At 36.3% G+C, this 144179-nt stretch overlaps 2 protein-coding genes across 2 annotated transcripts; one reads left to right on the top strand and one right to left on the bottom strand.

Moving 5' to 3' along the window:
* Positions 1–578: 578 nt before the first annotated feature.
* SPRED1 (sprouty related EVH1 domain containing 1) lies at positions 579–115882 on the bottom strand. Its single transcript, XM_044231822.1, has 7 exons — positions 114730–115882; positions 53029–53203; positions 38786–38954; positions 35423–35472; positions 19936–20088; positions 7389–7490; positions 579–5662 (listed from the first exon to the last, which is right to left on the bottom strand). The coding sequence occupies exons 1-7, from the start codon at positions 114759–114761 to the stop codon at positions 5012–5014; spliced, it is 1332 nt and encodes a 443-aa protein (XP_044087757.1). The 5' UTR covers positions 114762–115882; the 3' UTR covers positions 579–5011.
* Positions 114890–115645, top strand: LOC122894590 (basic salivary proline-rich protein 4-like). The gene has a single exon (XM_044232372.1). The coding sequence runs from the start codon at positions 114890–114892 to the stop codon at positions 115643–115645; it is 756 nt and encodes a 251-aa protein (XP_044088307.1).
* Positions 115883–144179: the final 28297 nt, after the last annotated feature.

A 144179-nucleotide genomic window follows, 5' to 3' on the forward strand; every position in this document is an offset into this window, starting at 1 on the left:
GTGAAGAATATAAAGCAAATTTCTGAAAACCTGTAAATAAGCACATGAGACTACATTTCATAATTCATGGTAAACAGTTACTTCTTGATTCTTCAAGTAAATGTAACTGTAATACAGTAATCTAAAAGTTACTCTGGTGTTGAAATATGCTATCATTTTTGAGTACTGTCCTATTAATTTTTCACCCAGAATAATTAGTTATTTTTGTTTATATTACAGATGAAACTCTGAAACCAAGTAGGACACACAAAAAATCAGTAGTATTCTTGGGTTAAAAATTTCCCACATATCATTCAAGGATTATCATTTAATCCAGATTTAGTGGTAACATGTTCCCAAACCAATAAATATAACATGTTTATATTTATTGTATTTACCTACTTATAAGTAACAGACCATTAAAAAATCTGGATACAATCAAGGGTGAATAAAATGTCAGTAAGATGAACTATACACATGAACTTTCAGTTTTTACCTTAAAAAATTACCCAAAAAGTCCATTTCTACTGCTTTCTCCTTGAGAAATTACTATCTCTTATGTGATAGTTTGTTATCCTCTAGAAGACTAAGAAAAAGTCCTTTTGTATTTCATGATAGGTTTAATCAGGTAATTAAAACAAATTCTTATATCATCTGATATGTCCAATTACATGGGTATGATGTAACAAAAACAGTTACAAACTTATATATGCATATTTACATTATATATCCAAACTATCAAGCTAATCAACTATATCTAAAGAGATACATTATGACATGAGTTAAACAATTCTTCATTGCTTATTAGGAAGAATGCAGTCAAGCTTTTAATGGAATATACAAGTGAGGCACTTTTGAGGTCAAGAATAGAAAGCAAATGATACTACATACTGGCAATGTTCACAAAAATCTATGTGAATCTTTAATACAAAGGTTTTTCAACTATATTATTCTTGAAAAGTTTCAAAACTAGCAACTTACGCAATTTAAGGAGCTTTCAGGAACAATGGCTAACATCAGTGTATCAAAGCATATGAAAGTTTTGTAACCACCTGGCTGCTAGGCAAACAGTACCTTAATACCTTAAAGCCCTTTTTTTTGTTGTTGTTTTTTGGTTTATATAAATCACCTCAGGTTGTGATTTCTAATGTTTTGACTCGCTGCAAAACACCTTATGGTACTATTATTATCATGGTTTATAGACCAATTTTTTTTTTAAGTGCAACAACAATGCAAGTTTCTGGTGCTTTCCATTCTACTTAGAAATGTGATCCTTGAGGTCAAATTAAGAATGAGAATATTTAGTGAAGAATCTGTTTTCTAGGTAACTGAAGTTTTCAAATTTTTATATAGAAAAATGTTACACTTACTTAATGCATCTTTGGGCTAAAATTAAAAACTCAGTCTTACCCACATATTCCAAAGAGTAATCACAAAGCCTAAAGTAAATTTCAACAAAAGAAACATCCTTTAAATTGCCCATCTGGAGGAAAGGACATGTTTCCTGTACTTTGAAGACATATGGATATTAGAAAACATCTCTGTGGCATTCAGTTAAGGGGGTGTGGTGGGGAGTAAAAGAAAAAATGCAAGACTTACCCAAGATATCAGATGGCACTATACACATGAATTGAAAGTGCATTTGTATTACTTCAAAAGTTCTTTTTAGGCACTGCTGAATAACCAATAAATAGGTAGTTTCAAGTTTTCCCCTTTAAATTTTAACCCCTGTCCCAACATCATCCCAGAGACATACACACAATCTCTGAAGTTGTCATCATCAAATATAGGTGCTATTTATTTATTTAAAAAAACTCCCTGGTTGGTAATGGGAGGAAAATCAGAATACCATTTTGGTAATGGCTTTTGCACGTTAAAAGAATTAGTTTTATAAATGCTTCGGCACATCCATTAAGTTTGATTGCCAGTTCCAAATATCAAGAAATATTTTAAGACAGGATATGTAAGAAAAAAGTGCTTAAAATCTTTCAGTGACCAAAAGACACATTAGAGAAAACGTTCATTTTACAGCTCCTTTAAGATATTTCTTACTCTTGCTTTCTCTGTTTGGAGGTGACCACTACTTAAATAGCCCTTTTTATTGGTAGTAGTGATGAACCCTATTAGATCCTGATTGCCACCTCACGTCTCTGGTCTATAAATCATCCAGTAGGTGGTGCTGAAGTTCCATACCGCCTATTTCTTCAGCCTCAAATGATTCCCCTGTCAAGGCAGGAGAAAAATCATTTAATTAGCAGTTCTGAACACAACAAGCCATCAGACCAAAGTCTTTCTTGTTATGCCATCTAGAGGATTTCATTTTCAATATTTACTATAACTTAAGCTGGTTTAGCCATTTGCTTATACTGCCAGATTAAAAAGCAGAGAAAGGTTTCAGAGGAAAAGCCAGTTGGCAGTGCCAAGTCTATATGCAGAAGAAAATGTTCCTGAACATATCTATACACGTTTTAAAAATGAGAAATTTAAACTATCCTCCCCCCCCCCACATAGTTCAGTTAGAACTCAAAAGAACATTTCCACATAGGGATTCAGATAACATTATATTATCAGTTAGTCTTCTAGACTGGTTTGGAATTTGAGTATGTTATCTATAAAGATCCAAGGTGAAATAAAAACCATTTCATCACCATAGTTTTTAATGAAGAAACTTGTTTAAAATTGTAAAGGAAAAAATGGGAATGGGATGGCAAAATCTTAGCAGCAAAGTGGTTAAACAAATTGAAAATATTAATGCACAAACATTAAAATATTAAAGCATATATGTTGCATATAAAATACAGTACAGAACCAGGAGTTGCACTATACTGATTAGTGCTTAACAGAAGAAATGATTAAATTTGTTCTTCCCAGAAGTATATACACAGTTCATTTCCACAGCATTTTCCTATAGAGCCAGCAAGTTATTTTCTTCAGTTATTCACACCTTGCTCAAACCTGAATTATGAACTCAGCACTTACAAATATGAAAATTCACTCACAAGGAAAACCAATATTTCCATTTTACCAGTAAAAAGTAATTTTTAAAGTTAACAGTCTATTCTAGGAAACCAAGTTTAGCTGAAAACTTCAAGGATGAAGATCATCTGGTGTAGCAGTGTTCAATTATATAAACAGTAAAAATAAGTCTTAAAACTGCTGCTACAGTGTCATATTTTGGATTTAGTTCATCCAATTGATTTTTAGTACAAAACTAGAAATAACCTCTTCTTCATAACATCTATAGTTATCAATATATTTTTCTTCTTTTCAATGTGAAATAATACTTCAAGATGATCTATATACACAATGTTGTCAGTTCAAGCTGTCATATAAATATAAATGCTTTCTTAAAAAAAAGTATTTTACAGACAGATAGTGTTATATACATTGTTCAGTTTGATCTGGGGCAAAAGAAGAAAGCTAACACAAGCTTAAGTGTGATATGTAAAAAGAACGATACATAAATGACATTTTAAAACCTGCATAGAAATGAGCTTCAAATGGTAGTGTGATTTTAATTTTATCACTTCGGAAACTTCAAGCCATTAAAAAAAAGGCACACTTCTCAACTTTATCCCTCTAAGGGAATGTTCTTAAAGAACCCTTTACTTGTTAGAGTTTTAATGTAACACTTAAAAAGACAAAGAAAACAAAAAACAGAGAACAACAATAAAACAAACCAACCAGACAAATTGACCCCAACTACTTTAAACCATTTGTTGGAACATTTATCCAACTACTTAGTAAATAAAACATCCAGTAATACAATGCTCTGCAAAAGAAATAAAATTATATGTACAAGACATTTCATTCACAATGTTGGATTAAATACTTTCCTGGGACAGTTTAGTATATACTTTAACATAAATTTTGCTTTTGGCAAGTTTAAATAAAGTAAAATGCAACTGGGAAAAGTTATTGTTATGTGAATAATAAGCACTGAAAATTAAGCTTAAAAATTATTAATTACAGCTGAACATATTCTAGTTTAGCAGAATGATAAATGGAGATCTCAGGAGGAAACTTTTACATGAACTATCCAGTTACACTTTTTGCCTTGTAAAACATTTGTAAATGCAATATGATTTTTTTGAAGGAGGAAACTCTGAAAGAAAACAACTTGCTGGTTGAATACCACAACAAAACAAAACAACCCAAAACCTCACTTTTTTCTATGTTTACTCAGTCTCTTTTATATAAAAATAAGTGTTACGTTCCCATCAGAACATTAGACAATTACATCTGTGCTTTAAAAAAAAATTGGTCACTCAAGGCTATTAGGATATTTTTAAAGATTTTAGATTACCAGAATGTACAGACAGAACTCAATATAAACTGTAGCCAAAGGGAAATGAGGATGAAAATAGCAAATCATTCACATGGAATAAAAACATTATTAACTAGATGAGTAAAATATTCAAAACATAATGGAATGTGACAGTAGATATATGTACATCTACTTGAGAACTAGGAAGGGGAAGAAAAGTTTAATATGTGATAATTCGTACCTTATATTTAGTTAAATATAAACATTTGTTATTTATACATAAAACCACTTTCAAAAAACAACTAATAAATGATTTAGTTGTACTTGTTTTATTTCTTATAATTCCCAAGTGTTAACTTTCTTAGACTGATATCAACTGTCCCTTAGTGCACTTTTAGTTTATGTCTTAATGAATTCAAAACTCTAAAAGTCCCATCACCTAATGCATAAATATACAAAAAAGCCAAAAATTACTCCCTTTTAGGTTGGATATTTTATGCTCACTTTTTATAGCCAATAACCAGAAATGGTTTCCTTTTGCAAATACTCTTTACAACCTGTAACAAAACATGCCATGCACTGAAGGGAAAAAGTTAGGCATGGCTAGCATTTGTGAAATGCCAAGAACTAACAAGTTCTGCTTCCTCCACGTGTGGCCCCAGACACCAGGCAAGATTTCATATTGCTTGCCAAAAGCTTCCACAAATCCAAGTTAGCTAATTCCTGGAAACAAAGAATTTAAGCTCATTTTGGCACTGGATCCTTTCATCCAGCAGCTTTATGTTTCCCACCACAGCACCCACATGCCTCACCACAACGATGGCACATTCTCAAGGGGACATAGCAGCACATACATGGTACAATGAAAGACAAAGCTACTAGGGCTAACCATCGTAAGCAGAACTTGTCATCACTAGTGTCACATGAACAGGGATCAGAAAAATCTCCCTCTGAGTCTGACATACAATGATATAACATGCTCTCTGCACAGAGCATGCAACTAACTTGATATATGCATCTTTTAATAGGGTCTGGAGCATCCTGACATTTTCCCCTGCCATTTTCTTCATGATTAAACCTTTCTTGGCAGTATACACAGCGGGAACGTTCACCATCTTCTTTTCTTCGTTTTGACTTCTTAAATTTTAATGAGGAAGGCTGTGTCTTAAATACCACAGAGTCTTTGAGTGAACTTAACTTAGTCTCATCTCCACAAGAGTACAGATAGTCTGATTTTTTACTGTCTGGTTTAGAAAACTGAATATTGGAATCAGTATCATCTCTCTCTAAGTCATTTTTCCACATGTCAGGATGTCTGTAGTCTGCATACCGACGTATTAAGATATCTCGAGGGTTTATTCTGACAATCTCATCCTCATCTTGAAAGCTGACGTGACGGATTGATTTCAAAGGGACCTAAAAAGGAAAGAGATGAAGACGGCAATAAGAATGGCGAAGGTTAATTTTATATGTCAATTTGGCTAGGCTGTAGTGCCCAAATATTTGATCAAACATTATTCTGGATGTTTAAGTGAAGATGTTTCTTGGATGAGATTAATCTTTAAGATGGTGGATTATGAATGAAGCACATTATCTTCCACAACACAGACAGATTACATCAATTAGCTGACGGCCTTAACAGTATGAAGACTGAGCACCCCCATGCAAGACAGAATTCTGCCTCTGGATGGATGGGACTGCAACTCTTCCCTCAGTCTCAAGCCTGATAGCCTACTTCATGTTTTGCCTATGTATCTTCATTATTCCATGAACCAATTCCTTAAAATAAATCTGTGTGTGTGTGTGTGTGTGTGTGTGTGTGTGTGTGTGTGTATATATATATATATATATATGCAATTAGTTGGTTCTGTTTCTCAGGAGAACCCTGACTCATACAGATTCTAGTACCAAGAACTGGAGTATTGCTGCTAATAAGTACCTAAAAATGTGGAAATGCATTTAGAAATGGGTAGAGGCTAACAGAGTTTTGAAGTGCATGTTACAAAAAGTCTTGAAGAGATTGTTAGAAATACATTAGGGACGCCTGGGTGGCTCAGTCAGTTAAGCTTCTGACTCTTGATTTCAGCTCAGATTATGATCTTGGGATCGTAGAATCTCCGTGCCCAGCCAAGAGTCTGCTGGAGATTCTCTCCCTCTCCCTTTGCCACTCCCCCTGATTATACACGTTCTCTCTCACTCTCTAAAATATAAATAAATAAAATTTTTTAAAAAGGGGGTGGGGGAGGGAGGGGAGCAGAAGGGAGGGGAAGGGAGGGGAAAAGGAAAAGAAATTTGGACATACAGAGAGGCACCAGGGGTGTGGATGTACAAAAGAAAAGACCATGTAAGGACACGGCCAAGAAGCAGACACTTACAAGCCAGGAAGAGAAGGCTCAGAAGAAACCAAATGTGCCAACATCTTGATTTTGCGACAAAATAATTTTGTTTTATTAAGCCACTTCATCTGATACTTTGCTATGACAGCCCTAGCAAACTAATACACATACACACTAATACACAGACACACATATATATAGCTTGGCTATATGAGTCTCTGAAAATGACTTAAAACACATTACACCCACTTATTCTCATTCCCTCCCCTTCTAATCTTCTCCCACCCCCTTTCTGGGTATATTGTCTTCCTGAGGCCCAGGAACAAATGAAATCTTTCTGGAGATAAACCAAATGGGGTCTAAATCAAAATGACCTTTCCCCTTTTACCTATACAAGTGGGCTTCTTGTAGTCACATTTGGATTTCCTAGTCCTAGCCCTTGGACCCAGTAACCGGTCTGCAGGAAAGCACCTGATCCAGGTTGAGGCAAACTTCCATTCTCAAGATATTATGGAACTGGGGCTAAAAAAACCCCTCCAGATCTGGGCTACAGGAATGGTGGATACAGTCTATTAAATTACCAATATATAATTCCTATCAGCTTTATCCAGTGAAAAACATACAGGGGCAATCCCCAGACTCAAACCAGAAACTTGGATAGAGTTTAATCATAAATGCAGCAAATGTACACATGAAAAAACTTTTCTAGTATAATTCAGCTACATGGAGAATGAGAAGGACTAAAAAATTTCACCTATTTGTTAATTAGTTATATTCTACATCGGAAGATAAAATTAAGAACTTACCCTATTTTGGGACTTCAGACTTCCACATTCCTTGGATATTTGCCGTTGTACATATTCTATACTTCTGCTCTGAAGGTCTAGGCCCGGATGACTGAACGTTATCTAAAAAATAAACAATTTCTACTTAAGTGACAAGAGAATGTATTTATTTTTAATAAAACCATGTGCAGTATGTATTCCAAAACTTCATAGCCTATTAGTAGTGAAGCTTTTCAAAACAGTTTTAAGAAAAAAGAATCACTTGAATTATCCTATTATTTAAACTTAGGTCATTCCTCACACATTTATTTTTAAGATTTTATTTTTTATTTGAAAGAGAGAGCACGAGAAGGGGGAGGGTCAGAGAAGCAGACTCTCTGCTCAGCAGGGAACCCAATGGGGGACTCAATCCTGGGACTCAAGGATCATGACCAGGGCTGAAGGTAGCCACTTAACCAACTGAGCCACCAAGGCACCCTTCCTTACACATTAAAATTTTAATTTCGAAAGTAACACGAACTTCTGGTTTCTGATTCTGCATGTGAGGAACTTAGTAATTGCCATTCTGTCCTAACAAGCAAAAAACCTAAATAGAAAAAAATATCACTAACTCTTCTCAGATCTGTGATAGGATGACACAGTGTAAACCACTGCCTCCAAGATTGGAGACAGACAGGAAAATAAAGGGAGTCACAGCTCACCAGAGCAGATTCATGAGCAGAAATTGCAACAGAAACCAGTGCTGAGGTAGGAAAACCTGAACTATAATTGATGAGGTTCCAGAGCTCAGTATACATACGGAGTTAAAAACTCCAAGTGGAAGCAGTCATAGTGAAGCTCTTGAAGTTTTGTTGGGGATTTACCTCCAAGAGCTCAACCAGGTTCTTGCAGTAAATACCAGAGAAATCCCTGCATGCTTTCAGAAGGAGGAGGGGAAAATGAACCTTTTGTAACTAAGTCATAATACTCCTTTTTTGTTTGTTTATTTAACAAGGTTTGCCCTCAGGAGAAACTAGTTAACCAGAGCCTGACCTAGGATATTATCAGAGCCTACTTGACCTAGGAAAAGAGAAAGAGCCAACTTTAATCAACTCTAACCATGTGACCCAACTAAAAAGTTAGAAAAAAACTGTGAAATACTTGTGGAGTTCACAGTCCAGAAGCATAGGCTCATTCTAAAAGACAGACTTAATCAAAGGACTACGGAATGCTTCCCCTCTCCACCACATGCTAAAGACCTATTTATAGCAGTTCCTTTTACCCAGTACATCATGTCTAGCTTTAAGAAAAAAGAAAAAAATTGTAAAACATACTGAAAGGCAAAAACACAATTTGAAAAGATAGAACAAGCATCAGAACGAGACATAGCAGGGCTGTTGGGATTAGCAGACTAGGAATGGAAAACATCTATGATTAATATGTTAAAAGCTCTGATGGATAGACAGCATGCAAGAATAAATGAGCAATACAAGGAAAGAGACAGAAACTAATAAGGAATCAAAGAAATGCTAGGGGTCACAAACATTAAGAGAAATGGAGAATGCCTTTGCTGAACTTATTAGACTGGACATGACTGAGGGGAAAAAAAATCTCTGAGCTATTTAAAATAGTAACGACTGAGAATTCACAACTAAATTAATGTCGGACATCAAACCACAGACACAGGAAACTCAAAGAACACCAAGCAGAATAAATGCCAAAAAACACACTACACTCAAGAATATCATTTTCAAACTATAAAAACTCAGAGATAAAAAAATCCTGAAAAATGAACAAAAACAAAAGTTCCTCACTTACAGAAGAACAAAGAATTACATCTGACTTATCCTCAGAAACCATGTATGTAAGAAGACAGTGGAGTGAAATACTTAAAGTGGTGAAAGAAAAAAATCTGTCAGCCTAGAATTCTGTACCTTGCCAAAAAGCAAATTTCAAAAAAGATAAAGACTTTCTCAGGCAAATAAAAACTAAAGAAATCTGTTGTCAGTAGACCTGCTTTATAAGAAATGTTATGAAGTTATGAAGAAATGTTATGAAGGAAAATGATATAGATCAGAAACTCAGATCTATGTAAGAGTAAAGGAGCACTGAGGAAAAAAAATAATTTATTTTCAAAATAAAATACAATTTCATTTTCTTAATTCTATTTTTTTTTTTAAAGATTTTATTTATTTATCAGAGAGAGAGAGGGAGAGAGAAAAAGCACAGGCAGGCAGAATGGCAGGCAGAGGCAGAGGGAGAAGCAGGCTCCCTGCTGAGCAAGGAGCCCGATGTGGGACTCGATCCCAGGATGCTGGGATCATGACCTGAGCCGAAGGCACCTGCTTAACCAACTGAGCCACCCAGGCGTCCCTCATTTTCTTATTCTTAACTGAGCTGCAAATAGGAATAATACACTATGCTAACACTAATCAAAAGAAAGCAAATTTAATTCATTTCAGACAAGGCATACTTCAAAGCAAACAAAGTTTACTGGTCATAAAGAGGGGCACTAAGGAGCGCCTGGGTGGCTCGGATGTTAAGCATCTGCCTTTGGCTCAGGTCATGATCCTGGGGGTCCTGGGATCAAAGCCCACATTGAGCAGGGAGCCTGCTTCTTTGTCTCCCTCTGCCTCTCCCCCTGCTTGTGCACCCTCTCTCTCTCTCAAAGGAATACATTAAATCTTAAAAGAAAATAAAGAGGGCATTAGATAATGTTATGACATTTATTTTCTAAGACCTGCAACCCTTAATGTGTACATGCTTAAGAACAGAGCATTAACTTACAGAAGGCAAAACCTGATAGAACCGCAAAGAGAAATATAGGTACCTATTACCACAGCTGGAGACTTCAACACCCTTCTATCATAAAAGGACAGATCCAACAGGCAGAAAATCAGTAAGGACATAGTGGACATAGTAAGGACATAGTGAATTCAACACAATCAATTAAGTGAATATAAATGACATCTACAGACTACTTAATAGCAGAATACATATTTTCTCAAGCTCACATGAACATTAACCAAGACAGACCACATTCTGGGCCATAAAACAGACTTTGCTAAATTTAGAAGAATAGAAATTACACAGTGTCTGCTCTTACACCACAAAGGAATTAAACTAGAACTCAGCAACAGAAGGGTAAGCGAAAAATCCTCCCAAATATAGAGATTAAACAAAACAACACACTTTTAAATAACATATAGATCAAAGAAGAAAGCAACAGAAAATAAGTAGTATTTTGAACATAACAGAAATGAAAATTGTGGGACAGAGTGAAGGAAGTCCAAATCCAAATATATTAGAGAAGAATCAGTAATCTAAGTTTTCACCACTGGAAATTAGAAAAAGAAGATTAAATCCAAAGGTAGAGTTCTAGCTAATGCAGTAAGACAAGAAAAGGAAATAAAAGGCATATAGATTGAGAAGGAAGAAATAAAACTGTCCTTGTTCACAGATGACATTATCATCTATGTAGAAAATCTGAAAGAACTGATTAAGTAACTCCCAGAATAAACAATAAGGCCATAGGATACAAGATTTATATATATAAGACAATCACTTTCCTATATATGAACAATAAACATAGAGAGTTTGGCATTAAAAACACCGTACTATTCACATTAGCACTCCACAAAATGAAATACTTGGGCACACATCTAACAAAATATGTATGTAACATCTGTATGAGGAAAACAATAAAATGCTGATGAACAAAATAAAAGAAAATAAATGCAGAGATATTCCACATTCAAGGACTGGGAGACTCAATACCATCAAGACGTCTGGTCTACAGAGTCAATGCAATCCTAATTAAACCCCAGCATATTCTTTTGTGGATACTGACAAACTGATTCTAAAGTTTACAGAAAGAGGTCAAAGACCCAATATACCCAATACCATACTGAAGGAGAATTAAAGCCAGACGAGTGACATTACCTGACTTCCAGGCTATATTAATCAAGACAGTGTGGTATCAGCAAAAGAACAAATAGATCAATGGAACAGAAGATATGACCCTGGTAATGGTGATAACTTTTTAGATACAACACAACCCATGAAAGAAAGAACTGATAACGTGGACTTCATTAAAAACTAAAAACTTCTGTTCTGCAAAATACAATGTCAAAATAATAATAAGACAAGCCACAGACTGGAGAAAATATTTGTAAAAGATATCTGATAAAGGACTGTTATCAAAAATATACAAAGAAATGTTAAAAACCAACAATAAAACACCAAACAACCCAATTTTTAAAAATGGGCCAAGATCTCCAAAGGTATTTCACCAAGGAAGATACACAAATGGAAAGTAAGCAAATGAGAAGATGCTGCGTACCTTAAGTCATCAAGGAAATGCAAATTAAAATAATGAGATACTGCTACACAACTAGTAGAATGGCCAGTATTCAGAACACTTAGAATGCCAAATGCTAGGGAGGACATGGAGCAAGAAAAGCCCTTACTGACTGTTGGTGGGAATTCAAAATGGTACAGCTACTTTGGAAGACAATTTGCTAATTTCTTACAACACTAAACATACTCTTCCCACATGATCCAGCAATTGTGCTCCTTGATATTTACTCGAAAGATTCAAAATCTTATGTCCAGACAAAAATCTGCACAGCAATATTTATAGCAGCTCTGAAGGGATAAAGGGTGGTATACCCAGACAATAGAGAGTATTATTCAGTATTTAAAAAAAAAAAAAAAGTCATGTTAGAATTTTACATATATATTACTAATTGAAAGAAACCAATCTGAAAAGGCTATACACATTATGATTCCAACTATATGACTTTCTGATCCAGGCAAACTATAAAGATAGTAAAAAGATAAGTGGTTGCCAAGAGTTGTGTTTTGGTGGGGTGGAGTAGAGGTGAATAGAAGGAACACAGAGAATTTTTAGGGCAATAAAAAAACTCCATGATACCATAATAATGGATACACGTCATACATTTGTACTTGTAGTATAGGGAGAAAATCTTTGAGAAAATAATAGGGAGGAATTTGTAGAAACACCATCAGGAAAAGAATGATAAATTTAGTTGCATTAAAATTTAGAGTATCTATTCATTAAAACACCCTTTAAGAGAGTGAAAAACTACCAGAAACTAAGAGATATTGCCCATAAATAAAACTAAAAATGGAGAAATGCTACTGAAAATTTTATTATTCAGATTACTCAGAAACAAGGTCATAGAAGACCACTTAGTTAAAATCATTTTATAAAGGAAAAATCACAGCTATTTCTATAATCTCACAAATGCTCAATATCTCTTATTCCTATAACATGTGAATCCTATAGACTAATTGTCCAATTTGTTCAGAGTCTTCTGTACACATCAATGTCAATGTTTCCTATACATGCTGAAGAAGTCTTACATGTTTGTACTAGCAGTATGCCTAGTAACAACAAAAACATGCAAACAACTGAAATATCCACTGGCTAGAGAAGAAGAAAAAAGTGGTTGAGCTACCAAGAAAAGCACAGGAATGCAAAGCAAATAAAATCCAAGGTAATGGTTACCTCTAGAATGAAAAGCAAGGAGATGGGACTGGGATGCTCTTTAAGTTGTTTGCTGTTTTCTCAGGTGTTCATTATATATATTGTTTTCTATGTATTAAATATGTCATAAATCTTCCATCAGAAGCTCACTGACACATGTGCCTTTATTTGTCCACAATGGAATGACCTTCAGGAACTTGAAAGTAAGCAAAATTGAGTACAAGAGCTATAATGGCTTCTAGGCCTATTAGATCTAACTGACCTAATAATACCTGACTGAGAGCATTAACATTTTGAAAGAATGTACCTATCCATCAAAAGGATTTAAATAGCCTATAAAGGCACAGAAAATGAGTCAAAGACAAATACTTACAATGCCTGTCTATGCATATCTTGAGGAAAAACCTAGTGTTTTTTTCAGCTAGCGTTAAGTAACAATTCTCCAGAGGTCTCATTTCTGCAGATCTGGTGAGGAGAGGCACTGTTTGCCTTTGTTTCAGACTATTTCTATGCCAAGATGTGTATAAAGTGAAACCACTGAAGTATAATGTCTTCCCAGTTTTCAGTAAGGTTTGTTTAGTATCCAGTATGACTACAACACTGTCTCCCTCCCTGGCAAAAGTCAGGCAAAACTTACTGTCCTTTAAAAAAGACTTGGGTTCCCTAAGCCCAGGGTTCCAATGCTGTGATGCAAACTCAATGAGTGTGCAACATCTACTGAGCATCTCAGCACCAACCCCAGGGGGCCTAGAAGGCCAGGGGACCAACGCAATCATGAAGCTCAGGCTACTTTATTGTGCTGTTAGTAATAATGCCCTTTGTCTCTCATCTACCAGTCTTATTTTCTGTCAGCATCCATAGAAATGGCAGGTTAACCTGTTAGCCAGGATGAAAATCTCAGACCTTTTGTACTTCTTGTCTAGTCCTTTTGGCAAGATCGTTCTGTTGCAGGGAAGGATCCATCAAGCTATCCAGTCAAAGGTAATTAAACAGCCAAAGCACGTAAGTACTCTGCTGAGCATGTGTGCATGAAGCTAGATTCTGGCAATCATCTAGTATCTCATGAAGATCTATTTTCTGTAGACAATGTACTAAAACAAGCTACACTAGTACTACAGTCCACGTGATAGCTTAAATTAAATTTACCATTCTAATTTTTATTAAACAGTTTTCTTAAATTTGATTATTTTATGCCATGAAAGATGACGCATGTCTTAACATCCTGACAAAATATGGTTTCTGACCTTCAAGTTTTAAGGCCAGACTCTGTAATACGGGTAATTCATTCTGTGAGGCCTATTAGGGGACATCCAAATGGACAAGTGGTATACCACTATAACAGGACTGTGCCAAATGTAAATGTGCATTATTCCTGTTAAGAAACTCTGTAATTACTTATTAAATGCATAGTTAATATCTACTGTAGCTTTAAGGGAGTATACCTACTCCACTCTAATCCCTAATAAACTGAGCTCACTTATTTTAACATCAGCAAATGTGTAATTAAATGTCTAGTTAAACAAACTCATAAAACATAACCCTTGTTTCTCTATGTCACATCAATCTTAGAGATAAGGAAAGGTTGTAAAGAAGCTGGAATTTAGATCCTAACAGTCTGGCTCCAGAAGCCATGTTCAAAATCCCCATGCTAAGAGCTCCCTGGCAAATGTTGTTTACTTCCCTCTCTGCAGTGACCTAGCATTATTTTGTAGTTTTCTGCAAGGCCAGTATATTCTTCAACACTCCACTACTACCATCATTGCCAAGCTGGGAAAAGGGCTCAGTTCTTCTCTCTCCCATCAGTCAAAAGAGTAGCTTAAAGTTTATAGTTCTCTCAGCCAAGAAAGGTAGGCCACATAAGTTCCGAGGGTCTGGGATGATATTAGTCTATTGTAACTTTGTGTCAGAGCCACCAAGTTTTTTCTCCCACTGCTCAACTATATGAATCACAGGTCCACTTCAGGATGTTTGTATATCCCACTCTCCTCCACTAATAAGTTTTTCTGCCCATCGCTCAAGATATTGGAACATATTTTGTATTTAAAAGTATTAAACTGGATACCCCCAATTTTAACTATCTTATTTCCTAGGATGCCTAGATGCTAATGAGCAAATAATGACTCCAGATGGATTGTTCGGATTCCAAAAATCCCTGGAAAAGGTATGCAAACTATTTTCAGCCTCTATTTTTGCTATTGTTTTTCTCAAAGTGAAACTGGCTTAAAATTACTTTTTCCTTCTTGTACCAATTAATTATTTTTGCATTTCTTATAAAATTTCATAGTAAACTTAGACAAAAACATGCATAAACTATAGATAATTTCTATCTCCCAAATGAAGGTAGTTTGTCATAGAGGTTGCTGTGAAGAGCGATATGAGTTATAGAAGTGCTTTCCATAGTACTCAGCATTCAGTAGAGACCAGCTATGATAAGGTTCAAGGGGTCACACTTATTCAGATTTAATGAAATATAAAGCTGCCTGTTTACCATAAAAGGAAATACTGTAATCTGAGTTAGAATAAAAAGGAAGAGAAGGAGAAGAGGAAGAAGGTAGAAGGAAGAAACATTTAACATTTGTAAATAACCTCAGAATTCTTACAATCAAGTATCAATCTAATGACATTTAGAGGTACTTAATGATTCTATGCATGAATTTCTTCGCTGACAAAAACTAAAGATATTGTTTCTGCTCAAGTGTAATATTAGAATCAAAAGACCTTAGTGAAAGACCAAAAGACTATAAAAATCTCATTTTAAATAGCCTTCTTGATTTCCTAAGACAATTATAGAGGTCAGATAAAACTATTAAACATGAAAACACATATAACACTTCTAACAACTAATCTGAAAATAATTAAATATGAGAATGAAAGTCATCTTCCAAAGTAAAAGCAGAACGATTCTCTGAAATTAATGTGTTGCTTTTAGTAATTTATTTATGATAAACACCAGGAAGAAATACTACCAGGTTTCTTTATGCCACTTCATATACCATGATATTAGAGGGGAAAGTGTGAAGAATATCGATATAAACTGCAGTTCTAGGTACTGGGGGAACACTCATGTGTTTGACAGAACAAATCAAGACAATCAAACACTATCAAAGGAAAAAGAGTCTCATCTTCTTAGGATTAAAAAAAAGACTCGCAATAGATGACAATACCAATGTGTTTGAAAAATGGCCAACGTGAAAATGAAAGGGGCTATAAATTCTGAGGACAGGGGGGAAAGTGGAGCTTCAGTTAAGTAAACAATTAAAAACTATCTGATCACAAGAAAGATTAGAGAGTCATCTTTTTCACCATGAAATAATCATGAGTTTATTTAATGATGATACACATCATTCAGAATAGAAGAGCCCACATGTCCTAATATACAACCTTTGGATATTAGGTCAGTCTTTCACTCTGTGCTAACAGGAGTGGGAAGTGGGAGTGGTCCTATATTGGTGGTGACAGAGGTAACTGTCCTAGTCTTGCCCATCTCAGATAATGGTATCGTTACTCGTTCTCTTGCTAACATCAAACTTAGAAGGCATCCTGGACTCTAATCTATTATCCAGACTCTTTTGGCTCTTCCTTCCAGAATTTACTCCTTATCTAACCATTTCTCATCAGTTCTATCTAGTCCAAATCACCAAAATCTTTCACCTGGATGAAAACAACAGCTTCAAAATTGATCTTAATTCCACTCATGACCACATCCTAACTGTCCATTCTCCACACAGAAGTCGTAATAATGTTTTAAAAATGCAACTGGGACCTTAATTGGAGATTAAAAACCTTCCAATTGCTTCTCATTGAAACTAGAACAAAATTCCTACTCCTCCCAATAGCCTACTCTATCCAAACTCTACTAAATTCTCTAACTATAACTTGCAGTATATTTACCACCTTTACTCACTAAACTGCAGGTCTAGAGGACTTTCCCTATCACCTTATAACTCTATGTAAGTCCCCCTCTATATTCCTACTATTCTATTTCCCATTACTTTGTTTCATAGCACTGTTACTATCTGAAATATTATTGCTTTAACTTATTTATTGTCTATCTCCCTTACTAGCATTTATATCCTTCATGAGGTTAGGGATGTTATTTTTCTTGTTCACAGCTACTGTCAGGGCTTAGAAGAGCGCCTGGCACATAGTAGGTGCTCTAGCATTTATCACATGTATATATTTTAAAAACATATCAATGTCTGCATGAATGAGTGATCTTCCTTAACCCCTAAAATAACACGACAGGAGCAAGTTTTATTATCATTGATATTTACATATGAGGAAACAGTAAGACGGAGAGCATTAGTTTTGTAATCTTAAGTAAATTAAAAGGACAGGATTTAAAACTAGATCTGCCTTTGTCTGAAGCCCAAGATCTTACCCACTGATGGAGAAATTTCTATCCAGGGAACAATTTTTCTCCCGGTGCCTAGCTTGGTTCTATTAAGCAACCAAGACCATATGAAAAACAGCAAAGTAACACGTTTAGGGAGGAAATGTAAAACATACAGATTAAATTTACACAAGGCAAAAAAAGAAACATCTCTTTGCTCAAAGAATGCCATGATTAGCCTTGCCAATCTCTTGCCAATCAGCCATAAGTATGATTAAACTAGGATCTGGCACTTGACACAAAGGCAAGCCATATACTTACAAGATAGCCTAGAACAGGAGCTCTGCCCCAAAGTGGCAAAGTTGGATAGTGTGCAACATTTTATCTCTTCTTTGCCTAACTGGCCCATCCTGTAACCTTGGAATGGAGAGCTATGTAGCATATATAAATAAACCTTCCTTGAGCTGAACCAATCAGCTTCCTTCTTGTAAGAATATGGAATTGGTTTGAGACTATAGGGATCCAGGTTGAAATGTCATGTTGACTGAAGAGCTAAGCCTGACATTCTAATAGTTGTAATACACTACTAATCAATGAGGAAACAAAGAACCTAGACCCCAGGAAAAAAAGAATGAAATGGGTATGTAAAGAGAAACAGAGATAAATGGCCATGCTGAGTTTGTATGAATAAGATAGAGGGAAAGAGTGGGAATGGGGAAAGAGAGAAGTTACTTAATGCCTAGCATCTCAAAAGTCCTAGCTGTATTTATTCTCAAAATGAATCCTGAGGAATGCCACTGAGTCATTAAAATAAAGTCACACACGGCGCTGCCCTCCCAAATAAAGTCACACACGGCGCTGCCCTCCCTCCACCCCCGCTGGGTAAATATATACAATGAAACACTACGCACCCAACAAAAATCTTGCCATTTGAAACGACAAGGATGGAATTAGAGGGTATTATGCCAAGTGAAATAAGTCAGGAGAGAGACAATTATCTTAAAATCTGATATGTGGAATTTAAGAAACAATGCAGAGGATCATAGGGGAAGAGAGGAAAAAACTAAACAAGACAAAGCCAGAGAGGGAGACCAACTGTAGAGACTTATAGCAAACAAAATAAGGGTTGCTGGATGGGGAGAGGGGTGGAGGGATGGGGTAACTGGGTGATGGATACTGGGGAGGGTGTTGTACTGAGCACTGGGTATTATATAAGATGGATGAACCACACACCCTGTACCTCTGAAACAAATACATTGTGTGTAAAATTAAAAAAAATTTAATATAACGAAGTAAAGTCACCAAGTGATCCTAAATTAATCAAGTTCCCAGCACTGAATAAGACCAGGAATAAACCGAATCAAAACATCATTTGCTTCTAAGCTGATGCTGTTAGCATTTATCTATTCTCTCATTCAACAAATGTTAACTAGAGGCTCACTTTATTCAGAAACTTCTAGGTTTCTGAAGATATCAGGGAACAAACTAAAAGTACAAATAGAAAAATTAAATACATTAAAGTTAGGAAGTGATAAATGTTATGAAGAAAAATAAAGCAGAATAAAGACAGAGTAGTGATAGAAAAGTTGTTATTTTATTTAGAGTACCCAGGGAAGGGTTCATAGAAAAAGTGACCTCAAGTGAGGGGTAAACTCCATGAAAATCTAGGAGAAAAATGTTCCAGATAGAAGGAAGAGCAAATGCAAAGCAAATTTCTTCCCTAACAAGCTGCATGTTTGAGATCCTCAGGTTAAAATGAGAATCATGAAATGAGAATCAGGTGGGCTTTAGTCATAGCCACAATCCCAACAGACACTAATACATCTTATAAATAACATATATCAAAAAGAGTATTTTAAAACGTTTTTAATTTTTTTTTTTTTAAGATTTTATTTACTTATTTGACAGACACAGATCACAAACAGGCAGAGAGGCAGGCAGAGAGAGAGGAGGAAGCATGTTCCCCGCTGAGGAAAAAGCCCAACAATGGGCTTGATCGCAGAACCCGGAGATCATGACCTGAGCTGAAGGCAGAGACTTAACCTAAAGGTGCCCCTAAAACATTTTTTAAAAAAGCACTTTGATTGGCTTTGATTTTGTAGACATATACTGGGTATGGTTTAAACCACATGTCTTCATATTGAAACAGTTAAAATGCTTATTTAACAATGAAAGCATTTGTTTCTAACACTAAGAGAAATGGGGTCATGAATGGTCTAACAGATTTGAAAACATTTGTGAGTGACATAAAAATAAGAGTTACAGCCTACTATTAAGGTCTCATTTTTAGATCAACTGGAACAATTAGAAGGTTGTATACTGAGTACCCAAAGGAAACACTTTCACTAAGTTGATTTAGGAGTACATTACTAGTATCTGAGCTAAGCTACAAGAAACAGCTCAATGAAATTTATCAGTCTATATGCCAAAACAGGTATGTTTGCTCAGGATATTTTTCACAATATCTCTAATCTGAGAAGCTTCATGTAAAGTTAGGGATACTTCTGGTTCCTAAGAGTCTAAAATGGCTTTTCCTCCCAGATAATGAAACCATAACATACTTTCCCTTTTCACCTTTGTAATAAAAAAATATAAAGTTAAATTTATGGATAAATTTAATCACATTCTCCTAGATTTCTGTTGTTTATTTTGTCTGACAAAGGCAGATAGTCTTAATGTTCTTCTCAATATATCCAATTTCTACACATATGAATAACACACTGAAAAATATTTAATCTTCTTACCTGATTTGCTTGGCTTTGCAAGTAAACTCTTCTGGCATTCAGATCTTCAAAGGCAGAAGGTCTTGAGCTTCTATAAGGCTCACTGGTAACAACTGTCTCTTGCTGGAAAAGATGATCTTTCACTAGAGAACTGGAAGTGTCCTCTTCAGTTGCCTAATAGAATAATCCCCCAAATTCATTAGTTGCCAGGATATAAACAAAGTAAGATAGTTTCAGGCTAGCAAGTATTTAGCAAATCATTAAGTACCACTACCATCACTATAAATGGCAATTCCCTAAACTCAAATAATTATGATTAGGGAGCCAGGTCAAAATAAAATAACAATAATATTAATAATAAATCAATTTTATGAGCAAAATGGGCTTCCTTCTAGAAACAACTTAGGAAGAATCAAAAGCCTAACCATGCCACGTGAGAGAGATAATCTAATCTAAATGAAACTTTAAATGAGAAGTGACATACATACATAGAAAATGAAGAAATTATTACAGAGAAGAAACAAATCAATTTAAGTGTTGTCTTGTAAGTTAAAAAAGCATGTACCAAGGACTGTGCTGTGCTACATGATACAGGGGATCAAAAGAAAACCACAGTCCATGATCTTACTGAATGAATGAAAGAATTAATTAGCCTGAACATGCTGATTCAACTCAGGCACATGAGACTTAGGTAGGGGATAGGCTCAATGACAGGCCCTAATGACATGTTTTTGAAATTTCATAAATAATTTATTTAAAGATATGCAGTAATTATTTGCCATTACTTTTCCTGTTACTGTGTAATTATCTGAAAAGACTGTGAAAGCCAAATAAAAATGACAAATACTTTCACTGCCTTAACTTAAAATAATACTTTGGAGTAATCACTACAGGGCTAAAAAAATTCTTAAAGGTGCAAACCTTTATGAACTTAAAAAAAAATTTAAAAATCTGGTGCTCTAAGACTAAGTAATAAGATTAATAAAATAGCTAACATATTTTAGTTTATAAATGCAGGTTCTAGTCCTTGCCCTGGAACAAAGTAGTCTTGTGATATTTAATTTCTGTGGAATTGGTTTCTTCAATTATCAAATATTTTTAATACCTATGCTATTTTATCACATGGATTTTCTTAAGGATTTAGTGAGATGATAATATATGTGAAAATGCCCTGAAAACTAAAAGCAATTGAACTTTAAAAAATATATTTGAGGGGTGCCTGAGTGGCTCAGTCGTTAAGTGTCTGTCTTTGGCTCAGTCTGTGATCCCAGGGTTCTGGGATCGAGCCGGGAGTCAGGGTCCCTACTTGGCAGGGAGCCTGCTTCTCCCTCTCCCACTCCGCGCTTGTATTCCCTCTCTTGCTTTCTCTCTATCAAATAAATATATGAAATTGTTAAAAAATAATAAATAAAAATATATTTGAGAATGTAATATCACTTAAAACTAAAATGTCAAACCCAGTTAATTGTTCTTTTTAGCTAATTTCCATTACAATTGTTCCAGTGAGTTATGATAGTTAATGCTAAATTAATTACTAGAAATAAGTCAGTCAAATACTAGTAACCAGCAAACATTCTTTAAAAATGCAAGATGAAATTGGAAAGAGTAAAAAATTTCGAGAGGTATTAAAATGTTCCAAATAGGTTTTATTTTTTTTTAAAGATTTTATTTATTTATTTGACAGAGAGAGATTACAAGTAGGCAGAGAAGCAGGCAGAGAGAGAGAGGAGGAAGCAGGCTCGCTGCTGAAGCAGAGAGCCCGATGCGGGACTCGATCCCAGGACCCTGAGATCATGACCTGAGCCGAAGGCAGCGGCTTAACCCACTGAGCCACCCAGGCGCCCCCTAAATAGTTTTTAAAATAAAATAATTCAAGTAACTATCAAAAATCATAAGCAGACTGAATAGAAGAAAACATGGGGGACTGGGAGGAGGTTTAGAGAAAGGGCCTAAGTTAGAAACTTGTCTCATCCAACTAAGGTATAAAATTTAAGCAATTCACTTCTCTAAATTATGGTTTTATTATAAACTGGATATATTTGCACTAATAACTTTGGGGTTAATTGGAATACTCAAAATATTAAAATTTGTAAACAAGCATGAATTGCTCTAGTAGTAGCAGCAGTAGTGGTGGCAGAAGTAGTACTAATACCAGTAGTAACTACAAAGTAATTATCCTTATAATGCTGACAACTATTTGGACCAGGTTGTTTTACTGAATTCCAATCTAATTGAGAAGTATTTTAAAATTTAAGATAAGCCTACTGAAAAATTTGTATCTGAACATCATAAACTTGTTATATAATACAAGTATTTTACTCTACTGACTTGGGTTTATTCTATTTATATTCTGTACATGAAGCAAAAACACATTTCACTTTGATTAAGAACACATTTATTTTTAAGATTTTATTTATTTTTTTGACAGATCACAAGTAGGCAGAGAGGTAGGCAGAGAGAGAGGAGGAAGCAGGTTCCCTGCTGAGCAGAAAGCCCGATGATGCGGGGCTTAATCCCAGGACTCTGGGATCATGACCTGAGCCAAAGGCAGAGGCTTTAACCCACTGAGCAACCCAGGTGCCCCAAGAACACATTTCTTTCTTTAAAGAGAACGATCAAGAGTGTTGATTATTTCATTATTAAATAAATAAATATGTGTTTATTATTATTTGGGTAACAAATAATTTAGTTCTACTTAAAAATGTTTACCAAAACAGCTAGAATTAACCTAATAACTATAGTTACTATATACTATAATTACTATAGTAAATCACTGAATTTATAACTACACCTAAATGGGTCTCAGCTAGTAAAATAAAGAAAACATTCTTCAGGTGTCTTATATGATAAGAACAAACAACTCCCCTCCCCCATCTATTATAGAGTATACAATCTACAATAAAGCCGATTATCCCTGAACTGTGAGAAACAAACTTAACATTTTTATAGAATCACAAACTAGGAGAGTATTGTCCTACTACTTAATTATATCTCCTTCAGCAAGTTAAAAATTTTGATGTATATTGGAAGAGTTTTAAAAAACGCAGTAATAAGTAAGAATGTCATTCTTATTCACTACTAATTCTATATACATGAGTAAAATCTGGAACAACCATTTGTGAAAAGTAGAATGTATGAAAGTTTTAAAAATATTCAAACATTTTGACAAATTCTCGAATCTTGCTTGCAAAGAAAAAAGGTACTAAATGGACGAAGCTTTAGGCAAAAGTATTTTTTTCAGAATTACTTTTAATAGTAAAATAGTAAAAATGAAGAAATAACCCTAATATCCCAAAATATGGCAATCATTACATAAATTATGGTATCCCCACTTAATGGAATATTGAGCAGTCACTTGAAATTAGGCTTATGACTAATATCCACTATATGGGGAAACACTTAATTTTTAGAAGTCAGTATACAAAATTTTATTTATAGTATTATCATGACCATAAAAAAATAAAAGATTGAAAGGATATAAAAGGAATGTTAACACTTATCCTTGATGGTTTGAGTAATTTTCCAATTTTTCTAGAGCTTTACTTTTAGGCTGGCCACAAACAATATCACAACTGTTTGTTATACAGAATTACAACATGTGTTTGTGTACATATTGTGTACACAATATGTGTGTACGCGTGCGTGCACGCGTGATTAAAACACTCAAGTAATTTAACTAGGGAATTAGTCACATGCTTTTTGTTTTAAATACATTTTCCCCCTACTCTGTATGTGAAATAATGAACTAAGACATTCTTTAACCTTTGCCCCAAACCCATCTGCACTCATTCAACCTGTCAATTAAAAAAAACTATTTTCTAAACAAGTTCACCTTCTGAGTATCTTTCAAATCCACTTTCTCTCATTATCTTTTTTTTTGCCTATGTTCTATGCAGGCCTTTAACTGATCTTGTTTCCAGCCTTGGGGAAGGCTATTCATGCAAATCTATTTGTCTTTCTGCTCAGAGCCCTTCTAAGATTTCCAATTATCAAAGCTTTTTTGGGGAATCCTGAACATACTGGAGAGTGGAAGGGAAGAAAATCAGTATTGCCTGAGGAACACCTTCATAAGAAATATAATTTACACAAACCCACAGAAATGGGCCCTCTTCCCCCCAGTTAATCTTTTTTTGTTTTGTTTTGTTTTTTGTTTTGCTATTTCAGACAATGTCACTAAGAACATTCTTTTACAGACTTTATGGTATTTATGCACATGAGGTTTTTCTAGTAAATATCCAGGAATAAAAATGGTGGATTACAGGATATACCTATGTATGACCCAGTTTACATAATAAAAATTCATTTCAAAGGTGGTTCTAACAATTCACATATCCATATTCTCACCAAGCCCAGGCATTATCATAACTTGCACTTATATGTTCCTATCTGCTATTTAATTTTTACAATAATTAATTTCTTACTAAAAGTTACATAATATTTTCTTTCTGGAAACAAGAAACTCTGAGAATGAACAAAAGAACTAACAAATGAATGGATAGGTTTGTTATTTTACCATGTCTCCTAATACTAATTCATCCTCAAATCTTTTGGTTTCAGAAATATTGATGTGCTTGTTTCTTACCATTCTACATTTGACACTTCTGATTCCTCATACATGTCATTTCCACTACCCACAATGACTATCTTCAATTTTTCCACAAGAAAAACATTGACAATGTCAGCTATAAACTCAAAAAGTCTTTGGTGATCCACTCCCCAATTTCATCATTCCCTCCTCTAAAGCTCCTCAAAAACTCTTTTATCTATCACCCTATATTCTAAGTGTTCTTTTATTTATATTTCTGCCAAGAGCCAGTAATGCGAGACTTTGCCTACATTTTATCCCTAGGGCTTATAATTATGACCGTCATATAGTATCATGTAAATAACCTTTAACATGCAATCATCCACAAATCAGATCACATTATAGTAATATAGACTCAGTAAATCTGGTGTAACAGGAATTAAAATGTAGGAAAAAAGTCTTTAACAAAAAAATCTTCACCCACAAAAGATATCATTCTAATAAATATAAAAGTTCAAATTACACAGAAAAATTCTGCTCATTATCCCGACCCCATGGAATAAAACCTACTATAATTTGATAAAGAGCTTTCCAGACTTCTTAATGCATGTGTATTGGTTCAGATCCTACAAAGAAAATGGTTTCATTTATACTATAGACAGTCTATCCATGTGGTGCTTTTTCTCACTTCAAAATGTATCATGGACCTTTCACCACATCAGTTTATAAAGATGTACCTTGTGCTTTGAAATGGTTGCAAAAAAGTTCCAGTATTTGCTTGTAAGCAATACTCTAATTGTGAACCTTTAGATTCCTTCCAACTTTCTATTATATATGTTGCAATGCACGTCCTTATACACACAACCTGGTGCAGTGCTAATATTATTTCCTTAGGATTCATTTCCATAAATATAATCACTGAATAAAGACTATACATATATCTCCATTCTATTACCAAGCTACCTTCTAGAAAGGTTATGTATCATTCGAAAACCCCTCAACAGTACATATGTCAGAGAGACCATTTCCTCACATCTCTGTTCACACTGGGCTTTACCACTTACTGATCTTTGCCAATCTTATTTGTCAAATAAGAAAAATACTTTGTTATTTTCCAGGAACATATCTGCACTATTTCCATAATTAAAATTAATAAAAACCAAAACTTTAAGTTGGATACAACTGAGTAAAAAAGTATTCAGCTAAGTCAAATTTGAATGTTTTTAACGGAATTACAAACCCTTAAAAGTAACAATTACTATGGGAACATGGACATATTCTAAAGTTAGGTGTTGGGAAAAGCCAAAAATCTTTCACAAGAGCAGAAAATTTAACACAGGATATACATAATGACTGTACATACATTTGCATGCTCTCTGGCTTTAAACAAATTATCTATAGCAGTCCTATACACCCACATTCAATGCTCTTAGGATTGTGCTGGCATAGGCTCATCTGTATTATCTATATAGTAACCGATGCCAATATTTAATGTACAATGGAAATCTGTTTCACTCCCAGAGGCTGGTATAATAATTATTCTCCTATGGTTGCTAAGAGACTGTGTAGCTTTTTCTTTTTCTAAGACTACTATAGCAATTTAATGTGTAGAGGCAAAAGGATGCTGGGTAAAACAATAAAATAATTCCAGCTGTAGCTCTCTATCAGAACATAAGGCTAGATGACAGCTGTGGAGAAAATAGAAACCGACTTTGCTCCTCTCCTCCCTGTATCCCTTCTTACTGTGTAATTCTGAGTACAGACAACTTAGCGTTGTTCTGCAAACCTTTTAAAATACGATTCCCAATGAATAATCACATGTGGAAAAAGTATTATTGGTCTACTTACTGCTCAAGAACTTTACTCTTGTTTTTGTATATCACAAAACACAGGTTTGAAAATGTGTGTCTGGGTTATAACCAACAAGAGAAGATTTTAGTAATTATATTATTAGTTAATTTTAGCATGATGAAAGAATTTTAAAATGTTCTTTGACGAAAAAGTCTTACATTTTAGCATTGCGTATGTTAAAAATGTTACAAAAACTGTTTTTTCTTTGGCATTTAAAATCATATACTCAAATTATGCAAACTTGGGAAGCACAGAAAAAATTACAATTCCACAAGCCCAGCAAAATCATCATTAATATTTTGGTGTAGCACCCAGTAACAATTCATTTTAGATTTGACCACAATTATCTCCTATTCTGCTCATTAGATTTCTTTAGTTCCTTTGATTAGTTTAAGAGTAAGAATACACTAACCTGTGAGTTTTTAATCTTGCATTTGTCTGTGAGCTTTGTCTAAAAACAATTAATAGCACATAAAGAATTTTAAGCAATCTGAACACAGTAATCAGTGATGAAATATGGAAGGAATGAGAAGTGTACCAAGACATAATGTCCCACAAATACAGAAAAAAGAAAGTAAGTCTTCCACCCTAGGTTAATCAACAAACAAACCAAGCTACTTTTCTAATAAAGTCAGTTTGACTTAAATGTGGTGTTAGATTTTCAGGAATTGTTTATTGTCTGTTAGTTTGTTTTTTAGTTATTTTGTTCCTGGTAACAACATAAATTTATACAATCCTGTAACTGGTAAATCTATTTTTAGGATTTTATCCTAAGGTCACACCTGGAAAAATACCAACAAAAATTAATGTAAGAGGCTGTGGAAAATAAAGGTTCAATAAAACATGAATGATTAAATAAACTGTCTGGCACAGTTACGTGATTAGAATGGCTAAATGCATAAACTCAAGTCAGACTTTGGGGGTCCACATTTTAGGATTTATACTACTTAAATTTCAACTACCACCATCACTACCATCACCAATACAAACAAGAGTCCTTCCAAAACACAATCAAGAAGTGGGCCCAGGGCTTGATCTCAGGGCTATAGGTCTGAGCTATAGGTCTGAGCTCCACACTAGGTACAGACATTACTTAAAAATAAAATGTTTAAAACACGCACACAATCCAAATGGAAAAGAGACTGATTCTCATGGTACTTTAAATAAAGAAATATGTATTTGAATACAAGCAAAAGAACAAAGAAAAACCTAGGCAGAGCTACCTAAATTTTTCACAGCAGTTACGTTTGGGTAGGAATAAAATGATTCCTGATTTTTTCTTTATAATTTTCTAACTGCCCTAATATTCTGCTTAAAGATGTATTAGTCTAAGAGTCAAGAACAAAATGTAAATGACAAACCATTATGCAAAAAGGTTATATAGTTCTTCTGCTCCCTTGTTAGATAACAAAAACTCAATGTGAAATATACTACAGTTTTGGGACCTCAACTGTGGAATAGTACTTAATGTAGGATGGTGACGGTCACAGTAACATAGCATCCATTTGCTAGCTAAATAACGCCTTTCCATGGAGGTGCCTTGGTGGCTCTGCTAGTTGGGCATCTGACTCTTGACTCTGGCTTGGGTCATGATCTCTGGGTTGTGAGACTGAGTCCCCCAAGTGTGGCTCTGCACTCAGTGGGTCTGCTGGAGATTCCTTCCCTCTGCCCTGCGCTCTGCTCCCATGCTCACACTGTCCCTCCCTCCAAGCACATAAATCTTTAAAAAAGGATAAAAATGCCTATCCACTTAGTTTTCAGAAACAGAGCCTTATTAAAATGTTACCACCTTTGAAAGTTATTGCATGAACAATTCATATCCCCCTTCCTAAACCAAAGTTACGTTAAACAATCAATAACTAACTATAAGTCATAATCTCTTAAATGATTTTGGCTAAGAAATGACACTATCAAAAGAGTAAGTCAAGTATTTCTCAGTGGCCAAAAGAAAAAATAAGACAACCTTCCCTTTGGATCAACTGAGTGTCAACTTTCTTTCTCCCAAAAGCATGAAATCTGAGATCTTTTCCTCTTAGAACCACAGCCTCTTGTGAGGTGAGTTTTATGGATTTTGTTACCAATCCAGCCTATCTGAACAACAAGAGCTGTTCTCTGGTCGGAGAAACACTGTAAAAATGATCTGATAACAAATACGAGACAGCATTTTGGAAAAAAAAAACAAAAAACAAAACAAAACAAACAAACAAAAAAAACACACCTTAACTGGCTCATTACCCCCACCCTGCAACTGGCTCATTAAAACAGTCAAAGAAAGAAACCAATGAAAAACAACATCCATACTTTTTTACAGCTAGGTTAAAAATCACAAGTGTGAAGGTTTTTCTTTAAAAAGCCCTTCTTGGGTACCACCTAGGTATGTCATCAGCACTGTACTAAAAACATCAGGGATAAAAGATGAGCAAGATGCGATTTTAAATCCAAATGATGATGTATTTTATATAACCCTTCAAAGACAGATAAGAAATAAAAAGGGAGACTTCTTCCTATTGATTTATGATGACTGATAAAGACATCAAAATTACTGAAAGCAGAAAGGGCCCACCAGCAAATAACCAAATGCCTCGTATAACTTTAGAAGAAAAGGTGCTCAAATAATTGTTGAATAAATTGTTGAATAAATAATTAAAATGGAGAGGATTTCCACTCTGATATTTTAATGTCTTCAAGACATTTAATGATCTAAATAAAACACAATCATTACCTCTTCTGGTTTAAAAACAAAAAAAAGATAATGGGTTATTCTTTAAAACCCATTTTCGTTGCCTTCACAAATAACCACCAATGAAGTAAACCTGACATAACTACTACTATGAATCACAACCAAGTTGTATTTGAAATAATTTCAAAATGTTTAGTTACGCCAAGCTCAAAGGTAAATTACAAAACGATGTGGTTTATTTCTGATATAGTGATTAAATTATTTTATAATCTCTAATATATTCTGAAGAATGACAGTAAAAACTTTGGCCTATCATGAAATCAATGGCACTAAGGTATATTTATGAGTTTTCTTCTGCAGTTCTAATTCTGGATATTGATTCTTCAAAAATTTTTCAAACAGGAAGTTCAGAAAAATTTATCTCACATATTTGCTAGCATCTCAGTTTCCCCCACTCCTTTCTTGATATAATTAAGGTTAATGTATATATAATCAGGTTAGACATTTTTAAAAAATAAAGATGATTTTTTTCCTACCTGAACATACTCTGTTACAAAAGAGCTATAAAACCAAGATATAATACACTCTTCCACTGAAAGACAGAATTTACCCTAAGCTAGACATCATCTGAAAAACTGAGAACTGATGAAGATTAGGGATTAAAGGAACATGACTACAGGTGTTAGCTTTCATTTTCATCATATTTCCTCCTGCTTGTGTACTGGTTAGCTATCCCTGCACAATTAATTACCAGAAAATAGCAGCTTCAAAGAACATACATTTATTATCCCACAGTTTCTGTGAGTGAGAAATTTTGAAGCACCTTAGCTGAATGGCTCTGGCTTACAATCCTTTAGGACATCACAGTAAAGGTACTATCCATGGCTGCAGTTATCTGAAGGCTTGTTTGAGGCAGGAAGACTTTCATCTAAGATCAACCCATTTCCTTGCTGGCTGCTGAAAAAAGGTCTTAGTTCTTCACCACATGGATCTCCTCACAGAACCTCTCAAGTATCCCTGCACACAGTAGCAAGCTTCTCCCAAAGTGAGTAATCCAAGAAACAGAGCAAGATGGAAGCCACAAATTTTCTTGGGACCTACTCTCACTTCCTCCACATTCCATTTGTTAGAAGTGAGTCATAAGCACGGTGACACTCCAAGAGAGGGGAATTAGACTAGAATGAAGACAGGAGTATGAAAGAATTTGTGGACATATTTTAAAACCACTACTGTTCACCACTTTTTGGACAAATAATTTACAGTTTTCTCATATACAAAATACACACACTCATCCCTCTCCCAAGGCTCCCCAGAAGTCTCATCTCTTTAGAGCAACAATTTTACTTCCAGGATGATGTGACTGAAATAGATCCATGTACAGATGATACTTCTCAGGTATAGTTCCTTAAGTACAGTCATCTGAGTATAACTTCTCCCAACATGATGACCTGGGAACTAAAGCGACAAATTATCTGCCCTACACATACCCAAAATACAAGGGCAGGATAGGGGGAAAATTGTTTTAACACCACCATGTACAGAAGAAAATAGGGAGGCACAATGGAGTCAGATCCAAAGTAATTCTGAAATCAAGATGGACACATCTTACAAGCTGCATAAAGAGAACTTAAGACCTAGGAAGAATTCTCCATGGCTCTTGGCTCTGGCCTTGGAGATTTGGTCTCTGATTTCTGAGTCATCCTTCCATTTTTTGAAAGGTAGCCCACATTTACATACATGTGTATAGAATGTTTTAACCTGACTCCTACCAGAATTTTGGGAACCTAAATGGCCACTCTTCAGTCCAAGGTGGTGATACTTCTGCCAAAATAACTCTTTTGAAAACACTGTGAGTCTCTTGTGATTCTTATCGGGGTTCACACCATTAGACAAAAAGCACAGTCACAAATCCGAGATAAAACACTTCTCTACTTTAAATTTTTGCTAAGGGACACCCTAATCTGATAATAAGCCCCATCACTTTGATTGAAAGGTTCTTGGAGGTATACCTTAGATCTTTCTGAGGTCTTAAGAATGGATTTTATAAATCACACACTTGGCTTCATCTTTAGACAAAGCTATTCTGAGAGTGCCCTGGATCTGATCTTTGCCTGGAAGCCATTTCCCAATTTTGGCATAGTCTGATATACTAAGAGGATGAGAATTTTCAAACCAGCAGGTCCTGGCTCCATTTTGTTTAGGAGCCCTTCCTTACCCCATTTCCTATAAGCAGAAAGAAGAAACCAAGCAACACCACTTTTTACCTTCTGCTTGAAAAATCTTCTTAGCTAGGTCACCTAGCTCCTTAGATACATTTTCTTTTTCTTTTTTTAAAGATTTTTATTTATTTATTTGACAGACAGAGATCACAAGTAGGCAGAGAAGCAGGCAGAGAGGAGGAAGCAGGCTCTCTGCTGAGCAGAGAGCTCAATGCGGGGCTTGATCCCAGCACCCTGGGATCATGACCTGAGTCAAAGGCAGAGGCTTTAACCCACTGAACCACCCAGGCGTCCCCTTGGATACATTTTCTAAGGCCCATATTATTGCAAGTGACACTGCTGCTAACCCTTCTGTGCTACTATGTAGCAACTCCCTTCCTCCCAGCTTCCTATATGGTTTTCTTCATTTTCAGCCTTTACTGGCTTTTAAAGTATGTGTTACAGTAGCACCCCATTTATAGGTACCTAAATCTGTATTAGTTACAAATTACCCCCAAACTTAACGGCTTCAATTGACACTTAACATAAATCATTTCTATAGGTCAGAAATTAAGAATTTTGACTGTTAACTGTAAGGGTTCTGGCTCACAGTCTCCAGTGAGTTACAATCAGAACACCAACTATGACTACAGTCATCTAAAGGCTTGTTTGGGAGTAAATGACTGTCTTCCCAGATGGCTCATTAACACTGTTATTGTCACAAGACTCCAGTTCCTTACCACATGGACATCTCCACTGGGTTGTTTGAGTATCCTAATCCTGTGAGAGTTGTCATTTTCTAGTACAGGCAATCCAAGAACATCAGAAAGAAGCTGCAATGTCTTTTATGATCAACCCTTGGAATTCACATTTTGTCACTTCTACCATTAAGTCTCTTTGGTAAGAAAGAACTAGGTATAATGTATACTCAGGGAGAGGAGAATTAGGTTCTATCAAAAGGAATATAATTTAATAATCTATTTTAAAAACACCAAAGAATATAAAGCCAAAAGTTAAAACTTGATACGAAAATCGCTTAGTAAAATTGCATTTAAATGGAAGCCTACTATTATAATCTCTAGTGACACTGCATATTTTCTATTTTATTATGAAAATAAAAAAAAAACAAGCAAGTGCTTTAGTGTCTAATGAAGGTAAAATATAAATAACTCTTTAAGGGATTGAGTGTGTGTGTAACATTTTGGACTGAGGGCACTGGAGATACCTTACTATGAAGTAGCCATCCTAAGGAGCTAACAGAATAACTACTCTTGCTGCTCTTTAACTACAGTAATTCTCTTCACTAGCATCCTGCTAATTCTAACTTTTCATTCTTTTGTCTGCTTCTGAAATAAATTTATTATTCTTCGTTAATATCATCCCCATTTTTAACTCTATACCAAAGCCTTGATATATACAGTACTAGTAGCAAATACAATGATGGAAACAACAGGTTTTTTTTACAAAATCCACTGACTTTTATATGCACAGAGTACTGCAAAAATTATGTCCTGTAGCAGTTTTTCCTTTACATAATGGTATATAAAGAAATTCTGTGAAACCAAATCAGAAGAATATCAAAATGACTAATAGCATTATGTAATGGACTGTGTTAGTATGTGAAACTCTACTTTCTGAAACTGAACTTTAACCAAAGTTACTTTCATCACAGGGAGCAGTCCAGAAAATGCCTCCCCATTTCCAGACTAATTTTAACTGATAACAGAACAAAATGGAACTTTGTTAAAGACTTAAGTAAAAATATTATTTTCATTTTATTACTTATTTTTTATATCTAATTAACTGCAACTCACTGTATTTTTAAAATAATAAATAACCAAACATAAAATTAAAAGATTCATATATTTTAACACAACAAAGGATGCTTAAATGTACAACAGGGGGACTGGTAATTAAGATATATCTATTAAAAAACAAATTACATAAAAACTATAAACTTGAAGTACTTAAGGACATAAATATATACTGGAGTGGAAAAAAAGACTACAGCATAACAATATAATAACCCATGTGCATGCCCATTTATGTGTACAGAAAAAAATCCAGCAGGCTTTATTCAAAAATATGTATGGTGGTTATCATGGATAGTAGCATACATGTTTTTTTTCTTTAAACTTAGCTATATTTCTCAAATTTTCCAAATAAAAACATTTTTATTTTCTGATTATAAATGCACATAAAACATTTGCCATGTCTTTAGGTTACAACTATTTTTACAGTAATATAAATAATTAATACTAGGTATACAGGCAAATTTGGGTTCTTTTACTGTTATAATATTGTTGTGAAGTATTAATACTTATTATATCAAAGCTGAAAAAATGTTCTAAAAAGTTCTAAAGTTCTGGAAAAGTTCTAAAAAGAAAGACATATATAGCTCAGAATCCCCCAATCCAAAAGTAATAAAAATATTTAACATTTTAGCGTAGTGGTAACACCATATAATTTTTATGTTTTTATTACTTAGTATATTATAAGCAAATTACTAATAAAATGTTTAATGGTTGCATGATAAAGATATACTTTAATTAATTCAATCATTCAAGTTTTCCCAAATAGCTTACTTTTATTATTAATACTTTATTTTTTAAAAATTATTATTATTATTATTATTATTTTAAGACTTCAATTTATTTGACAGAGGAAGACACAGCAAGAGAGGAACATAAGCATGAGCAGGAGGAGTGAGAGAGGGAGAAATGGGCCCCACATTGAGCAGGAAGCCTAATGCAGGGCTCAATCCCAGGACCCCATGATCATGACCTGAGCAGAAGGGAGATGCTTAACAACTGAGCCACCCAGGTGCCCTTATTATTAATGCTTTAAATACTCATACCTTAAAATCTGTGTATAAAAAAACCTTTGTCCAAGAAAAAACAAAGAAACACTTTCTGCATCTCTATTCCTTAGTATAAAATTACTGGAAATTGGTTCACTAGATCAATAGGCATTCAGGTTTCTGTTTTTAAGGCTTTTTAATATATATTATCAAACTACTTTCTAGAAAGAACCTACCTATCTACATTTTCTCTAGCACAGCATCTGTCAATCTCACAGAGAAACACAGTACGGGGCAGTGTCATTTATTTATTTATTTTTTTATTTTCTGAAGATTTTATTTATTTGAAAGAGAGAAAGAGAACAGGGAGAAGCAGATGATGAATGAGAGGACAAGGAGACTCCATGCTGAACATGAAGCCCAATGCAAGGCATCAAGGATCCCAGGACCCAGAGATCATGACCTGAGCTGAAATCAAGAGTTGGACACTTAACCATCTGAGCCACCCAGGCACCCCGGGGTGGTGGTGGGGGAGGGTTTGCTGTCAATTTTTAAACCTTTCTTCCTTTGATAACTAAAAAATGTTAATTTGCACAACCTGCTGCTTACCACTGCATATATGCTTACTACCAATATGCAATTCCTTTTTTGTGAATTCTTTATACAAGTACTTTGCCTGTATTTGATGGTTATTTTATCTGTCAACTTGGCTAGGCTATAGTGCCAAGCTGTTCAGTCAAACACCAGTCCAAACGTTGTGGAGGCATTTTCAGATGTGACTAACATTTAAATCAGTATATTTTAAGTAAAGGAGATTACCCTCCATAAAGCAGACAGGTCTCATTATGAAAAGACTTTAAAAAAAAAAAAAAAAAAAAGGACTTAGGTCCCCCAAAGAGGAAGTCTGCCATGAGACTGCCTTCCAACTCAAAACTAAGACATCAAAGTATGTCAAAACCACCATACATGCCTGCCTACCTACCCTGTGCATTTCTGACTTGTCAGTCCCCACAATCACTGAGCCCATTCCTTTACAAAAAACAAACCAAAAAAACAAACCACCAACTACAACAAACCAATCCAAGGAAACCAAACAAAAACAAACTCTCTATAACACATGCATACCTATATCATGCCCACACATCCTATTGGTTCTGTTTCTCTGTGTTTCTTAACAAATACAATGTTGAAGGGGCAGGGGTTGGGTAAGTCTGGTGGTGGGTATTAAGGAGGGCACATATTGCATGGAGCACTGGGTGAGGTGCATAAACAATGAATCTTGGAACACACACACACACAAAATTAAATTAAATTAAATTAAAAAAAAAAAAAAACACCCAAATACAGTGTCAAGAAATTTTCTTAGAAATTTATATAAGTTGTTTATTTCTTAAGGTTAGTGATTTCCTCCCTATCCTTACATTCAGAAATTCCTTTCAAGGCAAACTACTTACTTGTAAGTCATCTTCTGTTCCTTCAGCTTCATTTTTAAATGTTGGGCATCCTAAGAAAACAGGTAGATGTTAATTACGCAAAGAATTTTTGTCTTAGGTTTTAATAATTGACTAATTGATTAAATCATTACAATACTATAGAACTGATCAGAGATCATTCTGGGCTGTCTGGCAACAAGTCAGATGTTGGCCACTCATACCTGCCTCTTTGTTAGGAGAATAAAGTGATTGTTTACCTCTTTTATGGGTATATTTCCAGTAATTTTCTAATGAGATGTTCTCTGTGAAGGTGTACTATCTCTAGTAAGCCTGACCCCTGATTTTTCTAAAACGTTCACACTGCTAGGCAGTGTGTTACCCACATGTGATTTATTCAATTTTCTAAATATTCTTACCCAGGAAACAGTACTTAATACCCCAAACAAAGATTTTAGTTGCTTTTGCAAGAAAGAAAACAAATAAGCCTTAAACCACTGTTTACAGCCAATAGCCAGTTGTTGCTATTGATCTTTGTGTATCAATGTCTCTCTGTATATTTTCCTAGTGTTCAAGAGGGTCTTTAGTTTTAATAAATTAATAAGGAAGGATGTCTTAGCAAAGTATTCTTAGTTTATGCTACCCTTGATACAGCTGACATGGAGATGAGCAGAAATTTGTCCTTCCGAAAGGGCTGCATATTTTATTCTTATTGTCATGGAAGACTAAGTAAAAGAAATTTATTGGGACTGGTGGAAGTATATACAGTGGCTGGTAATAACACTAACCAGTATGTTTTTTAAAATGTTCAAAAATAACAAGATAGATTAGTAGTGTAGTCTATTCTACCTGGCAAGGAGTTTGTAGGCTCCTTTACATATATAAACGGTCCTTTAAAACATGAAATTTAATCCTAACCTATTTGATCCTAGTGAAAGAAGTATCCTTTTATGGAGCCATGAGTGTGGCTTCCATGTAATAACACTTTAGGGAATGCAACTGGTGCAGCCACTGTGGAAAACGGTATGGAAGTACCTCAGAAAGTAATCACATTACTATTTACACAAAAAAATACAAGAACACTAATTCAAAGGGATACATACATCTCTATGTTTATCGCAGCATTATTTACAATAGTCAAATATGGAAGCAGCCCAAGTGTCCACTGATAGATGAATGGATAAAGAAGAGGTGGTATATATACATAGTGGAATACTATCCAGCCATAAAGAATGAAACCTTGACATTTGCAACACCATGGACAGAATCAGGGAGTATAATGCTAAGCAAAGTCAGAGAATGACAGATACCATATGATTTCATTCACACATGGAATTTAAGAAACAAAACAAAAGAGCAAAGGAAAAAGAGAGACAGAAATCAAGAATGAGACTCTTAACTCTAAAGAATAAACTGATGGTTATGACAGAGGAGGTGCTTAGGGGTGGTTGAAATATGTGAGGGAGAGTAAGAATACACTTATGATGAACACTGAGTAATATACAATATTGCTGAATCGTCGTATCATACACCTCAAACTAACGTAACACTATATGTGCTATATATACATATACTGGAATGAAGATAAAAAGCTTAATAAAAAAAGGAAAAAGTAAAAATAAATTAAAAATTCTAGCAGCCACAGATAATGATTGTCTTTTTAAAGTAGCAGTACTTGAACAATAGCTAAATATCAGAATCAACTGGAGAAATTTCAGAAAAGATGCTGGTACCACAGTATATTCTCAAATCAGTATTGCCAGAATCTATGGGATGAGGCATAGGGCTTCATGTCTTTTTTATTTCTTGCAGTGGTTTGAGAGCCACAGTCACTACCACAGGACCTGAGGGACTTTTTTCCCCCTCTAAATTCATAATAGAATCATTTAATAGAATCATTTCACAATTCTTCATCACATTTGAAATAGGAGGAACTTCAAAAACAAACAAACAAACAAACAAACAAAAAATGGATGCCTCAGCTCCCGTCCTTTGGCAGACAGATTCAAATAGTCAGAGTAGGGACCAGTTATTCTATTTTGCAAAGTATCCCAGGTGACTAAAATGTGTAGCCAACATTGAAAACAATGATCTAGAAAGAACTTACAGGTTCTTGTAATAAAGATAAAATGAATGTTATCATTCCACAAAAATTTTTCTGAACTGGAAATCAATGTTTATCAATCTCCATCTTTTAAAATAGCTAAATAAATTATTTAAGCACAGTTTCATGGATTATCAGTACAGATCTGTACTAAGCATTTCCAGGTTCTTGCCTATGGTCAGTCTCATTCATTTCTTCTAATTTTCCTAGTAAGATGTTATTTTCAAAATACAACAAATCACAATGCTGCTAATATATTTTGATTCAGTTACTTTATATAGAAGTTGATTTCTATTTATAGAGACAATTTTCCTTCTTTATTAGAAAAACAAATCAAGTCTTAATTATAACTTCATTTTGGGGATTAAATGGGCTTTAAAGTGATTTCTTTTTGCTTAATTAAGCAGAGGCCAGTCTTGCATCTAAATATATTCTTTTTCCCTTTAAAACCTGCAGGCTTTAGAGTTAACAATCTTAAGAGATTGGCAACATATACAAAGAGATGCATGGGGCTCTGGTCTCTACCAACCCTCAATAATGAAATCAGGTGAAGAGTTTCAAGAAAAGGTTTGGCATAGGAAAAATAGAGCCTACCTATGAAATAATAACCAAATATAGTTGAACCTTGAACAATACAGGGGTCAGGGACATCAACCCCTGCCCCACCCCAATGCAGTTAAAAATCCACATACCACTTTTCATTCCCCAAACACTTAACTACTAATAGTCCATTGTTGACTGAAGCATTACCAATAATATAAACAGTTTCAACATATACTTTGTATGTTATATGTACTGTATTCTTAGAATAAAATAGAGAAAAGAAAACATTAACAAGCAAAATATAAGGAAGAGAAAAATAAATTCATGGTACTGTACTGTAAAATAATCCACATCTAGTAGACTGGCACAGTTTAAGCCCATGTTGTTGAAGGGTCAACTATATTTGATTATTAGGAATGTTCTTTTTTTATGACCAAAACAAGGATATGATTGATAATAATAACACACAAGGATTTTGAAAGTTCTGCCTATTCCCTTTTCACACTCCTACTTAAAAACATTTAAATTATCTGATGGCTGCTATTAATGGGTTCAAGAAAACACATATAAGTGGTATATGTGACAAATATAAAACAGATTAAAAAACCCATTATTTTATCTTTGCCTAAAGTGAGCTTTCAAAACTAATCACATATATCACAAAAGATGACCTGCTTAAAATCACTCTACTCTACTACATATATGATAAACAAATTAAGAAAATAGTCAAGAAAACCTACCTTGAGAAATATCTTCTATAGCTCTTCGAATGCCTCTATCAAAAGCCCTAGCATCAGCAGGACTTTGAAAGGTAAGGCCAAATTTCTTGTCATCAATCTTCCAGTGGTGAAATGTTGGAGTGACCTTATTATAAATGAGGTCTTTTTTAAGCATACATTCCAAAACCACCTGCCAAAAGTTAAATGCCAAAGATTACTATACATATATCAAATAATCTAATGTAGCTCTTAAATACAAACTGAGGTGAGAATAAAAGCTATTATATTTCAGTAAATGCATTTCCTCCCCTCTATTACCCCCCTATTAATGTAGAGGTCTTGCTATTTAATCTATTTCATAAAGTCACTCAATACAGAAATTTTTAAATGCAATTAAAGAGGATTCTGGGAAGATGACAAAGTAAGAAGGAAACTTTCTCCCCACCTAAACAACAATTACACTGGCAGAATCTGTCTGACAGAACTATGTTGAAACTCTGAAGTCTGATAGGTTTGCAATTCCCAAGGGAAGACACAGACAGTAAACTGGGGTTAATTGGTCAATTTCAGCATTAGTACAGTAGCAGGTACCCGAACCCCATGTCAGGGAGGTATATACAACATGTTCCTTAGAGCAGCTCACACACAAATCACAGGAGCCAGGGTGGGTAAAAAGGACCGTGTCCTCCAAGTATCAGCAATCCGTGGGCTCTGATCACTGATGGCTAAGAGATGCAGATGAAGGAGAGGACAGCCACAGTTGTTACACCTTCCCTTACTGTTGCCAAGTCCCTCCTTGACAAATGGAAGAGATGCCCAGGTTATTTAAAGGACCAGCATCCCTTTTTAGCTATCTTTTTTTTTTTTTTTTTTAAACTTTTTCCCATTTTGGGTGCCAAACACTAAAGAGGAGGACATTCAAAAACAATTACATTCATTGGAAAAATCAGAAAGTGACTATTCATATCCAAGGAAATACTCAGAAAAGACATGAGAAGACCTAAATTTACACTTCAGGCAGATCCTCAGCAGAGATAACCTACAACAATTTAAAAGGGGGAAAAAAAGCGCAAATCTTATGGAAGGGTGTGGACAATGTGATTTCCAGAGTTAACCACATAATTAGACTCAATGTTCAATGTTCAACAAAAAGCTCAAGGCACACAAATGGTAAATTATTTTTCATTTTCCCACTTTAAGTAAAAAGAAAATCAACAGAAACTGTTGAGCACATCTATTAGACAATGGCTTTAAAAAAACCCCACAAAACTGTTTTAAGGAAAAAGTCAAGAAAATGACCTACAAACAAAATGAAAGTATTAATAAAGAGAAAATCTAAAAAGAAATGAAGAAATTCTGGAGCTGTAAAGTCCAATAAATAAAACAAAAAATTCACTACAGAGATTCAAAAGCAGATTTGAACAGGCAGAAAAAGATCTATGAACTTAAAAATAGACAATGGACATTACTGAGTCTGAAGACTAGGAAAAAAATGATTAAAGAAAAGCAAACAGCTTAAGGGACCCGTGGGACAGCATCAAGAGGACTAACGGGGGGGGGGGTGCCTGGATGTTTTAGTTGGTTAAGCGTTAGAGCCTTGATTTTGCTCTATGATCTTAGGGTCATGAGCTTGAGCTTGCGTAGGGCTCTGCTCTCAGGGTGAAGTCTGCTTGGGATTCTCTCCCCTTCTCCCTTTGCCCCTCCGCATTACTCCACCCCCCCCACCTCACTCTCAAAATAAATAAATCAATCTTTAAAAGAAAAAAAAGAGAGAGAGAGAGAGAGAGAACCAACATACATTGTGGGAGTTGCAGAAAGAGAAAAGGAAAAGGGGCAAAGAGAGTATGTGAAGAAACAATAATTTAAAACTTCATAAATTTGATGAAAGACATCAATATAAACATCAAAGAAGCTCAACAATCTCCAAATAAGATGAATTCAAAAGATAGCCACACATCAGACAGAGAGAGAATCTTGAAAGCAGCAAGATACACCTGAACCACCACATTCAAGGGGTCCTAAAAAAGAGTATTAGCAGATTTATCTTTAGAAACTTTGGGGACCAGAAGACAGTGGGCAGATATATTCAAAGTACTAAAAGGAAAAAAAAAAGTCAATCCTTTATTCTGGGCAAACCTGCCCCTCGAAAGTAGGATAGAAACTAAGACATTCTCAGATAAACAAAAGCTGAGAGAATGTTCCCACTAGATCTATCCTGCAAAAAAAAAAGCTCAAGGAAATCCTACAAAGTGAAATGAAGTAATACTAGACAGTAACTTGAAGCTGTATGGAGAAATAAAGATCTCAATAAAGGTAAGTGCATGAGCATTTTAAGAAGCAGTAGAATTTTAACACTGTTTTGTAACTGACACATAGTAAACCTTCAATAAACAGTAGTAGTAATGGTGATGTTGGTCATGAGGTGACAGCACTAATCCATAATACAATAACTGCTATAAAAAGCTAGATCAGTATTTGTGAGAAGACTTTTTTTAATAAAGAAGGAGGAGAAATTTGAATGATAAATATAAAGCACTCAGGAGCTCAAAGAGCTTATGGACAGATTCTGAGGAGCTAAAGTTAACGGATTCTAAAGGCAGTGAAAAATTTCAATCTCCAATGTTTTTTCTCCTTCTGAAAGAAATTCTAGATTATTTTATAAAAGGGGGAAGAGGAAAATGCCACAGTCACTAAGTAACTAAAACTTCTGAAGATATATTCCAAGTTATTTTGGGAAATATAGAGCAAAACTGTCATCATAAAATTACTGGACTGTTTGCCAAAAGTACTTAAAATAGACCAAGTCAAAAATGGGTACAAGTTCATTTTTGTTTTCATTAATAACAACTAACAATTTGGGAGAGCAGAGTAAAATTAAATATGTACTTTCAAACTACTATGTACTTTATTATAGCTGCTACCTTACAAAGAGCTAATTACAGGTTTACAAATTGTATTATCTAAGAAGCAGTACAGCTGGCAACCAGGCTTAAGTTTTTTCACAAGTAACTTTATGAAGTATCTTTGACTCTGAGGAAAAATCATTTCATTTTTGAAATAAAAATGCCAAATTCAAATTAGATTACTTCTAACCAAAATCAATACTTGTTATCTCAAATAGTTGCTTCATATCTAGTTTTCTGGAGGATATAAAATCCTTTATAAAGACAAGAAATATCAAACAATATTGTATTATCAAATATATAATTTTACTAATTATCTATTAATAAAAATTTGTCTTTCATGGCATGTTCTGAGCTGAGAGAATTTTAGACTTTTTTAAAAAGGAAAAGAAGGAACAATGACAGTGTTTCTCACATAAGAGCAGTTCAGCTACAACAGAAGGGAGGGAGTCAGTATTTAAATATATGTATGTCATAAAGAAAAGACTTAGGATCTGCTCTAGATTAAAGGAGAATAAAGTCGTGACATCTAAGTACTATGTGATCTCATACTGAAGGAACAAAAATGTTCTAAGAACATTTTTAGGACAATTAACAAAACTGGAAAATGGATGGTAGATTCAAGTACCATATTTATGTTAAACTTCCTAAATAGGATAATTAAACTGTGACTAAGAAAATATCCCTGTTCTCAGGAAAAATACACTGAGGCACAAAGAGGTAAAGGGCAGAATATATGCAAGCTACTTCAAATAGTTCAGAAAGTGTGTGTGTGTGTGTGTGTGTGTGTGTGTGTGTCTGTCTTTCTCTCTCTCTCTCTCCTGGAGGAGGGAGAGAGAGTAACAAAACCAATAGGCCAAAATGTTAAAGAATTCATATATGGATGGGGAGGTGGATTTCATGAATTTGGGTAAAAGATGTTCAGGAGATCTTATCCTATTCTTGCTAAAAGTTGACTCTCTGCAAAGAAATGAAATAGACAAACAAAAAACAGCATAAAAGCACAAATAAGTGGGGGCACTTGAGTAGCACAGTCAGTTAAGTGTCAGACTCTTGGTTTCGGCTCAGGTCATGATCTCAGGGTCGTGAGATTGAGCCCCACCTTGGGTCCCCACTCAGTGTGGACTCTGCTTAAGATTCTCTTTCCCCCTCCCTCTGCCTCGCCCTCCCCTCTCCCCTGCACACTCTCTTTAAATAAAATCTTTTTTTTTTTTTAAGTATAAATAAACAGAATTAGGAATAAAAGTAGAACAAAACTGAAACCATGGCAAAATTTTAGAAAGTAATAAAGAATACAGTGTAAGGTTTTATAAACCCAAATTTTAAAAAGTGAAATAGCCAATTTCCTAGAAAAACTTAATTAAAACTGATTGAAAACAGAAAACCACCAGAGACTTGTAACCATCAGAGAAAGTGAATCAGCAGGAAGAGTAAAAGGGGATGAAGAAGTGGAAAATGAGATACATGGCCATTCCTTCAGCACCTGAGAGATATGAAGACCACCAGCAAGAAAATTATCCCCTGTAGAGAATTTAGAAGAGACTGTTATCAGCAGAAATTGGACAAAACTGGTCAATGACTTCTAATTAAGACACTGTTCTAACTCCTGGTGGACACACAAACAACCACCCAAAATTCTTGGGCACAGACCATAACCCCTGCTTCTTTACTTGGCTCTTTCCCAAGCTCCCATAGGCTGTTAGATCTCCAAATTGCCAAACTAAAACAAAACAACCTTAAAGGAAATGTAACATGGCACAGCCATTCTGGGAAAAAGTCTGGCAGTTTCTTATGAAACTATCATACATTCAACAACTGCACTCTTGGTCATTTATTCCAGAGAAATAAAACTTAGATTCATAAAAAAGCGTGTACATGAATGTTCAGAGCAGCTTTATTTGCAATAGCCCAAAACTGCGAACAGCCTACATGTCCTTCAATGAGTCAATGGTTAAACAAATTTGGTACAAAGACATTACAGAGCACTAGCCAGTAATAAGAAGGAACAGACTACTGATATACAACCTGAATGAAACCACAGGGAACAACAGTCAATGAAAAAAGCCAATCCTGAAAGGTTACTTACTTATGATTCCAATTATATAACATTTTTGAAATTACAGAAGTAGAGAAGTGGAGAACAGATGGGTGGCTTCCAGGGGAAAGAGGAAGTGGATGTGGTTATAAAAGAGTAACAGGAGGGAGGATTCTCATGATTACTGAATTGTTCTATATCTTTTCTGTGGATGGTGAAACTGTATAGTTCTAAATACACACCGAAATAAGTACTAGTAAAAGTAGGAAAACCTGAAGATCATGGTTTTTACCAATTTGAATATATATTCTGACTGTTATACTATAGATTTGCAAAATGTTACCAAAGTAACAGGATCTCTTCATATTATTCCTTACAGTAACAATTAGTAATCTCTAATTTTCACAATAAAAATATCAATTAAAAAGTCTACAGAACATCTGCACAACTAGATTTCAGAAAAATGAGTATCAACTTCTGGTAGGGGAACCTAAGAGACATTAAGGACACTTTCTTATAATAAAGGACATCTCAAAGCAATAGCTAAATCATACTTGTGTCTGCAACACCAAAAATTCCATTAAATTCACAAGCCAACATTAGCACCAACATTTAATATTATTCTGAAGTTCTAGCTAATGCTATACAAAAGAAAGGTAAGTTTCATGAATAAGCTTTAAAGGATACCAGAAATGACACCCCTTCCCCCCAAAACAGCATTTACAATCAAACATTTTTGATGTGCCTAGGGGGGGAAAAAAATGAGTGTACCTATACCAAAAAAAAAAAAAAAAGATGACAAATTGTTCAGTGTTTTGAATGAGCAAAGATATACCAATAAAAAAGGGTAAAAATTACTAACAAGGGGGAAAACTAGTATCAGCAGATATTAAACTACATCAAACTAACACTTAACAATCAACAGACAAACCAGTGGAACTGAATAGGAACTGTTATCCTTCTGAAATCTAGAAGAAAAGTTCTCATCAGAAAATGAACCAGTTAGCACCTAGATCTTGGACTTCACAATGAATTTCCACTGTTCAAAGCAGCCAACCTGTGGCATTTTCTTACGGCTGCCCAAGCAGACTATTATAAGAAGTCTAAATCAAACCATCATACTATATCATAAACTTATAAAGTCTAGCACACAGAAGGCACTCAAATATCTGTTAATTAAAGGAATAATATCAATCAACTAATCTATTAAAGACATGCTACATTCCATTTAGATTCTAATAAAGCAAAAAGTAGTGAGAAAATATTTGAAAAGTTAAAAAAGTCATTAATTTGGGGTCAAAGAGTTTGGGCTTTAATTTAGCTATCAGGGAGGCTACTAACTATCATTAGCAGTTTAATGGCAGTTGGAATGTAATGGAAAGGATGTGCAATATATCACAATGAGATATAAAACAGAAACATCAAGAGGCGTCTGGGTGGCTCAGTGGGATAAGCCTCGCACAGGGCTCTCTGCTCGCTGGGGAGCCTGCTTCCTCCTCTCTCTCTGCCTACTTGTGATCTCTGTCAGGTAAATAAATAAAGTCTTTAAAAAAAACCACACAAAACAGAAACATCAAGCCAAGATAATTCTGATGAGCCTGATAGAACAAATCAGCCAGCATAAGTCAATCATTAAACAATTAAATATTACTTTAAAATTAATAATTGAATATTAAAGAGGAAGTATAACATAATAAAGAGGGTGCTGAAGCAAGGGTTATGCTGAAGTTTCTAAAAAGACGAAATAAAAGTAACTGGAAAGGTAACGTGGGACATATTCCAGATACTAATTTTCAAGAAACAGCTATTGCATGTCTCTAGAAGAAAGAGCATAGAAATGATAACAGGCAGGTTTTTTTTTTTCCTCTTTAAGGAATACAGGGACTATTAAAGAATTAACTGGTGTAAAACAACTGCTGGGAGGAAAGTCACAAAATTTATAGCTATCCAGAAAGCCATTCATAGTATAATTTATTATAGTCTCTAAAGATAACAAACTGTTAATTTTGGACTAGATGAATGTTATTAATTAGTATTTCTTCCATTCTAGGAATACTGGTTTGCCCAAGGTGCCTTCTCTAACTCGGTTTTCCTATTTTTCCATCTGTTACTTACCACGGACAATAAAAAGGCAACTGTTTCTTCCATTTTCATTTCCTCATGAGTAGCAAGCTGTCTGCCTATATTCGCTATTTCACATAAACTTTCAACATGCAATCTTTACAGTTATTTCGTTAATGTAAAGAGGGGAAGGCATTTCCCTAAGTTCGAAAACATACTTTTGGTGAATCACAAATGAATAATTCACTAAGGCAACATCATGGAAAGCACTGCTTTGGTAAACAGGCAGACACATTCAAGACAAATAAAAAGAGCAGTGACCAGACTGTAAGTTTTTCGTGTTGAGATAAGACGACAGCACTGTCTCAAGGAAATTTCTGGAAACTACTAAAGAAATATTAGATCCAGGTTTTAGAAAGTTCAGTATGATAAGCACTATAGAAGCCAGAGAAAAGTAAAACTGGGCCATGAAAAATATTAGGAGACTTATCTGCAGTAATACAGGCAAGAAAGGAGAGGTGTACAGAAGAAAGGAATGAAACAGAATCAAAAACAAAGAGCACTTGTTTGAAGAAATGGAAGAATCACTAACTCCTAGATCTATGACTATTATCGTTGCACTATTTGAATCCATTCACCATGTCTACAAAAAGTTCATGATCTTACATAGTATAGCATAAAATCTTAGTCAAAATTACAGATTAATTCTACTTTAAGGATACTCAAGATTTAAAAGTCCAAACATATAAATTAAAATATAAGGCCTTATCCAAATAGAAATTTTTACTCAAATGTTACCTACTTCTCAATAAAACCTCCCTTGGCTATCCAATCTAGTTTTAACAAACCTCCCTACAAAAAAATCCCTACACCTCTTTTCCCCTGACTTGTTTTTTTCCCCTTAGCACTGAGAACTATCCAGCATTTTATTGTGTTTATTCTAATATTTCTTTGTCCCTCACCAGAATGTTGCCTTACAAACTGGGACTTATTTATTTACATATCCCCAGTGTGTAGAACAATGTCTAGCACACAGTAGCTACTCAATAAATACTTGTGACATGAAAGACTCACCTTTAAAAAGGGAGTATTCCCTTTTGATAATGTGGGATTCAATGAATTTCCTTTAGTGCAAGGTAAGTCAAAAACTCATCACATACTGGCAACTGAAATATGAATGAGAGTAGTATGAATGACTGACAAGAAAAATTCAGAGTGGATTAAAAAAGAAAACAATAGGGAAGATACTGAAGCCTGAAGGAGTCTAGTGAAATTGGGAGAAAACTGGAGGTACAAAGTGATAGATTATGCAGGACACTCTAAGAGCAAGAAAAGGGGAATAAAATAGTAATAACATATGCAAAGAAAAGCAGCCAAAAATGATGATGAGGCTCAGATGTGGAAAAGTTGGCTACAGGAAGGAACTGCTACAGTCAACAGATGAAAATGAAAGCTAGAGGATGGTGATCTAAATGGCACAGTGTCAACAGAGGGATGTACATACATGGGTGATAGAGGAATATCCTGTAAGAGGAGTAAGGAACAAGAAAAATCCTGAACTATCTCTACTCCCACCGCCACTTTTCCCCCAACTCTGTGGTATTATGGTGACAGAACCAGCATCTTCCAAGAGACAGAGCTGCTGAATCCTGAACAGAAAGTTAGTTAATGCCATTGGTTTTCAGTGGAGGAAGCGTTCTGTAGGACTGAAGTTTCACAATGGAATAATTCACTGAGGTACAGTGGGAAAGGCTAAGCAGAAAACTGTTGTTCTGTACTTTTATGAAGTTCAATCCAAGACAAAAAGATGATCCCTGATCTTCTAAGGTTTCCAATAGTGGAGAGTGGGTAAGTTTCATTTTTTAAAAAGTCACTGCTATATTTTAACTATTTTATTTTCTTCCTAGAAATAAACATTCTAATTTTGTTTCAGGTTCTGGCAACTTAACTGGAAAGAAGCCCCATTTTTAAAATGTGCCTTTTTAAACAACAGAACTATTATCTTACAGGCATTTTAACTTTTTTTTTTTTAAGATTTTATTCATTTATTTGACAGAGAGAGATCACAAGCAGGCAGAGAGAGAGAGGAGGAAGCAGGCTCCCCGCCAAGCAGGGAGCCTGATGCGGGACTTGATCCCAGGACCCCGAGATCATGACCTGAGCCGAAGGCAGCGGCTTAACCCACTGAGCCATTTTAACTTTTATAACCATTTTTATCCACAACCCAATTACTTATTAATCCAAAAAACAATTCCTTTAATCTTAGGCAAATTCTTAAAACTTAAAATGCTTCTTATTTTTCCTTTCTTCATTTTAATATTACTTTGTCACTTTAAGCTTTTAGTTATATCTATAACTTTGCTTTGACATAGCAGTGTCTTTTTCTTGATTCCAGAGTATTTTTAGTAATCTAGATGTTGTAAGAATCCTACGTTCTCTTTCTATCTAGCCTACCCCATTTCTTGTTATCTCGTAGTATGTAACTTTTAATAGCATAATACATTTAAATTAAATTTGTAGTATTTTTATTGTATACTACATAAAATATTCTAAATAGTTATTTTAGAATCCATAACTTAAAACTGTGTTGAGTAATATTTGAGCAAAATTTTAAATATTTTTTTTTAAAGATTTTATTTATTTATTTGAGAGAGAATGAGTGAGAGAGAACATGAGAGAGGAAAAGGTCAGAGGGAGAAGCAGACTCCCCAAGGAGCTGGAAGCCCGATGCGGTACTCAATCCTGGAAGTCCAGGATCTTGACCTGAGCCAAAGGCAGCTGCTCAACCAACTAAACCACCCAGGCACCCCAAAATTTTAAATATTACTGAGAGTTTGTTCAAGTACTCACAAAGACTAAAGGTATATATAATTTAGTGTTCAAATTTATATATCACATGCAATTTAGCTAAAATGGTCAAATAATACAATCTATACATATGGTAAATACTTTGATAAAATGTGTGCCTATAAAATAGGACTATCATATTAACAGAGAAGGGTCACTATATCCAGTGAAAACTGAATGCAAAAGAGAAAGTTTCTATCATGGGAAATGTGAAGCTCAACAGTGAAGTTAATCCAAATTAACAGTTAAATTTTAGTTAGCATTTTTTAAAATGTGATCCAAGATAACACTAACTTTTACTGAAGAAACCAAGGCTATAAAGATTTAGAAGGAAATGGAGGCTACAATTCATATTAAAAGAAAAAAAAAAAAAGCAGTTCTGAGAATCCATCCTTGTCAAAAACTATTCCACCCATCCCCAAGTGTCATTATTACCTAATTAAAGGTAGTATTTCATTACCTTCGGCTATAACACCAAAGCCTGGTGTTTCTTTTGAGTTCCTTCTCAATCATCAATAAAGTATGAAAGTCGATGTAGAGCAGAACTTTCCAACTTTTTCCTCAGGCACACTTAGAAAAAGAACATTTGTATGGCAACAAGGAAAAAGGAGGAACCGCTAGTGGTGAAGAGACAAGCAGTCTGGGAGCTCCAGCCACGTTGACCTATTCTAATTTACAGCATGAAAGGATGGCTGCGAAATAATTCCACCTTTGCAAGCATCATAAAAATAGGCAAGTTACAGGTAAGCATCATAGAAAATAGCTTCTAATCTCTCTGAATGAATGAATGAATGAATGAGCACTGACCTAATTATACAAAAGGCCATCTTCCTGAAAAAAATCCCAGTGAGCCTGCTCTTTATCTGAGCTCCCTTTCTTGTGAAAGAAGAAGAAGAAGTAGTAGTAGCAGCAGCAGCAGTACTGAAATATAACCCTTTGGGAAATGTAACAAGACATTTTTAGTACAGTAACTATAAATCAAAGACTGGAAAAAGTCTTCTACCTGAGTGCCTATATTTTACCTTTGAGAAAAGCCACCTTTCTTCTTCACTATTGTTAACCAGTATTCTGACTAATACATACTCTTTAAAGTATTATCTAGTATTTCTTTATTAGCTACACAGGTATTTCTTTATTAACTATTAGATTACTAATTATTGATCATTTCTTAGAGGGCACAAGTTTTCTCGTAGGTATGAAAGGCAGGTATCTCACTTCATTTCTAGAATTCACCTAAGGTAGAAAATTCTAAGATGCGACTCACATTTAAAAAATGGGTACAGAATACAGCTTTTACCAAATATCTTTTACATGAATTGCATGGTTACATGAACTGCATGGAAATAAGTTAGTTGCAGTTTACTCACCAAGGATTTTAAAGAAAACCATCATTAACTTGGGAAGACCTCTGTAAACTTATAGACAGTCATAAGGTACTTCTTTTTTAGATAAATCATGAAACTCGAATCGAGAAAAATGGATTAAAATAAAACCAATTAGGGCGCCTGAGTGGCTCACTGGGTTAAGCCGCTGCCTTCGGCTCAGGTATGATCTCAGGGTCCTGAGATTGAGTCCGGCATCGGGCTCTCTGCTCGGCAGGGAGCCTGCTTCCCTCTCTCTCTCTCTGCCTGCCTCTCTGTCTACTTGTGATCTCTCTCTCTGTCAAATAAATAAATAAAATCTTTAAAAAAATAAAATAAAATAAAACCAATTAATGAAAACATCAATAGATAAGGACATTAATGATCTCAAAATGCAGTGATAATGAAAAATGTATACACTTCAATTCTGTTATTGCTTCAGAATTATCTTGGTCAGATGTACATTACCCAAGAAAGGGGGCCAAATAATGTGCTTATTTCAATGTCCCTGTCCCATTTATCTTGAGATTCCGTAAGACTGCTATTTTCAATTCATCTCCAGGCATTACTGCCACTGCCTTTGATCACACAAGTCCCCATCACCTAAACTCTTCACTATTGCTTATTCTTACAAGAAAAATGGCAACCTTCCAACTGAAAGTAATTTTCCTTTTATGTCTACACAGAGATATACTTATCATCCTTGTTTACAAATAAGATTCCTCTAGGCAAAATGGTTGGGTGAAAGAAGACATGTTCTGATTCCTAGGTCAGTGCTTCTATCTTCTTGTTAATCTATTACGATTCTATACCGTAGAATTAGGTTATGGGCTCAAATTAAGTCCTGACAAGGAAATAAGTTTTTGTGTGCTCTTTCTGAATCCCAGTTTTATGTCAAAGCCACACTATAAGCAACAACCTAATCCATCAATCTGAGCTTTCACTGACCAGCTTCACTCCTAATTAATGCAGATTTGGTCCTGTATTTAATTATCCTAAAGTACACTGTCCACCATCATTAATATAACTAATACTCTGTTTCACTCTGATATTCCTTTTCTCTACTTCTAGGTCATCCTTTCCTTATTTTTATGCTTGTTCTAGCAACTGTTTTCTCCAACTCTTTCTCCACCTTTGACTTGTCTTTCTTCCTATTTTTACAAAATTAAAACATGCCTAAAATCTTCAATATTTCATTCAGTTCCTAAAATCTACAACCTCTCCTCCAACATTTCCATTATTATTTGCTCAGACAGAAGCATAAAATTCCAGGACAGGTCACTGTATGTTCTTTCTTAGAAGTTTACGAGTTTTATTTAAATAAGCATTAGTATGCATTCCAACATCTTATGCAAACTCAAAACTACCTTTAAATATTTAAACTTTTAGAAACAGTATGTTAATTATATTATATACACTTACGACTTCAACTGGGGTTTCCTACAATCCTAAAACCACATTCTGGTTAATTGAGGTACCTTGTCAGGAATGAATCATAAACTAAAAAAACAGAGCTGGAAAGCTTTCAAGAAGATTTAGGGTAACTCCATTTAACTGAGGCAAAAACTGGGGCACAGACAATTTGGGCAAATTTCTAAACTACTAAAAATAACTCAGTAATAAAAAATACCCAAAAACCAAACCAGAATTAAAAGTAGATTTAATCAAAATGTTCATGTATTGAAAGAATTATTTGGAACTTAAAACACATTTCCAACAGAAATAACATTACTGATGGTAAGTAAATGGGCTTACAAACTAGTCCACAATTACATATTTGAAGGGAATTCTAGTTATTTTCAAGAATCTTGGAAATTTTTGGCATTTTATTCTCCTTTTGCTTCTAAGTGTGTGCTTTCCTTTTGCTTGATGCAGAAATGACATTAACAACTCTCAGCTTCTCAGGTATGACTGCAGTTGTTTTTTGGTTCACAAATGAGATAAGAGCTTTCCATACCAATTAAAAGAGAGTAAATATCCAACATTATCAAAGTTTAGATTCAAATTTTAAAATATACAGACGGAAGGAAACTCATCTGGTAGAAAATAGTAGTGTTAAAAACTAGTCTGGCAAACAGGTAGACTTATGAGCCCAGAATAACTAGATTTATAGAGAATGAAGAGAAAGAACCTGAGAAAAGAAACTGCAGTTAGGAGCCAGTAAAATTTTCTCTAAGGTTCCAGATATTTATGGTCTCTACAGCAACTACTCAACTCGGTCACTGTAGTATGAAAGGGGCCATAGAAAAAATTAAATGAACAAGTTAGGCTATATTTCAAGAAAACTTATTTATGGACACTGAAATTTGAATTTTATGTAATTTTCATGTGTCACAAAATGATTATTCTTCTTTAGCTTTTTTTCAATCATTAAAAAATGTAAAAACCATTCCTCTTTTTTTAAACTTGAAGTTGTTGTTTCGGTGTTTTTGTTCTGTTTTGTTTTGTTAAGTTTAATTTATTTGTCTCAGAGAGAGAGAGACAGAGAGAGAGAGAGAGACAGAGAGCATGAGAGCAAGCACAAACACGGGGAGTGGCAGGTAGAGGGTAAAGCAAGCTCTCTGCTGAAAAAGGAGCCCGAGGTGGAACTTCATCCCAGGACCCTGGGATCATGACGTAAGCCCAAAGCAGGTGGTTAACAGATGGAGCCACGCAGGTGCCCCTATAAAAATCATTAACTCGTGGATCTTACAAAAACACATGGTAGGCTTGGGTATTCCCTATAATCCCTGTGGATTATAGTTTGTCAACCACTAGTCTAGGGGAGAGTGAGAAAGAAGGCAGGCAGATTATACTTGGTTTAATAACTGGGGGGGGGGGCTATTCATGATTAAACCTAATAAAAAATGCAGCTCCTTTCTAACACAATACATTAATGAGTCCCAGCTGCAAAGAAACAGGCATGTTTCACTGTCCTTAACATTAAAAGAGCTTAGAAATATAATCGCTGATCCTGAGCAAAAATCATTCTCCTAAGGGTACGCTAATGAAAACTTTAAGTAGATAATTCATTCTATAGAATCTTAAAATTATAGCAGTAGATACATTATTCATTACCATTTTGTCCCTGAGTCGCTCTCCACGGATAAAAAAGTCAGCACAGCCATTCTCTTCCTGGTGAGGGACTTTGAAGACAGTGACGCAGCTCAGTCCACTCCCTCCAAGTGGTAGCCATCCACCACTTGAGTCATCCCGGGTCATCACCACAGCTCGCACTCGTGCATAACTATTACTAAAACAGATGCAAAGATGAGAAATTAGGTTTTCCATAAACAAGAAACAGCCAAGCTGTCAGTCTTATCTGAGAAATCAAAAACCACATTAGTTAATGTGTGGTAACTAAAAATGTTTCCAATTTCCATGACAATCTACAAAGTAACCTACTTGCAGAGAGGTAAAAAACCACAAACTAACTTAAAAGATCAACCTTTATCTTGAAGACTAACCTTACAATAAAAGACTGCAAATACTGTATTTCAATTCATCATTTGAGTAGTTTAAGCACATGTGATTGCCATGGAACAAGTCATAAAGGACCCCAGAGACAAATATTGTCAATCTACACAGACCACCATTAAACTGGTCTATTTATGTCCACCTGTTGCCATATAACCAGGACAAATTAATGCTATATTTTAGCACATTTCATTGTGATATCTCTAAGTTTCTAACATTTTTAGATTATAAAAAAAAGTGCTGAAACAAACACAGTACAGATACCACGTTTATTTCCTCTATAAATCACACAAATCATATAAAGACAAATGTTCTGTTTCAAGAACTTATCAAGTAAACTCATCTATAGAAATTTTTCATGCTCTCTTTTTAGCAGTCTCTAAAGAGACCACATTCTAGTTCTAGCGAGAATCATTTCCCAATATTAACCACAACTGTTCTTTACATAAAATCTAAGAAATGTGTCACATAAACTAATATTCTAGATTATTCGTATCTAAGCATTTTAGTTCCAAACTTTCAATATAATAATTAATAACTCCTTTCTAAAAGTAGCACACCTTGATAACTTCTTAAAAATTGTATTAAATAAAACTTAAACTTGTCTTGGTTACTATGACTATCAACTGAGGTTCTATGTAACAGTTCTGTGCTACTTCGTGTCTTTACATGTTCCAAGTGTTAGGCTGCCAGTTGTCATTTCTGTTGTCCTAGTGCTTGTCTGAAATCCCCCCAGCTGGGTTTTTTTTTTCTCACTTTACATATTTATTTTGTTGAGGTATATTTTATATATAATATGTTAATCTTAAATATAAAATTCAACAAATTCTGACAAAATGTACACATCTGCATAACCAACATGATCATCAAGATATGAAACATTTTCATAACTCCAGAAAATTCCTTTAAGCCTGCTTCCTATCCAACAAATAGGTAACCACTGTTGTGTTTCTAAACAAATAATTAGCTTTGACTGTTATGGGGTTTCAATATCTATGGAATCGAACAGAATCCCCATTTGTATCCTTTTTTTTTTTTTTTTTACTTATTTGACTCATTATGCTGTTATATTAGAAGTTCACGCTATTTTACTTGTTAAGTAGTCCTCTCACTGAATAAATACATCACAATTCACTTATTCTTTCTTGTGTTGATGGGCAACTTGGATTGTTCTTAGTTGCCAGCTATTATGAATAAAGCTGTTATATAAATATTCTTGTACAAGCCCTTCTGTAGACATATTGCTTTCATTTCTCTTAATATGGAAAAATGGAATTGATGGTTTACAGGATAATATGTTTAACTAGAAAAGAAATTAACAAACTGTTTTCCAGAGTGGTTTTATCATTACACATTCCCATCAGTAATGTATAATAATTTCAGTTGCTCCATATCCTTGCTAAAATTTGGTGCTTCCAGTCTTTTAAATTTTACTCATTATACTGAATTTACAGTGGCAACCCATTATGGTTTTAGTATCAATTTCCCTGATGACTCATGGTGTTGAACAACTTTTCATGTGGCAATGGGCTATTTATATGCCATCCTCTTTTTAAGTCTTTGGTCATGTTTTTATTATGCTTTTATTATTGATTTTTAGACATTCTTTATATATTCTTGGCCCAAGTCTTTTGTCAGAAAGCTGTATACTTTTAAAGCATCGCTGTGTTGTGGTTGAGTGAGGAGTTTAAAGTCATATTTTCACAAGTTGGATCCTGGCTCAGCAACTTACAAGCTGTGCGTCCTTGAGAAAGTTACCTTTAATAATTGTAAACAATGCCTGACACAGAATAAACAATATTTAAGCATGAATTATTATTCTTACTAAAACAAAGAACTAAAATTGTAGTAATCATCCTGGTAATTCAAAGCCAAGAAGGATCTGGGAAAAGATAAAATTTACACAGTCAACCATAATTCTCTATTATTGGTATCAAACTAATTCTTTAAGGGAAGCACTATAACTCTTTAGCTTTACAAGTTATTGTTCTAATCTTTTTATTACTCAGTTACTCTGAGGCTCTGATTCTTATCTGGACCCCATTTTTATCAATCTTCACCTCAGAGAACTGGTCAGAAGAGGTCTGAGTGCATAGCATAGAAGTTGGTATAATGCACGTATCAAGTTGGAGTCTTCCTCTTAGGACAGGCTGGAACAAGTACCTCTACTATAAACATGGCATGTATACCAAGAAGCCAGGGAAGCGTGTTACAATGACAACCAGCTTGGAGGTAAAGAATCAATACTAGACAAAGGTCATTTGGGTAGTCAAGAATTTAACCTAAGGATACCCCAGAAGCACAGCATATAACTTGGACATACTAGGTTCAGATTAAATGTTTGTGAACTGAACTCCTTCATTTAAAGGTCAATATTTAAAGTTCAAAGAAGTCACAAAGGTAGAACTTGGATTAAAACCAAAATTCAAGTTCCCAACAAGCACTTAAGTATTTATTTTACTGTAAGATCCTGACTCTTCGTTCTCATCTAATGTTGTAGTAAACTGGGAAGTTTAAGAACTTTATCCTAGGTTCTACAAGACTTAGAAACCCCAAAGAGTAAAATAACCCGTATGTAGAAGCTCAGGTACATTTTGACTTCAGAGTGTAAAAGTAGTTAAACTCTTTAGGGCATAAACTCTTATTTTTTCATCTTTGAATTTTATTAATTCTCATTTACAATTTGTGTAATGCTTCTCAGCATTTTATGTATTTTTTTAAATATAAAAATATCCACAAATAACAGTATGAGAAAGTATATTAAAAACCCTAAGTAGTTATTTTAGGATGGTGAAGTTTAGCATTTTCCCTTAATTTCTGTTTCTTCAAGATAATTTTAATATTAATATTTACAAGATGAGTGATTTAAATATAGAACTTACATTTTAACTATGTCTTGGCTTTATTCAAGATACTGTAAAAATTATATAATGTCCTGTGTATGAATGCTTTTTCAAAAAAAGCATCCCTAACATAATTCTCTTTGTTAACCCAATTACTTTGTTTTCTATTTTATAAAGTGCCACCTAGAAGAGACATATTGTCCTCTAGAAAAATCAGATAAAACAAAGAACTCTTTAGGAGAAGAGTAATAAGGCTGCCTGATTCACTATTCACTTTAATACAATAAAAGAAGTTTTCAGCTGACCAGTAATTTATATACTTTTTTAATCTCACTATACCAAATACGTCACTTAATTATTCAAGCTGATCCTTCAAGTTTTAAACTATCCCAGAAGCTTATATAAGTAAATCTGTATTCCTCCTACCAGGCCTTCATTAGTTTATAATTTAATAACTCAGCTTCCAACTTTAAGACCTAAGACTAGAATCTGTACCATAAAATGTTTCAAGTTGTTCGGTAAATGTGTGGGGTGGGGCTTTGGTGTTTGTTTTTAAGGACAGACCTTCCTTCCTGCCAAAGTTAATCTTCTCACCTGTGCTTTCAATTATTATAATCTCTTTACCTTCAAATGTCTTCTTTGCCCAAATGAAAGTAGTTAACTCTTATCTAAAACATGCGACCTCTCACCTAAAGACTAATGGCAGCTCTTACAATTTGTCATACCTGCTTTTCAGTAGAATACAATTTGTACTCGTAATCCCCTCTTTCTTTAGATAAAAGTAATTTCAGAGCAAGGAACCAAAGTATATTGTTCTATTTAAATTAATAATAAACATTTTCCCCTGATCCTGTAAACAACAGAAGCCCATTTTAGTAAATGGGGAAAATAAAGAAAAATAATACTTGCCATGATACAATTAAAATCTTAAGAACTTGCTGGATTTTACTCTCTGTGTATCATATTTGTAATCTATCAGTCTATTAGTCTAAGACAACAGCTATTTATGATAACAATTTGTTGTTATTGCTAAGAATCCAACAATTTCCCTCTTGAGCTGCTTTAAATATTTAGTTGAAAGGCACTTGTTCTCAGTGATTTATTTAAAAAAGTCAAATTTGACAATAACTACTTCTATAATTTTCTGAAATAGTTCAAACTAAAGCTCTATTCTTCCCTGCGGTAGTGGACTACACAATAACCACTTTTCAACAGCTTTTATTCTAGTAAAACGAAGAGGCTCTTTTGTAAAACCTAGCTGGGTTTCATTTATCTTATTCAAAATCTAAATTGTATCTCAACTGCTATTCTCTGATCTCATCTGAACAACTGTATCAAATATATCCTTTCACCTATAGTCAGCAAATTAGAAAACAAATGAAGAAGTACAGGGGAGAGGTAACTTGGATTGGCCTTGGGTGGTAAGAATAGACCCAAGCGGAAAGAAAGGATTTGGGTCTGTTTGGTGGAAGAGCCAGGAGGACTTACTGATGGGATTAAGCAAGTGTTCTAAATTATCTAAAATTCTTAGTCACCATGACCTTTATTTCCTAAAATTTTCAACTGGCACTTCGATAAAGTTAAAGGCAAAAGAAGAGGACCAACATGAAGATAAATTTTGTCTTATATTGTTCCATGTAGTTTCTTTTGAAATAGCAATACTGTATTATACATAATCCAGAATAACTCTAAAGCTGTACATTATTGTATTTTGTGGCAAATGCCTATTTTGGTTGCATTTTCAAATGTGCACATTGGTAAAACATTTCTTATCAAATCAGAGTACAGTTATAGAAAATTCTACAAGCCCCAATACTCTAATATGCAAAATGTCCTTGGCCTAAAAATGGCTGTCATTTCTAGTTTCTTTTCTCCCTTATACCATACTCTTGCTCCTCCATTATTACCAAGCCTGTTATATACATCTACCCAAACACCTTCTTGCTCTCTTCATTCTTTCTATATTATCTAATTTTCAACTGAGTTGTCCTTCTATTGATTTGCATAAAGTCTGTATATTAGCGATGCTAATCCTCTGCCAGTTATATAAATTATAAGCATCTTCTGATCCGTGGCTGCTTTTATTTTTGTAAGGGCTTTCAAAGAACAGAGCTTTTCTTTCACCATGGTGAAATGTATTTCTTTTCCTTTATGATTTGTGCTGGGGACTTTCTATAACATCTCATACAAACCTATTTTAAATCTTTTACATTCTATTAAGAGATAAAACTTTTTCTTATATTTTGCTTATTTATTTGACAGAGATAGGGAGAGAGATAAGAAGTAGGCAGAGAGGCAGGCAGAGAGTGAGCAGGGAGCCCCACACAGGACTCGATCCTAGGACCCTGAGATCATGACCTGAGCTGAAGGCAGAGGCTTAACCCACGGAGCCACCCAGGCGCCCCAAAACTTCTTTTTCTTTTAAAAATCATTTCAGCGAACAGAATTCTCTACTTTCTCTGAAAGTAAAAAAGTCCTTAATATCACCATGTCTGGCAGAATAAATACTCCTGCACCTACTGAATTATACCCTATGATCACTCACCAGAAATTAAATCCAGTTTGGTCTTTGTTTCTTAGCCCTACATGATTCTGTTTCCCCTGGGCATGGCAATCAAGTCTGCTATACATACCGCTGGTGAACTGAGTGAGACCCATTTTCATTAACTTCTTTTTGTATTTAGGGTCTACTATGGTCCAGTATGGATTTATACCAGAAAACATCCCTATCCCATTCCAAAGCCTAAACCAACCTCTAAACCTTCTTACCCTTCCATGCTTTAACACTTCTAGGTGTTATCTTTTTTTTTTTATTTCATGAAATAGTAAATATTACTTCAAACAGACCTCAATTATATTTTCACCAAAACACTGCCAAATTATTACAGTGATGTTGCCAATACACATCATTTACGCTCTTACCTAAGAAGTTCCCTATAAAGAGGATTTTTTTGTGTGTTGTAAGCTCATCTTTATTTTTTTAAATTAGCATAATATAATTATTTGTTTCAGAGGTACAGGTCTGATTCATCAGTTCTATATAATACCCAACGCTCATTACAACACATACCCTCTCCAATCTCCATCACCCCGTTACCCCATTCCCCACCCACCTCCCCTTCAGCATCCTAAAGAGGATTTTTAATATAGATTTACAAAGCTTGGAAGTACAGACAATTTTATAACAAGGAGTGGTCAGAAATTACTTAGAAAGTCATAACAAATTTACAATATATTTATATAGACAATTCTGATTATCACTATGTTACAATACCACAACTATCTGTAATGGAAGCTAGGAAATACAGCCTATATTTCCAGGCAACCATGTGCCCATCTAAAAACTGGGAACACTATTACTAGTAAAACAGAAAAGATACCCAGGACTAATTAGCAGTCTCTGGCAAAAAGGTAAAAGTAAAAAATTACAAATAAAAACTTAAGACCTTGGAACCAAACTGCTCTCAGAATGAAGTACAGAAGTATGCTGGGATAGGACCATTATTTAATGGCCAACAAGCAATGAGAAATGTATACATTTAGGAAACAGATTCAAGAAAAAAAACAGAACTGTACAAGTCATTTCGTTGTTTTGTACACTAATGGTTCTTAAATTGGGGGCTCAGGGTAATCACTGATACTACTGAAATTGTGATTAAAGCTACAAACTATCTCCCCTGAAGAAAATACACATTAGACTTAAAAAAAAAAAATCACATTTGAATACAATTTTGGGGATTCACAGTCCTTGCAAATGAGTTACCTGAACACTGGCTGAGGCAGAGTTACATCATCCCCTCTTAAGCAAATCAAAAAAATTATTACATTTCCAAGGAAACAAAATATACTAATATCCAGAAAACAAAAATAAAACTAACAGAAGATCAATTAAAGAGGATAAGGGAGGCAAACAAGGAGGTCAGAATCAGAGACTTGATGATGCTATACTGTTTGGCTTTGAAGATGCAAAAAGGGGTCATGAGCCAATGAATGCAGGCCTCTAGAAGTTGGAGAAGGCAAGGAAACGATTCCCTAAATCCTCCAAAAGGAGTGCAGTCCTATCACCACCTTGATTGCAGCCCAACAAGATCTAGTTGGATATCTGACCTCCAGACTACAATAAAACAAAACTGTTATTTTTAAGCCACCAAGTCTGTAGTAATTTGTTATAGTAGCATCAGGAAAGATGAGGGTAAACTTTCCTGAGAATATGAAAGCAATCCAGATACAGGAGGCAAAGTTAACTATTTTCTATTTCTAACTACAATAGTACCAAACAAAATTGCTAGAAATACTAAAACAAAACAAAACTTAGAATCCCTTAAGATTTGTTCAGTACAACAAGAATTTATATTTTTCCATAAGGAGATATTTACTGTGACAAAACATTCCATGTCCTCAACAGTATATTTAAGGTAAGTATTACCATCCAGGTATTAAATATTATTAAACAGAGTGGTTAAGAGAAAAAGGAAGCATTAAACAGAAGTAAATCGGAACGATATAGCACTTCACAGTATAAGTACTTATTTTCTCACCCATAAAAAATACAGATGGTATTCAGAAGATAACCACATTACTACCCATTCATCTATTCAATTATCCAGGGAACATTTATTTATATGCTTCATACAGAGACAAAATTTAGAAGTTATGGTCTCTTCCTAAAAGCTCATAATTTAGTGAGAAATATAAATAGTGGGGTATATTAACACAAAATGGGGAGTACAGGAGATGACTAAAATTTACATTTGATGTGGGTTCTGAACAGCATTATATCAGATGGAAGAAAAGCTAAGAACACTCCATGGAAGGAGCATGACACAACAAGTACACCAAATTTAAGGACAAACATCAAGTTAACTTACTGAATCTTACTGTATCAGGTCTTTCATACCATGGTCTAAGTTAGTACTCTATTTTTAACACAATAAAGAGACCCACAAGATAAAAGTCTATCAAGGGAGTAGAATACTTTGATTTGTGTTTTTAAAAATCTTTCCACGACCAAGTGCAGTAACAGAACTTGACTGCATCAATGCTGATGAGACAGGTTATTTCAAAATTTTACAGATGGGGCGCCTGGGTTGCTCAGTGGGTTAAGCATGTGCTTTTGGCTCAGGTCATGATCCCAGGGTCCTGGGATCCAGCCCTCTGTCGGGCTCTCTGCTCAGCAGGAAGCCTGCTTCTCTTTTTTCCTCTGCCTGCCGCTCTGCCTACTTGTGCTCTCTATCTGTCAAATAAATAAATAAAATCTTTTTTTAAAATTTTACAGATAAAGATATAAAAGAATGAGTTTGATTTCAAAAGTAAAGGTCTTAAATTACTCATTTTGTATTGGCAACTTTAAACTTGGAGCAAATATTATTTTCCACATAGTAATCGCCAAAGCATCACATGGCATTGTGTTTAACAGCAAGTCAGATTTCCTAGAATGCAAAGGCAGGTGCATCATTTAAAAGTTATAATCTTGGGCAAATTAAATTACTTCGCTCTCTGTACCCCCATTTTCCTACTCTGTAAATGGGGATAATAACTATCTAACTGCAGTGTTTGAAAAGTGAATGAGGAAATGCAACTAAAGTGCTTAATATTGTACCTGGCTCACAGTTTGGTACCCAATGATTTAATATATGAAGTTGATTTAATGTATGAAAGCATTATAATAGTAATTATAATTATAATGCCTTCAAATATTAAATGCATTCATATATTAAATCAACTTTATGATATTATAATATCTGCATTCTGAAATTGTCTAAATTTATCTCATTCTGTCTTTATGATGGCTTTGATAATAAACCCAGGAAACAGCTTTTTACTTTCAGTAAGGATTGTTAGCCACACCTAAGTATCAAGTATCAGTTCTCTAACTCTTCCACATACTGCTTACATGATGAAAACACTTCTAACCGAGTCATAAGCATCTGGAAAGTCTTCCAGAAGAAGGAGGAATAAAACTAAAATCTAAAAAGAATAAATAAAGAGGTAGTCACAAACTATCCCTTAAGAGTCAACAATTCTAGGTTCTGCTAGGCAGTATCATCAACCAACCGAAGTCTGGTTTAAAACTCTACAACATTGTATGTCCCATGCCATCTGGCCCCACTACTATTAATTCCCCGATTCCTTAATTACCGGCACTGATTACATGATTTCATTTTTGTAAGTACTCTTGGTCTATGTTAGAAAAGCTAAAGTATAAAAATATTCATTGTCAATAAGAGACCAGAACGTAGAAGACAGGGAACCAATATTAACATTAGAGTTTATGTACTGAGATAAAAGCATCAGAATGAAAAACAGTAGTTTCAAAATAATCCCACAGTAGGAAAGGCCCAAGATCCAGAGGCAATTAAAAAATAAAGGGATAAATTCAACTATACGAAACACATTCCTGTATAGAAAAAGCATGATAAACAATACTGTAAAAAAGGAGTAACAAATTGATAAAAAGAATGTACAGGATATATCTATTAGTTTTCTATTGTTGACATAATAAATTACTGAAAACAGTGGCTTAAAACAACACAAATTTATATAATTCTGTGCACTGGAAGTCCAAAGGGCTTCACTGGGCTACAATTAAGGCGCAAGCAGTGTTGCACTCTTTTCAGGATAATACAGAAGAGAATACGTTTCTTTGTCTTTTCCAATTTCTAAAAGTCATCCACTTCCTTGGACCGTGGCCTTCCTTCCATTCTGAAAGACAGGGACATTGCTTCCCTCTCACCCTTCTGTAGCCACATCTCTCTCTGACCAGAGTCGCACCATCAGGAAAAGTTCTCCACTTCTAAGAATGCAGTGCTGTGTAGCCAGGATAAATATGAAGAAACTCTTTATAGTGTCAAGTGAGCAAATCTCTAGGTTTTATTAGGTTTTGATTTTTTTTTTTAAGGTACATGAAATATGTCTAATATGCTATCATTTGTGGGGGAAACTCACACATGCTCACACACACACACACACATGCATATGAATAGAATCTTTATACAACAGATTAACTTTCTTTAGCAAGAGAAAAAGAGAGGTACAAGAGTAATTTTCCTTTCATTAAGTGCTCTTACTTTTTTTTTAATTTTTTACCATATGTATGTATTACCCTTTATTCAGAAATGTTTACCAAACTCTTACACACACACACTTCTTGATGGGCTATGATCTCAAAATGGTACCTGTCTCTGTAACAAGAGCTAGCAGTTTTTGTACACTTGTCATTTATACTACAACAATGAATTTTAAGTGGAATGCAGATTGATTTTAACAGCCTTCTTGCCCTCTGTAATGTTAAAACCTGCCCCATCCTGCACACTGAATCTCTCCCAAGAACCTGAAAGGACCAGTATCACCGTTCCCACCTATTTACTATGTGTAATTCTCCCTAATAACAGAGACTCGTTTAAACATAGCCTAGCACCTCAGCCCTCTCTACATTCCATAGAACATCCCACCAACTACATCATATGCACGTATTTCTTCTAAAGATACCTGGCTCATTAAGGAAATAACAACATGCCTGAAGAAAGTTGAATATTCTCATGTTCGAAGTACAAATAATAAGTATTATTAAAGACATACAACCAGAGAAGATGAAAGACAAGGGAGGGAATTTCTTAGTCTTCCTAAGTCTTACACCTCAGATCAAGCTTTTGAGGAGGGAAGGCCTGAGAAGGATTCCTGGGTGGTAGAAGAAAAATGATTTTTATCCTTTGAAAGCAGACATAGGTTTAGCAGAGAGGTATTCTTACAGAATCCAAAGTGAACATGGATTTCTCTAAATTATAATATATTATCTAGTTTTATTTCTTAATTCCCAGAAAGTCTCCCCTGATGCCTATCATTGGGTTAAGTTTCTCTTATAATGCACCCATCATGTCAAGTGTGAGTAGAAGACTCAAAATAATTCATACTTGATAGTTAGCTGTGTTTAGTAATTCCTCTTTAAAACAAAAAGGGGACACTGATTTAGGTAAGGTACATGATATCCTTGTGTGTACCACTATGTAATTACATGATTAGTTCCTTTTTAGCAGGTTGGAAGGCATAGTAATCTATATCTCTTTGTTTCTTGGCATCTTTAGTAAAATTTTATTGCCTGATCTTATCAGTGCTACCAGAAATACTAATGAAAAATTTGTGGGTTTATGACAAAGATCAAGTAATTCTCATCTAAGTGTATCAGGTCAATACCAAGAACATTTGATGAGAGATTACCCATCTCTCTGGTCAGAGAACAAATGCAAGGAGATTCAAATGACACTCATGTGGAAGTAATTCTTTTACTGTCAACATAAATAATATGTTTTCACTAAGAAATCCAGCAGAATCCTTTATATTTAGTACCCCCAACCTTTGAATATGTTGCCAACTCCTTCTATATGGTTTTGTACATGTAACCTCATTTAGTAGAGATGATGAGCATTTACTTTTTCAAATACACCAGGAAGCAAGAATTGAGAGTGAAGCTTTTACCCATGCTGAGAATGTATACAGTGCCTTTGGCACTTAAGGGCAAGGAACAGAGTAATAATAAGGGTAAGCTGACAAGCCTGCATATCTAGGATGCCAATTTTTTACTGATTAGGCAAACAAGCTGAGGGTGCTGAAAAGATATGGAGTCAGTGGGAGAGACCAAAACTAATCAGCAGATTAATCTCCTGAGAAAAAGGAAGTATCTCTCCATACAGTATTTAAGAAAATCATCAACATGAATATCTGGCAGTCCTGGATATGCCCAACACTTGAAAGTCCAGGAGTACCTCCATAAAATATGTATTTAATAAATGCTTGTAAAATTGAATCCAGAAATAGAAAAGAAAATCAGATGAAGCATGAAGAATGCTCAACAATTCTTACAAATATCTATGAAGAGTGCTTTGGGGGAAAAAAGGCTCAAAGCCCAAGATGATTTAAATACTTAATCATATGAGAATCTAGTCAAAATTTAGGGGTCTTCAATGAGGTAGGTACATAATTACACAATGTTAGTAATACTTCATCCTATAGAAAGATGTTTAGAAATTCTCTAAAAATGCCACACTAATCTGAAAATAAAAAGTATCAATGGCAAATAGCTATTCTTAATTGTGCAACTGCAGGATCTTTGAGAATTTCAGGCATTATTCCTTCCAAATGCAAAATAAAGGTAATCAATTTCCACTGAAAATGCAATACTACAACAGTGTGGTCTAACAGAAATATAATCCAAGCCATTATGTAATTATTAATTTTCCGGTAGTTACATTTAAAAAAGTAGAAAAGTAGGCCAACAGTGAAAATACCAGAGAAGGTTAGCTTCAGGGGCCCATTCCTCAACAGAAATACTAAAAAACAGAGCAAACAGAATCAACTTTGTCAGAACTCTAGAAAATAATCAAAGATTTACAGTGACCAAGCAAGTTTTAAATCTAAGGGCAACTTGAGAACGGGAGGAAAGCTTTGTGGCACTTGCCCTTGGCCTAAACCCACTCCTCAACCCCACCCTCAGAGGTAATCTTAAACAGGGCAACCTGTGTTCTCAGCATGAGATCCTGGTCCCTGGTTCTGGAGAAAGCAGAGCCAGACTGCAGGATCAAAGAACTATATCTGGAGCTCTATGAAGGACTGACATAAGGTGCCTGCATTCCTCAAACAGATCATAAGACAAACAAACAGCCAGCTGCTGCCAAGGGCAAAATATTACAGATGGCCAGTAAAAAATGTACCAAGAGTCTGGGAGGAAAAGCTGGGAGAGTTTCTTTAAGGAATTAGAGCAATCAAAAACAGTTATAGACTGGGGAATATAGAAAGCCCCATGCATAGCCAGGACAAAGTTCTGAAAGACTCTCTGGGGCTGACCTCTAAGCTCAGCAGAAGTGGGAAGTAAAGGGTAAGGCAGCTATAAATAGCTTGGCTAAGCACTGAAGGAGTGCTGTGATACAGAGATAATCTGTTTAAGACTGGAGAGTTTTCCTTTTTTTCTTTCTTTCTTTTTTAGCTCCTGGAGTTCAAGGAAATCTCTGTCAAAACATGAGATGACCCCAGGTTATAAGAAGAGAGACTGCAGAGACCACACATGGCAAAGAATAAAGACTTCAGAGTTCAGAAAATTAAAACTACAGCCCATGACCAGCAACAAACCTTGAAGAGTGGGAAGAATCTGATTTCCAGAGTTATTACATTATAATATTCAAACTCTTGTTTTCACCAAAAAAATTTACAAAGCATATAAAGAAACAGGAAAGTCTGGGCCATTCACAGATGAAATTAACACAAACTGTCCCTGAAGAAGTAAAGACACTGGACTTACTTATGGACTTACATAAACTGTCACATACTCAGAGTGAAGAAAACCAAGAAAATAATGAAAATGATGTTTAAGCAAAAAGAAAATATTAATAAGGAAACAAATTATAAGGGGTGCCTGTGTGGTTCAGTCAGTTAAGCGTCTGACACTTGGCTTTGGCTAACTTCATAATCTCAGGATCCTGGGATAGAGCCCCATATCAGGCTGCACACTCAGGAGAGTCTTCTCGACTGACTCCCTCTCTCTCTCTAAAATAAATAAATAAACCTTAAAAAAAAAAAAAAAAAAGGAAAGAAAGAAAGAAAAGAAAAATTACAGGAACAAACCCAATAGAAATTCTGGAATTGTTAAGAATAGTAACTGAAATGAAAAATTCTAATACCAGGTTTGATCAGGAATAAGAATCAGTGAGATTCAAGGTAGGTCAACCAAAATGAACCAGTCAGAGTTGGAGAAAGAAAAACAAAGAAAAATGAACAGAGCTTAAGAAATCTATGAGGCAGTATCAAATGTACCAACACACATGCAACAGAGAATCTCAGAAAGAGAAAAGGGAAACAGGCAGAAAAGAGTATTTGGAGAAATGGAAGAAAAAAAAAAAGAAAGAAAAACCTTTACAAATTTTATAAAAGACATAAATCTACACATCCAAGAAGTTAAACTCCAAAATAAATAAACAGTTTTGAAACTGAGACACATTAAAACCAAGTTGTTAAAGAGACAAAAAGTCTTGAAAGCAGCAAGAGAAAAACTACTCATAATATACAAGGGATTCCCAGTAGGATTAGCAGCCCATTTCTCATAGAAACAATGGAGGCCAGAGGTAGTAAAGTGCTGGGGGGAAAATGTCAAATTAAGAACTCTACATATAAACTATCCTTCAAAAATGAAGAAGAAATTAAGGTAACTAAAAAGTTGAGGTGGTTGCCACTAGTAGATCATTTGTACAAGAAGTGCTAAAAAGAATCCTTCAGGATGAAATAAAGGACACTAGACAATAATTCAAAGCCATATGAAGAAATGAAGAATTGTGGTAGGATTAAAGAGGGAAATACAAAGCCATTATTATTCTATTTTTGGTTTGTAGATTTTTCTTGCTTCCAATAATTATAAATCTGTATTAATGCGCACATTAATGTGTGAAGATATAAACTGTGACAATAACAACATACAGTGGACCTGTATAGGAGTACAGCTTTTATGTGCTATTAGAGCTCAGCTAGTATCCATTTAAACTAAGTCGTTATAAATTTAAGGTATTAACTGTAATTTCCACGATAACCAGTAAGGAAATATCACACAGACACACACACACACAGATATATATAAAATAAAATTGAAAATACACTATAAAAAATGCACCCAAAAAAAGGGAAAAAAGGGAAATGAGAAACAGAAAAGGTGTAAAATATACAGAAAACAAATGGCAAAGAGGCAGAAGTACTTCACTAACAGTAATCACATGTAAATGAATGAAGTGCTGCTGACCAACTGGCACAAAGGATTTTAAAAAAACGCCATCCAACTATATACTATCTACAAAAGACTTGCTTCACATCCAAAACTACCAACAGGTTGAAGAGAACAGATGGGAAAAAATATTCCATGATTTTTCACCATGATTTTTCTCACCAAAAGAGAGCTGGAATGGATATATTAATATCAGAGAATATAGTCTTAAAGTTAAAAAAAAAAAAAGTTACAAGAGAAAAAGAAAGTAATTATATATTGATAAAAGGGTCATTAAGACAGTGTAGGGACCAGAGTCCCAAACTATACAAAGTAAACCCTGAAAAAAATGAAGAGAGAAGGAGATCTGCAGTAATAGTTGGGGACCTTAATACCACACTTTTAATAATGACTATAACATCATCTATAAAAAAAATTAAGCACTGAAATGCAATAATATGCAACCTTACAAATATTACTCCTATAAGTTAACGAAGCTATAAACAGGTGGTCACATATTATTTGATTCCATTTATATAAAATAACTACAACAGGTAAATCTATAAACAGAAAATAGGTTGTTGGTCTGCAGGTTGAGGAGTAACTGTTTAATGTATATGAGGTATGTTTTTAGGGTGATGAAACTATTCTGAACTAGATAGAGATGGTGGCTGCACAACACTGTGACTGTACTAAATACCATTACATTGTATAATTTAAAATGGTTGAATATGTTATGTGACTTTTGCCTCAATTAAAAAAAAGGAGGTAAAATAATAGCATATTTTAATTAATCCAATTTTAATTATCCAACATAATATCACTTTAATAGATACTCAATATAAAATAATGAGACTCTTCCACTTGTTTCATACTAAGTCTTTGAAATTTGGTGCACATTTTATACACAGCACATGTCAATTCTGATTAGTGCTCTATAGTCATATGTAGCTAATAGCTACCATGTTGGACAGGAAATCTAACAAAAAGATTACAAAAATAACTTGTCAGGTGAGCATATATTGAAAGAAAACATTCTTAAAATCTGGAATGCTCACTTTCTCTCATACAATACTTGGAGCTAATCCCTGATGCCTTCTACTTATTATAAACTGAAGTAGCCACCAAAGAAAGAAATATATATATATTCCTACCTTTCATTTCATTTCCTCTTCTGGAATGCTCTTTACACCAATATAAAAGACCCATAGCTAATACCTGTCTTACGTTTTAGAGGCTATAAAGGCTTCTCCTTCTGGTGAATTCGGTGTATTTATAATCTCTTTCATTATGCAGTCACTAGTTATGATTCCTCTAGCATTGCCCTGTATCATCTAGTTTTCACCTTCTCCCATTTACATCTTAAATTTCCTATACCATCCATAGCACCTTGAATAGACCAAAAACTTGATTTGACATTCAACATTGTATTGTTCCATCACAATTCTCTTCTACTACAACTAATGAGCACTATCACATCTGCATGTCATAATAAAAGCAAAAGAACATCTGTAACATCGACCCTCTAATCAAAGTCCACACAATGTGAATTAGCTACCTAGCACCTTTAACTCAAGAAAACACAGCACAGGACACCCAGCAGAGCAACTTCAAGACTCCTCTTCAGCAGGTGTCCTCATAGCAATTCAGAGGCTATTCTTTAGCTCCTTAACTGATAGTTCAGTTGTGAGGGAATAAAACCCTATGGGTATGAAATCACGAGTGTATAGAATCATTCCTAAAAGCCCCAAACAGGAACCAAAATATCTGATACTACTACCACAGACATAGCTTCTTGGAAGTTCTGGAAAGAGATATACCCAGGTAAAAGAATACACCACGCTCAGGGCAGAGTAAAGCTCTGGCTTTCCACCCAATATATAGCTCATTCACAATTTTCCCAGTCCAGATGCTGTTAACCAATTAGCAGTGCTGCCTAATAACACACTCACATTCCACTTTCATCAGGATTCCAGAGAACCAGAGCTTAAAAAATTAACCCCAAATCATTTACCTAAAGAAGGAGAATGGAGGGGGCACCTGGCTGGCTAAGTCAGAAAAGCAAGCAATTCCTGATCTTGGGGTCATGAGTTCTAGCCCTACACTGGATGTGGAGATTAATTAAATAAATAAAACTTTTTTTAAAAAGAAGAAGAAGAAGAAGAAGACGAATGGATTTGGTTAAGTTTTTACTATTATCTAAAACAGATTCGCTGCCAATTAGATGGGACACATTTACATAAATATTTTATTTAAAGAAGTGCTCAGTCGTTATAATTCATTCTATTACTATCAGCTATCAGAATATGAATATTGCCTCATTATATGTAACTTATTCATTATAACTAAGAATAAAATCAATAAAAAATGATCTTAGTATATCTTACACATATACTTTTTAACAATGTGGGTTGTAAATCTTAAAAGTATTGCTGCCTTTAACAAATAAGATATATTCCAACATCCTCTAAAATCTCATTCATAAAGGGAGAAAAAATTCTAGTAGCATCTTACTTATTTAATTCTAGTAGGATCTTATTTAAAAAGTGGACTATGGTTCAGCAGGTGAAGCACGTGCCTTCAGCTAAGCTTATGGTCCCACGGTCCTGGGATCCAGTGGGGCATTGGGCTTCCTGCTCAACTGGGAGCTTCCTTCTCCCTCTTCCTCTGCCTGTCCCCTCTGCCTCTGTGTCAAATAAATAAATAAAATCTTTTAAAAAAATTAAAATAATATAAAATAAAAAGTGGACCGTGAAGGAACATTTTGAAATAACATCAAAAATGTACCTGGAATTGTGGGGAGAGAAAGCAGGAGAGGAAGTTTCCAAGACCTGTCAGTCAATTTGTACTGGCACTAAGTAGATTTTAAAAGTGGAAGGCAGGACATATGCTCCTCTGAATCAAGCATTCTGAGGAGAAAGTCTGGCAGCTGACAATGAATCAAAAGAACAGGGACCCCTTTCGGGATCAAAACAAAGACATTTGATAACATTTCTCCAATTAAGGTTAAAATTAAAATAACAGATTCAGTTGCAGAGCTAGTTTTTCTTACAGTGAGATTTCCTCAAACCCTCATTTTTTTCATACCTAATTACATAGATAATAAGTGATAGAGCAAGTGTTCAAATAAAGGTCTGAATAGAAAGCCTACTTTTTATCATCATTTACAACCAAGCCAATGCATGGTTGATATAACTCACTGATAAAAAACAGTATTCACATTTTAAGTATACATCTACTGAATAATAAATTTTTATCTCAAAGTTCCAAGAAGCTTTAGGATTCTCACAGAATAAGTTAAGATGCTATCTATACCTCTTGCACATGTCCATGTATACACAACCCCTGCCTGCATGTGGACACAATATACAACTGCCAATATGGGAAATTTAGCAGGATTCCTGCTTATTATGCTGTTTGAAATGTACTGACAATGCTTCAAACTACAAGCATTTTAATTTAAAATAAAGGTAACTTCATTGTAAAGTTGGCTCTAGGGGTGCCTGGGTGGCACAGTTGGTAAAGCGTCCAACTCTTGGTTTCTGTTCAAGTCATGATCTCAAAGTGGTGAGATGGAACCCTGCATTGGGCTCCGTACCCAAAGCGTTGTCTAAGACTCTCTCCCTCTCCTTCTGCCCCTCCCCAACCATGCTCATTTGCTCGTGCTCTAAAATAAATAAATAAATCTTTAAAAAGTATAAAGTTGGTTCTGGTTAAGATTCCTTACTTATCTCATTCACCCCATTAGCTCCAAATGCACAAAATCCTCTTGTTACAGCAGAAACAGCCTCTTTTTCAGAGTTCAAAAGTCCTGAAATTGAGCCTCATCGTCTCTAATTTGTCTAGCTTGGGTTATCGGATAATTCCGAAACAAATCACACCTATGAAGGGTCAGTCATGCAACTCAAACCAAAGGTCTCAAAGTGAAGAAGGGGTGATTTTCCCCAAACAGTAAGGGGAGCTCTTCTTTTAAAAGAAAAAGAATCAAGTTATGGTTAGCATACTGAAACAAAAGATAGCCATTACAATGTTGAAGAAGGAAACACGGGCATGGATTTAAGGTAAAAAAGTCATTTAAAGCAGGCGGAACACAATGAAAGATTAAGAGTATGCAATGTGTATGTTATTCCTGTGTAAGTTGGAAGGTTACTGAGGATGACAAAAATCAGACTCAACAGGAATCCTACTGGTCAACACTTTGCATACTCAAAAGGGAACTATTCTAGACGTCTGTGCCAGGGGCATATCATTAAATTGGCACGTAAGAATAATTTTATTAAAAAGTAGGATCAGGAAAGCTTGAAAGAGGAAGCAAAGAAAGAAAGGCAGCTAAGAAAATGCTATCTGAATCCAAATACTATTTCAGTAATGAACCCTGGGAATATAGCAATGTCTTTACAGAGAGAAGTACAAGGCATAGAACAAATACTATGAAACAAATAGGGAATACAAAAAATACAAAGATAATCTCCAGGACTGTAAACTTGTAAAGATTCAGTCTAGTGGTGCTGCATGCAGTGTAAGGGATGTAGAAAAGTCATCAATCTAGGATAAGAGTTCCGTTGTCAAGTGTAGTAAAAACATTCAAGGGGAATAACCAAAAAGCCATGGAGAGCTAAGTAATTCAACAGTTCATAGCACATAACAGATTTTAAAAAATTAAATGGATGGATGGACTGGATGTCTTTCACAAGTCAAATAATATACTGAACAAAAAATAACCAAAGATGAATAAAAACACAGTCCTTGTTCTCAAAGAATTTACAATCCAACTAATGAACAAATAATAAGGGAAATGATTGTTTTAAATAGCCATTAGGGTTCAGAGGAACAACTGAATAATTCTGGAAATAAAGTTTTGAAAGTGAATCCGAAGCCTCCATAAAAGATAAGGAGAATACGCCTGGGTGGCTCAGTTGGTTGGGCAGCTGCCTTCGGCTCGGGTCATGATCCCGGGGTCCTGGGATCGAGTCCCATATCAGGCTCCTTGCTCAGCGGGGAGCCTGCTTCTCCCTCTGCCTCTGCCTGCCATTCTGTCTGCCTGTGCTCGCTCTCTCCCTCTCTCTCTCTGATAAATAAATAAAAAAATCTTTAAAAAAAAAAAAAAAGATAAGGAGAATATGCTACTGAGACTGAGCTTTGGGAGAAATACTACTCCTTTTATGGAAGAGAGGAGTCAGGGATTGGGGTCACAGTACTAAAGGGAGGTAGGAAATTTTGTGGAATAAAGTATAATGAAAGCCAAGAAAATGGTTTCTGTCATAAAATGTGAAAGAAAACCCTAGTTTATCAAAAGCACAATTTGAATGCAAAAGTACTAATGGATTGATATAATAACTGTCAAACACTCATATCTCCAGTAACAGAGATTAAAGTAGTAATTCAGATTCTATTGATTATCTATCTTCTTAAACCATATCATTTTAAGATAATCTGCCTTTTATAAAGGAATAGCTATAAAATAAAAGTTTGAATTTTCTATCTCTTCTCCTTTCACAAATTAGACTCAGGTTCAGCCTATACTGATAACCATAACACAGGTCTTGAGCAGGTATCAAAAATAAACCTAAATGAGCAAAGATTACTGCTTTTAAGCATGTATAATACTTGCAGTGATGGAGACTATGGCCATCTACTCCAGCAGCTACCATACAGGAATGCAGGCTCAATATCATGAGAATGTTCTGATCTTTTTTAGCGAAGCTGGAAATCGTGCCTATAGGAAATCTGCATTCTTAAGTACTGGTTTATTTTGTGTGGACTAATTTTACCTAGTTTTCATCCTCTGTCTTAGACAACTAGTCTTGAGTTCAACAGAAATATAAATTATTTTTATCCATTTTTACCACTACACTTTTCTTTCTTTTTTAAACCAGAAAACTATACAAAACACAGCATGTTTTGGGATCTCCTCAACAGTGCAAAGCAACAAGAGTGATTAGTCAGTAAGTACTTGACTCCTCATTCCTTAAACTGTCACTTAATACATTTTTTATTTTAAAGCACTGAATACACTTTGCTCTTAAATATGAAATAAGAAATTTGTATAATCTCAACAACTCATTTAATAATACGCACACAGGTACGAGAATAATGAACAAACTTGTACTAGATAAAAATTCCATTGGTAAAAGATTCCCAAACTCACATCTGAGTACTGGCTCTGAGTATTATCTGGGGAACTTTTAGAAAGAGATTCCCAAGGTCCACTCCCTGATTCCTAAGGGATGAGGCTTAGGAAATCTGTATTTTAAATTTCTAAAGTAGTTCTGATATGTAGCTATATTGGGGAATAACTACTTATTCAAAATATTAAACTATAAAACCTTAATTTTGAATAAATTAACTGCACATATGACACCATAAGATTTTATCCAGAATTTTTTCTTTCCTATCACTTCAGGCAATATAGACAATTACTCTAATCTTATTTTAATCTTAAAGATTAAATTTCAAAGGAAAGCATTAACAGAGGAACTCAATAGTCAAAGCAAAATCATTCATTTAAGATAGCTTAGCAATCTAAACTCTTTTAGTAGCTCCTTACCATAGTTTCTAAGACTATAACTCTTGATTCCTCTCCTAGCTCACTATCTCCAACAACACCAGCCTTCTTTCCAGTCTTAAACACCTTCCTTCCACCCCAGAGTCTCTGCATTTATTGCTACCTTTACCTGGATGCTCCCCTGAGACATTCAGAGACATTAAGTCTTCCCCCCCTAAGTACAACTATAAGCTAACATGAATCCTTAAAGCTAATTCACCCAATCTAAAAAGGTCCCAATATCTAGCTTCCCTCCATCCTATTCTATAAATTTTTAAAAAATTTTTAATCCATTTATTTGAGAGAGAGAGAAAAATGCACAGAGCATGCAAGAGAAAACAAGAGTGGAAGGAATGGGTAAAGGCAGGGGGAGAAGTAAATTCCCTGCTGAGCAGGGAGACCAAAAACTCCAGGATGAGAGGCTGACATGCAGAGGCTTGATCCCAGCACCCTGGGATTCTTACCTGAGCACAAGGCAGAAGCTTAACCAACTGAGCACCCAGATGCCGCCCCACTCCATCCTATTTTATTACACTCTTGTTTCTTTTCCTGGTTTCATTTCCCTCATAATGCTTATGACTATCCGAAATTATCAAATTTACTTACTTGTCTAGGGATTTATTGCCTCCCTATTAACAGAGTTTGTGTTCCACAAAAGCTGGGATTTGTCTTCCTTACTCCATTTCTATTATATTCTATCAAATAGAGTATTACTGGCGATATAATAAGTACTCAGTTATTGTTGTTATTGTTATTATGTTATTGTTGAGTAAATGAACAAAAAAATGTATGTTACTGTTATTGTTGTGTTACTGTTATTGTTGTGTGTTATTGTTGAGTATGTTACTGGAGATAATAATAAGTACTCAGTTATTGTTGTTATTGTTATTATGTTGTTGTTGAGTAAATGAACAAAAAAAATATATAAACTCCTAATCTTGCTCTCAATTTACTGATGTCCCATATCAATGAGCCTCTATGAAAACAAAAAACATTTTATAAAATTTTAGTCCTAAGCAAGATTAAATATTCTACCTTTCTCCTCTGAGCTCCCTTTCTCCAGAAACAGTCATTCCCCTGTATCCTTCTGGTCAAGTAATTTTGACCTAGGCTAGGTAAACATAAGAGACTCTAGAAGCAGCAACTCTAGTGAAATAGAGAGCTACAGCAATGTGATAATTAACAATAATGTATATTATACACCTGAAATTTGTTAAGAGAATAGAGCTTTTCTTACCACCAAAAAAAAAAAAAAAAAAAGGTGGTGGGGGAGGGGAGGGGACCTATATGTAGTGACAGATATGCTAATTAGATTAATTGTAGGGATTATTTCACAATGTATATGTATATCGAAACATTAAACTGCACAGTTTAAGTATAAATAATTTTTGTCAATTTATACTTTAATAAAGCTGAAGGAAGAAAAGACTGAGCCCTAACAGCTGGACTATAAAACACTTCCCTGACACACACTTCACCACATAACTGAAGGCCTATTTACAGCAGGTCCATTTTAGCAAGTACAACATGTCTGGCTACCAAGAAAAAATTACAAGGCCTACTAAAAGGCAAGAAACAATTTTAAGACACAGAACATCAAAACCAGACTCAGCTCTGACAGAAATGTTGCAATCATCAAACCAAGAATTTAAAACAACTATATAATGCACAAAGTGTTCTAATGGGTAAACAGTATGCAAAACAGATGTGCCAATGAAAGCAGAGATGGAAATCCTAAGGAACTAAAAAGAAATCGTAGGAATCAAAAACATTGAAACAGAAACAAAAAATGCCTTTGACAGACTCAAAGACATTAACAGACTAGATGTAGCTAACAAATCTCTAAGTTTGATGATATCTCAGTAGAAATCTCCATAACTAAAAGCAGAGATAAAAGACTGAAACAAAAGTTTAAGAACCTTGAGACAACTAAAAACTGTGTAATGAGAGTAACAGAAGAGAAAAGAAAAAAAGAAGAAATATTTGAAACACTAATGACTAAGCCTTTACCCAAAATAATATCAGACACCAAATACAGGTCCAAGAAGCTCAAAGAACACCAAGCAGGACAAATGTGAAAAAAAACTATACCTAGGCACATCATTTTCAAACTACAGAAAATCAAAAATAAAAATAATCCCAAAAGAAGTGAGAGGAAAAAAAAAATACCTCTTCTACCTCTACAGAAGTGAAGATAAGAACTATGTCTGACTTCTCAGAAACCATGCAAGCAAGAAGAGACTAGAGTGAAATATATATAATGTTGAGAGAAAAGAAGTAACTGGCCTAAAATTCTATACCCTGTGAAATTACCCTTCCAAAGGAAGGGTAAGGAGATATAAAGACTCTTAGGCAAGGAAAAATTGAGAGAATTTGTTGCCAGAAGACATGCTTACAAGAAATGTTAAAAAGTCCTTCAGGAAGAAGAAAACGAATAAAGGTCAGGAAAACATAGATCCATATAAAAAAAGAACTGAAGACAGAATAAATGAAGGTAAACTAAAAACTTTTATTATTATTCTTAACTGATCTAACACTAAGTTTGTTCAAAACAACAACATTGTATCCAATTATGTATGTTTATGACTCAGTGAATATGTATATATACATGTGTGTAGTGTACATACAAAACACAATATAGGTCAAAAAAAATCTCAAGACATTTGATCTCAAGATCAAGATAAAAAATTTCAAGACAAAATATTCTGAATTAAATGAATATGAAAATGAATTTGTCAAAACTTAAGAGATGCAGTGAAATCAGTGCCTGAAGGGAAACATATAGCACACCAAAGACATCTCTAAGGAAGTAAATATCTAAAATTAATTACCTAGGCTAAAACCTTAGCAAAATAGGAGAGAAACTGAAATCCAGAAAGAGCAGATGAGAAGAAATTAAGAAAAAAAATTAGGGCAGAAATCACTTAAATTGGATACAGAAAATCATTAGAGAAAAATCTATAATACCAAAAGTTGGTTCTTTGAAAAGATCAATAAAATTGGTAAGTTGAAAGGAAAGACGTTACTACATATTCTATAGACATTAAAAGGATGATAAAGGAACACTATGAACAACTCTATGCCCACAAATCTGACAACCTACATGAGACAGATCTATTCAGAGACAGACACAATCTGCCAAAATTCACATCGAAAAGTCTGAAAAGGCCTACATTTATTTTAAAAATTGAGTCAATAATCAATCACCTTCCAAAACAGAAAGCACCAGGCTTGCTTGGGTTTACTGATGAGTTTTCCCTAAAATAAAGGAAACTTTAAGAAAGTACACCAATTTTCTAGTCTCTTTCAGAAAACAGAAAGAAAATTCTTCCTAACTCAATCTTTTTTTTTTTTTTTTAAGATTTTATTTATTTATTTGACAGAGATCACAAGTAGGTACAGAGGCAGGCGGGGGGGGGGGGGGGGGGCTGGGCAAGCAGGCTCTGGGCTGAGCAGAGAGCCGGATATGGGGCTTGATCCCAGGACCCTGAGATCACAACCTGAGCCAGGGCAGAGGCTTAACCCACTGAGCCACCCAGGCACCCCCTTCCTAACTCAATCTAGGACACCAGTGTTACCCTAACATCAAAACCATATAAAAACTACAGACTTTAAAAAAAAAAAAAAACCTACAGACTAATACCACTCATCTCTCATAGACGTATATGCAATGTGTGTAAAAAAAAAAAAAAGGTAAAAAATTTATATTGTGTGAAAAAATATTATATACCACCGCCAAAGGATCTATTCCAAGTATACAAAGCTGGCTTATCATTTTAAAAAACTCAATTAATATACTATATCATATCAAAGGCTAAAGAAGAAAAATCATGTAATTTTATCAATAGCTGCAAAGCATCTGGTAAAGTCCAACAGCCATTCATAATAAAAACTGTTAGTAACCTAGAAGCAGATATGGAGTATCTTAATAAAGAGTATGTACAAAATACTACAGCTAACATTGTACTTAATGGTGAGAAACTAGAAGCTTGTGATCTTAGATCAGGAACAGGGCAAGGAACCCCCCTCTCACCACTCTTTTTCAACAATGCATTTGAGGTCCTAGCCAATGAAGTAAGACAAGAAAATAAAATAAAATGTATACAGATCTCCCAACACTGTACTTGAATTTCTAGCTAATGCAGTAAGCCAAAAAAAAAAAAAGGAAATAAAAGGCATACAAACTGAGAAGGAAGAAATAAAACCATGTCTATTCACAGATGATATCATATATGTAGAAAATCCAAGAGAATCAACAACTTAAAAACTTCTGGACTAATAAGCAATCATAGCAAAGTCACAGGATACAAGATTAATAAGCACAAGAGCCAATCACTTATCTATATAATATTAATAAACAATTTGAAAATTTACAACAGTGCTATCCACATTAGCACCCCCATCAAATGAAATACTTAGGTGCAAATATCACAAAACATGTACAAGATCTATATGAGAAAAACTACAAATCTCTAATGAAAGAAATCAAAGAATGAAATACATGGAGAAATACTCCATGTTCTTGGGTAGGAAGAATCAACACTGTCAAGATGTCAGCTCTTCCCAATTTGATCTATGAACTGAATGTAATCCCAATCAAAATCCATTAAGTTATTTCACAGTTATCAACCAACTGATTCTAAAGTTTATAACAGAAAGGCAAAAAAAACCCAGAAAAGCCAACCCAATACTGAAGGAGAACGAAGTTAAAGGACTGACACTCCTTGATTTCAACACTTGTAAGTTACAATCATCAAGGTATCAGTGAAAGAACAGACCAATGGAACAATAGACAACCCCAAAATAGACTCATATAAATAGACTCAACTGATCTATCCTTCAACAAAGGTACAAAAGCAATACAATGGAGCAAAGATGGTCTTTTCAACAAATGGTGCTGGAACAACCGGGCATCCACATGCCAAAAAAAGAATCTAGACACATTCCTCAGATCCTTCACAAAAATAAACTGAAAATGGATCACAGACTCAAATATAAAACATAAACTACTAAATTCCTAGAAAATAATACAGGAGAAAAACCTATGACCTGGGTGTGGCAAGAACTTTTTAGATACAAAACGAAAGGCATGATCCATGAACAGAACAATTAATAAGCTGGGTTTAACTGAAAGTACAAAAGCACTGTCAAGAGAATGAACAGACTACAGTCTAAAAAAAATAATTTGTAAAAGAAATAGCTCATAAAGGACTCTTGTCCTAAATATACATAGAATTTTTAAAACTCAGTAATAACAAACAAAATGATTAAATATCAGACCAAAGACTCTGACATCACACCAAAGATACACAGATGGCAAATAAGGACACAATAAGGTTCTCCACATCTTATGTCATCTTATCAAAACAAGACTCAACTACACACCTACTAGAATGACAAAAATAAAAAACACTAACACCAACAAATGCTGGTGAGGATGTGGATCAACAGAACCTTTTTTGTTGTTTGTGAGAATGCAGAATGCTACAGCCACTTTGGAAGGCAGTTTGGTGATTTCTTATAATAAAACTAAACATATTCCTATCACACAACCAGCAATAGCACTCCTTGGTATTTAACCAAAGGATCTGAAAACTTGTGTCCACAATGAAAATCTGCAAATGGATGTTAATAACAGGTTTATGCATAATTGCCAAAACTTGGAAGCAACCAAGATAAACTGTGATACATTCAGACAATGCAATGTTCTTCAATGCTGAAAAGAAATGTGCTATCAAGCCATGAAAAGACATGGAAGAACTTGAAAAGCATATTGCTAAGTGAAAGAAGTCAGTCTAAAGAGCTATATACTGTATGATTCCAACTCTGTGACATTCTGGAAAAGCAAAACTATGGAGACAATAAATAAAGATCAGTAGTCACTGGGGTTGGCACAGACAGGAGAGAGGAGTAGGCAGAGAACAGAAGATTTTTTTAAAAAGTAAAACTACTCTCCGTGATACTCTAATGGTGAATATATATCATTGTACATTTGTCCAAACCCAAAGGAGACTCTGGGTGATAAGGCTGTATCAATGTAGATTCATCAATGTAGATCTATCAATGTAGATTCATCAGTTTTAACAAAGGTGCCACTCTGGTAGGGGATATTGACAAAGGTAGAGGTTAGGCATGTGTGAGAGCAGGAGATAGAAGAGAAATCTCTACCTTCCCTCAATTTTACTGTGAATCTAACATTGCTCTAAAAAATAAAGTCTGTTTTTTAAAAAAGAGCACAGTAGATGAATATAAGAAATAATTTAAAAAAAGAAATAATAAAAAATTAACTGGCTTTCCTAATTACCATGAGTTAGGAAACTGCAATATAAAAAGAGCCAATTTACAATAAAATATAAAATTACTCGAATAAATGTGCAGATCAACATGAAATCTGTAAAACTTCAATGAATAAAGACTTCTGTTTTCTTTCTTTTCTTTTCTTTTTTTTTTTTTTTTAAGATTTTTATTTGAGAGAGAACAAGCAGGAAGGGAAGAGACAGAGAAAGAGAGAGGATCTCAAGACAACTCAATGGTGAGCAGAGCCTGACATGGGGCAGATCTCATGACTATGAGATTAGGACCTGAACAGAAAGGGACCAATGTTTAATCGACTGCACCACCCAGGAACCCCAACCTTTTCTTTTCTAAAAGCAAAACTCAGTATTATAAAGATGACAACTCTCTGAATTCTGTTTACTGGAAATACAGTTTAAAACACCAAAGGACTTTTTTGGGGAAGAAGTTAGCTTAAAAAAAAAAAAGTCCTGGGCGCCTGGGTGGCTCAGTGGGTTAAGCCTCTGCCTTCGGCTCAGGTCATGATCTCAGGGTCCTGGGATCGAGTCCCGCATCGGGCTCTCTGCTCAGCAGGGAGCCTGCTTCCCTCTCTCTCTCTGCCTACCTCTCTGCCTACTTGTGATCTCTCTCTGTCAAATAAATAAATAAAATATTTTTTTAAAAGAAGTCCTAAGGACACCTAGTAGCCAAGAACTTCTGAATGATCTTTTAAAAACGTAAGTCAGAGGGGCACCTGGGTGACTCAGTCGATTAAGCATCAGATTCAGTTTCAGCTAGAGTTGTGATCTCAGGTTTGCGAGACTGAGCCCCATGTCAGGCTAGACAGCACAGAGTTGGCTTCAGATTCTTTCCTTCTTCCTCTGCCCTTCCCCCCACTCCCTTGTGAGTACTCACTCATAAATAAATAAATTAATGATTAATTAATTAATTAAAATCTTTTTTCAAAACACAGTGTAAGTCAGGTCATACAATTCTTGTTCAAAACCCTACAAAAGCTACATATTTCATTCACTGTAATAGGACAAACACTAAAGACCCAGTTTTGAAGAAATAAAAAGATAAAATGTATACAATATGCCTTAAACAATGCAGAAAAATTTATAAGCAGCAGAGTTAGAGGTTACCTTTATTTTCCCCCCGTAATCACAAAAACAATCAAACCATCTAAAATGAAACAAAGCAATCCAGGCTCTAATAATAAACTTTTAACAGTAAACATTTATCTAGCTCTTGTTATCTGTGCAGCCTATTGGGTAATTGTTTAAAGGTATTTTCCTTAATTCTGAAACTAGCTCTGCAAAATGGTGTTATTCCACATTACAGCTGAGAAAACTGAGAAGTTTTCTCAGGAAACTGAGAAGTTTCAAAATCTTTTTTTTTTTTTTTTAAGATTTTATTTATTTATTTGACAGAGAGAAATCACAAGTAGACGGAGAGGCAGGCAGAGAGAGAGAGACGGAGGGAAGCAGGCTCCCTGCTGAGCAGAGAGCCCAATGCGGGACTGGATCCCAGGACCCTGAGATCATGACCTGAGCCGAAGGCAGCGGCTTAACCCACTGAGCCATCCAGGCCCCCCTCAAAATCTTAAGTGACTTGTACCACTTAAGTGACTGAGCAAGGAATTAAAGCAACTGAGCAAGGAATTAAAACCCATGCTGTTGTAGTTCTGCTCAGAAACTTAAGTTGCTGTGTCTATAAAGGAAAAAAAAGTCACTATCCCCAGTTTCATTTATGTAAAAGTAAGAAATATCTGGAGTAAATACTCTCTATCATTTATATTTTTCATTTTTCTACAGTTTCATAAGCCTAAATGTAAGCTCACAGCCTCTACTCAAAAAACAGGATTCCATAATGATGACTCCCCTCTTCTGCAGAGGAGCAAATCTCAAAACCTATAATCCCATTACACAAAGTAAACATCTCCACCTTGACAACACCTCTTTTATTTATAATGCTCATTACCCCTTCGTCCCCTAGCCCAAAAATGTTTAGTCTAGTACACTCCATGGAATTACACTAAAACTCAGAAAACACTCTTTATCTGTGAGCAATATTGGACTTAAACTGGTATCATGGTCCTCATACACAGTAGTTTAAGAAAACTAACAAAAACAGCAAGCCAGTAATGCCCTTATAAACTTAGAGACCATGGTTCCCACACAGAAGAAAAACAGGCAATGGTGAAATAAAAACCATCATCAGACAAATTTTAATCATCAGATAAGTTATAATCTATGAACTTTCATTTCAAAAGTTGTAATAAGGGGCACCTGGTGCTAAATGGGTTAATTCTTCATTTCAGCTCAAGCCATGATCTCAGGGTTGTGAGACTGAGCCCTTACAAGACTCATGTTGGCCATGGAGCCTGCTTAAGATTCTCTCTCTCTCCCTCTTGGCCCTCCCAACAACAAACATTCAATGAGTCAAAGACTACAGTGAAGACGTATAGAACACATTTCCCACAGGCATTAGGAAGGAGGTAAACATAAAAATTTTCAGGCAGTTCCAAAATCTGAAAACGCAAAGCATTCTAACACCACTTACCAACTTAGTAGCTTTTGTATCAGACACAGCTGGAATGAATCACAAATACTATCTATGGCTCCTTGGGCAGAGTAAGGAACGCTTAAAGTCTATATAAAACCCACACCCTTTCACAAAAAGACCTTATTTATGGACCATGGATGAATATTATAGACCATGGATGATTTCAGCAACATTGGTGTCCCTGAAAAATGACAATTCAGAAAATATCAAGGGTGAATCACTTAAATCAAGAAATAAAAGCTTTTTATTCCTATAGATAAATTTCACATAGACATAATATGGGTTTCATATAGATACATAAATTTAAAACAATCACAAAAATGTTCAATTAGTGGGGACTGACAAATTTTACTTCATAAATCTCAAACTATAAGGTCCTTTTTTTAGTATATGTGCTGCCGAAGTGAGCACTATAAGGTTTTTTTTTAAAGCTATGCATGTTATGTTCATACAATAAATATGCATTTTTCAGAAGTGGACTTCAGAAACAGGGTGGTGTATTAAGTGTATAAAAATTAAAAGTATGGACCTTAGGAACTTACAAGGCATCTGAAGGATCTAAACTACCCTGACATACAATACAGCACTCCTTTTTAAAAGATCCACACAGATGGATCCGTTCTGTCTTGGTTTGAAAATAACAAGAAACTCCAGACTTCATGAGACCATCCATTTCATTATTTATCAAATTACATTATTTAGGAAATTTCTTTTGTGTAAAACAAAAATTTACATCATCCTTTAACTTTCATCCACTGCTTCTAGTTTTAATCTGAGGAACAAGAGTCCAAGTATACTCCTAATATTTTATGAGGTTTATCAATTACTTGGAGACAGCTAATATTTTTCATTGATTAACTCTTCTTCAAGCTCTACCTGGCAAGTACCTACAACTTTTTTTCACCTAACCTAGTTCCTAAATACTTCATCATACTGGTAAACTATGAAGTTATCACAATGGTTATGTGTGTATAGGAAAAAAAATAATAACCTTTTAGATATAGATGATAGGTGATGGGCTAAGTTCACTCACTAGGCAAAGCATTTCACCTACAACATGGAGAAGAGACCTTGATCCCTCCAGGAGATAGATAACATCTGCTGAAGGATGAGGAGGTGCTTCCTGGGTAAAGGGATGGAGAGGCTTTGGCTGAGTTAGAGAGCCTGGGACCTGATATCAAACAATTTAGTTCTCAAAAACAAGGTACCTGCAACTTTCATTGCTCGTTTTGTTCCTTATTATTATTGTCCCTCATGACATAGCAACAAAACTTCTCCAAGAGTAAATTATTTGAGAGAGAGAGAGGGAGAGCAAGAGCACATACCTCTAAAACAGAAGCTGAGTATCATTTACAACTTAATCTTAGCGGTGATTTACCATCGTTTCTACTGTATTTTATTAGCCTCACAGACCAGCCCTGGTCCAGTGTGTAAGGGACTACACAAGGGTGTTAATACCAAGAGGTAGGAAGCACTGGGAGCCATTTTGGAGGATGGGCTAAGTTCACTCACTAGGCAAAGCATTTAATGCTTTCCCTTTTAATGTGTCATCCATTCTCATTATATTTCTGAATGATGGTCAAGAAATCACAATTTAAGTAGTTCTTTTAGCTTAACGGATACTAAATAGTTTGCTCGTTTTAACTCATTTGGTTTTGCAAACAACTGTTTTTTCTTATGAAAGAAAATGTAGTTTGCTGGTCCACATACTTATTAACTTCTTAAATAGTGTCCAACCAAATGTCCTTAATAACCAAAGTGAGAAAACAACATCTTTGTCTTTAGACAAAATATATCTAATAGTGTAACTCAATTATAATTACCACCACAAAAACAATAATGGGTTAAAAAGAAAAACTGGGACAAAAATGTTAATAGTGACTTTGGATGAGAAGAATACACATGTATGTGTATGTACTCTATAATTCTGTATTTGAAATTTCTTAAAAAAAATAAACAAATAGCATTCACCCAAAAGCTAAATAAACTATTTCTTACTGAGACCCTATTAGATAACATGAGGCTCTAAACAGTGCTTTTAGAAAAGTTTTTTTCATTGACTTGTTGCTCAAAGGGATTCTTCTGATTGAAAGCATTATTATGCTACCATAGACCCTTAAAAAGGCAAATTAGGTATTTCTCTTCAAACATACATTGGCTGTATTTTAGCAAAAAGTGTTCATTACTAGTATCAATGATTCCTAAGAATAAAGAAAAAAAATTACATCCCCAATAAATTATTTCCTTAATAGAGATAGGGGTTTCCATGGACATTGAGGAAAAACATCAAGAGGGGGAAAAAACACTGAACAGTCCCAAAGCCAGAGTTCAACACACTGCAGCTACAATATATGGGCAAGTTAGTTTATCATTTCAGCCCTTAGTGCCCTAATCCAAGAAACAAAAACAACAACAACAACAACAAAAAACCCAGAGAGACAAGATGCTGTTTAATCAAAATTTTTTCTCATTCTTAATTTCTTAACTACCCAAGGTTGTAATATTTCCCAGGTAGTCCACTATAAATATTTGTCATGTATTGGTGTTTATTCTCTCTTGTGAACTTTTAATGTTCCTCTGCAATTAATTAATTGCTACTTCTCCTGCTAATAATAGTACTAATAGACAGCTAACACTTTAGTATTTGCTATGTACAGACACAGTGCAATGCTTTATATGGATTACATTTAATCGTCAAAATATCCCTTCAAAACAGGTATGATTATTATCCTTTTACAGATGTTCACAATCCCAAAACTGATAAGTGACAGAGTTGGGTCATCATCCTTGGCAGAACAAACTCAAAAGCCCCTGAAGAGGGATACAGAATAGACTTGTTCACCAAATACTCAACATCAGAACAAAGGTATGCTCTGAAACCCTGAACAAACCACATATATAACAGAAACAGTACTTCACATAGTAAGCTGAGTAAAAACTGGATTTAAATCCATCTTACTTTTATTAAGCTTTATAATCTCAGGCAAGTCACTCCATTTAAGACTCTTTGCTCACTTGGAATATAAGAGAAAATGAATCCCAATGTAAGATGCTACTGTAAGAATTAAAAGCAGCAACATAAAGTGCTTATGTGTAATCAGCAAGCATGTCATTTAATAGTTGCATATTTTTAAAATTATGAAATGACAATACATTAAAATACACATATAAATCTAAATACTACATATTTATATGATATATATTATATACAAATCCCTAAGCCATTTGGAGTCATCGATAATTAATTTACAATTGCCACACCACCTGTCTCTCTCTACCCCTTAAATATAAATTGAGGGGGGGGGGGGAATTCACAATTCACAATGTTTTTTTGAACACAAAAAAACATTCTCAGCACAATGTCCCCCCAAAACAAGTACACACATACTCAAATACTACCAATGTCTTTGATTGACATTGGCTTACCCATATCAAGCATATAATAAATTTTTTTTATTTTAAAAGATTTTATTTATTTGACAGAGATCACAAGTAGGCAGAGAGGCAGGCAGAGAGAGAAGAAGGGAAGCAGGCTCCCTGCTGAGCAGAGAGCCCAATGCGGGGCTCAATCCCAGGACCCTGGGATCATGACCTGAGCCGAAGGCCGAGGCTTTAACCCGCTGAGCCACCCAGGCGCCCCATATGATAAATATTTCTGAAATTATAACGACTATTTTCTGTTTTGAAATAGTTATACCTATTGCTGGAAAATAATTTTCTTAAATACTAGAATCAGACTGTGCTCTGTCCTTGCCAAGAAAGACCAGCAACAGAATGTATGGAAAGACCAATGTATAAAAGGAATATTATAGTAATAAAAGAGAGCAAGTAGAAAGAATCTGAAATCTAGAATGGGAAGGCCTGAGTTTATGTCCCAACTCCATCACTTCTGTCTTGGAGTTATGAACAAAACTTTTAACTTTCATCTTAAGTTTTCTTCATCTGCAAAATGCGTAGCACCAGCCCCATCCTAATGCCAATGAGCACACCTAGCAGTGGGATAATAGTTCCTAAATACAATTCTCCAATAAAAGGAACCAGAGCTCCCTGTATAAATGGAATGACTCTAAAGCTGGAGTGAAGAAAATGTAGATGAGCCTGGAACATTTTGTGAAGCCAAAAAGAAAGTGCTCGAAAAATGAAGAAACATGTCAAAAGGGCGCAGAAGCCAACCTCATGGGGCTCCAGTGGCCAAGCATCAAAATAATGACAGCAATGGATTATTTCCCTTATTTACAGAAATACTTAAATAAATGCAAGGAGAAGAGAAAGCTTCTCTACAGAATTCCAATTAATAGTAGCAGAAGGAATGATGGAAATAGAAAATCACCTTTGGCAAACATCACAATTAATTGTTGCAAGCAAAAAACAATGGCTATTTTTTTTAAAAAAAAAAGTAGGCAAATGTGTGGTAAGAAATAGAATATTTATACAGTCTTAAAGTACCTCTTCCCAGAAGATGCTTATTATAAAAAGAATTTACCAGCTGAGAAACCTGGAAGACACCACCTTAACCAAATGATCAAAGTTCATTAGCATCAATATGTTTTATATCAACTTCATGAACCTTCTGATGTGAAGCATGAGGACATCACCACTCTATAAGCATTGTTGTCAGAAATGCTTACCTTGAATTAATCACAAGTGAACATCAGACAAACCTAAACTGAAAAACTCTATAAAATACCTGGCCAGTACTCTTCAAAAATTTCAAAGTTAAAGAAAGACTGAAAAGCTGTTCTAGATTAAAAGGGACATAAATACTTAATAAAATACGTGATGTGAGATTGTACCCTTAACTAGAAAAAGGACATCAGTGGCACTGATGAAACTTGAATAATATTATATCAATGTTCATTTCCTGATTTGGCTATGTAAGATGTTAACATCTTGAAAAGCTGACTGAGAAATATATTTTTGTGTATTTTTTCCTACTTGTAAGTCTAACATTTCAGAGTGAGAGACATAAATACATATATATGCATGCATCAGAATTTTCTGAAAGAACACAGCAATATGAGGACTAGCTTATACTTAATTTACCAGTAGTTGCCACATCTTTGAATGACAGCTCTTCAGTATATAATAGTGAAAAAGTTCTCAAGATTATATAGGATGCGTCGCCTGGGTTGCTCAGTGGGTTAAAGTCTCTGCCTTTGGCTCAGGTCATGATCCCAGGTCCTGGGATCAAGCTGCATTCGGCTCTCTGCTCAGCAGGGAGCCTTCCCCCACCCCCCCCACCCCTGCCTGCCTCTGTGCCTACTTGTGATCTCTGTCAAAATAAATAAATAAAATCTTTAAAAAAAAAAAAAAAGATTATATAGGATGATAAGAGGCAATGACACACCAGCATGTTTATACAATCCTTTCAATGCTCCTACCTTGATGTCTCACCCATAAAATCTCCAATTTTTAGCACAAACAATTGGGAAGAAAGGAAGAAAAATTATAGTTCAGTAGGTTAAGGACAAGTTATTTGAGGAGTCTGGAACCACAACCCTGTACTTCACCTAAAATACCCCTTACTCTTTTAATCAGAAATGTAGGCTTATTCGGACCATTTATCTCACTTAGAATGACACATCTTGTGCTCTTACATTAAAGCCTGACCCAAGAGAGCTAAATAGTTACAAATTACTCATTTCAAAGCTCTTCCTAGTGAAAGAAATTATTTTCTAAAAAAAGATTAAAGTCCTACACATTCTATAAATACTAAAGTATCATTCACATATAAAATTTTATTTATAATAAAGGCTAAAGTTACAAAAACAGTATGTTCACAATATTCATCTGCTCTAAATTAACCGACACTGTATCTTTTACCTTTCTTACAAAATCTATCCTGCCATACAAACTTCAAAGTTAATCAGTTAAGACTGTAGCTACTTTGTCACATTACAAGACTACTATAGTATAAATAAAGTTAAGCATAACACATAAAAATGCCTCTCAAAATGAATTAATTTTTACTTCAAGTGGTTTTTCTCACTCTTCTGGGAAAACTGTATTTTCTCCTAGCAGAAAAATCAGTATTTCCAAGTCCTTCATTACCAAAAAAAACCCCACTTACTTCTAGTATCAGATTGAGAAGTCAGTGAGGGCAAAAAATTCAGCTTTTACTCCTCTATTTCCCCAAAGCCTACTGTCTTAACACCTGGAACACACTAAACCTCAAAAATGTTAGTTCCAATCCTTTCTTTGGCATAATATTCAATAAATGTTTGTTGTAACTATTTCACTCAGTATCAACATTAATGACTGTGCCAAACCTAAGAGCAATGTAAACTTCAGGAGAGGGACTAAATTTGACTAATAAGAAACACTGCAACATCCTGATTTCCATCTGTTTGGTTGCTTCTATTAGCCTACTATTCCAAGGCACATGTGTGATTGATCCTCTTGGGCCCACTGCAGTAAAACATTTAACTACCACTCAAATATGCAGCATACACACAATGGATTTGAATTAAAAGATTTTTCCTTATTGAAAAAGGCCTAACCACTGTTTTTACAGAACCTAAACATGTTAACATCTGAATAAATAATACCTTACTTTGGCAATATACATGAGTAATTGGGTGTTTATTATTATGTTTGGCACTTTGTCATTCAGTAATTACTAGGCCAGTAAATTCTCATCTATCACTAGAATTATAATTTTAAAATAATATTTTATCTCAAAAAACTCAGTACCTAAAAGGTGAAACAAAAAAACCTCCAAAACATCTATTAAGCATGTAAACAGATGATGAAAATGATTGGCTTAATAAAGAACTATCTCAAGGACATTACCTAGAAATGTTAAAGGAAAACATTTCAATCTGTTCAAGGGATATATGTACAAAAGCTTATGTGAAGATCAGTATACATTCAAGTCCACTCCAGAATTTTTTTAGCTGCTTAATACATTAAAAATAGTCTATGAAAAAAACACAGTTAATATGGAATTATACAATGATATAAAGCATACCAAACTGTTTCACATTTTAATACTACAAAGAAATATAAATAACAGATTATTCTAAAACTAAAATGAACTATATAAAAGAGCAAGTCAAATTATAAAATATTAGAGCCAAAAATGCTATAAATCATCTGAACCATCTTACTCATTCTAGCAATGAGGAAGCTGAGCTTTTGTAGGAAACCTCTTTTTAAAGGAAGACCACACGATAGACAGTGCTAATACAACAATATAAGGATAGAATACACAATACTCACAAGTACACATAGGCCTAGAGATTGATGGGAACAGAGGGAAAGGGAAAAAAGAATATAAATGCACAAATATGAGTTTCTGAAGAGGTACAATATCACATCAGTTAAAAGGCTGAGTTCTGCAGCCTGACCTGACCAATCTGAATCTCAACTCTTTTACTAGCTTAACCTCACCATGCCTCAGTTTTTTCATTGGGCATAACAATACCTTCCCAAAAGGGATGTTGTGGGATTAAAAGAATTTATCAATTCATGTGTTTAGAACAATATCTGGTACACAGTGAGCACTGAAAAACATTTCACCAAAAATCATTAGATCACAATAAAGTATAATTTTTTATCTGGTCTCTTCAACTGCTGGTGGGGAGTATAAATTAGAATATTTTGGGACACAATTTGACATTACCTTGTAAATTTAAAATCCACAACACAACAACAATCCATAATCCAACTATTTTATTCTTAAGTATATGCTCAGGAGAACTTTTAGCATATATGTATCCGAAGCATATAACAAAAATGTTCACAGTAGTAATATTCATGATTACAAATATCTGGAAACAGCTCAAATACCCTTAAGAGTATCTGAATTGTGGTCACGTCATTCATACTATACTACAAAGCTGTAGTCCTCAAGACAGTATGGTTCTGGCATAAAAATCAGATACACAGATCAACGAAAGAGAATAGAAAACCCAGAAATGGAACCACACCTCTATGGTCCACTAATCTTCAACAAAGCAGGAAAGAATATCCAATGGAAAAAAAGACAGTCTCTTCATCAAATGGTACTGGGAAAACTGGATAGCAACATGCAGAAGAATGAAACTGGACCACCTTCTTATACCATACACAAAAACTCAAAATGGATGAAAGAACTAAATGTGAGAAAAGAATTCATCAAAATCCTAGAGGAGAAAACAGGAAACAACCTGTTGGACCTCAGCCAGAGCAACTTCTTCTATACACGTCGCTGGAGGAAAGGGAAACTAAAGCAAAAATGACGTAATGGGACTTCATCAAGATAAAAAGCCTCTGCAAAGCAAAGGACACAATCAACAAAACTAAAAGGCAGCCTTCGGAATGGGAGAACATATCTGCAAATGACATATCTCATAAAAGGTTAGTATCCAATACCTGTAAAGAACTTAACAAATTCAACACCCAAAATACAAACAATCCAGTTAAGAAATGAGTAGGAATAGAAATGTTTCCAAAGGGGAAAAAAAAAAAAGAATGTTTCCAAAGACATCCAGATACCTAACAGACACATGAAAAGATGCTCAGTATCACTCATTATCAGAGAAATACAAACCAAAACCACGAAGAGATATCACATTACACCTGTCAGACAGCTAAAATTAACACAGGAAACTGAGATACTGGTGATATGGAGAAAGGATAATCCTTTTATACTACTGTAGAATGCAAACTGGTGCAGCCACTCTGGAGAACAGTATGGAGGTTCCTCAAAAAGGTAAAAATAGAACCACCCTACAACCCAGCATTTGAACTATTATCTATTTACCCAAAGACACAGAACTACAGATTCAAAGGGGTACATGTATCCTATGTTTCCAGCAACGTTATCAACAACAGCCAAACGAATGTCCATCGACTGATGAATGGATAATGATGAGGTATATATACACAGTGGAATATTACTCAGCCATCAAAAGAATGGAATCCTGCCATTTACAATGACATGAATAGAGCTACGAACAAGTCAGAGAAAGACAAAAACCGTATGATTTCACTCATGTGGAATTTAAGAAACAAAACAGATGAACATAAGGGAAGGTGGGAAAATAAGAGAGGGAAACAAACCATAAGAAAACAACAGAGAACAAGCTGAAGACTGATGGGAGGGATGTGGATGGGGAATGGGCTACATAGGTAACAGGCATTAAGCAGAGCACTTGCTATGATAAACACTGGGTATTATATGTAAGGATGAATCACTCAGCTCTACTCCTGAAACCAAAATTATACTATATATTAACTAATTAGAATTTAAATAAAAATTTGGAAAAGAAAAAAAAGAACTAAAAAATATATATATTTTCCAGTGTGTGCTAGAGAATACTAAAAACCAAAAATGATTGAACTTCCTGATCAGTAACAATCCTACTAACTTTACTGTCTATGATTCTCATCTTTATTAGCTTCAGTGGATACTAATTCTAATATTTAATTTTAATATTATGATCAAGAAAGTACCTTAAGTTGTAGGTTATGGAGGGGTATAAATATAAAATCTGATTAGATGCATTTTAGTGGTATACTCTTCCCTTTTTTTTACATTTCATTTTATTTATTTGTCAGAAAGAGAGCACACCCACAAGCAGGAGGAGCAACAAGCAGAGGGAGAAGCAGCATCCCTGCTGATGAAGAAAACTGAAGCAGGACTTGATTCTAGAACTCCTGGATCACAACCAAAGCCAAAGGCAGATGCTTAACGGACTGAGCCACCCAGGTGTTCCTGGTGTAACTCCTTTCTTCATGTTATACTACTAAACAGACAACTATTTTGACACTTCTCAAAATAGTATGCAGAGAGGATACAGATAGAAAAACTACAATTTAAGGGTCAACTGGGTGGCTCAGATGGTTAAGCATCTGGTTCTTGGTTTTGGCTCATTCATGATCTCAGGATCCTGAGATCAAGGTCCAGTAGTGCTCTGTGCTCAGTGTGGAGCCTGCTTAAGATTCTCTCTCTCTCCCTCTGCTGCTCCAGCATGCACAGGAGCTCTCTTTCTCTCTCTCTCTCTCTAAATTAAATGAATAAATCACCTTTTAAAACCCTACAATAGGGACACCTGGGTGGCTCAGTTGGTTGGACGACTGCCTCCACCTCAGGGCGTGATCCTGGAGTCCCGGGATCGAGTCCCGCATCAGGCTCCCAGCTCCATGGGGAGTCTGCTTCGCTCTCTGACCTTCTCCTCGTTCATTCTCTCTCTGTCTCTCTCTCTCAAAATAAATAAATAAAATCTTTAACAAAATAAATAAATAAAATCTTAAAAAAAAAAAAACCCTACAATATAAGAAATTTAAAAATTACAAAGGTGCATTCTGTACTTTGATCGATCACTATAAGTAACATCACTAAAATTAACATTCACAAAGCATTTTAAAGCTATACTGTAACTGTCACTTTTTGTTCTTATACTCTTTTGTTGTGTAGATCATCATGGAATCATTTGATTAATCGCCACCAGAATCATCATGCTAAGTTGCTAAAATGAATTATAAGCATGATTTTTATAATCGTTTCCTTTAAATCAAATATATTCAGTATTCCAAATGTATTTTGTCATTTGACTGCATCAAGTCATCTATTAAAAGGAGTAAAATGTCATCTATTTAAATGTAATTTTCTTTGGGGTGTCTGGGTGGCTCAGTGGGTTAAAGCCTCTACCTTCAGTTCAGGTCATTATCTCAGGGTCCTGGGATCGAGCCCCACATTGGGCTCTCTACTCAGCAGGGTACCTGCTTCCCCTCTCTCTCTGCCTGCTGCTCTGCCTACTGTGATCTCTCTCTCTCTCTCTCTGTCAAATAAATAAATAAAAATCTTTTAAAGATAAATAAATAAATGGATTATTCTTTAATATAAAATCTTGTATAAAATGCCTTTGTGCATTTGCATTTACTTTAATTTTTTTTTTAAGATTTTTATTTATTTATTTGACAGATGGGGATGACAAGTAGGCAGAGAGGAGGAAGCAGGCTTCCTGCTGAGCAGAGAGCCTGATGCCTGGCTCAACCCCAGGACCCTGGGATCACGACTGAGTCAAAGGCAGAGGCCTCAACCCACTGGGCCACCCAGGTTACTTTAAATTTTCATCATGAGAAAGCTTCATCTTATTTCTTCCTCACATTCAAAGACCACCTATTGTTGTTAATGTTGTATTATCTTTTATAATTTGGTTATAGAGAAATCAAGAGACAGTATATCACATTTATAAAAGCCAAATATATTAAATTATCTATTGGTCCCTTAAAATGTCCTTTTCTTGTTTTGACCTTTATTCTAGATGTCTTTTACTTCTGTCACTAAAAATTCTTACATATTTCAGTACTGCTGCCATTCACAGGAGATATGAAATCATGATTCTCACTGTTAAGTCATACTAAATAAAGACTTCCTCACACTGAACTTTCTTAGAAATGGAAAAGGAATTGGATACTAGCTTTTATTTACTGATTTTATTCCAAATTATGCACTTACTTTTACTTTTCTTAAATCATTTCTGTAATTTTTATTAGATAAACTGTATTTCATTTCCTTATTCCCCAAACTGATCTTACACTGAGTGTTAATAAAAAGCTAGGACTTGACGTAGAAGACAGAGCTGGGAAGAAGAGTAGAAAGGATTCCTAAAAATTAAAGTTGATGGACGGGGGCAGGAATCTAGTTCTTCTGGGTTTCATTATTTCTCCTCACTCACCAATTTGAAACATCTACTTTTTTGTTCTTTTGTTCCTAAAATGTCCCCTTTATTCCTCAATTAAATACAAAAATTGAGTGGGGGGTTAAGGTGTGCTGAGTATTTATCACAACCAAGGAAAAGCAGGAGAAATAAATTCAGGTACCTTCAGCTATGTGTAGTTACACACACAAAATTTAAAGATGGTTAAATTTAACTATCACTGATTCTGAAAACAAGAAAACTGATACATAAGATGAACTGATTTCATCATGAGCTACACACCATCAGTGATATCCCCCTGAGTGTTAAATTAAAACTCAGGTGTTATGAAATATGCTAAGTATTTGATTATCTTTCAGTCTGAAAAATAAACTTACATTTTAAATAAATAAATATACTTTGCACAATGGAATATTATAACAGCAGTACAAATGAATAAAAACCCATGCCAAAAAAATGGATATATCTTAGTATTATTAAGTATAAATAAATAGTTTAAAATATCAAGTTCCAGGAGTTGGTATGTAAGTAAATATATTCCCTTTGTTTAAGAATACATATATATGACAACTTTTTTTCTTAAATAGGAAGGGAATAGGAAACACATAACTCAGGACAGAGTAACTTCTGAGAAGAAGTCAAGAGATTATGACAGAAGCACATTATTAGGTAAATGTTAGTTATCATTAATGTCCTGATCCTTGGATTATACTGTGAGAGGGTATGTCAAGTAAATGAAAAATTAAAATAACAGGTTACAAAGGTCCATACATAAACCAATGACGACAGTATGAAGTAAGATAATGATTAGACCAATTCTGTGCACCAAAAATTTTTTTAAAAAGGAGTGACAAGGGGCGCCTGGGTGGCTCAGTGGGTTAAAGCCTCTGCCTTCAGCTCAGGTCATGATCCTAGGGTCCTGGGATCGAGCCCCACATTGGGCTCTTCAGCGGGGAGCCTGCTTCCCCCTCTCTCTGCCTCTCTGCCTACTTGTGATCTCTCTCTCTATGTCAAATAAATAAATAAAATCTTTAAAAATAATAATAATAAATAAAATTTAAAAATAAAAAGAGTGACAGTTATGTGTAAACGGCTTTGGAGTGAAGGATTAACTGAGGTAATTCATGTTTGACATAGAGCATGTTTGACATACGAAGTGTTTAATACATCTTAGCTTCTGTCCAAAATGGTATGCTTTATCAGTTATTACAGTATAAAGTACACTTAAAAATATAAGTCTCTGAAACTAATATAACACTGTATGTTAACTATACAAGAAAATTTTAATATTTTCAAATCTCTTCTCACTCAAAACCAACCTCTTTCCCAAAGAAAGAAGCAGAAGAAACCACACCTAAAAAAGACAGACTGTCTCAGTCTGTCTTTCCAAAGCAGAAGAAACCACACCTAAAAAAGACAGACTGCCTCAGCAAACTAGTGTCACATCAGGACTTCTGATTCTCTACCACTCCAATTCTCCTTCCACTAAATCAGTATGCCACAAATTTGTTGTTTTGACATTCACTACCACCTTCAATTTTTTACCTTAAATGCAGTACCACATTTTTAACCAAAAAATACTCCTGAAAGGTTTTTTATCACTACAGCCAATTTAAAACAACAGCAACAACAACAAATCACAAGACATAAATAGATGATAACTATAACATTTAATACAGTTTGGCTTTTACTGTATTGGCTGTCTACCAGAGACTAAGGCTGATAATACTCCTTCCTTATTAAACACACACACCTTTTTTCTTAATTAAGATGTAGAAAGGAATAGCTTGTCAATTTAAGGTCATGTTTATAAAACAGCTAAAATATCTTACATACTACACTTTGGAAGAAGCTTATCTACTACCTAGCTAGGTAGTATTTCTTCAATAAACTGGCTAAGATTGAACACAGAACATGTTATTGTTTTCAAAAATTTGCTGGGAATGAAAGATTAGAAATTCTCAGGATCTGTGCTATCTAATACAAGAATTACTAGTTATATGTGGCTATTTAAATTAAAATTTTAGTTCCTCAGTCCCACAAGCCACACTTTAAGTACTCATTAGCCAAAGAGCCACAGAGTGGCTCCCACACTGGACAGGATTTACAAACAAAATCTTTCTACCAGTACAGGAAATTTCACTGGAAATGATGGATGGGTTAGATTCTTAAAGAATTCTAGTTAGGACGAAATGGTAGCAAATGGAAATAAGGAAAATTTTAGGGGAGAAAAAAGTATATTTGAGTGAAGTAACAGAACCATTTGGAAAGAACTGTGAGAAACAATGGATATAAAGCTAGTGGTAAAAATATATTTTCCTTTTCTACAATTCCTTTATAGTCAGATGATTTCGAAGGCTGGAGATGTATTAAAGCAGGCAGGAATCACTCCACAACTAAGACAGAGTTGTTACTGCAAATGAGGAATGAATTTAAAACTTAAAAAATAAGGTTGAGAATGAGGACATACCTTGAATGCATACTGCCAAACACTTAGTGCTTACTGTGTACCAAATACTGTTTTAACATATGAGCCTATGAAAACTCTTAAAATTACCTCAACTTCATGAAAATAGAGCTACTCTACGACCCAGCAATTGCACTATTGGTTATTTACCCTAAAGATATAAATGTAGTGATCCGAAGGGACATGTGCTCCCCAATGTTTATAGCAGCAATGTCCACAACAGCCATAAGCAATGTCCATAACAGCCAAACTATGAAAAGAGACTAGATGCTAAAAAAAAAAAAAAAAGAGTCTAGATGCTAGATGTCCATCAACAGATGAATGGATAAAGAAGATGTGGGAGATATACACACACACACACACACACACACACACACACACACATACAATGGAATATTATGTATCCATCAAAAAATGGAAATCTTACCATTTGCAATGACATGGATGGAACTAGAGTATATTATGCTATGCAAAATAAGTCAATCAGAGAAAGGCAATTATCTTATGATCTCACTGATACGAGGAATTTGAGAAACAAGAAAGAGGATCATAGGGGAAGGAAGAGAAAAATTAAACTAGATGAAACCAGAAAGGGAGACAAACCATAAGAGACACCATCTCATGAAACAAACAAAGGGTTGCTGGAGGGGCAGAGGGTGGGAGGCATAGTGTATCTAGGTGATGGACACTGGGAAGCATATATACTATGGTAAGAGCTGTGAACTGGGTAAGACTGATGAATCACAGACCTGTACCCCTGAAACAAATACTACATTATATTTAAGTTAAAAATTACCTCAACTTCATTAATAAAGCAATAAGGCAAACATGCTCAAATAATAGAATATTGGTATCTTAATATTAATATTAATATCATAATGAGTCTTGTATAATGAACTCTCATTAACCATTCCCTGATCAACTTAAAAATGTTCAGGAACTCTCCCCTTCCCCTATATGATCTCAACATCCTTGTGAAGTCATTGTTTTGCTGCAAACAGTATCTTAAAAAGCAATTTTCCTAAATCATTTGGTATACCATTCAAACGTTCACAATCCAATTTTAACTATGCAGATATTTTACAAAGCTTTCCAACATACAGATTATATAATAACATAGCTAACACACTACTTACATAGATTTCATGTGGCTTCCCAAACAGGGCCAGGCTCATTTTCCCCTAGGTTTCTTCCTTTCCCTAAGGTTTTGCTAAAAACCTCTTATTTTTCTGTGTGCCTTCTGCTTTACCTCCCTTTTTTATTCCAATCCTCTAGAAAACCCTCCTTTTCCCAAGTAAATTAAAACTCATCTATTTATTTACATTTTTCATGAAGAAGTATTTATGGACAGTGAAAGATAACTGTGCTCATTAGCACAGACACTAAAACATCTAAGTCACATAGGTAAATAGTAAAACTGAGACCAGAATCTGAGTTTTCTTTTCTTTCTATGCAGCTTTGCATATTTTTAGAGTGCCAATTAGCAAAATTTTGTTCTTCCTAATACAGGTAATTCACTGTCTATATAAACTGTATAATCTACCTAATATTTTTATAGAAACATTTTTTTTTAAATTTAAGATCACTTCTACATATGGTTGCCTTTATAATACTACTATAAGTAAGTGCAGAAAAGAAAATTTTTCAATGGGTAATTTCCCATTGTCTTCCCAGTTTCCCACAGTGTATATTGTTTTTGTATTTCAGAAAGTTTATATTAATTTTTCCTGTATCCAAAGGTTCACTACTCGTTTGAAAATGGCAGCCATTATAATTACAGGATATAATCATGCCCTCCACTCAGGAGCGACACACTGATGTACCTCAAATGCTGCCTCTCACCAGAATACACTTCCTCCCAGGAATGTGCCACATGAGCTAGAGACACATAATGGCACAGGGTATAAATATGCAAAGATCTGATAGTTAAAAAGCTTTCCATCTAATATAAATAATTAGAAGCATTTCATACAGGAAATACGACTATAGTACTGATTAAAATGTAAGATTTACATAAATCTTTGAGATCGATTGCTAGATTTCAAAATAATTTTATACCTTTTTAAGACTGCTTTGGGATGCATTCCCTTACCATTTGGAACCCTTCAGTGAAGAAATGTGAGAAGCAAGGATGTAACACATATTATCTATAATTGAGCTACAGCAATTCAAATCTGAATTCCCCTGAAATTCCTCACAACTCGACCTTGAAATGCACTCCCCTGAGGATTCTATGCCTTCCAATATTATCTCTTATTTTCATGAAATAATAAACTGAACATAAATGTAAACCTTTAGTACCAATAGAAGCATCCTTGGAGTACAACATCCCTTACACACTGTAGTTCAGAAGAGGGGATTTTTTTTTTAAGATTTTATTTATTTATTTGACAGAGAGAGATCACAAGTAGGCAGAGGCAGGTAGAGATTGGGGGAGGGGGAGGAAGGCTCCCTGCTGAGCAGAGAGCCCGATGCGGGGGGCTCAATCCCAGGACCCTGGGACCATAACCTGAGCCAAAGGCAGAGGCTTTAACCCACTGAGCCACCCCCAGAAGAGGGGATTTTTAACTACAAAGTCTTGACCAGCATTATGCTTTTATACAGAATAAGAATGGGCCCAGGGATAAAGGGGAGCGGGAGGTACAGGCTTGCAGTTTCAGAATGACTAAGTCACAGGGATGATAGGTACAGTATAGGGAATCTAGTCAGTGGTATTGTAATAGCAGAGCAGGATGAAAGATGGTCGCTACACTTGTGGTGAGCATGACATAACATACAGAATAGTTAAATCACTATGCTGTACACCTGAAATTAATGTATTAACAAGGTTTGTCCACTATACCTCAATTTAAAAAAAAATGCAAAAATCCTCTTGTGCCATCGCAGTGTGTCTAAGTTGATCTATGAAATGATGTTTGCATATGAATGCATGTATTATGTACTTATGACTGTCACAGTCAAAAGTTCAAAAGCCTGTTTCAGGGTACATGCTCTGGAGTCTTTACCAGCTATATAATCTTTGTCAAGTTGTTTAACTTTTTGCTAAGCCTCCATTTCCTCATCTTTGTAAATGGAAGCATAGTAATTTTAACAATGTTGAAATCGTTGCTGTGAAGACTAAATCCACAAGATAATTTTAAGATGATGCTGGTAATCACTCAAATATTAGCTGTCACTTAATTATGGGCTGGGAGCTATATAAAAATACTGCAAGATACTAAAAAAAAATGGAATCTAAGAAGTCTGAGAATGAATTTCTTTTATAAATAATCTACAATAGTAAAAAAAATATGAATTTTTGGAAGCAGCAATTCATAACAAAATTTTTAAAAACTTAATATTCTTTGACATATTTATTGCTCTCCTGTAAATTCATCCTAAGAAATTAATTGAAAAGAAAAAAGCAATTACATGTAAAAAAAAAAAAAAAAGCTCATTACAATGTTATTTACTTATTAAGGCAAAGAGTTGGAAACCAAGTTTTCATGAATAAGGTAATGGCTATGTAAACATACAGTACAACTTGATGAAATATTACAAATATTAAAATTATATTACTAAAAAAACTATGCAGAAGTATGAAAATTCTTAGTATATTAGGTGAAAATGAATAAACATTTGTACATATACTGTTAAAACAAGTAAAAACTGTATGTATGAAACTAAAAGCAACTGAAAATTGTGCTGAGTTTTTTTTCTTTCCTTCATTCTTTGAGGTAATTATTGTTCCTTGACCTCACCCAAACAAAGAAAAGTCAGTATCTTAGTCCATTCAGGCTTCTACAACGAAACTCCACAGACTGGATAGCTTACAAACAAGAGAAATTTGCTTAAGAGTTCTGGAGCCTGGGAAGTCCTAGATAAGGTGCCAGCATGGTCGGCTCAGGGCCTTCTTCCTGGTTCACAGCGGAAGCCTTTTTGCTTGTGCCCTGACATGGCAGAAGGGGCTAGGATCTCTCCAAAGCCTCTCTATGGAGTCTTGGAACTGGGAAGGCACAAGGGCTCCAAGCTCAAGATTTAAGCTCCTGGGTAGCTCAGTGGGTTGGGCCTCTGCCTTCGGCTCAGGTCATGATCCCGGGGTCCTGGGATCCAGCGCTGCACCACTGCTGGGCGGGGAGCCTGCTCCCCCCCTGTCTCTGCCTGCCTCTCTGCCTACTTGTGATCTCTGTGTCAAATAAATAAATAAAATATTTAAAAAAAAAAAAAAAAAGATGTAAGCTCCTGCCAAAGGCCCCACCTCCTAATATCATCTTTGAGGGTTAGGATGTCAATATGGACTCCTAGGAAGATGAATATTCAGACCATACTAGTCAATTACAAGGATTCAGCTCAGTTTCACTATTTTCTTCCTACTATCTAGTTAAATCTATTTGAGATGGGATAAATGCAAAAATGGGACTCAAAGTTATCCAGTAGTTATAAGTCAAACTACTTTTTTTTTAAAAGATTTTATTCATTTATTTGACAGAGAGATCACAAGCAGGCAGAGAGGCAGGCAGAGAGAGAGAGAGGGAAACAGGCTCTCTGCCGAGCAGAGAGCCCGATGCGGGGCTCGATCCCAGGACCCTGAGATCATGACCTGAGCTGAAGGCAGAGGCTTAACCCACTGAGCCACCCAGGCACCCCTATAAGTCAAACTACGTTTATGCAGTGTATGTTGTGGCCTTGTACACAATACAGGTTCAGACTCCAAAGCAGTAGGGTCTATATAACTTCAGATTAAATTCTTTTTCTTTTTGGCTCACTTAGAAGCTAAGTTTGCTCTCTCCTGAAGCAGCAAAATGAGGAAACTGCTAAGGAAAACTAAGGTGATCAGAGGCTAGCTTGTCTCATTGATCTGTCTCTCCCCTTCCTTTTTTTTTTTTTTTTTTTTAAGATTTTATTTATTTATTTGACAGACAGAGATCACAAGTAGGCAGAGAGGCAGGCAGAGAGAGAGAGAGAGAGAGAGGAGGAAGCAGGCTCCCTGCTGAGCAGAGAGCCCGATGCAGGGCTCCATCCCAGGACCCTGAGATCATGACCTAGGCCGAAGGCAGCGGCTTAACCCACTGGGCCACCCAGGCGCCCCTCTCTCCTTCCTTTTTAAAGTGTTCAAAATAGGGAGTTGAAGAATACCTTAATTTGATATACTTATTAAAAGTTATCTGGTATATGTTCTCAACTTTTACTAAATTAATGAAGTTTGGGTTTTTGGATTAAATAATTCTCAAGAGAAAAAGTACATATAATTTTCATCATATTTTTAGGTTCCTGATTTATGTTCATTTAAGACTTTGATTCATAGACAATTTCAAATTCCTTTCTAAATCAAGTTTCAGTAATTATGTATCTAAAGCAACTATTTTTAACAAATTAGTTTCAGATTAATAAGCTAATAAGGCTACATGAAAATATAAACAGATTTTTGCTTTAGTTGTTGGTGACTAAAAAGAACATTATGTTTACAGACCTTTAGCTGCCCAAATTAAAGTTAACAGACTAAATCCAGAGCAATGAACTGCTAACTAACAGATTTAGCCCATCTCCCACCTATTAGGTAGAAATCTTAAGTTTGATTATAGCTGCAAAAAAGTAAATGTCTACATCTTTAATAAGCCGAAAAAATCTTCCTCTCTACCTTCTCTCTCACAAAACTAGATTTTATGTCTTCCATAGGATGCTATTTTTTTGAGAAAGACAACTTTTCCACTGAAATGGACAGAGAGATGTCAAAGCTATTTATACTTCCAAAATATACTCATGTATTAAAAATTGCTTTAATTAATAAGCTCTAGAAATATACTCCTTATGTAATTAGTTCTATTAAGTATCAAATAAAAAACTGGCTGGAGTCAGGTCTTTGCCTTATATCTTGTCCAACACTAGTTACTAATCTAGCTACCTCTTCTCTCATTTTTTGATCAGAACATAAAAGAAAATACTCACAACATAGATCTGTTATTTTTTGCTTGTTGGAATTTTTAGATCTTAAGTTCTTTCAAAAAGCTCCTTCTTTAACATTGAATTTGAAATACAATTTTTCAGGGTGCCTGGGTGGCTCAGTGGGTTAAAGCCTCTGTCTTTGGCTCAGGTCATGATCTCAGGGTCCTGGGATCGAGCCCCACATTGGGCTCTCTGCTCAGCAGGGAGCCTGCTTCCTTTCCTCTCTGTCTGCCTCTCTGCCTACTTGTGATCTCTGTCAAATCAATAAATAAAATCTTAAAAAAAAATAAAAAAGGATTATTGACCTCCTGGAAAAATTGTTTCCTCCTGGAAAAAATTGTATTTTTTTTTAAGATTTTATTTATTGATTTGACAGACAGAGATCACAAGTAGGCAGAGTGATAGGAGGAAGCAGGCTCCCTGCTGAGCAGAGAGCCCGATGTGGGGCTCTGGGGCTTGATCCCAGGATCCTGAGATCATGACCCGAGTGGAAGGCAGAGGCTTTAACCCACTGAGCCACCCAGGCGCCCCAGTAATCCCTTTTTAAAAGTAACCCTACCTTAGGCTAAATGAAATTGAGCACTGATTATTTCATGAACATAGTACCTTTCTTCTCAAGAACTAGAAGTTCTTTTTAATATCCTCTTATCTCTAATCAAAAAATGTTGGGGGGAGGAGGAGGTTTACTTTAACATCCCTTGAAGTAGTGACATATTATCCTGGTTTTACAGATGGAGAATCAAGCACAAAGACAGGTTATGTGATTTGCCAAAGTCTTAATGTGGCAGTCACCAGTAACTGCAGGACCCAAGTTAATCACAGAATTGTAATTTTACTGAATTTTGTTTTGAAAAGGCCTTTCTGATTACAAAAATACAAAACCTTCTCCCAAAGACAGTATAAGGTATCTGGATAAAACCCTACAGTATAAGTCAATATCTTGGTTAGCCTCTCAGAAAACCTTAACGTTCTCTCATTAAAATCCAAATCTGGTTAATTTATTCACATGTCTATCTTCCTTTCTCTAACTCCCAACATTCCTAGTTCCCAACGTCCTTATTCAGGATAAGACCCTTACTACATGAGATCCTATCATTTCCAATACTCTCAACTCTTCCCACAGCTAAACCTTTCCTTCTCTTGCCCTCCTTCCACTGGCACCCTCCATCTTCAACTTCCAATTCTAAAACCTTTATTCCAGTCTCTTCAAATAGTAGAGGCAGACGTCAGCATTCATACTTCCACTCTAAGTCACTCAATCCACACACACATTAAATACATTGGTGCTGGCTCAAGATTCCTTTCCACCTCAACTCCTGATACCGCCCAACCTAACAACTTAAACAGCCATATTAACCTTTTTCTATAAATATCCTAGCAGATCCTGGCTCCTCTATCGCAACAACCTTTTCTACCTTAATATTCTCTCATCCGTCATTACTCTGGAGTCGATCTTTTCTGATCAATATCTATTTTTCAATTTTTCCCACTTCTACATGCTCTTTAACTTTACCAAAACTTCCAGTCCCTTAAAACAGCCATCAGTTCCTTGTGTCTATGTATCACTCCAACCTCACTTTTTTCTTTAAAATCAAGTCTGACTGGCATACATACTGGCATACGGTATGGTACAAACACAATGCATTTGGATCTCCGTTCTACCACTTACTCCCTTTTGTGGCTGTGGGCAAGTTACTAAACCACTCTTAAGTCTCAGTTATCTCCTCTGTAAACTATGGATAATACTTACCTCACATGGGTCATTAGGATTAAATCTAGCACAGCATATGACAAACAATAACGAAGTCTGACAGACTTCTCTTCCCTAGACTTTGTTTTACCTTTTACCCAAGCCTTCTGTAAATGTTTTTTCTCTTCCTCGCCACTATTAACATCACCTAAACAATAATCTCAACTCCCAATTTTCGCCTGAATCTGTATAACCTTACTCTTTTCTGTCTCTTACTTCATTACTTCCTATTTTGTCTTTAATACTCTTCCTCCAAACTCTCCTACCTATCGAGCATTTTCTGTCTTGGGATGCCAGGGTGGCTCGGTTGGTTAAGCCACTGCCTTCGGCTCAGGTCATGATCCTGGAGTTCCAGGATCGAGTCCCACATCTCCTAGCTCCTTGGGGAATCTGCTTCTCCCCTTTCATGCTCTCTTTTCCTCTCTCAAATAAATAAATAAAATCTTTTAAAAAAGAAAAAAAAAAGGATTTTCTGTCTTTTGTCTCTCAAAAACATTGCTGTTTCTCACCATTCATCTTCTCACTACTAAAATATTCTTCTTGGGCAATTTACTCCTGGTTCAACTATTACATATGTCAAAGACATCGCCTCTAACTCTACCCTCTCAACCTTCTTTGGAATACCAAACTTGTATTTAATACACCTATGAGACATCTTCTACCTTGATGCTTAGAGGTAGGCAAGTTTTAAAAGGCCAAAACTGAGATGTTTTCCCAATAAAAACCTCTGCCTCTTTCCACTTCATTTAAAAGCATCAAGAGGCCCAAATTTAAAATGCTGAAGTCATCCCACACTCTTCCTACTCATCCCTTCACATCCAGTCAAGTAATCATCTGGCCATCTGAACTGCCCCACAAACTTATCCTCAACAGTTTCAAATGCACTATTTCCAGGTGTTCTGACTTGGTTATTACATCTTCCTCATCAACTGTAGTTCATCTTCTCCCTCCAATCAACTGCCCAAATGAATCCCAGCATTCAGCTTTTTACACAAATCTGGGATCACTGCCTCACTTAAATTAGTAGTTCTGCACTGCCTACATGAAAAGACTTAAACTGGTACTTCTCATTAAGTATCCTTACTGACCTAAGACTTGCAGTTGGGAGTGAGGGAGGGTAGCTCAAAGAACAAATTTTCTTTGAACTCAGTGCATTGTCTGAAGTATTAATGAGGACCTTGTTCAAAAATATCATCGCTGACCAATTAAAATAAATTTTTTCCTCTTGTCAAGACCGACTGACTTTCGGGGCACCTGTGTGGCTCAGTTGGTTGAGCACCCTACTCTTGATCTCAGCTCAGGTTTTGTTTTTTGGGTTTTTTTTTTTTTTTTTGACAGAGAGTGAGAACGCATGCACAATCACAAGCACAAACACAAACGGGGAGGAGCAGGCCAAGGGAGGAGAGGGAGAAGCAGGCTCCAGAGAGCTGATGTGGGGCGGATGTAGGGCTCGACCCCAGGACCCTGGGATCATGACCTGAGCCCCAGACACTTAACCCTCTGAGCCATCGAGGTGCCCCACTGGCTCAGGTCTTGATCTCAAGGTGGTGAGTTTGAGCCCCATATTGGGCTCCTGCCTGGGTATGGAGCCTACTAAGGACATGACAAGGCAGGAGAGGGGAGGATAGAAGAGAGGGGAGGGCAGACGAGGAGAAAACAAAAACTGAATTTCAGCAGCTTCTTTCACATTCATCTTGTGGGGGTCATGCTCCAGGGCTAGCCATCACCCTTGCCCCAAGGTTGATGATAAAACTTAAGCATAAATCTAGACTTCTCACAAACGCCTCCAACAGTCTTTTTTTTTTTATTTAAATTCTATTAACCAAAGTACAGTACATCATTAGTTTTTTTATATAATGTTCTCCCCCACCACTCCTGCAAGTAAGTATATCCAAAATATTATTACTTTTCTAACTTTTCATTTTCCCTTTCATGCTTGTTCTTGTTTTGTTTTCCCCTCCTTTTTTGAAATGCCTTTCCCTTTCCATCATCCTTATCTCTGGTCAGCTCCTAAAATTTGACCATTTCTGAAGCCTTCCTTCACACAACTCCCACACTGCCATCCGCAGCCAGGAATAATCACTTTCTCCTTGAGCCTTGAAGAACTTCGTATACAGAACACACATCACATTTCAGAAGGATCTAGTTCCCTTGCTGGATAGTGAAAGCAGTTACCAGGTTTTACCTATCTTTGTATCTCCAGGGCTAAGGAAAAGTGGAAGTACCTAGAAGCCACTCAAATGTCATTGCACTGAAATTCTTGAAGAGAAAGTTACTAATGGTATCTGTCCTGAAAAAAACTAAAAAATCCATATAATTCAAGCAACCAAAATTCTGAAATGCTTTTATATATCATTAAGAGTGCAAACCCAAAATTGACCCCTAACTCCAAACTCACAAAGTCAATGTAATTCACAACAACAAAAAAAGTTTGGTGACTTTATGCCAGAACTCTTATACTAAAAGCTACCCTAAAGTTGACCAAACCCAATATCATCTTTTTAAATGAGAAATATTAAGTCTAGGGGCTCCTGGGTGGCTCAGTGGGTTAAAGCCTCTGCCTTTGGCTCAGGTCACGATCCCAGGGTCCTGGGATCAAGCCCCACATGGGACTCTCTGCTGAGCGCAGAGCCTGCTTCCTCCTCTCTCTCTGCCTGCCTCTCTGCCTACTTGTGATCTCTGTCAAATAAATAAATAAAATCTAAAAAAAAAAAAGAAATATTAAGTCTAAAATTCTAGGAAGTAGAAAAGTACTATAAATCTACATTTATGAACATATACTATAAATCTATAAATTATAAACATTTAGTCCATATTATGAACAGAGACTGAATGACAACACTGCACTTCTGGCATTTAAGACTGAATTATTTCTCTTCCTTAATCTTTATATGTGATAAAAATACATCAATTTTCTTATGTTGATCCATTAATGCAGTCTCAAGATAAACCCAGTCTGACTATGAAGCTTTGTTTCATATTTAGTTCACTGAACTGGGTTTGATTTGTTACTTCTTGAAAATTCTCAGCCATTATCTCTGAGTATTTCCTCTCCTCCAGGATCTGTTTTGGAACTATGAGCTGTTATGTTGGACTTGTTCCTTTAACTATTCATGTTTCTTAATCTTCCAATTTTATAAACTCTATCTTTGAGTTCAGCCTCTTGTCTATAGCAGAAGATTTTAACCTTTTGTGCCAATAGACTTCTTTGGCTGACTGAAGGCTATGGCCCCCTTCTCAGAATAATATTAAACACCTAAAACAAAATACATAGGATTACAAAAGAATCAATTATACTGAAATAGCTATCAAAATATTTTTAATTTTGACACAGCAATAGCCATGCTTTATTAAGATACACATAAGCTCTACCAATGGCTTAATAACCGTAACTTTATTTATTTATTTATTTATTTATTTATTTTTAAGCTTTACACCCAAAAGGGGGCTTAAACTCACAACCCTGAGATCAAGAGTCACATGTTCTTCTGAATGACCCTGCAAGCCATCCCTACTATAACTTCAAAGTAGTAATGACTCAAACCACTATTTCAATAAATCTGTAACAAATGAACAGCAACTGAACCATAAGAAAAAAAATCTGACTTATTGGTGTTACAGGTTGAATAGTATCCCTCTAAAAAAATATATGTTGTGTTCAAACCCTCTACCTCAGAACATGACCTTACTTGGAAATAAGGTCACTACGTGTAATTTATTTAGAGGGGGTCATACTGGAGTAGAGGCGGCTCCTAATCCAATAAGACTGGTATCACATGGCCGCTTGAAGACACAGAGACACACAGGCAGAACATCATGTGATGATGAAGGCAGGAAATGCAATCAGGCAGCTGCAAGCCAAAAAATGCCAGACTGCCATCAACCACCAAAAGCCAGGATAAGGAAGGACTCCCCTACTGGTTTAATAGGAACATGGCCCTGCCAACACCTTGATTTTCGACTTTCAGCCTCCAAAATTGAAACAATGGATTTCTGTTGTTTTAAGCTCTCCAGTTTGTGGTACTTTTTTACATTACAGCAGCCCTAGGAAACTAACTATTGTCACAAGTATCTCTAATGCTGCTATGGTTTGTTGGAAATTCTGTCAATTGTGAATGTAAACAAATTTCAATTAGAGATTAGCAAAAACACTCTTAATTCTAAGAACCCTATGTCTGAAGCAATTTAATAACTCGGTCTAAGATCCATTACTAATGAAATATGTTTTAACAAAAATAATGAACTACATTTAAACAAAAATACATGAAGAGCTCTTTTTCATCTCAAACCATACTGAATGCCATAAAAACATCTCAGGGATCTGTAATGACTTTGGCTGTCAACTCTAAAATGAGATGCAGGGGTGCCTGGGTGGCTCAGTGGGTTAAAGCCTGTGCCTCTGGCTCAGGTCATGATCCCAGGGTCCAGGGATCGAGCCCGGCATGGAGCTCTCTGCTCGCCTGCTTCCTCCTCTCTCTCTCTGCCTGCCTCTGTCTACTTGTGATCTCTGTCAAATAAATAAATAAAATCTTTAAAAAATAATAAAAATAAAATAAAATGAGATGCAGCTCGGACATAAAACTTGTCATAAATAGTGAATTAAATCTAACTATCAAAGAATGAAAAAATTCATTATCTGTGTTAACTTCTTAAACTAATTACGTGTAAAATTATCCCTTACTCATACGTTAATATGATTAATATGAATAACCAAATGAAAAGACTTTTGACACTTCTTAGCCAGTAAGTAAAGCATGAGAGAGCTGGTCTCTTGTTACTCCTTTTAGTATATATTCCTTTTAGAACTACTAAAAGTAGTATATTCCTTTTAGAACTACTCAAGTTGGTTTAAGCCCAATAGTCTTTGGCTCACTTATTCATCCAGGGGCCATAGTTTTTAAAAGAAAAAAAAAAAAGAACAGTACAAAGTTCTCTACATGTGAGGTATATACATTATCGAAGACATGTGGCTATTAAGCCCAAAATAATAAAGTCTTTTATTAAAAGATTATGAATGGGGCGCCTGGGTGGCTCAGTGGGTTAAAGCCTCTGCCCTCAGCTCAGGTCATGATCCCAGGGTCCTGGGATGGAGCCCCGTGTTGGGCTCTCTGCTCAGTGGGGAATCTGCTTCCTCCTCTCTCTCTGCCTGCCTCTCCCCCTACTTGTGATCTGTCAAACAAATAAATAAAAATCTTAAAAAAAAAAAAAAAAAAGATTATGAATGTACTAATTGTCTCCAAATTTTTTACCTCGGCCCTTCAAAATTCATGCTTTTGGCTGTATCCTACCAGATCTCTACTGGAAGACTTTCATTTGCTTAAATATGTCAAAAACAACATAATAAAATTAATCCAAAAAAATTATTAACAAATACATATGTTTGTCTATCACTAAATTATTTCAGGGTAATTTAGTACAAGAAGAACCTCTAATGATGCTTAGTTCAAATTGCTCAAATGAAATGAGCAAACTGAGACCCACAGAAGCTGCACTTGTCCAGAATCACAGAATAATTAGTGACAGCTAGGACAGAAAGGGATCTCCCAATTCCAAGTCCAATGCTCTTTATGTTACACCATACTACATAAAAACTAGTTAAAAGTTAAGTAAATTATCTGCAAAAGCCTTTTGTATGATCACTTTAATTCTATTCATAACATGATATTTAAAAGCAGTCTGGTTGTCCAAAATCTAACAAGTTTTGGGGTTTGGGGTTTTTTTGTTTTGTTTTTTTAGTTTTGGGGTTTTTTAAATCAATTTTATTTTACCACCCAGGGCATTTTAAAAATAGGAAAAGGATTTCATTTCCACCTTTAAATTTGGCAAAAATGTTTTCAAAGAGAACTGGACACATATTTCAAGACATAAGCACTCTCATGTGAATTTTTCCTTTCTAGAGAGCAATATAGCAGAAAAAACTTAAAATTTACATCTCCTTTAACTCCATTCCTAGACTATCTTAAGGAAAGAATAAGATTTGGATGATGACAGAGCTAAGTATCAAATGCAGCACTGTTCAGGAATAAAAGAATATCCAACGATAGTAGCCTGGTTAAAACTAATGTATGTTATATACTGAACATAAAAACTATGCCATTAAAAACTATGTTCTGGGGGGACGCCTGAGTGGCTCAGTCATTCGTTAAGCATCTGCCTTCTGCCTTCCACTCAGGTCACGATCCCAGGGTCCTGGGATCTAGCCTTACATTGTCTGCTTCTATCTCCACCACTCCCCCGATTCTCCCTCTCTCACTCCCGTCGCTTGGGTTCCCTCTCTCTTTGTCTCTGCCAAATAAATAAATAAAATGTTTTTTTAAAAAAAAAAGTATACATGTATGTACATAAAATAATACAGAAAAAAGCCATCATAGTGCATGGTACATAGTAAAAAGCCAATAAATAGGATTCATCATCAACATCATTGGAAAGGTTTGATTACAGTATATTAAATGTTAAGACTTGTTATCTGAGAAACAAATAAACAAATTAATTATTATTACTTACTCCCTTTAAGGACTATTTTGTACATTATCGTAAATTACTACTTTTGCAAGAAGGAATTTTTTTATTGACTCTTTAAGTTAGTTCCAGTTATTACTGAAGGATGGAAAAGAAAAGCAGACTTTTACAAACCCTTCCCCAAATGTGGCACTGCATAAGATAAAGTCTTACATATAATAGATCCTTCATTAATTATTGGTTAAATATACACTCACAATCAACTTTTGAGAGCTATCTCTCCACACCAAACTCTAATTTCAAGTAATAGAGTATGTATTAGAGGATTTCAAAATGAGGCCTCCAAAGGCCTTACTGGATTTTTCCACAATGGTTACCTAGAAAAAGTTACTGGTTTCCCAAAATATTGGGTGATTTTCAGTCTTTAAAAAGTTGAAATCAGGTGAATAACATTTAAGTGTTAAGAACAGTCTCTAACGTAATTAAATTCCTACTGATTATGGCTCCTAAAAAAGGAAAAAAGAAGGTAAAAAAAATATATATGAAAGGCCCAGATAAAATCCATATTATGGGGGAACTTTACTATGCTGAGGCTTTAAGTGTTTCTGCCATAACACATATATATATCTTTTGTTGTTTCTTACTATATACAACTATAAGTAATAAATTACCTCTATTAAAGTAATAAATTACCATTTATATAGTAAAGATAAGATAAATTATTGGAATAAAAACTACATTCCAAAGGAGTTCACACTTTGTGGCTTAGCTAATGAACAATGTTGGCTCTAATAAAACTGATTACCAGATGAACACATCACTTCCTAAAATTTAAAAAAAAAATTTTTTTTAATAAAACCTCCAAGAGTTTGTCTCCATTAACTGTTAACATCTCATTAAAAAATACATATGCTAAAATATTTTTTACTGTTCTACCAAAACTAACGTAAAATGCCCTAGGGAATAACTTTTTAATAATGCAGGAGAAATTTGTGAAACAGAATTCTAAAGGTCTCAGTTAATGAGGTAATCTCCAAGGTGACCTGTATCAAAAACTTTTAATTTTTTTGAGTTAAAAAAAAAGGCAACCCTCTCAACTTGCCTTTTGGTGTCTCAAATCCCAACATCTTTGGGATTAAAAGTACTGGGAATTGTTTACTGATTTTCAGTGTAAGAGCAGTATCATCCACCAATATCACTAATGAAAAACCTGCATTCTTAATCTGCCCACAAGTATTAGAAAAAGAGTCTATTTAGAAACAATGTATTTTATGCATGTGTCAATTCACCTTCCCTCATTTTTCTATTAGATGCATCCAAAGAGAAAATATTAACATTTTACTTTAAATATGGTAATTTGTCTTTTCCCATCTCTAAAACAGAATTTGACATTTTGATCCAGGCTACTTTCTTAAAAGATACCAGTAAAAATTATCGTCCTTCCGTTCAGGATTTTTAGCAGTTTTTCCCCTAACTAAGTGTTATCTGAGATACTTCTTGATCTCTCTCAAAGTAGGTCTAATCTGCGGAAGGCAGTGAGGCAGTGCACTGCACTGTGAATGGACAGCCAGGTATTTTATGAATGGAGGCGATCACGTGATCCCAGCACCTCCCCGAACTGATATTTCCCACATAACTGTGTCAACATTCTGAGAATAGAGGTAGTTGTTTGTGTGTGCGTATGTTTTTGAATTTAACCTATAACTTCTAATTCTCCTTACTTCCTCATCTCGAAAATCTACATGAAGACAAACAGTCAGGCTTTGAATCTTTGTCCTGGGAAATCCTTTCAAGATGTCCAAGGTGATGGATGTTTAATTATTTTTTTATGAATGAAGAGTGTGCTATGCAAATGAGGGCGATTCACAAAAAGAGAGAGAACATGGCGGCCACTTCTGCTTCTAGACTGCACTGACACTGCAGCAATCTACCTTCTCCCACACCCGCTCATCAGAAGAGTGTGTTGGGGGTGGGGGCGGTGGAGGTTTGAGGAGAAACGCTGTTTGGCATTTCTCAAGCTATTTTATGTTAAACAGGCCTAGGCTTTGGATTTTAAAGTTCTCTCAAAAAGGTCTGACTCGAGGAATGCACTTTATTTAAAGGAATGCATCCTAGGGCTAGTCCTAACTCTTAACTCTTTCCAATCCTCCAAAGATAAACAAAACTTGAGCTTAATTACAAGAGAACGGACGCAAATATTCTGCAAGGAATTAAATCCGGTCTCCGTAAAAACTGTTACCGCACCATTATTCTTGCAGGCAGCCCTTACCTTGAAGCAAAATATTTAAAAGGCAACGTATTTCGTTTGGAAAACAAACCGCCCAAATAAACACAAACTTAAACCATGACACTCTAGAAGTTAATGAATGAAGTCATCAACACATTCAGCAATGTAAATACTGTTAAACCAAGGTAAACGGTGTTTCTCAATACAACCGAAGGATAAAAATTAACATTCAATATTCTTCTATGCCCCTGATGAAGGCATGCCCAGCATTCGCAAAGGTAAAACGTAACAGTTCAATGTCTCCCACACTCCAGGTGTCCTTCGTTATTAAATTCTAAAAATGTTTCCCTAGTTCCATTTTCTACATGAAGCTTACAGGTCATAAGTTTAAAAGGGGGGAGGGAGGAGGTTTAATCGGTATTTAAGAGTCACTGACTCATCGAATTAAGATTCAAGAGCAGTTTGCTGCAGGAGGTGCTCCCACACATTAGTTTCCAAGTAAAATAGCTATAAAAGAAGCAGGATGGATATTCAGGTTATGTGGACTGGTAGGCTAAAGTGAAAAGGGGCAGGCCAGGGGTCTTCGAGGCAAACAAGTAATTTCTACCCCGCCACCATCCGTCCACATTGGTCCATCTCATAGGCGTACAATTGCCATCCCACCCCAACACTCAATACCCTCCCCCAGAAGTAAGCAACTAAACGCGCGGGGGGGGGGGGCTGCCATTAAATGGCTAAAGAAATCAAATGTTATCTCCAGAACAAGATGCACCGAACTCTCCAAGCTTGCATGCTTTCCGGCACCCAAGTCTCAGAGGGGTCGGAAGGATGGGGGGGGTTACTAATCAAGATCAATGAGGCGCTTACTCGTTGTCAGAAGTCGCCGTCTCCTCGCTCATCTTTCCCTCACCGCGATCCGATCTGGAGATGGAGGAGCAACAGCAGGCGGAGGAGCAGCAGCAGCACCGAAGGGCAGGAGGCAGCGGCGGCCGGGGGGGCGCGGGTGCAGCGGCTCAGGGGCCTCACCATGGTGGACGCCTCACCCGGAACGGTGCCCCCCCAGCCGGGAACCCCGGCCACCCCCGCAGGGGGGTGGCGGCAACAACCTCCGCCGTGGCGACCCCAGCCTCTTCCTCCGCCTCAGCGCCCAGCCAAGGGATCCGAGGAGGCCAGGGAGGGTGGGTGGAAAGGAAAAAGGGCAGAGGGGCTGCGAAGGCTGACTGGAGAGCTGCTCCTCCCGCCACCGGGGTGGAGCGCGGCGGGGTCCGGCCAGGAAGGAGCGGGCGGGCGGAGAACCCGGGAGCAGAGGCGGCGCTTCCCTCAGGGATGCGGCGAGGAGGAAGCAGAGATCCGTTCGGTGGGGGCCGGCGGGAGGGTGCCGAGCCCAGGCTCCAGGCGGCGGCGGCGGCGCGGTCCTGCCGGAGCCCACCCCACCATCTCCCACCTCGCCGCCGGCTGCCCGCTTAGCGCCGAGAGGCGGCCGGGGCGGTCCTCAGCCACGAGCAGGACCAGGGCGAGGGGCCTCGCGGCGGCGGATTCCTCCAGACACGCTCCAGCCGGGACGCCTCCAGGAGGGGGAGGAGGGGGCGGCGGGGAGCGTGTGAGGCCAGGGCAGGCAAGCCGATCTCCCCCACCCGGGTCGGAGAAGAGCAGGCGTACTCAGGAGACAGGGTCCCGGGAGGCAGCGGGAGAGCGAGGAGAGCGGACGCAGGTCCCCCACCAGCCGGTGCCCACCAGCAGCTCGGCGGGCCAGCTCCTCACACCCGCCAGAGGGGAGCCGTGAGGGGGGCGGCGGAAGCGCTCACGCCGCCCGCTCCTTCCGCCGCCGCCGCCGCCGCTGCCCGAACCGGGGGCGCCCAAGGGAGAAGGAGGCGAAGTAGTCCCTGGCGACTTCTCCCGGCCGCCTGCCTCCCCCAGGGGCCAGAGCGGACGCGGGGTGCGGTTGCCGAGCGCAGTACCCAGGCTGTGAGGGCGTGTGAGTAGGGCTAAAAGCTGCGGCCTCCGGGCGAATCACTGCAACTCGAAGTCGTGTGCAGCATAGCAAGTTTCAGGAAAGTAGTTCCCTCCTCCCTTCATTTCCCAAATCGTTGTCGAGCCACGGAGTGGGGAAAGGAGGAGGGAGGCGGAGGGATACGCCAGGCACCGTGTTCGGTGTGCGTGCGCGCGCTCCAAACTCTTGGCACGCCGCGAAAGGGGGCGGGGGTGTGAGCTGCACGGGGAGCTGCTTGGGAGGTTGCATTGTTGCGGCGCGTTACTCCCCGTTACACCCCGTTACTGGCTTTGGAATATCTGGGTTGTTAGAACGAGGAGGCTAGAATGACAGTGTGGTCAAGGAGGAAATTGGAGGCTGCTCTGTTTTGCCGTGTGTGTGTGTGTTGGAGGCTGCTCTGTTTTGCCGTGTGTGTGCGTGTGTGTGTGTGTTGGAGGCTGCTCTGTTTTGCCGTGTGTGTGTGTGTGTGTGTGTCTGTGTTTTCCTTGCAGAGCGAAGAATGGAACTGGCATGAGTTCATTTTTAGTTGGTGGGGGTTAGAGGGAGGGACCGTACAAAGAGAGCTCCGCCTGCTGTCCCTCTGGTTGCACTGCTGCAGTCCCCTAGCTGCATGTACAGCGGGAGTGCGAGTGTGTGTGTGTGTGTGTGTGTGTGTGTGTTAGAGTTAGTTTTAATACCTTGGATTCTTAAAGCGCGAGGGGTATGCTGTGCAGGGCATTCATCTCCAAAAGCTAGAGTGGTTGTTAATGGAGAACGACTTCCATTGAAGCCCAGAGTAGGCGTGTTACATGAATCTGGCGCAGTCAGAAGCACAGGAAATAACTCCCGCTGCGAGTGAGGTTGCATAACTATAGCGCAGAAGATGCCTCTGTGGCACGAACTGCTCTAAACGGAGGCGGAATGATTATTGAATAGGCAGCTGTCAGTTTTGCATTATTAGAGGACAATGTATGCATTCATTTCTAAAGGTTTTTGCACAGAAACCTGCTGGGGTTTCAGCCGGCAGTCTAGGGTCTGCGGGACTAGAGAACTCACGGCCCTTGGCCTTGGCCTCTGCAAATTCTATCATCCCTTCTACCTAGAAAGCCAGCCTTAGGCCATCCGGTCTGGGGGCTGAGTCCTAAGTTTCTGACGCATCTCTCTAGCTATCAGTCTAGTTTTGTGTGCGGTGTTTTTCTCTCATTTTCAGGTTTGTGTGGCCTGAGAGTAAATGCTGCTCCTGCCACCTTGAGGGGTAAAACAATTCCTGAGGATGAGGAAAGTGGGGGAAAACTCCCAAACCAGCCAGCGCTCCTCACCTGGCATCTGTCTCCAGGAGGTTTCAGGATTGCTGCTTTCTAGAGCGCATACACTAGCCTGTTATTAAACAGTGTTTTGCACATAGTAGTGTTTTGCACATTGCTTAATAAATGAGGAGTAAAGGAGCTAATCCTCTCAGGCGGCCGCCAAAACCAGCCCACTGATTTCTGAGGTTTCTTTAATGTAACTCTTGCCTCTTTCCTGGGCAGCAGCATTTCCTTACTCAGAGTGAGGAAGGGGCAGTGTTGGTGGCTGGAAGAGGTGACCTCTTTTACCTCTGAACATGCGTTTTGTTGGTGGTGGTGGTGGTGGTGGTTTGGTTTGGTTTTGATCTTGTTCCTGGGAAGACCCTGTTCCGGGAGTGTTGGTACTGGCCTGCTCTCCTTCCTACTACTGCTACCCAGTTTGCCTTCTCAGATTTGAATCAAGTCCCATCAGTTATCATTTGTGTGTTCTAGACAGGTTACATAAACATTGCCCATGGAAAATGGGGAGACTTGTACCTAATTCATAGAGCTGCTGTGCTGATTCATGAAGTAATAATATACGTGAAACCCTTAGAACAGATGAAGAGATCGATAAATTCTAGCTCTTCCTCCGATTTTGTAAAATGGATATGATGGTATGCTCCATGACAAGGTGGTGGCAGTGGCTTAGAAGGTTAAACTCAGCCTTGCTTGTTCATTCGATAAATAACTATGGGCTTTATTCTGTTACTACTCTTGCTAGACACATGGCCTGCAGGCCTTATCCATAAATGATTGCTCTCAGTCATTATGGTTAAGTGAGTATAAAGAAAGTTGGGTCACTGGTAAAGGCCTCCTTTTCTTTTGAAGAAGTTTGCATCTGCTTGAAATTCACCTGCATCAGGGAAAGGATCAGTGACAGGCTTTGGGAGATCTGAAAACCATCTTGGCTGTGCTGTGCAAGGCACTGTGCTGGCCACTTTCATACACGTTACTTACCGAAAGGGGCAATTTATGATCAATAGCCCAACTTCACACTTTTTAGATTGTTCCCAGTTCTATAACCAAGACACAATCACCAAACTGTTCCTCACCTCCAGTGTTCCCCATACCCCTCTCAGGACACATTTGTGCCCTTCTTTTTAAGGGTACATTTCTAATCCTCCCCTCTCACCCAGTTATTGAAGATCTTACCAGCATTTTAGTAAACTATCTTGGTCTGAACAGAGAATTCTACTCTGAAGCAATCAGAAATGGTCCTACGTTCAGGTTCAAGTGTCAGGGGTCTTTCAGTCTTACTCACTGTCTGTAGCTACCTTAAGTTCAAGAGGCCTCACTGCTCTATCCCAGTGTCTGTACCTGAGCCAGTACAAGAGACAGAATGACCAAATGCAATATGGGAGACCTTATCTGGATCCTGATCTGAACAAATACTTTTACATTTGAGATCATCGGGGAAGCAAACACCAACTAGAGATTGATGATAATAAGGGATTTTTTTTTAAGTATTAGTGTCATGATTGTTGTTTTTTTAAGTCCTCATCTTTTATAAAAACATACTGAAATATCTATAGATGATATATCTGAGATTTGTTTCAAAATAATTCAGTAGGGTGAGGAGTGGGAAGAAGTAGGTAGGGATAGAGATGAAACAAGATTGGCTACAAAATAATAATGAGCACATTCTCTTTATTATTTCACATATTTAAAATATTCTATAATTTTTTTTTTAATATGCTGGAAGTCCTGCTTGAAAGCAGATCCCTTAGCCCCACTCCCAAGATTAGGATCAGCAGATCTGTAATGGAACTGACAAATCTGCTTTTCCAGAACGATGCCAGGCTCTTGGTCCTTCTTAACCCTTCACAGTCTTCTACCTTTTTCCCTACAACTACTTTTCATCCCATCTCCAAACACATTCCTACCTAAGAATCTCGATTTCAGCAGCACCCAAAAAAGGGTGGCCCAACATCTATCATAAGCTAAGGCAGGTCCAGGCCAAAGGGCTAGTTCAGTCAGGGAAGCTGGATTTAATAAGACTTGAAAAGCTGGCACCTGGGTGGCTCAGTGGGTTAAAACCTCTGCCTTCGGCTCAGGTCATGATCCCAGGGGTCCTGGGATCCAGTCCGCATAGGGCTTTCTGTTCAGCAGGGAGCCTGCTTCCTCCTCTCTCTCTCTGCCTGCCTCTGCCTACTTGTGATCTCTGTCAAATAAATAAATAAAATCTTAAAAAAAAAAAAAACTACACTTGAAAACCTATGTGAAAAGGTAAATACAGATGCAGATCACAGTTTCACCTGAAGTTCCAGCTCCATTTAGTTGGCATAGCTATCTATCAATGAGTGCTAGTCAAAGATTCTGTGGCCATGCCAGGGGTCATCAGGGCAGGGGCATGCTTGTATTTACTTGGGTGTGTTTTCTGAGGTGGGTCTGTGGGGAAAAGGCTTGTCACATTGACTGCTGCTCACCGGTGGCTCACATTACTGTTGTCCTCAGTTTTAGGAATTAGCCATGGCCACTTACAAATTGTTATAGATGATTAATTATATTGATTATTATTATAGATGATTAGCATTTATGCACCAACAGCACAAGTGCCAAGTGACTCCCACTGTAGGACATCATCACAGCTAGGAAGGTACTAGTGGTTTCTGGGTTCCAGGTGGGTATCAGACCATGGTTCACAAGGTCAGCAAAGGTGGCCTATCCTCATGGAAGCCCTGGCAGATGGCAGGTAGCACTCCAACTCAAGGCCTTCTCCCTCTTTCCAGACCGCTCAGTCCCTAGTGACCATCTTTCTGATGAACTCAGACTTTATCTCCTCAAATTCTTTTCTTTTTGCCTTTACTGTTTTACCCTTGTATTGATAATTCTTTCTCTCTGATCTACCTCTTCCTGAGTTTATATTTGTTTTCCCAGTTAAATGTTAAGTGGCTTGAAGGCAGAGGCTGCATTTCATATATTTTTGGTACACTCTTCAGCAATCCTTTTGAGTAACGGAGGTTTTTCTAGTGAAATATGATAGCCAAGCCAGTGTATGTCTAAAAATGAAGCTTTAATGGGACGCCTGGGTGGCTCAGTGGGTTAAAGCCTCTGCCTTCGTCTCAGTTCGTGATCCCAGGGTCCTGGGATCAAGCCCCGCACTGGGCTCTCTGCCTGCCTCTCTGCCTATTTGTGATCTCTGTCTGTCAAATAAATAAATAAAATCTTTAAAAAAAAAAAAAAATGAAGCTGTATTGACCGACATGGTGATGAAAATTCAGAGCCCCCTCCAGCTTGTTATTGCAACCTGAACACTACAGCAGCTCAGCATTTCACACATGCTGTCCCTTGCGCTAATAAGCTCTCAGCAGAGATTTGTATACTTGAAAAGCCAAAAGAGGAGATAATCATGCCAACATGTGAGGTTCTAGCAGTGCATAAAATACATACTCAAATTTCTATTTCTAAGCATTACCCCTGATCAGATGTTTCAAAATTTAAAATTTTAAAACTGTAACTAGAATGTGCCTAGATCAAAGGGGATTGATTCTATTTTCATGCTGTACTTTGTTTAATGAACAATCTTTTTTTTCTTTCTTTCTGTGTGTGTGTATGTGTGTAAAACCAGTCTCTTGGCTAATGAGCTCTGCCTCTCAGAGGAATTACTAAATGGTAACCATGTTTCTAAATAGTTTCCTTGCCTCTGGCATGAGTCTGTTTCTCCATTGCTAGGGTTTCCTTGTTCTTCCAAACTAATGCAAAGTATAAAGGATAAGTATGCTATTTTATTTTTCTCCCAAAGGACTGCAATTGTTGGTCTGGTAGTATCCGGTAAGTGTGAAATCAGTTTACTTTTAATGCTATAACTGCCTTTTACAGGAAGTTTCCACAAGATTACAACCAGTACAAGGGAAATGAGCAGTCTGTGATTTCCTTTATTTTCAGCATAATCTTAGCAGGGAGGATGCTTACCAGGCCCACACTGCTAAATAAAGCACTTCTCCTTACCATCATTCTCCCAAATGGAATTGGCATGCTTGTTCCTTGAAGGTTAGATCCCAGTACAGTAAATGTGAAGGATTGAAATATCTGTGACATAAAATTTCCAAGGATGTGTGCATGCAACAAATGCACCACAACAGGAGTCTAGATGATTACTTAGATTTTGTTTCAAATATGGCATTTGACTTCCCTTTTAGTGAGTAATACCCGGCCATTGTATACAAATACCAAACTTGGAATGTCTTTTAGAAACTTAACCTTGCTAACCCCCTTGCCCACTAGGAATTATCATCAGTTCCAATTTATAGAAAGAATTAGGAACTGACCATCAGAGAGGTTAGGTGACTTGCCAAAGTTCACACATTAGCAGGGCTGTGGCTGGAGCTCAAACTAAAATTTTTCTCCTCTACAAACCCGTGTGTGTTTGTGTGTGTGCATGCACTTGTATGTGTGTGTCTGAGTGTGTGTGTGTGTTTTGGTAGTATATATAACTTCTCCAAGATGAGCTCCTTGGAGGCATATACTTTGTATTTCAAATCATTATTGTTGTGGATGATGACTTGGCAGGAGAACTGTACTTTGGAAGAAGGGAGGAGGAGTCGTTATCAGCTGCCTCCTGTGATGCCCAGGTACATAAATGCCCTTATACCATCAGTTCCAGAGGCAACAACATCTGGTTAGTTCTCACGATCACAGTAGCCACTAGCCATGTGTGGCTAAATTAAAATTAAATTAAAATCAAATTTGATAAGATTAAAAACTTACTCTGTAGTCTTACTAGCTACATTTCAGGGGCTTAACTGCCATGGATGGTTGGTAGCTACCATTCTGGACAGTTCCGATATAGAACACTTCTATCACAGAACGTCCTTTTGGGTACTTTCGTGTGCAGATATGTTGTTATACACAACACAGGTAATTATCTTGTTATTAATATAGACATCTAACCATGGTTGTGCTTTCGAATATGTTATTATTGGTTTGGACTGAGCATTGTATTCCCTGTTTTTATCTTAGATATGTCTTCATTGCCATCAACTAAGGGTAAAAAAGAAATAAATTTCATAATTAGAGTCTTTGATAAAGCCGCAGAAGATATCTACCTTAGAAGCACTAATGCGTTTATTTATTTGATAAAAATGTTTTAAACGCTCATGTTGAATATTGTAATTCCTTGCTGCTCAAAGCAGCATAGCTTCCCCTGGGAGCTTGTTGCAAACTCTTGCAGAAATGCAAGCTCTTGGGCTCCACCCGAGTCCTACTGAATTATAATCTGCATTTTAACAAGATCCTTAGGCGATTCAACTGTGCATTGAAGTTTAAGAAGCCCTGCTGTAAATAATCTCTCTCTCTGGTAGGTGGCCTTTCCTAACCTTGATTAGGAGTATCATTCTTCAGGCTTGCCTATCCTCCGAGTATATAAAAGTAAGATATTCCCACCATCATTTTCAGCCCTTTTCATACCCGCCCCCACCCCGGCGACAAAAGGATTTTTGTTCCTATTTCCTTTGATCCTCTTGTTTCTGGTCTAGGATTAAGAACATCCAGCATCTTGACTCTGCTCCTCCCTCCATCAAGTCTTCTACACTCAGCTCCATGAAGTCCCAGGTCTCTCCACCAGGGCACTGTGCGCGTAAGGGCTGCCCTTTTCCTCCCACCTCCCCATTTCCCCCTTTTCTCTCAAATCTTCCTGCTTCCCTAAAAAGCATTCCTTCTTTTCCCAACTCTCTTTTTTCTGACTTACCTGAAAGATTCCTGCTCTTTCTATTCAACGATATCACACTTTCAATCAGGCTTCATTACACTCTGTTGGGCATGTGTAAAGCCTGGCAGTTCTCACAAGCCACTCAGGGCATCTTAAAACATTACATTCTTATATATTATATAGAATATATATATATAATATATAGTTATATATTATAACTTCTATTTGCTCTACTTTAATTTAAAAACAAAACTTAAAACTTAATACAGAGTTGGCTCTTCCAGACCTCTACCTGTGTTGGCAATGTAGATGTGTGTTTTATATATATATATATATTTTTTTATATAGTTTAGCAATTATAATTCCAAGAATGTAGAAGTTTAGGTGATAGGGCAGAAGGAGAGCTATAAAGGAATTCTGAGTATTAGAGGGAAAAGGTAGCAGTTATTTTTATTATTTGTTTTGTATACCATCTTGTATAGATAGATATAGATATAGATATATTGCAAAATTTTGGAGACCAGTAAAAAGGCTGTTGCAATGGTCTATATGAGAGAAAATTAGGACATTGGTCAGGGCCTAGAGAGAGAGAGGATGGACAAAAGACATGTAGATAAGAGAATATTCAGGACTACTTTAGGTGCTGGGAGAAAGTCTGCTTTCCAGCAATCTACAATCTAGCTAGGAAGACATGGAAAACCAAAAGGAAACATTTAGAAAATACAAGATGTTATCTGAATAAATGCCATGACAAGTAATAAAAATAACTGCTGTTGTTTTCTTCTAATGACACTATTCTTCTTAGCATCCCCAAATATGTCCATTTTGGAATTCTGTGACAGTATCTTCAATAGGTTTGCATAAGAAAATCTAAATATACACTATATTGAAGAATTCTGTGTTTAGAAATTATTTGATGCTGAAAATTTCGCTTTCAGTGACACCTGGCCAGTCCTTACCTTTCCAGACAGAGATGTTTTCTTTCTCCGTAAGATTTTTAAATCCTAAGAAGACACTGACCCGCGTCTTCTCATACTAGAGAATGCCACCCTCAGCTCTAAAGCTTTTTACCAGGAAGCTAAAACACTTCACGCCCTTATTGTCTTCTGGGTCTTAGCCAATCTTTGTTTATTTCAGGTTTCCTTCCTTTGTTGGATCATCCAAGTCTTTCTTCTGGAGCCCCTGCCAAGCTGTGCCAAGGACTTGGGACAATTTCTCTTAACCTGCCTTATTGTCCCTGCTTATTTTAAGTATGTCTCCTAATATTTTCCATAGAGCTTTCTAGAATTGATTTAGGAAAATAAAATTGCTAGCTACACCCTACACTATTTGGTCTAGTCTACATCCTAGAAATGTGGTTATTCTTGATATGTCCCATGATAGTATTCTTAACTGAGTATTCATTTAATGTCTAGATTTAGTCATCCATTGTTTCTAAGTTTTTCTATAACCCCAACTTCCATAGGTGTCTAATTATTTTTGCATCATAACTTATAAAGTGCGATGTCTGGTAGGTGCTTAATAAATGCTATTTTATATGGTACTGGTAATTTATGTCTCTCCAAAAAGACAACTTTTATTTATTTGTCAGAGAGAAAGGGAGAACGCAAGCAGGCAGAGTGGCAGGCAGAGGCAGAGGAGAAGCAGGCTCCCTGCTGAGCAAGGAGCCCAAAGTGGGACTCGATCCCAGCACTCTGGGATCATGACCTGAGCCAAAGGCAGCCACTTAACCTACTGAGCCACCCAGGTGCCCTCACCAAAAGGACAACTTTTAACTTATATTTTGAATTTATATCTCTGAAGCTTTTACTTATTCAAATATATAAATGACATGAGATATTTGGCCAAACTTCCATTCAAATTCATAAATTCTATTTATGTATGATCCCAGTTTATCCTTTACTTTTCATTCATTCACTTGAATGTAACTCATTTAATTCTAACAGTCATCTCTTGGGGTTTTTTTTTTTTAATTCTTTTTTCAAGGTGTTTACTTTTAATACTGATCTTCTTTTACAAAACCAAAAGTGTTTAGTGAAGGGTAAAAAGAACTTTCAGAGGGGAACCCTCCTACACTGTTGGTGGGAATGCAAGCTGGTGCAACCACTCTGGAAAACAGCATGGAGGTTCCTCAAAATGTTGAAAATAGAACTGCCCTATGACCCAGCAATTGCACTACTGGGTATTTACCCTAAAGATACAAACGTAGTGATCCGAAGGGGCACATGCACCCGAATGTTTATAGCAGCAATGTCCACAATAGCCAAACTATGGAAAGAACCTAGATGTCCATCAACAGATGAATGGATCAAGAAGATGTGGTATATATACACAATGGAATACTATGCAGCCATCAAAAGAAACGAAATCTTGCCATTTGTGACAATATGGATGGAACTAGAGCATATCATGCTTAGCGAAATAAGTCAAGCGGAGAAAGACAACTATCATATGATCTCCCTGATATGAGGAAGTGGTGATGCAACATGGGGGCTTAAGTGGGTAGGAGAAGAATCCATGAAACAAGACGGGATCGGGAGGGAGACAAACCATAAGTGACTCTTAATCTCACGAAACAAACTGTGGGTTGCTGGGGGGAGGGGGGTTGGGAGAAGGGGGGTAGGGTTATGGACATTGGGGAGGGTATGTGCTTTTGGGTAAATTGGAAGGGGAGGTGAACCATGAGAGACTATGGACTCTGAAAAACAATCTGAGGGGTTTGAAGTGGCGGGGGGGTGGGAGGTTGGGGTACCAGGTGGTGGGTATTATAGAGGGCACGGCTTGCATGGAGCACTGGGTGTGGTGAAAAAATAATGAATACTGTTTTTCTGAAAATAAATAAATTGGGAAAAAAAAAAAAAGAACTTTCAGAAAACTGTCATTAGGATTTATTAGAGAGTAGTCCTTAGGGGCAACTCTCAAATGATCCATCTTTGACAAAGTCACAGATAATAACTGTATCAGAGGAATTCATTAGCTAATTAGTTACTTAAATATACCAGGCTCAGTAGTAGAGATGAACTAAAGCAGCACTTGACTGCAAGAAACTTACGTCTAGTGAAGATGTCAATAGGTAAATTCCTGTTCCTGTGGTAAGTGCTAGAAGTGTTACAGGTGACGTGCTATCGGAGCAACTCTACTTGCTTCACATAAAATGGAGGATTAATCCTAGGAGAGCATTTAGGAAGAAACTCAGTTTTCCCCCCTTTTGTGTAGGGAAAACTCCAGGTCTTTCCTGCTGTGTTTCTCCCCTGCATGCCTCCTTTATTTTAAAACAGCACACACTTCACTTTTGGGTACTGAATAGGTGGAGGTTTTTCCCCACATGAAGTATTTTCCTGCAACACCAGCTGGGCATCCTACAATTTAACTCGCTTCTGATACCGTCTATCCGGAGATGGCATCAGATTCCACAAGTTAAGGCCTCAGTCCCATAAAATTGCTCCCCCATCCCCACCACTGCCCCCACTTCTGCCCCAACTTCAGAAGCGGTCACAAGCCCAGGGCTTCTAACCAACACGCTATAAATCAGAGGTTCCAATGGCCCCTTTCTCAGGTTTAATTAATTTGCTGCAGTGGTTCACAGAACACAGGAAAACATTACTTACATTTACCAATTTATTGTAAAAGGATATATGATAAAGGATACAGGTGAACATCCAAATGGAAGATTTGAGTAGGGCAAGGTATGTGGGAGGGGGCGCGGACCTTCCACGCCCTTTCCAGGCATACCACTCTCCCAGCTCCCATGTGTGTTCAACATCCTGGGTGCTTCCTGAACCCCCTACTATTGGGATTTTTTGGAGGCTTCCTCACATAGACATGATCAATTATTAACTCCGTTTCTAGTCCCTTTCCCGTCTGTGGAGACGAAGGGGTAGGGCTGAAAATTCCAAGCTTCTAATCATGGCTTGGTCTCTCTGATGACCAGACCTCCATCCAGAAGCCATCTAGGAAGCCGCTCAGAGTCACCTCATCAGAACAAAAGATGCTCTTAATGCTCTTATCACTTAGGAATTTACAAGGGTTTTAGGAGGTCGGTGTCAGGGACGGGGTCAAAGACAAATATTAGAACAAGAGATGCTCCTAGTGTTCTTATCACTTAGGAAATTACAAGGGTTTTAGGAGTTCTGTGCCAAGAACTGGAGGCAGAGACCAATATATATATTTTCTACTTTTTCACAGTGAGTTGCCATAAAACATTATTGTGAAACATAAATAAGAACAGTGAAATGGAAAACCATCCTTGAAAATGGCTTCACCCATGTGTTCAAGGAGAGTGTGAATAGGAAAAACAAAATGCTGATGACTGTATATTTGTATAACTTCAGCCTCCAAAGGGACAATTGGAGCTAAGAGAGGTTTGATCAATGTCTGGTTCTTTTCTGCACACTTACGTAACAACAAGGTCAGCATACTGAAGATGAAGCCCAGTGAAGGGGAAGTGCTCACAGCCACTCCCCAGCGCTCAGCCTAGTTAAATATGTTACCCCTTTCACCAATACCTATCTTCATCTTCCCCAGGAGAGGGTCTGATACTGCACAGTGATCTGATGGATGTTTATGTGGCTGGCTTATTTATATTCAATCGTATTGTCTGACAGTTCTTTACTGTACAGGCCCTGTTGGTTTATTTCCACAATCTACTAATTAATACCAAAATGCTCTGAGAAAATATTCTTTTATGTGATGTGCTTTGTTTTGATCCCCAGTTCAAGAACTGTCCACGGTTGCTTGTTGTATACTAAATCCCCAAGGCCACCTGTCCTGCTTCTTATCTCATCCATCCCAGTGTCGTTCCCACTGGGCTTTCCACTTCTCTTTTCTCCTCTGAATGCATGTAAAAATTCTATACTGGATGTTTTTCCTGTGTTTAGTTTAATCTACAAGGTATTCTTAAGTTCCTAGTGTGTGTTCTGAATGTTCTGAGTATCAAATTAAGAAGACAGGAGTTCTGCTTTCTAAGATTTGTTTTCTTTTCCCAAAATGTCTAGTGTTGTACCCTCAACGATGTTGACAGATAGAAGTTGCCAATTGCCTTCCCAGAATATGAAGGGAGCTCATGTGAACCTGGGTCATCATGTGCAATTAAAAGCAGCAATATTAAAAGGCACAAAATAATTAATATCAAGGTAAAGAAATCCCAAGACATAATCAGCTACCTCAGACCAGATACACTGGAGTTGAACTTTAGCACAGACATATGGATAGGTAGATATGTCATCACAGTAATCCCCCAAGTGCAAAGACAAATATACCAAACTGCGTTTTTTGTTGACTTTTAAAATTAAAACAAGTGCTTCCTGCAAAAACTTAGAGCTCTATAATAAAGCAGTACAGAGTAAGAGAACTTCAATTTTACTTGTCTCAAAGCTGACTACTGTTAATTAAGAATACGTAATTTTAGATCCTTTTCTATGTATTTACACACACACATAATAAAAACAAATTTTATATATTATTTTATTTCCTTTTTAGCATGCTTTTTTAACATGATATTAGTATTCATTCTTTTAAATGTATTTTATGATACCTATTTCTCTCTATAAATGGATATCAATCATTGATTGTTTCCAGATTTGGGTTTTTTTAGTAGAAACAATGCTTCAGTGAGCACCCTTGTTACTTACCTTTGGCCTTCAGGGTGAAGATTTCTCACAGAAAGATTTGTGTAAGTGAAATAGCGAGGTCAAAAAGAATGAATATTTTAAATAATGGAAGATAATGCCAAATTATCCAAAAACACTCTTCCATTTTTTAAAAAATCAATTATCTTCTCACCAGTAGTATATGAGAGTACCCTTTTCTCTATACCCTCACTCAAAGTGGATATTGACAGTCTCTTAATTTTTGCCAGTGTAAGGCCACCCAGTATGGTGCCTTTTTGTTGTTTGTTTTGCATTTCCCTAACCACTAAGTTTCATTTCATTCATGTTTCTTCTTCAGTGAATTCCATAATCCATCTGTTTTTCATTAATTTCTGTCTCAATTTCCTTAACTGTACCCTTAACTGAATATTGTTGTGAAGTAACCATTATGAATGTACTCATTTCTTACACATGGTTTTCCATGGGCCACTTTCTTTTCTAGCAAAAATAATAAAAAAGAAAAGTACAGTTTATAAAGGCTTTTTAAAGTTTTCTTTCCTATATTCGATATTCTGTTTTTATTTATGTACTTTTAAAGTTTGTCTTTTTTCCAGTCACACAGAAATACTGTATCCGTTGTATTCAGACTAGCAATAGTAATGCAAATGCTTTAGGGAGAAATTCAGGGGAAGTGCATATGTTCTATTACTATAAAATGTACATTTGTCCATAATGATCCCCCAGCACAGCTTCCCCAGCACAACTGTGTTAAACAAAACGAATATTATTCTTAAAAGTGTTATGAGACAGATGCCTAACTTTCTCCTCTCCCAGATCAATAACATACAATAGCCCTCTCGATAAATACAAGTGGCCAAATGTTGCTGCACATTTTTCTTCCCTGGTGGAAGACATGAAGATAATCATAATAGCTAACATTGGGTGCTTACTGGATGCTAGGCTCTGTTCCATGTGCTTACATATGTTAACCCTAATCTCATCATGAGATAGGTGTGATTAGTATCATCTCTGTTTTAGGGATGAAGAAATAAAATCACATAGTGTTAAATAACTTTAGTTCTCGCAACAAGAACACAGCAGAGGCCTGATTCGAACTTGGGCCGTCTGATTCCAGAGCCCCAGTCATAGCCAGTATGCTTGATTTGGACGACCAGTGTTTGCCTAGAAGAGTAACAGAGGGAAAGAACCAGAAGGAAAAAGGCATGGACAAGGAAAGAAAACAAAGAAACGATGGATAAGAAAAGAAAGGAAAAGAGAAAAAGAAAGAGGAAAGAGAAATAGAGAAAGAGGGACGGAGGGTGGGAGAAAGGAAGGAAAAGAAAGAAGCTGAAGCAAAAAGGAGAGGAGATAGATAAGGACCAGGGGAAATGATCCTCCTACACTCACGCTGCCAGTTCAATGGCCAACAGAACGGGGTTTGGTCACAGTGAAATGCCCTGCATTGTGGGTCCGGTGTTCCTCCTGCTCCCTAGCCCTTGACCCAGTAACCCGTTCACCCCCAAATGCAGACTTATTTCTAACTTGGGAGCTTGTCCTGGCGTTTCCCCTTTTTGTACTTCATAGATTCACAAAAATTGTAGAGATGGTGGCACTCACAAAGGAAGGTGGGATTCCCTCTGCACTGGTTGTCTGACTTGGGCTTTTGGGCATAATACAAGCCAGTGATCAAATGTTGACAAAGTTGCACCCTAAAAAAATCCTAGAGGAAACATTGTAAAAATTGGGTTTGGATTTCAACTTCTCCCTAATTCTTTAGACTCACTTTATCTTGAACACAATAGAAAAGATCCTGGGGATTATTCTAGGATAGTGGTTCTCAACTGTGGGTGATTTTGCCCCCCAGCGCACATTTAGTGGAGACATTTTTAGGTCACAGTGTCACAACAGGCCCGGGGAGGGGGGTGGTGAGGAAGGGAATAGCACTGGCATCTATGGGTAGAGGCTGGGGATTCTACTAAGAACAAGCCGTCACACCAAAGAACAATCCAACTCAAATAGGTCAACAGCACCATGATTAAGAACCCCTGTTCTGAAAGGCAATGCTACCCAGGTCAGATTACAGCTTCTCTTCAGTGGCATGGGAATTTGTTCCCTAACAGAAATACAAAGACAACTGCAACTTTTCCTTCTAGCCAAACTCTACTTTTTCCTTACAACTCCTTTTCGTCTGGCCTAAGGCCAAGTCATTCATGGAAAAAAACGGTACAAAACAGAAATCGTATAAAGGTCCAATCCAAAATAGTTGGGTACAATATCTTGCTAGAGTTTTCTAACTCTGGCCATGAAATATTTTGTAGAAGGATTTTATGAATGATGTTATTTGGGTATTTCTTTATAAAGCCATGGATTGAAATGAAACTGAGCATGTGTTTTGGGGACAAGAGTAATAGAAGAAAAGAAAGGAAATCCTTTATTCTAGCAAAACTGCCTAAGGAATAAATATTATTCAATAATTACACTAGGATATTTGTTGGTTTTTTTATTGGTGCATTTTGTATTTTTTTATTTAAATTCAATTAATTAGCATATAATGTATTATTAGTTTCAGAAGTAGAATTCATTGGTTCATCAGTCTTATATATATGGCCCAGTGCTCAATGCATCGCGTGCCCTCCTTAATGTCCATCACCCAGGTACCCCATCCCTCCACCCCTCTCACCTCCAGCAACCCTCAGTTTGTTTTCTATGATTAAGTCTCTTATGGTTTGTCTCCCGCTCTGATTTTGTCTTGTTTTATTTCTCCCTTCCCTCCCCTATTATCCTGTTTTGTTTCTTAAATTCCATGTATGAGTGGGATCACATGATAATTGTCTTTAACTGACTGACTTATCTCACTTAGCCTAATACCTTTAGACTAGGATAGTTGGATGAATGATCTTTATCTTAAGAGAACTTACTTAACAGATTTGAGTATTGCCTTTTTATGTGTCATTAATAATGTGATATATTTGAAAAGCCCAAGAAAATCAGTGTTTAATAATAAATTTGAGATTTATATGCGATATTTATATAAATAAAATCTTAAAATTTTATGTACCAGATACCCTGCTCAGTCCTATGTTCATTATCTCCTGCGGCCTCACATACCCAGTTAGCAGATGTGGAAGTGAAAGCTCAAGAAGGTGAACTTACTTGCCTATGCTTATAAAGGTAGTAAGAAGCAAACCAGGATTTGAATTCATGTTCTCTAGCTCCAACCAAGTCTAGAATTATTTGCACAGTATGATTCTGCTTATCTCATCATCCCTGTTCCTAAGAGCATTCAAGGAATGAATTGTAGTCCTATTGTTGGTTTTTGAAATACAGCCCCAAATAAAATCAATACATCAATTATATACATATGCTGCCATATTAATATATTGTGTTCATCATAAAACATTCTAAAATAAAATTTTTAAAATGAATAAGATACAGAACAAGTAAAAATAAAAGTTCTAATATTTTGCTCCTACACCTCCATAGATCATCATCTTTAACACTTCCTGGGACTCCCCCCACCCTTTGGAGGCCCCTGGAGTAATGGGGTCAGTTCTTTAATGTCTGTTTCAAACTAGGAGACCTGGCCTATCAGTGCTTTTTCTGAGATTTCATGAGAAATGGCTTTTGTCAGATTAATATTAGATACCAATTCCAATTCAGATGCACACTTAAAACCAAATAACATAGCAGTGACAGGAGAATACAGCTTTTATCCATGAGAAAAGTGCATGCAGAATGTGGCAGGAAAGGGACTTCTGCCCCTTTAGCATCACCAAGATCAAAACACTGTATGACAAGGCAGACGGGTCTACGGCACAATAAGATGAAAAGCTTCCCAGCATTGGATCACGAAGCCCTTTAACTCAGAGTTCCAAGGAAATATGCTTATAATTCTTCTCCAGTCCTTCTTGCATAGTAATCATTCAATAAAACATGTACTAGGGCCACTCGGTGAAAATGAAACCTGTTCTACTGTAAAGAAATCTCCGGGATGTGAATTATATGCAGAAAGGCAAATTCTAAACATGCCACTTAGTTACTTGATTTAATTTGACTTCATTTTTTTTTTTAAGATTTTATTTATTTATTTGACAGACAGAGAGAGAGCACAAGCAGGCACAGCGGCAGGCAGAGGGAGAGAGAGAGGCTGGCTCCCCACCAAGAAAGGAGCCCAATGTGGGACTCGATCCCAGGACCCTAGGATCATGACTCCAGCCGAAGCCAGACGCCTAACCAACTGAGCCACCCAGGTGTCCCTTAATTTGACTTAAGATGCTACTAAAGCTTCTTGAATTTTCCCGTTTTACTCCCTACTAATACCCTCCCTTCTACCATTTGTGCCCATGGAGCCCTATCTCAAGGCTGGGACTGGGGCAAGGTGAACAAAATTCCAAAATTTTTAATGACAGAGGAGTCTGTCATTTAGCTTTTTTGGGATTGTGGAAATATCCATTTTGTCTTGTTTCTCCAAAACTTAATTTCCCACTTAGGCAAAAAGCTCTTTCTTTTTTTTTTTTTTTTCTCCTTAAGATTTTATTTATTTATTTGACAGAGAGAGATCACAAGTAGGCAGTGAGGCAGGTGGAGTGAGAGGGGAGGAAGCAGGCTCACCGCTGAGCAGAGAGCCCGACGAGGGGCTCGATCCCAGGACCCTGGATTCATGACCTGAGCCCAAGGCAGAGGCTTTAACCCACTGAGCCACCCAGGCACCCATGAAGCTCTTTCATTTAACAATCTGATGTCCTAAGTGAACGTTCTCTTTTGTCCCGACCCCAGGAAGTGCTGTAACAGCCCATCTTGTTTTCCAGGCAGCTCCAATGAAAAATGCTTCCTGTCAAAACACAATGCTCCTATCTGGCCACCTTGCAGGCTCCATAATTCTTAAAATCTTTGACTTTTAGAAATGAAAGAGATATTGCATATATTGGATGTAACCATTTTCATCTTGGTTCCTAGATGATTTAATGGCTAAGGGGCTAATTTCGGTTTTTTTAAAGGGGAATGTAAAGTGAGGATTCTAAGGTATCTACTTACACAAAGGACAGGAGTGCACTGGGCCTAAGGATGGTGGATTTAAAAATTGTTTCTGTCATTCTGCTCTACTTCTGTGCTGCTTCTTTTCTCTATCTATCTTTTCTCTATTATATTTTTTTAAGATTTTAAAAATTTATTTATTGGACAGACAGAGATCACTACTTTTTAATGGCTGCCCTAAAAGGCAGAGAAAGAGGTGGGGTTGGGGAAGACTGCTTCCCGCCAAGCAGAGAGCCTATTGCGGGGCTCTATCCCAGGAACCTGGGATCATGACCTGAGCCCAAGGCAGAGGCTTTAACCCACTGAGCCACCCAGGCATCCCTCTATCTATTATTTCTACCACTCAGATCAAACTGGGGGAATGTGACCAGCAACCAATTGCAGGTTTGTGTATTCTCTGTTTCAGCCACCAGAAGGCTGATACTAATGCTTTGGTTCCAATTCTGAAATTCCTTGAGGGGAAAAATCCCTGATATTGGCCCAGCTTGGAAGTTCCTATGCCTGGGCCAATCAACACTGGTTCCCAGACAAGGTTAGATTTTATTTATGGTCCCATTATAATCTCACAGATGATGATGGAGTTGAAAGGGGGAAGGTCCCCTACTAAGTGGGAGCTTGGCAGAAAAAAAAAAAAAAAAAAAGCCTGTATCTACAGAGAAATAATTTAGCCCAAGTCTTTCATGTAATAGATGATGAAAATCTGAGGCTCAGACAGGTGCATTGACCAAGTCTAGTGAGAAAGCCAAAACGGGATTCCAGGCCTTCAGAGTGCCAGACTCATGTTATTTTATTCAACAGAACTTTCTTGAGCATTCAGTGGTGCCAGCCTAGTTTCAGGTACTCAGTTTATTACAAGAGTCAACAACGGCCATGAAAGTCCTTGTCCTCACTCTACTGCTTGTTAGATGCATCAGATTCTCTCCAGATCTTCCTCCTTCTACACAGCTTCTTTTTTTAACCACTGCCCCAAATCTTCCTTACCAAAAACTCCAGAAAATATCTCATTCTCTCTGCCTCTTCATTGCTTTTTCACATGCCATTTGCTTCCAACTTTAGTTTTTTTCTAGAATCCACACCAAGAGTGATTGCTTTGACTGACACCCAGCCACAAGGGGCACATTTAACATGCACAAGGTCCTTGAGAGGATAGGGATGTTTTCACCATATAGGAAGCACGTTGTAGGTGGGAAGGAAAAAATGTTAGTAGTTATGATACCTCATTTACTACTTTCCCCCAAAGAAGGAATATGTAAAATGTAACAGTTCCAGATTCTTTGGGAATTTTTTGGCAACTTCAAGAAGAAAAGAAAATTAAGGGATGGACATTATTGAGTCTTGGTTTACAGTCAGACTTCACACCTTCCATTTGCTAGTTATGTGACTTTCAGGAGTTCACTTAACTTCTCTGTGCCTTAGTTTCCTAGTTTATAAGAGTGGGGACTAGACAGTTTATTGGAATTATTTATACTTTGTGCTCTCACTTTGTTCTTAAAAAGATTGGAGAAGACAGTGAACTATAAAATCCAATTCCAGTGTTAAAATTCCACATTTTAATGAAAGCAAGTCTTTTAGCTCTACTTTGCAAAGGTGAATAGCTCTTGGACATTTGTAGACAGATCCTAAATAATCTAGTTATGTTCACTGAATCAACCGATTTCTTTGAAGACAAGATGGCTTTGTCCCCTAATGCTAGAGTTAGAATGGGTTTCTGCTGTGATTTAAAAAATATCTATTTTTGGTAGCCAAGAACATCTCATACTGGTCTTAAAAAGAAAAATACCACCTTTCCAAACAATTTCTTCTCTTCCTCCCTATATTAAAAAGGTAAGATACCACATAAGCAAGTAATTGATATTATTCAGAGTTGTCCACATACTTCATTCTACAAAAACCTAAAAAAAGAGCAATGGGGAGGAAAGACATTTCATTTTTACTCATTGGATGACTCCAGCATGCCTACCTGATTAATTTCTTTTAGGTCTGCTTTAATTTTTTTTTAACCTGATCAATGCATATTATTTTTCATCTAGTATCAAAACATTTTCCTATTGAATTCTACAAAAGATAATCTTGGACCCAGCATTTCCACCTTGCCTTGTGTTCCTTTGACTACCAAAGATAGCTATGCCTTGATGGCCCTAGAAGAGACAGCATGTGAAATGTGCCAGTTCCCAGAAACTGTAGAGCCCCTGTGGCTGGATCCTGGATAGGCATTCCTGGAAGCAACCACTCAGGAGTGCTACTTTTAGCAACAATAGCAGCTAAGATATGATGCACGAGTCAGGACATTGTGCCGTATCTTTTCTAAGTATCTTGAATGAGCCACTGTTTGTGGGTGCCTACTGAGCTGAGAGCTGAATGCTAGTCTTCATATAACATAGCCCTCAGTGTTTTCCCACTCAAAAGTAGCAACAGAGAAAACTTTTGGAGTGACATCTTGGCAACAAGCATCAAAAATCTTAAAAATACACAAAATTTATCTCAGTAATTCTACCACTGAAGAATTTGTCCTAAGGAAATAAATGTATAGTATAGTGGCCAGCACATAGGAAACATGCAATAAATGTTAGATATGATTAATAAAGGTAGTCATCACAGCCTGGTTTATGATAATGAAAACTGGATTGAACCTAAACACCCCAGAAAAGGAGATTGATTAAATAAATGGCATCATGTCTACATAATATACTTTTAGGGCAGCCATTGAAAAGTAGGTCGGTGGTTTCCAGATTTGGGTGTGAATCAGAATTGGCCAAGGAACTTGTAAAAAATGAAATTTCCCAGGCCCCATTCAAAATACTCTAAGAACTGGAAAGATCTATAGGTAAAAGAGAAATCAGGTTTCATATGAACTCAGTATATATAATTATATAATATATATTGTATTAGGAATATAAATTTTGCTTAAAGGATTATTATTTATGTCAAAGGCTTGATGACTTTTCTTAATCAGTTTCCCTCACAAAAATATCCATCTATTTTAAAAGAAGCCATTTAAATCCTTCGGGTCAGGGAAAATAGCCTTGGCTTGAAGTTCTATCTCATTCAACAAATTTCTCTTTAAATGGGCATTACCATAAAATATTTATTCCCCAATCCTCCAAATTATGTAATCCTCTCTCTATAGATAGGTAGATAAACAGATATCTCTTTAATGAAATAATAATATTTTCCTCCACGAGCAGAGTCCATTTGGGGTAATATTTCATATGTGGGGCTATCTTTCAATCTGCCTCCTCTGTGTGTGTTTTCATAACATTTGTATTACAATGAAAGGTAGTTGGAAGGCTGTGATTGAGTATAGTGAAAACATTTAACTATCAACTCTGAAGGTCATTCCAGCCCTAAGATAAATAACTATTTATCTATAGTGTCTATTATGCTCAAAGAAAAGTGCACACTAAGAATATGGCCAAACAGTGTTAAGTTAATTAAACAAGGAGGCCATTAGACTGAAGTGATTCCAGTGCCTTATAGTAGTAGCCTGCTGAAGCAAACCAAAACCTTAGCCTGAAATGCCTCAAGGTTAAAAAAATCAAAAGCTAAGGACAAACAACTACAAATAGCCAAATCAGCTTTTCCAAATAAAGCAAACACTTAAGCTATAGCCAATCAAACAATTTTCTTGCTTTGCTTCTGCCTCCTCTTTAAAGCCTTTCCTCTAGCTCTTGTCAGTAAAGCATTCCTTAACCACTTCCGGTTTGTCTCTGCCCAATCTGAATTGATTTTTTGCTCAAATAAACCCTTAAAAATTTAATATGCTTCAGATTACCTTTTAACAACAGGAATTGTTTTCTTTCAGAAGAACCATTACTCCAAAGATTAATATAATGATTGTATTATCATTGGAAATTCCAGGGTATTCCTTTTTTTTTCTGGGCATTTCTTGCCTGCTTATCTTTATTGTCCCAAAACAGTGAGTTGACCCAACAGCAGCAGAGTGACTCAATGAGCACTGATTTTTCACGTTTTAAGAAGAGTGTTAAAGTCCTAATTTCTTACTCCTTCCCACACAACAACTTCTGTAATAATGGCAGCGGATGATTACACAATGTTTATTTATGCCAGGCACTGCTCTCATCATTTCACCTAGGTATTTATTATCTAGTTCTCACCCTGTAAGACAGCATTCCCATTTTACAGATGAGGAAATGTCACCTCAGGAAGGTTAAGGTATTTGCCCAAGATCACACAGTTACACACACATAATCCATGAGGTTCAAACTCAACCACTTGGACAGTCTCCATGCGTAACCTCTAATCTCCAATCTTAGCTATATCACTTTGGGGCTGACTTTTGTTTCAGCTACTGCTGAAGCTATAGATACAGGAGAGATGAGGGACTAAGTGATAGAGGGAAGTGCCTCAGGATGAACAAGAAGAGCATTCTTAAGGTCCCAAAGTGGAACTCTGGGAGAAGCTTGGTTGCAAATGCTGCTCATCTCTGCCTGACTGGCTAAGGACACTTGGAAAAGGTATTTCATTTTTCTGAACTCAGTTTCCTGTTCTGTAAAAAGCTGATAATAATGACACTCTCATATGTCCTCATAATGAAATAAGATAATATATGCACAACAGACACAGAGAAACCTTAGCTGTCATCTGTCTCCAATCCCACTCAGAGGAAAGAAAGTTGAGATCTTTGAATTAACCGAATTGGAATCAGGTCTCTGAGTAGACTTTCCTTAGGACTAGAAAAAGCAAAACAAAACAAAGCAACAAAACAAAAACCAAAAACCTAAAAAGAAGATGGCATTTATTAACAATACTTTTAAATGTGCTTTGACTACTCTTATTATTATTATTATTACTATTATTATTATTATTATTACGTTCTCCCTTCTCCTTTTCTTCTTCCACCTCCGTCCATGTTCATTTTCCCCTTCATTTCTCAGTGGAATACTTTTTGAAAATCTGCAGCTTTGACTCCAGTAAGAGGGAAGAAGTTTTAACTGAGGCCAGAAATCTATGGAAAGCAGAGTGCCCTGGGGGACATCCCAGCTGCAAAACAAAAACACAAAAGCTGGCTGAGCTGGGAGATGAATATTCTAGAGGGAGGAAGTGTTGGGGATGACCAAAAATTGCTGATTCTTTCCAGCCTGGGACTGACTTCCCAAGGTCTACTTTGCTTAGACAGTTGGTTTACTTTATTGGAAAGTGGCCCTTTGCCTAGGCCATCTTACATTTCCTTTTGCATTCCCTTAGAATAATTTCTATTGTTTCAGGCACATGTGGCTCATTTGCCATCCAAATTGCTGGTTAGAATAAGAAAATGCATCTTTTCCTTTAGTTCTATCTTTGCATGTGAACAGGAAAGAACTGTGCTTTGGGGTCAAAGAGCCCTAGGCTGAACTTCAGCTCACTGCACAGGCTGGTGAATTTGGACAAATTCCTTGGCCCACTAATTTCATTTGTAAGGCAGATATAGGAATAGTAACAGCCAGAGGCACCTGGCTGACTCTTGATTTCAGCTCAGGTCATGATATCAGGATCCTGGGATCAAGCCCCGTACTGGGCTCTGACACTCAGCCTGGAGTCTGCTTGAGGATTTCTCTCCCTCTTCCCCTCCCAGTCTTTTTTTCCTCTCTCTCAAATAAGGAAGTACATCTTAAAAAGGAAAAATGATAGTGACAGCCATAGAAGTTTGTTTGATTGAGATAGTATGTGTAAAACACTAGCAGAAGAATGGAGCCTGAGAAGTGTTTATTGGATGGTAGCTATATTTTTTTAGTCCATTTTCCTCTATTTTAGGGTACCTAACTATGTACCCAGTTTAATACAAATTTGTCAGGTGAACTATGTGAATGAAATGAAGATCAGTCTGGGCAAAAGATACAGCAAAAGACTTCTCTCCAAGAGGTTGAAAAATTTTGATGTTCTAGGCTATGTTTTAGACAAAGAAAAGAGGGTGCCTGGGTAGCTCAGTGGGTTAAGCGTCTGCCTTCCGCTCAGGTCATGATCTCAGGGTCCTGGGATCAAGTCTGGCATTGCGCTCTCTGCACAGCAAGGAGCCTGCTTCCCTCTCTTTCTCTCTTCCTGCCTCTCTGCCTACTTGCGATCTCTGTCAAATAAATAAAATAAAAATCTTAAAAAAAAAAAAAAAAGAAAGGAAAGGAAACATAGAAACCTGAAAATAAATACAGAGATATCCTGAACAGTTGCCATTGTGGTTAGGACATCTTATTTACATAAATACTTTTTGATTGTCTTAATTACATTAGTAGAATACCATATTATTTGATAAGTTAAAACAAACAAAAAACACAGGTCTTAGCTCCCACGAAACTAAAGCAAGTAATTTGAAATAGAACTATTCTGTTTTAAAAGATTGAAAGACTACTTAGATTCCTCCCCTTGAATTAGTAGCTTTTTGGGTAAATGAGACTACCTAATAGGTACATTGCTGCCTCTAGGTGACTTGTTATTTTCATTCTAAGTGACTTGTTATTTCATAATATTTAAAATACTGAGTAAATATTTTATGCATACATCATGTACTAGGTACCTGAGATTGAAAAACAAGCCAGCCATAGTCATAACTGGAAAATAAAAATAAGATTGCAATGTATTGAGTACATGGAAATTGCTACTTGAGGAATGTAGATGTGCTCAGTTGTGCTTACTATAAGTCTAGAGTGTGATCAGTCTGATCATTCCTACTGTGACCTGGTTATGGAATCCTGCATCCATATGTATTTTCCAGGTTGTTGGTTTACTAGGTTAGGCGGATATTTATTCTCCAACTTGTGAATGAGAGTAAAAATTTATGCCCCAGAGTCAGAAGCTTGGGTGAGCCATTTGCTAGGGCCCTGAAAACCACCTTTCTCTGTCACACAAGCAGTTGTTGTAATCAAATTGGCTCCATGCCTAGAGCAGGCTGTGTGACTCAGTGACAGTTGCAATCAGAGCATGGAGTTGGAGACAAAGAAGTCATAGATTAGGAAATCACAGTGACGATGGCCAATTGGGATTGGATGGTTTTATATGAGTGGAGGTTTTTTTTTTTTTTAAAGGAATTTTTTTTCTTTATATATCATTCATCTAAGACACATTTAATCCTGTTTTGCATGAAATTGAAACAACTTTTTTTTCTACTAATACTCTGTTCAAGTGATTCTGTGCTAAGGGAGAGTTCCAAATATTATAACAACCATTCAGCATTTCCAGTGATTTCAGATCTGTGCTTGGTAAGGGCATATATGCCTACACTCACTTGGATTAGATCCACTTTTTAAAGTCACTTTGATTTTAATATCCGCCTCAGGCTAGATCCAACTCATTCTAGTGAAAATATAATTCATTTCCAAGAGAAATCTTAAATCAGAAGTTCTCAAGTATTTTGAAGTCCACAACATGTATATTTTGTTAGAAAATGATCAAGCACGTGACTTTCACCTATCTAGTTATTGTAGTTATAAATGTATATGGCAAGTGAAAATAAAGGTACAGATTTGTAACTATTGATTAACTTCAAGGGGAAGGTGTAAAAAATTAGGGAAAAGTGATAAGAGTGGAAAGTTGTGGTGGTTCTAATACAATTTATTTCTTCTCCTCTATAATATCAGCTATATGACCAAACAATGTGGAACTACTCTGGTGATACCAGAGGCACCATCCTTATGCGGTCGAGTAGAATTGTTACACTATAGGGTAAGGATGAGTGTAACCTGGAGATAATCACAAAGAGACGGCTAGATTCTGAAATAGTCAAATGCTGTCACAGCCCCTTATCATGGAATGCTAAGGTTCTGTAGGGGGTAGATTGAACAAGCCATTGAGCAAGGCCAGGAGAATTGTAATGCAGTCCGAGACAGATGTAATCAGGTGAGGATTAGAGCACATCACCCCAAAGTGAAGAGATATTACTTGGGGAAGGAAATTGGAGTGATCACTGCATGTGATTCCATTGACCAGGTGCTTGAAAAGCCTTGTATGACTGGATCACTATGTCACCATCTCCCAACCCATGGAATGTACACAATAATAAATTTTATTTTCCATTCCTCCCTCCCAAAGAAATTTGTTTTTGTAATGGTTCATTGTTGGAGGATGGAGATTCTGTATTTTATTAGGAACATACCTGGGTGCATTGAGCATGTCTCAATATCATCTGCAGAAGCATCATTTGATGAATATTTACTGAGCAACTATTATGTTCTAGATACTTCTTTAGGGTTTTGGAATACAATGATGAATAAAATGGACAAAGATGCATTTCCCCATAGAACCGACATTTCTGTGTGGATGATTGGCAATAAATACTAAATCTAATAAATAAGTAAATTGAATAGTATGGAAAAATAAAACAGTATAGCAGTATAAAGACTGTCAGTTTGGGCCTTCCTGTGAAAGCAATATGAGCAAAGACTTGAAGGAAGTGAGAGTTAGATATGTAGCTATCTATAAGAAGGGCATTTTTAGAGAGAGGGAATAGTCAGTGTGGTCCTTATTTTCACACGGCTCACCATTTTATTTAAGAAGTAGTGTATGCTACTCCCAGGGAGGTTATTTTATTCTACTTTATGGGATTGAAAGAGAGATATGCCTTTTCTTAGTTTCCTAACTAGGTAGGGTTCATAACCCCTAATGCCTTAAATATCCATAATTTTTGGCTTGGAAAGTAATTGTGACCACTCTTGGCCATACTTTATGAAGTTTGCCTGCCTCCTTCAAATGTATAGCATAGGGAATGAATTCAGTTGTGGGGTATTATTTTTTTTTTTTCTGTTGGAACAATTTGGGAAGGAATAATTGTTACACACTATATTTATCAACTATAAGATGGATATAACTTAAGGATAATTCGATCCCCGGAAATTTAACTGAACTTGGCAGCATCATAACTTCATAGTAAATGAATGATATGGAACACACACACACATACACACACACATGTACACACACACCCCACACATTTTCTCTATGTGACATTTTGTTACAAAATCTATTCTTCTTAATCTTCAAAGTACATATGATGTATTGGTAATATTTTTTTTTAATTTTGATTATTTATTTGAGAGAGAAAGAATGAGCAGGGGCGGGGGGAGGGGAAGAAGGAGAAGCAGACTCTCCACTGATCAGAGAGCCTGACACAGGTCTCATGGAGTCCTGGGATCATGACCTGAGCCAAAGGCAGATGCTTAACTGACTGAGCCAACCAAGTGTATTTAATATTAAGTAGTTAATAAGCATTTAATATAATTGTTTATATATTTACAATGTAAATTAAGTAATAAGCAATTTCAGATGCAGAAATGCTTTTTCATGCCATATGATATTATGGCATCTTTGATATAAATGAATGAATAATAAAAATCATTGACATAAATGATTGAACATACGTACATACTATGCGTGAGCACACACATGTACAGGGGAAAAAAGAGACTCATTCCAATTTTGGAAATATAAATAAAAATAAAAACACCTATATCACTTGCCTGGACAGAAAATGCATTATTAGGTAAACCACAGAGATCATTAACAAACATTTAGTGGACTGTTATTGGATCTGTTGGTGGATCCTGTGGCAATGGTCCTTGTTCTACTGCAGAATTTGAAATAATTCTGCTTCCAGGGACAGCACAATATAACCCCCACGGCCCCCACTCCCACCACATACTGAGCGCATATTACTTGTCAAGGAATGTGCTCAGTGCAGGTACTTGCAAAATTGTATTATTGCAATATTGCATCATTTCACTCTATGCAGTAAGCACTATTATTATCAACAGGTGAGAAAACAATGGTTCAAAGAACCTAAGAAACTTGTGTAAGACCTCAGAACTCATCGATTCTAGAGCAGGGATTTGAAAGCTGGTATTATTTCTAGGGCTTGCAGTCTTAACCACTGCAATGTGTTGCTTGAGAAGGATCTCAGAAGTAGTGTGAGAAGACTGAAGTCAGGTGAAACAAGTTTAAATTTTATTTCTGTGTCTTATGTGGCCATTGACAAGTTTCTAATCTTTGAGACTCAAAGATTAACAGTATGAATACTAATGACTAATATAAACTATTTGTAGTGCTATAGTATCTATAAATATCTATAGATGTGGAGATCTATAGTACAGTATTTAATATGATAGATAATATTTACCTTGCCCAAATTGTCGTGAGATTGGAGATAATGGGCGTGCCTGCTGCATAGTTGCTACCCCATAAATGACAATTGTAATTTAACTGTTATCTCTGAGTCTGAACAGAGTCCTAGAAGAAGAAAACCACGCCAAATTCAGAGTGCTCCTACCATTTCCTTTTCTCACTAACCAGAGCTACTGGTGATTTACTTGATAATTTGTTTCTAGAATCAAGTGTAACCATTGCCAGAGGGAAGACCAGGGAGTGCATGCTCCTTCTGCATTTTGTACAGCTTAGAAAATGAAGCCCATTAATTTAATTTACACCAGAGTTTTGGCACCATGAAGTCTTCCTCTGGAGGAAAGAGACAACAAGCTAATGTCCCAAGGAGGGCGAAACAATAGCTAATTCATGAATTAAGGTTGTAGTTACAGTATACGCTTTTAGCCAAAGATAGTCATTTGTTAGCTTAAATAACACCAAACCAAGATTACCAATGTTACTAGAGAAAGTGCTCCTTAATGATGGGTCAAGCCTTAAATAATAAAATTGAGATGTTTGGGATGCTCAAGGATGTTAGGATTTACATGGATGAGGGACGCCTGGGTGGCGCAGTTGGTTAAACGACTGCCTCCGGCTCAGGGCGTGATCCTGGAGTCCCGGGATCGAGTCCC

Source organism: Neovison vison, chromosome 13, assembly GCF_020171115.1.
Source record: "Neovison vison isolate M4711 chromosome 13, ASM_NN_V1, whole genome shotgun sequence".
In the NCBI taxonomy this organism is placed as follows: domain Eukaryota; kingdom Metazoa; phylum Chordata; class Mammalia; order Carnivora; family Mustelidae; genus Neogale; species Neogale vison.

Bases quoted from the DNA above. Each gene is read 5' to 3' on its own strand.
- SPRED1 (XM_044231822.1), bottom strand. From the start codon at position 114,761: ATGAGCGAGGAGACGGCGACTTCTGACAACGA. The intron at 53,204-114,729 runs GTAAGCGCCTCA...CATCTGTTTTAG, and splicing joins ACGGCGACTTCTGACAACGA to TAATAGTTATGCACGAGTGC. The intron at 35,473-38,785 runs GTAGGTTTTCTT...CTGTTTTCTTAG, and splicing joins TATAGAAGATATTTCTCAAG to GATGCCCAACATTTAAAAAT.
- LOC122894590 (XM_044232372.1), top strand. From the start codon at position 114,890: ATGGTGGACGCCTCACCCGGAACGGTGCCCCCCCAGCCGGGAACCCCG.